The 141,077-nt window shown below is 57.2% G+C and overlaps 5 protein-coding genes across 6 annotated transcripts; 2 read left to right on the top strand and 3 right to left on the bottom strand.

Moving 5' to 3' along the window:
- Positions 1-47,730: 47,730 nt before the first annotated feature.
- Positions 47,731-57,981, top strand: LOC310919489 (low affinity immunoglobulin gamma Fc region receptor III-like; the record flags this gene model as incomplete). Its single annotated transcript, XM_083878856.1, has 6 exons — positions 47,731-48,034; positions 55,673-55,945; positions 57,164-57,247; positions 57,609-57,630; positions 57,718-57,797; positions 57,881-57,981. 6 exons carry the CDS (start codon positions 47,731-47,733, stop codon positions 57,979-57,981), a joined length of 864 nt encoding a protein of 287 aa, XP_083734982.1.
- Positions 57,982-66,329: 8,348 nt separating this feature from the next.
- SNX27 (sorting nexin 27) lies at positions 66,330-93,660 on the top strand. Its single transcript, XM_083878794.1, has 12 exons — positions 66,330-66,627; positions 76,405-76,636; positions 79,878-80,070; positions 81,268-81,332; positions 82,065-82,169; positions 83,071-83,149; positions 85,709-85,872; positions 88,227-88,316; positions 89,551-89,700; positions 91,084-91,212; positions 92,508-92,567; positions 93,439-93,660. The coding sequence occupies exons 1-12, from the start codon at positions 66,368-66,370 to the stop codon at positions 93,484-93,486; spliced, it is 1,575 nt and encodes a 524-aa protein (XP_083734920.1). The 5' UTR covers positions 66,330-66,367; the 3' UTR covers positions 93,487-93,660.
- A 5,201-nt stretch (positions 93,661-98,861) lies between these two features.
- On the bottom strand, positions 98,862-115,258 carry CELF3 (CUGBP Elav-like family member 3; the record flags this gene model as incomplete). 2 transcript variants are annotated; one of them, XM_083879086.1, is made up of 12 exons in its annotated part: positions 98,862-98,989; positions 100,646-100,789; positions 102,477-102,575; positions 103,135-103,200; positions 103,279-103,428; positions 104,543-104,681; positions 106,205-106,348; positions 108,838-108,917; positions 109,031-109,159; positions 110,364-110,412; positions 112,365-112,447; positions 115,114-115,258. In XM_083879086.1, the coding sequence occupies 12 exons, from the start codon at positions 115,256-115,258 to the stop codon at positions 98,862-98,864; spliced, it is 1,356 nt and encodes a 451-aa protein (XP_083735212.1). The 2 variants fall into 2 exon arrangements, with proteins under 2 accessions (XP_083735212.1, XP_083735213.1); XM_083879087.1 differs by lacking the exon at positions 103,279-103,428.
- A 1,665-nt stretch (positions 115,259-116,923) lies between these two features.
- Positions 116,924-126,173, bottom strand: MRPL9 (mitochondrial ribosomal protein L9). The gene is made up of 7 exons (XM_083879016.1): positions 126,067-126,173; positions 124,100-124,259; positions 122,134-122,258; positions 120,093-120,143; positions 119,392-119,493; positions 118,741-118,824; positions 116,924-117,894 (listed from the first exon to the last, which is right to left on the bottom strand). Exons 1-7 carry the CDS (start codon positions 126,127-126,129, stop codon positions 117,763-117,765), a joined length of 717 nt encoding a protein of 238 aa, XP_083735142.1. The 5' UTR covers positions 126,130-126,173; the 3' UTR covers positions 116,924-117,762.
- A 586-nt stretch (positions 126,174-126,759) lies between these two features.
- On the bottom strand, positions 126,760-134,098 carry TDRKH (tudor and KH domain containing; the record flags this gene model as incomplete). The annotated part of the gene is made up of 12 exons (XM_083878855.1): positions 126,760-126,942; positions 127,023-127,091; positions 127,961-128,112; positions 128,537-128,601; positions 128,679-128,830; positions 129,910-130,237; positions 130,334-130,349; positions 130,592-130,913; positions 130,985-131,124; positions 132,576-132,771; positions 132,934-133,040; positions 133,978-134,098. The coding sequence occupies 12 exons, from the start codon at positions 134,096-134,098 to the stop codon at positions 126,760-126,762; spliced, it is 1,851 nt and encodes a 616-aa protein (XP_083734981.1).
- Between the last annotated feature and the right edge of the window lie 6,979 nt (positions 134,099-141,077).

Genomic DNA, 141,077 nt, shown 5'->3' with positions numbered 1-141,077 from the left:
GGGGACACGGCCTGACCTCACTTCCTTCCCTGTTCTTCAGAACAGCCGCCATGCAGGGGACAGCCACCCCTAACAGCGGGTGACAGCCAGCCTGGATGGTCAGAGACATGGGGATGGCTGGGAAGGTGGTGCTGCTCCTGTGGGGTGAGTGCCCCGGGCATGGGCCTGACACCCCGGGGATGGGCCCTGGTGAGGCAGAGTCCAGTGGGGAGGGGGCACAGGGGGGCTGTGGGGTCCCCTGAGGTCCCCAATGTCAGCAGGGCCAGTGCAATGAGGGGATCAGGGTTGTGGGGTGGCTGTGGGGACAGGAGAAGGATCACAGGTCTGGAGGGATCGGAATTTGGGGAAAGAAATTATGGGACTGGTGCAGCTGTGAGGACAGGGACAAGGGGACAAGCACCATGCAGATGGGCCATGGGGACAGAGCCCATGGGGCTGCTGGGGGTGACCTGTGCCAGCACAGGGTCCCCATGCCTGGGGTGTCCACAATGTCCCCATGTCCTGCCTGACCATGGGGTGGCTGCAGTTCCCCAATCTCCGAGACATCTGTGCCACACCAGTGTCCCCCTGGTGACAGTTCAGGGACAGCCCCCACACCCCATGCCCCCATACCTCTCTCCCCATGGTGCCACCCCCACCCAGCCCTGTCCCTTCTCCCTTCCAGCCCAGACCCTCGGCCTCGCTGGTGAGTCCTCAGGGGATGCCATGTCCCCACCCCGCTGTCCCCAGCCCTACACTGGCCCTGGCAGGCTGGTGTCCCCTGTCACCCACAGGTGCCCAGACCACCCAGCTCCTGGTGGAGCCCCCCTGGAGGCCGGCGGTGGAGTGGGACCGGGTGACACTGACCTGCCAGGGCTTGGGGACTGCCGGTGACACCACCTGGTACAAGGATGGGCAGCGATGGGGGCCAGAGGGACCTGACAACATCACTGTCACCAAGAGTGGCACCTACCAGTGTGCCAGACCTGGCAGTGGGTTCAGCCCCACCGTGACAGTCTCAGATGGTGAGGGGAGTTTGAGTGTCCCCAGCCTGGCACCTGTGGCACCCCGAGGGCTCTGGGTGGGCTCCACTCCATGGGTCACCTCCTGGTGTGACCAGAGCCCGTCCCCTGCACTCGGGGACATCCCAGAGCATCCCAGTGCAGGGGGACCCTGTTTGTGGAATTGGGGACCCCTGGTGCTCTGCGTGTGACTCAATGGGGGCTCCCCGCGAAAACGGGACCCCCGTGGTGTGACAAGACCCCCGTGTCCCACAGACTGGCTGGTGCTGCAGGTGCCGGCGCGGCCAGTGCTGGAGGGGGACACGGTGACACTGCGCTGCCGGGGCTGGCGGAACATGTCGGTCACCCAGGTGCAATTCTACCATGGGGACAAGGAGGTGAGCAGGTCCTCCAATGGGACCGAGCTGTCCCTATCCCCTCTGCAGCTGCACCACAGTGGCCAATACCACTGCCGGGGCCGGGTGTACTATGAGGCATCAGGGTCATGGGAGCAGCACAATTCGGCGCCGGTGACAGTGACAGTGCACAGTGAGCCTCACCCCCACAGCCTCCCTGGGTCCCCTAGCTGGGGACACTCAGCCCCATCTGGCGACCCCCAGCCCTGTCTGAGGACCCCCATTACTGCCCAGACCCCCCATCCCTGCCGCGGGTCTCATCCCTCATCCATCTGGGTTTCTCACCGGATCCCCCAGCCCTACCCCAATCTTTTCTGTAAACTTCTTCTCTGTTTCCCCATCACTGCTTGGGTCCCCCTCCTTATCTCCCCATCCCTCACTGGGTCGCTTCACCCGTCCCTGGGTCAACCCCACCCCTCCCTGATCTCCCCCCACGGTCCCCAGGTCCGACCATCCCCTCCCGGGGCCCGAAAACTTCCCTGGAATTCCTTTCCAGGCCTCCCCCCAGCTCTGTCACCCCTCTTCCTCACTGGAGTCCCCCTCCCTCTCTATGCAACCCCCGCCCATGTCCCTCACTGCCCCCTGGTGTTCCCTCTCTTGCAGGGGTCCTGCTTCCGTGGGTGTCTGTGTGGGCAGAGCCCCCCAGGGGACAGGTGACGCCGGGGGACCGCCTGGTGCTGAGTTGTGCAGTGGCTGCAGGGACAGGTCCCCTGTCCTTCACCTGGCACCAGGGGGGGGCGGAGACACCACTGGGCACCGGCCCCCACCTGGAGCTGCGCCACGTTGGGTACAATGACAGCGGCATCTATCACTGCCGGGTCAGCAATGGGGACAGCGTGGCCGAGAGTGTCCCCCTGAATGTCACCGTCCTGGGTGAGCAGCACCCTCGGGCTGGGGGTGACCCCATCCACAGTACACCCATCCCACCTTTCCAGGTGCCAGCCCTCTCTGTGTCCCCACAGTGCCCGTAGCCAATGCCACCATCACCCCCGGTCCGCTGTCACACCAGGTGCACACAGGTGACCCCGTGACCCTGCACTGCTCGGTGCAGGTGGGCTCAGCCCCTGTCACCTTCACCTGGCTGCACAATGGGCAGGAGGTGGCCCAGGGCCCCATCCTGGAGCTTGGGGATGTCGATGTGGGACATTCAGGCACCTACCAGTGCGTGGCCACCAACCAGCTGGGACAGGACAGGCACCGCGTGTTCCGGGCACTCAGCCCTGAGCTGGCCCTGGAGGTGACCCCTGGCTCACCCTGGGTCACAGGTGGGGTCACACGGGGTCACACAGGGGGAGCAGGACTCTTGGGTTTCAGGGTGACCCCACTGTGTCCCTCTCTGTCCCCAGCAGTGGCTGTGAATGTCGGCAGGACCCTCCTGTTCCTGGTCCTGCTCCTGGCTGTCATCGGGGGCTGTCACTGCTGGCACCGCCGGGGTGGGTGACAATGGGGGGATGGCGGTCATGGGGTGAGGTGAAGCCCCCAGAGTGGGGGCAGAGATGGGGCAGCACCCAGGGCCCCTGAGCTGGGGGAAACTGAGCCCACAGTGACCTCGGCTGGGGATCCTCAGGGTGGAGAGGATTTGAGGGGAATTTGGAGGGTCTTGGTTGTGCTCCAGGTCCATCCCTGGGTAGCCCTTGAATGAGCACTGGGGTGGCACTGGGTGCTCCTGGAGGGTTTGGGGAGCTCTTGGAGGGCCGTTCAGGAATGTGGAGGGATCTTTCTGGGGTCCTGGGGGAGTCTGAGGCGTGTCCCTCCCTGCTGAGCTTAGAGTTCCAGGGGATCAGAGTGTTGGGGACAATCGGAACTTGAAAGCACAGTGATAGTGCAGGAGTTTTGGGAGGTTCAGGGGTTCTTGGAGTGTCCAGGGGGGGATCAGAGGCCCAGTGGGTTTCAGGGCTCCAATGGGGATTTGGGGATCCTGTGGGGTGGTTGGAGCTGCTGAGGTCCCAGGAAGGTTCAGGGGTCCCAGGGTCCCCAAGATCACCCCTCTCCCCTTTTCCTTGCAGCTGCCAGGAAGCCCCAGGACAGGTGAGTGGGGGGCTCTTGCCAGGACTCCCTTTTCCTCCTGCTCAGACACCCCTCAGACCCCCCCCTTATCCCCACAGGACCCCCCCAGAGGAGGGGGCAGTGCTGGACCCCCACATCGTGAGCACCGAGCGGGCAGGGGGTGAGTACAGGGGGGGACAGGGACACGTCACCCACAGATGTCACCCCCCACCCAGGTCCCCACAATCGCTGCCACTCTCAGGGCCCCCACAGGTGTCCTCCGGCCCTGCCCCACCTCAGGATACACAAGTGACCAACAGGGAGCTGCCAAGACTCTATGAGGGACAGAGGGACCCCAGTGACACCTTCAAGAGTGTGCTGTGACACTGGGGGACACTGGCAGCACTGGGGGGCATCGATTCCCCTCAGGGGTTCCTTTTTGCCTTACACAGCACCCCACGGGTCTCCTCAATCCCCCTCTCAGTGTCAGGGGGGCACACAACCCCAACCTCTCTTATTGAATCCAAAATGCTGCTTTTTGATTAAATTGGGAAAAATGTTTGGGTTTTCTTTCTTTTGTTGAGTTCTGTCTGTCCATCTCGTGAAGGAGGATGGTCCCAGTCAGGTTGTTGAGCAGATGAGTGTGGGATTTGCAGAATCTTCTTCTGGGGTTCTCTCAGCCCCTTGCTGAGAGGGACAAAATGATCAATTGCTGCATTTCTGGACTGGTTCCCTCACAGCTGCCCCTGCAGGGGCTGTTTCCAGCCAGCCCTGCTCTGAAAACCATCAAAGGCCCTCACAGAGCAACTGCTTGGGCTCCCATTGGCTTTTGTGCTTCTTGCACAGGCCTGAGCAAACCACAGACAGGCCTTTTCCTGCCCCTCAGAATTCTCACCTTTGCAGCAGCTCTGAAGCTGCCAGAATCAAAGCCAAGGGGCCAGGGGGGACCCTCAGGTCCTGGCTGCCACCTGGGGCTGGCCAGAGCAGGGCTGGCCAATGCCCATCCCTGTGCACTGGGGCTGGGCCATGGCTGGGCCCCACACTTGGATGGGCACTGGCTTCAAGGAGGAGGAGTTGGGGAGCTCCTTCCTGCCTGGGGCTCCATTCCCAAGCTGCTCTTGCTGGCTCAGATCCTGCAGGGGACCAGCAAGAATGGAGAAGTCTGGAACCCTCCCAGAGCTGCCATCCCCCAGGACCCCAGGACAGGACCACTGTAGCCGGCATGTGTCCTCCCCAGACAGACCCACCCCCCCACCCTCCTCACCCCCTGCCACCCCCCCACGCCCCGTGTGACACTCAGCACAAATGGCCTCTTCCTTCTGCTGCAGGAGAGAGAAAGGGAAAGTTTTGGGGGCACAGCTGGACAGCCCCATCCCCCACAGCCTCCCACCCCTCCCTGCAGACCCCTCACCCCTGCTTCCCGCACCCTGGGGTTCCCGCAACCCATTCCCTGCTCAGGTGCTCCCCAGGATCATCAAGGCATGGACTGGGAGATTGTGAAACTGAGGGGAAAAGGAAGGAAATTAATGTGAAGAGAAGAAAAAGCCCATGGGGGATGGGGGAACACAAATCAAGAGCCCTTCAGAATCCACCTGGGGTGACTCTCAGGCCACAACCACCTCAGAGGGCTGTGCTGGGCCCTGGGTCACCCCAAATTCTCAGGCACCCAGGGAAGGAGCTGTGACCCATGGGCCCATCCAGCCACTGCACATCCCTGGGACCCCCATTCCCCTGGGACCTGAACCATGGGACCCCATTCCTTATGTTCCCGCTCCCTGGGACCCCCATTCCAGGACTGTCATTCCCCAGGATCACCATGGCCTAGGAGCCCCATTCCCAAGGAGTCCTCTCCCTTTCGTTCCATCTCCTATGACTCCCCTTCCCCAAGGACATTGATTTTCCCAGGATCCCCCATTCCCACAGGACCGCCCATTCCCATGGTACCCCCCCCATTCCCCCTGCACCCCATCCCTGGCACACCCATCCCATGATCCCAAATCCCTGGAGCCTACATTCCACTGTGACTCCCATCTCTGAGTCCTCCGAGCCCTGGGGACCCCATTCCCATGGCACCCCTACCCCAGTGTTGGGAATTGGGTTTGTTCCTTTTTTACTCTAAAGAATTTTTTCCTCATACTTTACTAAGGAGACAAATACTGGGTGCTTAAGGGTGCTTGACCAAAACAAAGAGGTGGCCAAAGCTCAGAGGGGGAAGATTACCCGAGTTTTAGGGCAGCTAAAAGGGCAGAGCTGGAGGCAGCTTGGTCTCTCTGGCTTTTGGCATTTGGGGAGAGAGAACAGCCAGGCTGCTGCTTGCTGCGGGAGGAGTTCACTGTCTCTGGAGGGGTCCAGTCCTGGGAAATCTACCATCATCTGCTCTCCTGCCCTGGAATTCTGAGCTCCTCCACCTGCCCTGCTGGAGCTGGGCCAGCCCTGCCCCACCATCGCGGCTTCTTCAGCGCTGCTCCTCTTGCTACAGTGTGACCCTGCACCCCCCTGCCCTGCCGGGACATCCCGCCCCTGCCCTGCCAGGGGCATCCTGCCCTCCCAGCCACCAGCCCGGGACTTTCCACTGTTCCAGCTTGGTGCTCTGAGGATCCTGCAGGGGCACAGAGACCAAACTGCCCTGGGTTTTTGTGAAGCAAAGCCCTCAGGGGTCTTGGTACTGGTTTTGTTATTAATGCTGTAGTTGATGTTTTTTGCTTTGTTATACTGATTTATTAAAAAACTCTGGACATTGATCTAATACCAATATCCAACTATGACGGACAAAGACTCTCTAACAGTTTAAAGTTAGAAAGTGTATGTTTATTACGACGCCGGGCAGCATGCGGGATAGCTCCCAGAAACACACGCGCAATTTACAGATCATCACAGGGTCTTTTATCTACAGGAGTATTGAATACACAAACTACAAATGCATATTCATGACTCTGGTACCTCCCATTCCCCCGCTTCGTATGGTAATTAGCCCAAAAAGCCATCAAGCATGCGTAGTTTGTTCTTTGAAATGGGTCGGTGGTCTTTTTTATAGGGTGGGGTCCCAAAATGATGAAGTAAGATTGTCTTCCTCAGCTCTGATTTTTTAACCTTTAGTGTTCGTGACAGCTAAATCCTGTTTTTCCCAGGACTGTTTGATTTATGATTGCATTGTGTTCATGGGGTCTATTGATTATTCAGGATGCAGAAGCCTAGTTTGACAGCTCCCATGATTTATCACTTCCTTCCAAGAATTATCAGTTCCTTCAGTCTGGCTTGTGTTAGCAAAAGGGAAGTCCTGGCTACATTATCTCAGCACTATCTATTTTGACTACAGTCGTTAATTCTTCTAAATCAATGCCTCATTTTCCCCACTTCTCCTTTTTAAAGTGAGTAAATTCTTTTACTCAAAAGTGTTTTCCTCATCAATCCAATTTGTACAGCTAGTGTCTCTCAAGACCAAGCCATACGCTTTTGATAATGAGGTTAAGGCTGCTATTCGTCGTAGCATCCCTCAGTTCCAAACAAGCATCACAACAGATAAACCTAAACTTATACTAACCAGAATAAGCAACACAACTATAGGGTGGACTAAGGCATGTAGTATCCCAGTTGCTGTTGGAGACCACCCAAAAGCACATCCCACCAGTGATGGGACAAATGTTCCTCAAGCCTCTTAAATACTCCTTTGATGGTTTCTGTGTCATGGTGAATTGTAATTAATGTCCTTCTTCCTTAATTTCCTTTAAGATTTCTTTCAATCTGGGATGTTCCTATGGGTACAGGCAGTATCTTACAGGTGCCCGATAGGAAAAATCACATCCCTTAATTCTAACAAAATTGCAAACACACAAATTGAATTGGGTTACAACTTGGTTGTCTATTTCTATAATGCAGCATGCTGTCTTTGGACAGACACAACCTTGCACACCAGTGAAGTTTTCTGTTTGTCTCAAAGTGACAGATCCTAACTGTCTTCTTGCAGTACAGGGCTCTAGATTAACAGTTTGCCATTTTCCTTCAATTTCTTGTGCTCACATTCGGTGTTTAGAAGGGTACAATACAGTTCCCTCATGATTTAATCCTAAGGGGACTATTGGCATGTATAGTTAAAACAAAGGCTGTCACTGTACTAGTCACAGGGTTATAGGTGAAATACTCCCAACCCTGTTCCTAGCACCCCAGTGAGAGATCTCTAGATGGCACCTGGGGATCACAGCCTTTCTATTACAGGTACACCCCTCTATTTTGAGTTTAAATGGAGGACATTTCCTTCCCATAACCCTTAGCATCTTATTTAAAGCCTTACAAGAGTAAGCATCATAAGCTTTTCTTTGGCACCTGTTTATCTCAGTCACATTGTACCTACGCAGTATTGCGTTGACCCTTGTTATGGTTAAGCTTATTACAGCAATAATTACAACTTTCCACATAGTGTCTATAATAACTATTAGTCCATCTATTTGTGGTTCGGAGTGAATTTCAGTTTTAGTTCATCGTCGCCTGGTGTGATCTTTCAGATTCCTTTTGGAGCTTTCTTCACTCAGGAGTGATGGATCCAGGCCTTCCGTTCTTTGATCTTGATTGTAGTAAAAGTAGTAAGAAGCATCTGGAATGCTCCTTCTCACTGTGGTTCCAAGAACTTTTCTGCAAAGGACTTAATTTCTAGGTTGTCTAATTTTTTGTCTTGAGCTCCAGCGACATATTTCTTAATTTCTCTATTTAGGGCCACCATATACTTGTGGCTCTCTACCTGGGGATATGGTGGCTGGAACTCTACCCCTGGTATTATTTTTGCAACCATGCTTTGGTTACTTCTCGGGCTTTAGCCGTTCTAGTAGGCAATGCTTCTGGCCATCCTGAAAAGGTATCAGTTAACACCAATAGGTAACGATATCCTCCCTTCCTGGGCAGCTCTGTAAAATCAATTTGTTATTGTTGCCCAGGTCCACAGCCTTTCCCAGTTTGTCCCATTTTAGGCTTTGGTGTATTTTTGGAATTAGTTTGGAGGCAAAGACTACACCGATGGGTTACCTGTATCACTGTACCTTGTAGCTTTCTGGCCACAATTCTTTCTTTCAAATAACTATACAAGATGTCTATTCCCCAGTGTGTTTTCCCATGTTCTCTTTGCACTAATGACCATAACAAATAGGAGGGTACTACAAGCTTCTCTTTCTCTGTCATGGCCCACCCTTCCTGATTATAATTTGCTTTTTCTGCTTTAATAAGTTTCTTACCCTTTATATTATATACTGGCTTACCTTTAATTGAAATTTTTCCATCTGGGATAAGTGCTGCCTCAATTGTCTCATCGGGTACCTCACCTTTAGCTGTGTCTTTTGCCTCTCTGTCCGCCAGCATATTCTTCCAATTAGAGCTCACTTTCCTCTCAAGTAGCTGCACAGCATCTAGCAGCTTTAGGATTTTTCCAAATGGTTCCGTGTGCAAGGACTACCTCAAAGGCATCCAGCCTTCTGTGCAGAGGTGTTGGTGGGCAATGGTCCAGACTCTATTACCTCTCTGCTGATGGTAACTGCATACCCAGCATGCCTCTTTCCAGTGACAACGTAGCTGCTTCTGTCAGTAAACCAGGTTTCAGCATTCTCAATCGGAGTGTCCTTCAGATCCGGGTGACTGGAGTAGGTGGTTTCGATGGTCTCCAGGCGGTCGTGGATCACTGGTTCTCCTATACTCCCGCTGAGGAAGGAAGCTGGGTTCACAATGTTAGTTACCACAATCTTAACATCGTCTTGTTCTACCAGTATAGCTTGGTACATTAGGAATCTCTGTGGGGAGATCTAATGTCTTCCTTTTCTTCACGGACTGCAGACATTGTATGGGACACTAGCACAGGCATCTTCTGGCCTAGAGTGAATTCTGAGGCACTCTGGCCATCCTTTAGGAGCCGTGTACTCACGTCTGGAAGTCCCAGGGCTGGAGCTGACATGACGGCCTTCTTTAGCTGGTTAAAGGCCTGAATAGCTTTCTTAACCCAGGTAAATGACTGTTTGCCTCATCAGCTGGGCTTTCTTCTGGGATCTGCAAGCCCAAAAAGTTTAGGAGGCTTACCGTCCGGTCCACTCATGTTCCCTGGATCTGGGCAGCTATTAGGAGGTCTTCTGCATACTGGAGCAACTGTTTGCAAGCTGCTCCCCAAATATCCTCCATCCAGTTTGAGGTTCTCCTGTGCAAGGACCACCTCAAAGGACTCAAATGAAAAGATTTTCTGGCTGGCTTTATGGAGAGGGAGGCAAAAGAAAGCATCTGCACATCTAAAACAGTAAATGAGTTAACAAGATATAAGGGTTAGCAACTACTGAATACAAGCCTTCAGTTATCTTGTTAACAGCTAAGTTATGACTTGTCAGGCTTCTTTGCTGGCACGATAGGAGTGTTGAATTTAAACTGACACTCCTTCAGTAGTTTTATCTTTAAAAGTTTCCTTTGCCCTGCCAACATGTCAGGAGCCTACACTCTAGGAAACACTTATTCTATTTTCTTTTTTATTATTATTATTATTTTCTTTTTTTTTTTTTTAAACAGTTTTACATATTGTTGACTCTTTACCTCCAAAATAATTTTTCTATTTTTAAATATTACTTTTGCCTCCAGCTGCTTTAGCAGATTTCTGCCCAAAAGTGCAGGTGGAGCATTAGGCATATATAAAAATCGATGGATTCTCTATTGTTTCCCCAATTTAAACTTCAATGGTTTGTAAATGTAAGCCTTTTTTAGGTTGGCCAGCTGCTTCTTTTACTATTACATAGTTACTGGTTACAGGTGTTAGGGTTTTATTGCCCCGGTGTCTTATCAAGAATTTTATTTCTTTTTCTCTGTTATGGCATCAAGCAGCAATTGGAGGTCTGCCTAATCGGGCAAATGTTGCTTGATTATAAACTTCATTTTCTTAGCAACCCCTATTGGATCACTTCGATAGCCTTTAGCACCCTTTTCCCAAATCTCTAAATCAATTGAGGAAAAGGGGACCTTAATCAATTTTGTAAAAGAAAAACCCCATACAATTGCCTAGACACTTAATCCAAATTACTGGTTATTAATTTTTAGGGTTTCTGAAATTCCGTTTCTGGGCAGGGGAACTCTTTGAACCAGCTTTTCAATTCTTGTTCCTTCTATTCTTATTCTTTAAAACAAGGCTCGAAGCACCAGCTGTTGAAGAAAGAATTTGTGTTTACATAAAAATTCTTTTTATTTAATAGAAAAAACCATGCGATTACCCAGACACATAGTTCAAATTACTGGTTATTAATTTTTAGGGTTTCTGAAATTCCATCCCTGGGCAGGGGAACTCTTTGAACCAGCTTTTCAATTCTTGTGCTTCTTATTCTTAGGCATATAAGTTTACCAGAAAAAGGGAAAGAACATCTTGTTAATCTTAAAACAAAAAGTTAACAATCGAAGAAAAATTGCAATCAACTTCTTATACACTGTCCCCCTTCACCAAAACCTGTTTATGTGATAGCAATTTTTTTAGGCTCACAAAACAATGGGTTCTGATGACTTTAAACTCAGTTAAAGATTTTAACGCAGCATTTTCAATCAAAAACACTCCACAAATTTTCTGCACTGAGGAAAAAGCGAGGGGGGATTTCTCGATCAGGCAGTTTTGGTTCTTTTTACAATTAAAACTGCATTCTACAAACAAACAACAGTTAAAACAAACACATCAGGCTTTTTCAGAATTTCAAAGACTCAGCCAGAGGCTGCAAATCCCGGCTCCCTGCCGGTTACCGGGACAACCCAGATTCCTGTCTGATCACTGTGATATCTCAGGAGAATGCTTGCAAAAAGCACAAAAAAACCACCCACCCAAAACTTTTTTTTTTACACTTGCTTGTTTTTCTAATAAACAATAAACAGTTTATCCACCCACAGATGTTTTTCTATTGAACAACACACTGATTAAAATCACACTATCAGTTATGCAGTCAGGACTCACAGCGCTCTCCGTGACACCCTCCAGTCACGGCCCAAGCACATCCGCCCCCGAATTCCTCTGCTTTTCAGCAGAGATATCTTTCCGCGGATCGGCGGGGGTTTTAAAATCTCTTACAACTCTAAATTTGTAACACTTACAAGGGTTAGTAACACACTTTAAAAACAAAAACACTTACAACACAAACTTTCACAATTCACACACACGGTACACAAATTATTCTCTTTGTAAGCACGCAATCACAAAGAAAACCCAAACAGACACGAATACACACACATCCAGCGCTCGCGACCGCAACTCAAAACGGGACCCTGTTCACCTCAAAAATTCAGGCTAGCCTCCCAGATTATGAATTACCAAAGTGCACCTTTAAACTACAAGCCAAATTGGAGCCACTTTGCTCCTATAACCAATACAGCAGCTCTGTGCTGCCGCTGCTTTCCCCCCTGGAATGCAGCCAACAGTGACCAGCGTTACCTGGACACAACAACCATACAACACTCCTTGGAGATTCCAAAACCCAGTCAGGCCTCTGCTTTGCATAAGACGTCTCTTATGACTTATAAGCCGCCTCTATTCAAAGGTACCTACATTCAATACATTTTTCTTTAAACATACCTTTTGTCCGTAGTTCCAGGAGGTTCAGGTCTTTCCCTGGGTGGACGGTAAGGTCTGAGGAGCCCTCACCCCGAAAACTTCTGGGTGGGCACCCTGAGGGGTCCTAGACCCCACCGGCCCCACGGCCAGAAAGAGCAGTTCTCCTGCCTGGCTTGCCAAAATGATTTATTACAAAACTATGGACATTGATCTAATACCAATATCCAACTATGACGGACAAAGACTCTCTAACAGTTTAAAGTTAGAAAGTGTATGTTTATTACGACGCCGGGCAGCGTTCGGGATAGCTCCCAGAAACACACGCGCAATTTACAGATCATCACAGGGTCTTTTATGTACAGGAGTATTGAATACACAAACTACAAATGCATATTCATAGCTCTGATACCTCCCATTCCCCGCTTCGTATGGTAATTAGCCCAAAAAGCCATCAAGCATGCGTAGTTTGTTCTTTAAAATGGGTTGGTGGTCTTTTTAATGGGGTGGGGTCCTAAAATGATGAAGTAAGATGGGTCTTCCTCCCTTAACTTTTTAACCTTTAGTGTTCGTGACAGCTAAATCCTGTTTTTTCTAGGACTGTTTGATTTATGATTGTATTGTGTTCATGGGGTCTATTGATTATTCAGGATACAAAAGCCTAGTTTGACAGCTTCTCTGATTTATTAGTTCCTTTTAAGAATTATCAGTTCCTTCAGTCTGGCTTCTGTTAGCAAAAGGGAAGTCTTAGCTACATTATGCCAGCACTATCTATTTTGACCACAGTCTCTAATTCTTTTAAATCAATGCCTCAACAGAAGCAAGTTTTGATATAGAAGAATAAAAGATGTCTAAATGAAAGTTGTTACTGGACAACTAAGAAGGCAAAGGTTAAGTTGAGTTGGAAAGAGGTTTTATGGCTACAGCAAAGGATATGTTGACCACAAACAAAGGTGGTTTTAGCAAGCAGGAAGAGGTCTCAAGAAAAGCCAAAGATATCATCAGCAAACAAAAGCATGTTTTTCATCAAGTAGAAAAAAGATCTAAGAATTTTCCACTGCAAGAAAATAGAAAAACAACTTTAAGCTTAAACTGTAACATAATATGTTAACAATAGAAGTTGTGATAGGCTAGAAGTAAATGTAAAGATATTATGTGTGATGCTGATTGGCTTTTATCTATTAAGATTCTCAGGAAAGAAAACTATATAACTAGAGCTAAAGTGGCTCCAGTCATGCAAAGCTGTAGCTGGCAGCTTTAGGCGTGGCTCTGTCACCCAGGACCCAGGACTGCTGTAATATCTGTGATATATCTGCTGTAATATCTGCTGTAATATCTGTGCTGAAACAGCATTTTGAAGAGCCGCCTGTTGTCCCAACATCCTTCCTCAACACTTTCTTCTACATTTTCTCTTCTCACTGAAAATGTATAAAGACAAAACACAGAACTCTAGGTTGGTACCACTTACAGAATAGTCTTTCATCAATCCATTTAAAGTGAGAAGTCTCTTTTGGTCTGTTATGGTAACATTCCACAAGAAAGAAACAGCTTGTGGCTTTTATCTCCCACAAAAGCAGCCACCTGGGGAAAATCTGCAGTTGTGAACCTCCCATATCACGCAGCCTTTCCCGCAGCTGCATATGGGCCATGGACTCATGTAAACTCATTGCGGATTATTTTTACAGATGAACAGCACCAAAAGCCAAGGGTTTTCTTCATCTCCTGGAAGAGAGATCTCTTTTTCCCTGGGGCAGAGGGTTCATATCTCATTTCTCGCTCTCTCTGTTCAAACTTCTCGTAAGATCACAGCTTCTCATAATAACAATATTCACTTAGTCCATCAATAAATGCCTTTGCTTATCTCTACAATTTCAACATTCTCATTATCTTCCCAAAATGCATATTTCTTCCACGGTTTAAAGGAATATTCTAGCACATTACACTCTGTTAACACAGATCACAAAAGACTTTTAGCCCAAATACCAAGGCATCTTCTCCATCTCCTCATCACTTAGGATATAACTTCTCTTTCATTCAACCTGGTATCTTCATACTGTCTCTTTACACGTCTCCCACGCTAACTTTTCTCTCACTCAGAGAAGGGTTGGTGCTTTGTAAATCCCATCTGTGTAAGGAAAGAGTTAACACCTCACCCGGGCCTGTAGATGGTCATGTAATCTCTGCTGGGGGGTGGCTGCTGTAGCTGCAGGGCTGTTGGATTTCATGTTGGATTTCGTGTTGGATTTCAAAGCCGCGCCGATGGGGGAAGGCTCAGAACGGCAGCCAGGATCTCAGGAGCCAGGCTGGTGGATGCCTCCCCCCTCCACCCCTCGCTCTCATGGGGTGGGCTCGGCCCAGCCCGGGCTCAGAGCTGCTCCCGGGGGGCACGGGGGACATCTCTCTCAGCCTGGCCTGTGGCGGGGTAGGTCTTAAAGTCAGCTAGATGTCAGTACTGGGGCCTCCCCTTCCCCTGCCGGCAGCTGATGGGGCCCAGGGCCAGCTCAGCCCCGCTGGGGCTGCAGCAGCAGCAGCAGAGCCCAGCCAGGCTGTGCCAGGCCCAGGGAGGACCCACGGCAGAGCAGGACCAGCCCTGTTACCTGTTCCAAGGCAGGAAGGAAAAAGAGAAGTTTCCCAGTGTTATGAATAAAATGGGCAGAGATAATATTAATCTCCTTAAAATGCCTTTATTAATCAGCTCTTACAATATTTGCTCGAGGGGTTTTTGGCTGCCCGTGCGCGCCGTGGAGGAGGAGGGTCTTTATCAGCTTTGCTGCAGGGAGTTGAGCAGAGCTGGAGAACCCGCCCTCGCTGGGAGTAACCCCAGGGTTCTGAGCTTCTTTTGTTTTCTCCGGGTGTCTCATCTCTGGTTTGGTCTTTTTAACTTACAGCTAGTAAGAAAAACCGGAGAAATCAGCTCCTTCGTTACTCCAGGGTCCACACGGCCTAGAATTGGTTTCTGTGCGTTTCAATTTTGCTTAGTTTTATTTTATAAGGGGTTTTTGGTGTTAAACGGTATCCCAAGATGCATTTCGAGGTCCTTTATTTGCATGCGGGGTCGGCCTGGGCGGCAGGGGCTGTGGGCTTTCATAGTATCCAATATGGCGTTTCGGAGGGGCTGGGCAGCACCAGGGCTGTTCAATGTGGCTGGCGTGGGTTCTCTCTTTTTGGAGCGGGGCAGCAGCCCGGGCGCGTTTGGGGACGCGCCGTCCAGCAGCGGCGGCTGGCCGCGGGCGGGCTGAGCCACGTGCGGGCTTTGGGGCTTCTCTGCGATTGGGCTTAAGCCGGGTGGGCGGCATGGCGGCTGGAGCCACACCAGGGAGGCGGCTGCGGGGGTCCGGGATTCCCCGAGCCAGCACAGGGGGAACAGCTGGCCCCTCTTTCTCCCGCTCCCGCGACGGTGGCTGCGGGCGGCTGGGATTCCCCGTGCCGAGCTTGGGGGGGGAAGGTGGCTGGCCCCTCTTCCTCCCGCTCTGGCGGCGGCGGCTGCGGGCGGCCGGGGTCTCTTGTGCCGGGCAACGCTGGGCCCGGCAATCTCGGGGACACTGGGAACTAGCTCCGTGGTGACACGGGGGGAACGGCCGGCCCCTCTTTCTCTCGCTCCGGCGGCGGCAGCGCCGGCGGCTCCGCTGGTCTCTCTTGCTCCATTGTTGGGGGTGGGGAGGACCGCGGTGCCGGGCTTCTTTGAATGGAGCTCTTTTTGTTTTTAAGGTGGTCTGGGGGGAGGTGCCACAGAGGTGGCCCCTCACTGTTACATTACAGGATAAACATCCTAAATTTCATTTTTATCACCCAGGATTCCTCAACTTATATGTGTATTCACAGAAGCACATCCAGCTTCCTCAGTGGCTGTACGATATGTCACTATCTAAAAATTGGCCCCTGATAGGTCCCTGTCCTTTCCAAAGGAAACTCCAAGGTCGCTACAGGAAACTGTTTCCCCTTTAACTAAAACCAAGCTGTGTTTAACCCATGACACACACACTTGCACACACACACACAGAGTTATGCACACTAATATGTGCAGTGTTATATACATACATACCTTACACAGGGCTTTGCTTACACATAATCCCACAGAGGATCTGCAGCCACCTCCAGCAGAGAAAAAGAAACAGCACTCCTTGGTCAGAGCTGGACTACAGAGGTGTCCATGTGCACAGTGCTGGGCACACGAGCACATTGGTAGCCGTAAAAAGTGGGACGTGTACACTTACATTTGGGCACACTAGAAAACACACAGGCAGCTTCACACACTGACACACGCGTACACCCCAGCACCTGTGTGTGCACACAGAGCCACACATACTGGCACACACAGGCACAGCATGTGCAGACTCACGCCCTGGCACAGAGTCACACACCCTGGCACAGAGTCACACACACTGGCACATGCGTGCACAGCACTTCCTAGAGCCCTTCTGGAAAAGAGAGTAGTTGGACATTTCCTGCTTGCTACCCTGTAGGCAATATTCCACTCTCAGTGCCTTTGGGGTGGGAACAGTGCACATTAGGACAGGAGGAGAAAGGGCAGTGTAGGTAAATTGTTGTGTTTCATCAAGGGGCACCTCTTGCCCCTTACCTGAGGGGAGGTACATGTGGTTCCTATTTTTATGGAGGGTAGCTCACAGTTTTTTGGAGATCAAGCACACATGGTAAGGAAATCTCTAGGCCTCTCTGTAGGGATTAGGACAGAGAGACTAGAGAAAAGGGTTGTTCAGTGAGAAGTCCCTTTTCTCTGATCTCTACTGGGATTGTATATGGATGTTTAAAACTTGATGCATCCATTCTTCCTCTGACTCACACCAAGGCCAGTACACTTGGTTGGACTCAATCTTCCTTTCAGTCCACATTATTACACAATATTGCATAACCTTATTTCTTGGTTTGGAAAGACAGGTGTCTGCTAGGGAGAGCAGGGCCTCCCTTGGAATGGAGACTGCAAACCCCCTCCGTCCAAATTGTTATAATTTTGAAAAATTAAGGGGCTCTCAGGCAAAGATATGGGATAGGGATAACAGTTCTTTACTAGTATGTATAACAAGGCAAACAACCAACAACAACCACAGCATTCATAATAAACAGAACCCGGAACCCCGTAACAGCTTCCCTGAGCATGGCACTTTCCCCTTCGGTGCAGTTCCGGGCACGGCCAGCAGGGGCGCTGGTGGCTCCCGGTGGGCGGGGCAGGTGTGATGATCCCCCCGTGGCTGCAGGGGGCGCTGTGGGGCGGGCTGGGGGAGCACGTGATGATGGCAGCTGGGCCCAGATGGGAAGGGACGGAAGGGATGGATCAGAAATTCCGGAGCTGAGGCTAAAGACGCAGGTCTCAGCAGACAGGGGTAGTGCTGAATAAGCATTGAGGGCAGGACAACAGCGACCTTGCTCCCTGTTGGAGTCCAGGACATCCCTTTGGATGACCTGGGACCCGGGAAAGGGAATTTGAGCCTTGGACAGGGGGGTGTGGAGCCGGTCCAGGGGGTTTGGAGACCTTGGCACAGAGCCCAGGAAGACACTGAGTTTGATCTCAGCCCATGGGAGAAACTTCCCACACACGGAGAGGAATTGCAAATCACCAGGAATTGAAAATAGTAGTTTAGCACAGTAGAACATGCAAAATTCAGTAGTTTTAGGATTCTTTGAATAGAGGTAAATGGGGGACAAGATGATGGAATTTGGGTGGTACCGCGTGTCCCTCTTCTTCTTCCTCGTCCTCCATCTTCTGGGGTGGTGATGATATAAGGTAGTGAGAGTGGATTGGGTCAAAGCAGAAGTGACCCTTTTAGTGTAAGCACTAGGTATTGGTACAAAATAGTAAATAACCTACATGTAACTATCTGTATAAATGTGAGGTGACATCCCATCGGTGGGCAGTCGCCTCGTATCCCAGCCACTGTCCGGACCTCGGCTGGGAGCGGAGAAAAACTCTGTGATATCAAATAATAAACAACTTGAGAAACCAGAAAACAAGGCCTTGAAGACTCCGCTTCTTTGTACCAACGCGACTCGGGGCTTTTAGAGGGCAAGGACTTTAAACAACCTGAATCTCGGGTGAGAAAACCAACCCGAGAGCTCCCAGCCCAGCAACAGGCCCCGCTTTTAGTGAGGCAGGAGATAACCAGGTCCCAGTTCACTGGCTGATCATGGGAGCAGAGGCTCCCCCCACATCAAAAGAAACAGGACTGAGCTGGACTTCTGCACCAGCAGTGAATTCCTTTCCCCAATCAGTCACTCCACTGTAACCATTCGAAGGCTCAGATTGAGTGAACAAGAGTTTCCCGTCCCTGCCGAGAGTTTTCCCCTCCCCGCCATCTCAAGCACGCAGCCATCAGTGCTTCTTAGTAACTCAATGGGAAAAAAGTCCCACAAGTAACAAGGAAAGAAAATGAAAGAAAAAGAAACCAACCCCCAACACCTTATTTTCACTCTTGGTGTTCAGGTTGCCTCTCCAGTGGGTTCGTCTATTGCCCAGGAGGCTCTTCGGCAGCCCGCTAGGCAGTAGATGAACCCAGTGGAGATGTTGTCGCTATAACTTCACTTCCTTCTTTTCTCCTTGGGGATTCTCTACTTGCTCCCAATCCTATCTCGACAGCCAATCACAGGTCTCTGACAAAACATGCCTTCCCAACTAGCCAACCACAGGCCTTCTCAACCAGCCAATCGCAGACCTTCTCCACAAGACCCATCTTCCCAACCAGCCAATCACAGGCCCTCTTGATAAGGCCTGCTTTCCCAAGCAGCCAACCACAGGCCCGCCTAACAAGGCCCACCTTCCCAATCAGCTGGAAGGAAAATGAAAGAGGAAAAAAGGAAATAAAGGAAAAGAAAGAAAAGAAAAAGGAAAACAAACCTGACCTTCTCCCTGGAAAACAAAAGCAAATAAACAATTCTCCTGTGATCTGCTGACTCCCATCCCACTGGGTCAGTTCCGCTGGGTCGGTGAGTGCCGGGAGTTCCTGTGCCGGGTCCCCGCTCGCCGCTCCCCACGTGGGCCCCCACGGCTCCTCTGCACCGCCTGGCCGCCCCTGCCGCCAGAGGCCCCTCGCCCCGGACAAGCGCGGTCTGCGCCGCTTGGCTGCCTCCACTGCCGGCGCCGTGTGCTCGGAACCTCCCGATACAAGCACGGTCACCACTGATCTGACACCCCCTAAATCCGGTAACTCTGAACCTGACACCCTCAGGAGCTCTTGAGTCCCCTTAAAACTGGTGACCTTCAACCTGGTGTCCCCAGGTGCTCTTGAGTCTCTCTCTCAATCCAGCAATTCTTTCAAGTCTCACACACACTCTAAATACTCTCCCGGGCTCACACACATGTGCAAATACTCACAGTCTTCCAGATCATTTACAGTTTTCTCCCCAGGGGGCTTTTTGTCTTCCGCCTTTAATTTTTCACAATTCAGTCTTCCCTGGGCTTTGAACCTGCAAAAAACGATGGTCCCAGGAGGAAATGACTGAGTCACTGAATTCACAGCGGGGTGTGCTACTCTTTTGAAAACTCCCAGGGCCACGGAGAGAAGGTGTATATCCCAGACCGAGTCGCCATTTATGAGAAACAACACTCATTTTTAAATTTCAAAGGTTTATTAAACCTTAACAAAATAAGAGTCTGAATAAGGAGAAAAAGCAGCACTGGGAGCATGGAACTGAACTGCCATGTGCTCATGTACAAAATGGCTGCTCTGCCTTTTATACTTCTGGTGTTACATCAACCAACTTTGGCCCCTCCCAAAGCCTGTCAGTCAACATCCCTTCACTGTCCATTGGTGGAGACTGCTTTCTTGCAATTCGATTGGAGGTCAGGTGTTGCCATGCCACGCCTCCTAATGACAAGCCAGCCCCTCCCCCAATGCCCCAATTTCCAATCCCGTGACAACAATACAAAGGGCAGGGGAAAGAGGACTATGGGAGGACTTACCACAATAACATAACTATACATCAATAAAACTTCTCTTAACATACACATAATATTCATCCCCTAATTTTGAGAGCCAACCATTGCATTGCTCATCTACAACATGCAGACTCTGCTGGGCCCTGGGTCACCCCAACATTTGAGGCACCCAGGGAAGGAACTGCGACCCACGGGCCCACCCAGCCACTGCACATCCCTGGGACCCCCATTCCCCAGGGACCTGAGCCATGGAACCCCCATTCCTTATGTCCCCCTCTCCCTTTGACTCCCATCCCAGAACTGTCATTCCCCAGGATCTCCATGGCCCAGGAGCCCCATTCCCAAGGAACCCTCTCCCATTCATTCCATTCCCTGAAATTCCCATTCCCACAGGACCTTGATTCTCCCCTGAAAACCCCATTCCCATGGGACCCTCTATTCCCCTGCATCCCATCCCTGGCACACCCATCCCATGATCCCAAATCCCTGGAGCCCACATTCCCATGGGACTCCAGCCCTGAGTCCTCCCAGCCCCAGGGACCCCCATTCCCAGTGATACTCCCTTCTCATGACCCCCATTCCCCAGGTACCCCATCCCAGGGTCCCCAAACCCCCTGAGCCCCCACTCCTGATATCACCATGTCCCACTTTGTGCCACCCAGCCTTGTCCCCACCCAGCCCACAGCCCGTCCCGAGCTTGTGGCCACCCTGCCCCCAACAAAGGCCACAGCCACGTTGGGGACACAGCCTGACCTCACTTCCTTCCCCGTTCTTCGGAACAGCCACCACCCAGGGGACAGCCACCCCTGACAGTGAGTGACAGCCAGTCTGGATGGTCAGAGACATGGGGATGGCCGGGAAGGTGGTGCTGCTCCTGTGGGGTGAGTGCCCTGGGCATGGGAATGGGCCCTGGTGAGGCAGAGACTGGTGGGGAGGGGGCACGGGGCGGGGGGGCTGTGGGGTCCCCTGAGGTCCCCAGTGCCAGCAGGGCCAGTGTATGAGGGGATCAGGGTTGTGGGGTGGCTGTGGGGACAGGAAAAGGGGAACAGGACTGGAGGGACCAGAAAGTGGGGAGAGGAATTATGGGGCTGGTGCAGCTGTGAGGACAGGGACAGAGTGACAGGGATGCAGGCACAGGGACAAGGGGACAAGCACCATGCAGATGGGCCATGGGGACAGAGGCCATGGGGCTGGTGGGGGTGACCTGTGCCAGCACAGGGTCCCCATGCTGGGGTGTCCACAATGTCCCCATGTCCTGCCTGAGCATGGGGTGGCTGCAGTTCCCCAAATTCCGAGACATCTGTGCCACACCAGTGTCCCCCTGGTGACAGTTCAGGGACAGCCCCCACACCCCATGCCCCCATACCTCTCTCCCCATGGGGCCACCCCCACCCAGCCCTGTCCCTTCTCCCTTCCAGCCCAGACCCTTGGCCTCGCTGGTGAGTCCTCGGGGGATGCCATGTCCCCACCCCGCTGTCCCCAGCCCCGTGGTGGCCCTGGCAGGCTGGTGTCCCCTGTCACCCACAGGTGCCCAGACCACCCAGCTCCTGGTGGAGCCCCCCTGGAGGCCGGCGGTGCTGTGGGACCGGGTGACACTGACCTGCCAGGGCTTGAGGACTGCCGGTGCCACCATGTGGTACAAGGATGGGCAGCGCTGGGCACAGGAGGGACTCGACAACTTCACTGTCACCGAGAGTGGCACCTACCAGTGTGACAGACCTGGCAGTGGGTTCAGCCCCACCGTGACAGTCTCAGAAGGTGAGGGGGGGTTGGGTGTCCCCAGGGGGGCACTTGTGGGACCCCGAGGGCTCTGGGTGGGCTCCACTCCATGGGTCACCTCCTGGTGTGACCAGAGCCCATCCCCTGCACACGGGGACATCCCAGAGCATCCCAGTGCAGGGGGACCCTGTTTGTGGAACTGGGGACCCCTGGTGCTCTGGGTGTGACTCAATGGGGGCTCCCCGTGAAAACGGGACCCCCGTGGTGTGACAGGACCCCCTTGTCCCCCAGACTGGCTGGTGCTGCAGGTGCCGGCGCAGCCACTGCTGGAGGGGGACACGGTGACACTGCACTGCCGGGGCTCGTGGAACAGGCCGGTCACCCAGGTGCGATTTTACCGTGGCGATGAGGAGGTGAGGAGCTCCCCCAGTGGGACCGAGCTGTCCCTGTCCCCTCTGCAGCTGCACCACAGCGGTGACTACCACTGCCGGGGCCAGGTGTACTCTGAGGTATCAAGGTCATGGGGGCAGCACCATTCGGCGCCGGTGACAGTGACAGTGCACAGTGAGTCTCACCCCCACAGCCTCCCTGGGCCCCCTGGTTTGGGACACTCAGGCCCATCTGGGCATCCCCAGCCCTGTCTGAGGATCCCCATTACTGCCCAGTCCCCCCATCACTGCCGTGGGTCCCTCATCCATTTCTGGGTCTCTCACTGGATCCCCCAGCTCTACATGGGTATCCCCATCTTTCCTGTAAACTTTTTCTATGTCCCCCATCACTGCTCAAGTCCCCCTCCTTATCCCCCCATCCCTCACTGGGTCGCTTTGCCTGTCCCTGAGTCAACCCCACCCCTCTCTGATCTCCCCCCACGGTTCCCAGGTCCCACCATCCCCTCCCTGGGGTCCCCACCCATCCCTCTCCAGATGTCCCCTGCCTGAACTCCCCATCCTTCCTTAGGGTTCCTTTCCAGCCCTCCCCCCAGCTCTGCGACCCCTCTTCCTCACTGGGGTCCTCCTGTCTCTCTCTGACCCCCCCAGTGTCCCTCACTGTCCCCTGGTGTCCCTCACTGTCCTCTGCTGTTGTCCCCTCCCACAGAAATCCCGATCCCGTGGGTGTCCATGTGGGCACAGCCCCCCAGGGGACAGGTGGCACCAGGGGACCGAATCGTGCTGAGCTGTGAGGTGGCCACAGGGACACATCGCCTGTCCTTCATCTGGCACCAGGGGGGCTCAGGGACACTCCTGGGCACCAGCCCCCACCTGGAGCTGCGACACATTGGGGACAATGACAGCGGCCACTATCACTGCCGGGTCAGCAATGGGGACAGCATGGAGGAGAGTGTCCCCCTGAATGTCACTGTCCTGGGTGAGCAGGACCCTCGGGCTGGGGGTGACCCCAACCACAGCATCCCCATTCCACCTCGCCAGGTGCCAGCCCAGTCTGTGTCCCCGCAGTGCCCGTGGCCAATGCCACCATCACCCCCGGTCCCCTGTCACACCAGGTGCACACAGGTGACCCCGTGACCCTGCGCTGCTCAGTGCAGGTGGGCTCAGCCCCTGTCACCTTCACCTGGCTGCACAATGGGCAGGAGGTGGCCTGGGGTCCCGTCCTGGAGCTTGGGGACGTCGATGTGGGACATTCAGGCACCTACCAGTGCGTGGCCACCAACCAGCTGGGACAGGACGGGCACCGCGTGTTCCGGGCACTCAGCCCTGAGCTGGCACTGGAGGTGACATCGTGGGGACATGGAGGCACAGGTGGGGACAGCAAATGGAACTGGCTAGCACAGGAGACGGACTCATGAGGTCACTGGGACTGGAGAATCTCTGGGGTGACCCTTGTGACCCCAGTGTGTCCCTCTCTATTTCCTGCAGTCGCTGCAGGGGTTGTTGGGTCCCTGTTGTTCCTGGTCCTGCTCATGGGTATCATCGTGGCCTTTCACTGGTGGCACCGCATGGGTGGGTGACAATGGGGCATGGGGGGCCTGGAGAGTGGTGGGAAGGCCCCCAGAATACGGGGGCCGTGGGGGGCACCCACAGCCCCTGACTTGGGAAGGACTGAGCCCCCGGTGACCTCGGCTCAGGGCCCTGAGGTGTCTGGGGAGGTGTTGCAGGGTTGTACAGAATAGTTGGGGAGTCTATCAGAGATTTTTGGGGAATTCAGAGGGTACCCCTCCCAGCCAGGTTTGGGGTTCTAGGGGATCAGGGTATTGGGGGAACTGGGGTGGTGTGGGGTTTCTGAGGGGCATCAGGATACTGGGGGAGCCTGCAAGGGATTGAGGGCCTGGGGGTGGTTCAGGATTCCTGCGGGTGGATGGAGGCCCCTGGGACTCCAAAGTCACCCCTCCAGTTTTCCTTTGCAGATGCCAGGAAGCACCAGGAAAGGTGAGAGCAGGCTCCAGCCATGATAAACCTTTTACCCAAACCCCCAGCACCTCCCATCCCCTTTCATACACCTCTTTATTCCCTCAGGGCCCCCCCAGAGCCCCTGGCACCCCCCATGGACAATCCTCAGGCGACCTACATGCAGCTGCAGGGGCCACACGGGCAGCCATGGGAACCCAGTGACATCTATGACAATCTGCAACAAAAGTTGTGACACTCTGGGGAACGGGAGGCACTGGGAGACACTGGGGGTGCTCCCTCCATGGCTCCTGTGGTTGCCCTTCCTTCCAAGGGAGGTGGTCATGAGTCGGGGGGAGGCTACACAGGGCACCCTGTGCTCCCCATTTCCTATTCCAGTACCCCCAGGGGCTCCCCCATCCCCTTCCCAGTACCTGCAGGGGCTCCCCAATCCCCATCCGAGTGCTCCAAGTACCCTCAGTGGCTTCCCCATTCTCTCCCAACAGTGCTCACAGCACACCCAGGGGTTTCCCACATTCTCCATTCCCCTGGCCCATCTTGCTGTAAAAGGGGCAGTTGGGGAGGATTCTTTCTGATCGATTTCTCAGATGAAAATGAAGCACAAACATGGCAATATTATATCTGAGAACTGTTTATTGATAAAGGAGGGTAACTGTTCTTATGGGAGAGGGATAGAAGTGAGAGTAGAGAGGGAAAAAGAGAGACAGAGATAGAAACAGAAGACAGACACAGCGGTACCACAGGAACCCCAGATGCTCTGTTGGCATCACTCAGCAGATGGAGTGTGTGTGTGGTGAGCCCTCGTGGCTTTTGTGAGTGGCTGGGTGTGATTTCCAAGTGGTGGCACCTGCGTGTCTCTGGCATCAGTGAGCGATGGCTGTGGGCTGGCTGTGGGCTGGTGCTGTGGCACTGGTGGCTGTGGGCTGGTGCTGTGGCACTGGTGGCCATGGGATGGCTGCCATGGGCAGGTACTGGGGTGCAGCAGGCTCGTTGCTGTGGGGAACAGGGGCAAAATGGCAAAGGCAGCAGGTGTGTGCAGGCAGCCTCTGCTCCGCTGGGGAAGTGGTGGAGCACCAGGTTGGGGAAGCAGTGGAGCACCAGGTCATCACAGGAATGAGCTGCCTCACAGAAGCAGCAAAGCAGGGGAGAACGGGTGCAGACAGAGAAGGACCACCGGGAGGAAAAGGTGAGGTGAGGAGGAGGACCAAGCTGATCCTCCGAGCAATCCCCTGATCCCCCCAAGAAACCCAAAGCAAAATGGCTCCTGTTGTGTCACAGTTAACTGCTTTTATTTGCTCAGGTATAGCGTATGTTGAGACATTAATGAAAATCAGATGGATTCCTCTCAACCCCCATGCCCCCCGTGGCCCTGCAATCCCCTTCCCAGTGCTCCCAGTACACTACGTGGCTCTCCACTGCCCATCCCAGTTCCAAGGGAGCACAGTGACGCTGTTGTATATCACGATGACACAAAGAATCCGACTTCAAAAGGCTGAAAATGACTCCTTTATTCTTGGGATGTGTCTCCCTTTTTATACTATTCTATACAGACCAATTTGATTGGTGAAACAAAGACAAACCTCTTCAATCACATTGCTCAGACCAGAGGGACATCAAGAAGTAGTCCCTTCTAGGAAAAGAAATGTCAACCATTTGCCATTTCAAAAACATGTTTCTTGTTAACAGAAAATTCCCTGGGAAAGGAATTTCAGAAAACTAAAAACATCTCAGGCACCAACCAGGGCTACAGCACAGGACCTGGTTTCCTGCTCCTAGCACAAAAATGCAGCTTTTTGGTTCAACTGACACGAATTATGTTCTTTGTTCAGCTCTGTCAGGCTTTAGGAATGGGATTCTTCTATTTTCAGCCGCCAATACCTCTTGGTTTGAAAGACAGGTGTCTGCCAAGGACAGTGGGAACCTCCCTTGGAATGGAAAAGATGATCCCGTTCCCTTCAAATTACTATAATTTTGAAATCAAGGAGCTTTCAGGAAAAGATATGGGAACTGGAATAATAGTTCTGTACTAGTCTATATTGTGAGAAGCAAGTTAATGGAAGTTGACTTTCCCTGGGTAACCTCAGAAGCAGCAAGCTGGAGTGGGAGAGGTGAGCAGACCCCAGACTGGCAAAACAAAAAGGAACGGAAACTCTGCAGCTGTAGCAGGAGCCCCGGGGTGTCCCAGCAGGCCCCCCACCAACTGCCCGTCCCGGTAGAAGAGGTGCAGGAGGGGGGCTGGGGGCCGCAGGGGGCTGGGGCTGCTGAGGCAGCTGAGATTGAGGGGGGACCCCTCGGTGGGATCAGGGGAACCCTCCAGTACTGGCAGCGTGAAGAGCACTGGGAAGGAGAGGGGAGGTGAGGACTGTGACTCATGAGTCCACTGGGAAGGGGCTTTGGGGGTGTCAGGATCTTGGAGTTCCAGCCATGGGGGTGCTCACCGTGCACTGTCACTGTCACTGGTGCTGACAGTGATGGCCCAAAACTCACTGAACCCTTGCAGTGGTAGTGGCCGCAGTGGTTTAGCTGCAGGGGGGACAGGAAGAGCCCAGTCCCACTGAGGAATCCACATGGATCCTTCCTGTCCTTGAAAAATCACACCCTGCTGACTGACTGTCGTGGTTTGAAAGCAAAACGAGTGAGAAGCTTCAAGTGAGAAATACAATTTAATAAGAAGAAAGGTAAAAAGGTAAAAATAAAATAAAATAAATGCAATAACACAAAGGACCACTGACAGAGTCAGAATACAACCTGAGCAGGGTGGTGGAAGCAGCCCAGGTGAGGTGGTTTCCTGAAGCAGTGATCCTGTAGAAAGGTATGGTAGCTCTGCTCCTCTGGGAATCCAGTAGGTAAGGGCTGCTTGTACTGTTCCAAATCCCACTTTATATCCAGGTGAGAATACTTGTCTCCTCCCCCTGGGTGGAGCATCTCACAATAGGATGATGAGTTGTGAAGTGGGTCCTTGATGACCCATTAAACAGAGATAACTCCTGGAGGGAGTTACCTGTGAGTCATGGGCAAGGTGTTGATGGGCCATTAGCAGAAGACACCCCAAAGGCAGGGGGCTTGGGAACACTAGAACACTACCCTACTTGGTTTAACAGTTCATGAAGATGGTGATAGAATAAATACTTTGTGTACATCCTACACTGCAACCCAGGACTCTGACATGTCCTGCATGGCCCAGCAGCACAGTGTCACTGTGTCCCCTTCCAGCAGTGTCTGTGCTGGCACCTGCAGCACCAGCTCATCTTTGGGACAGAAGGGTCCCATTGCAATGAGTGGATGGAGACAGGTCCAAGGTGGGTGCCCATGGCACTAGGGACATCTGGGCAGAGTCTCCGTTGTGCAGGAGGATCCCAGGGACACCAGGAGCAACACCATGACACAGGTGTTCCACGGGGGTCACATCACACTGGGATGCCCTGGGATGCCCCTGAGTGCAGGGGACAGACTTTCATCACACCAGGGGCGTGAGGTCACCCATTGTCAGACATTTCTCTTTTAAACCAAGACAGTTGCCAGCTCCTGGGTTCCAGCGTGGATGCGACAGACACTCCAAGAGAAGACAGGGTCAGGCACAGGGCCACCTCATGCTCTGCCTTTGAAGCCCTTGGGACACCAAGGGCCCTCTCCCCAGGTGGGAGTTCAGGTCACCTGGCAACTCAGTAGCTGGTTTGGCAGAGAGTTTCACTGACCCAACTCGGGGGGTGCCCTGGAATGGGCGGAGCAGGGGTGGGGCAGAGCCCTGTCTATTCCCCGTGCCCTGTGCAGGTGAGGAGGGCAGGGATGGAGCAGATTTGGCGACACCTGGAATCCAGCCAGGGTCACTCACCACAGCTACACCATGACTGGGGGGCAGAGCCACTGGAAATATTTCCACACATTTCCCCCTTGCCTGTCGGCTCCAGCCAGAACATAAATATTCTTTCCAGGAGGTTCCAAAGGGCTGCAAGACTGTGACAGGAATGTAGAGATTCCCAGTCAGGTTGTTGAGCACATAAGTGTGGGATTTGCCAAACTTCTGGGGCTCTCTCAGCCCCTTGCTGAGAGGGACAAAATGATCAATTGCTGCATTTCCGGACTGGTTCCCTCACAGCTGCCCCTGCAGGGACTGTTTCCAGCCAGCCCTGCTCTGAAAACCATCAAAGGCCCTCACAGAGCCAATGCTTGGGCTCCCATTGGATTTTGTGCTTCTTGCACAGGCCTGAGCAAACCACAGCTACGCCTTTTCCTGCCACAGAATTCTCACCTTTGCAGCAGCTCTGAAGCTGCCAGAATCAAAGCCAAGGGGCCAGGGGGGACCCTCAGGTCCTGGCTGCCACCTGGGGCTGGCCAGAGCAGGGCTGGCCAATGCCCATCCCTGTGCACTGGGGCTGGGCCATGGCTGGGCCCCACACTTGGATGGGCACTGGCTTCAAGGAGGAGGAGTTGGGGAGCTCCTTCCTGCCTGGGGCTCCATTCCCAAGCTGCTCTTGCCGGCTCAGATCCTCCAGGGGACAAGTGAGGATGAAGAAGTCTGGAACTATCCTAGAGCTGCCACCATCCCCCAGGACAGGACCCCCTTGGCCAGCATGTGTCCCCTCCGGGACAGGATCCCCCCAGGACAGACCCACTCCCCATGTGACACTCAGCACAAACGGCCTCTTCCTTCTGCTGCAGGAGAGAGAAAGTGAAAGTGTTTTGGGGGCACAGCCAGACAACCCCGGCCCCCACAGCCTCCCACCCCTCCCTGCAGACCCCTCACCCCTGCTTTCCCCACCCTGGGGTTCCTCCAACCCCTTCCCTGCTCAGGTACTCCCCAGGATCATCAAGGCACAAACTGGGGGGTTGTGAAAATGAGGGATAACAGGAAGGAAATGAAAATGAAGAGAGGAAAAAGCCCCTGTGAGCTGGGGGGACACAGACCCAGAGCCTCTCAGAATCTACCTTGGGTGACTCCGCCTAACCAAGATCATACAAGGGGGCAGTTTTGGGCCCTGGGTCACTCCAAAATATGAGGCGCACCCCTTGAATGTACTGTGACCCACGGGCCCACCCAGCCGCTGCCCATCACTGGGACCCCCATTCCCATGGGAACTCAAGCATTGGACCCCCATCTCTTATGTTCCCTCTCCCTGGGACCCCTATCCCAGTACTCACATTCCCTAGGATCTCCATGGCCCAGGAGCCCCATTGCAAGGAACACTCTCCACAAATTTCATCCCCTACAATGCCCATTCCTCCAGGACCTGGATTCTCCCAGGACTCCTCATTCCCACAGGGTCCCCCATTACCTATGCACTCCATTCCTGGAACACCCATCCCATGACACCAAATTCCTGTAGCCCATGTTCCCCTGGGACTCTCATTCCTGAGTTTCCCGAGCCCTGGGCCCCCCTTCCCATTGCACTCCTATCCCCACTGACTTCCTCTCCTCAGGACCCCCATTCCCCTGGGACCCCCCATTACTCTGGACCCGATCCGTGGCTCCCCAAACCCCCTGAGCTCCCCACTCCTGAGAACCCCATGTCCCACATTGTGCCACCCAGTCTTCTCCCCTGCCTGTCCCCACCCTGCCCATAGCCTATCCCCAGCTTGTGGCCACCCTGCCCCCAGCAAGGGCCACAACCATGTGGTTGACCTCGCTTCCTTCCACCCTGACTGAAGAGCCACCACCCAGGAGACAGCTGCCTCTGGCAGTTTGTGACAGCCAGCCTGGATTGCTGGGGACACGGGGATGGCTGGGAAGGTGGCACTGCTCCTGTGGGGTGAGTGCCCTGGGCATGAGCCTGACACCACGGGGATGGGCCCTGGTGAGGCAGAGACCAGTGAGAAGGAGACACAGGGGGGCTGCAGATTCCCCTGAGGTCCCCAAGGCCAGCAGAGCCAGTGCATGGAGGTGACCAGGGCCATGGGGTGGCTGTGGGGACAGCAGAACAGGGACAAGACTGGAGGGACAATAATGGGGAAACAGGGGTGTGGGGAGGCATCATGGGACTTTTGCAGCTGTGGAGACAGGGACAGGGGCACAAGGATGCAGAGACAAGGGGACAAGTGCCATGCAGATGGGCCATGGGGACAGAGGCCATGGGGCTAGTGGGGGCAAACTGTGCACGCACAGGGTGGCCATGGTATCCCCATTTCTGGGGAGTCATTGCTGTCCCTATGTCTTGCCTCAGCTTGCAGTACCAATGGTGTTTGGGTCCTTGAAAGGTCTGTGCCACTCTGGTGTCTCCAAAGGGAAAGTGTGGGGACAATGCCATAAATGAGCCCCGGGTGCTGCCGTACCTGCAGGGCCACCCTCAAGCAACCCTTTCCCTTCTCCCTTCCAGCCCAGACCCTCGGCCTCGCTGGTGAGTCCTCAAGGGGATGCCATGTCCCCAGTCTGCTCTCCCCAGCCCCATGTTGGCCCTGGCAGGCTGGTGTCCCCTGTCACCCACAGGCACCCAGACCACCCAGCTCCTGGTGGAGCCCCCCTGGAGGCCGGTGGTGCTGTGGGACCGGGTGACACTGACCTGCCAGGGCTTGGGGACTGCCAGTGACACCACCTGGTACAAGGATGGGCAGTGCTGGGAACAGGAGGTCCAGGATAAGTTCACTGTAACCAAGAGTGGCACTTACACATGTGACAGACCTGGCACTGGGCACAGCCCCCACGTGAGAGTCTTAAATGGTAAGGGGGGTTTGGATGTCCTCAGCCTGCCACCTGCAGGGACCCCAAAGGCTGTGGGAGGGCTCTGCTCCATGGGTCTCATCTTGGTGTGACCAGAGCCCATCCCCTGTACTCAGGGACATCCCAGAACATCCCAGTGTGAGGGGACTCCTACCTTGCAATGGATGGCCCTTGGTGCCTCCCGGTGCCCTCAGGACCCTCCAGATGCCCCTGGTGTGACAGGACCCCTCTGTCCCCCAGACTGGCTGGTGCTGCAGGTGCCGGCACAGGCACTGCTGGAGGGGGACATGGTGACACTGCGCTGCCGCAGCTGGCTGAAAATTGCTCATCAAAGTGCACTTCTACTTGGAAGAGAAGCATCTGGTGGGGCTTCGTGATGGGACCCAGATGTCCCTCTCCCCCCTGCAGCTGCACCACAGTGGCCGCTACCGCTGCAGGGGCTGGGTGGGGGCTGTAACGCCACAGTGGAGAGAGTCGCAGCTGGTGACAGTGACAGTGCACAGTGAGTCCAGGGATGGGGACAGGGAACCCTGACATCCTCCAAGGCTTTCCCCACCACTGCCTGAATCCTTCATCCCCCCCTTTACTCCTCCCTGCAACACCCAAAATTTCCCAAGTCCTTGGTTCCCCCAAAAATGCCCAGTTCCCTCTCCAGATCCCTCATCCCTCTCTCTGTCACCCCCACCCCTCCCTGGCATCCGACACCCCTTCCAAGGTCCCTGCTCCACCCTCTGGTTGCACTTCTATCCCTGGGTCCACCCACCCCTCTCTAACCCCACATCATTCCCTGAGTCTCCTCAGTCTCATGTGTGGTCCCCCATCTCTCCACCTTTCCATGGGGTCTCTCCTTTGTCCCCAAGTCCCAGTGCACCTCCCAGGGTCCACTTCCTCTCATGGCAGTCCTCTGTGCTCCCCTCCAATCCCCCCTATTTCCTCTCTTGTGTCCTCCACCCATCATGGAAAGATCATCTTACCTGTGTCTCTCCACAGGGGTCCCGCTCTCAGGGGTGTTCCTGTGGGCACAGCCCTCCGGGGGGCAGGTGGCACTGGGGGACCGCCTGGTGCTGAACTGTGAAGTGGCCACAGGGACAGGTCCCCTGTCCTTCTCCTGGCACTGGGGGGAGCTCGGGGGCACCACTGGGCACCAGCCCTCGCCTGGAGCTGCAGCACGTTGGGGACAATGACAGCGGCCAGTACCAATGCCGTGTCAGCAATGGGGACAGCAAGGCCGAGAGTGTCCCCCTGAATGTCACTGTCCTGGGTGAGTGTCACCCTCGGGCTGGGGGTGACCCCACCCACAGCATTCCCATCCCACCTCACCAGGTGCCAGCCCTGTCTCTGTCCCTGCAGTGCCTGTGGCCAATGCCACCATCACCCCCCGTCCCCTGGCACACCAGATGCAAGCAGGGGACCCCATGACCCTGCACTGCTCAGTGCAGGTGGGCTCAGCCCCTGTCACCTTCACCTGGCTGCATGATGGGAAGGAGGTGGCCCAGGGTCCTGTCCTGGAGCTTGGGGATGTTGATGTGGGACATTCAGGCACCTACCAGTGCGTGGCCACCAACCAGCTGGGACAGGACGGGCATCGCGTGTTCTGGGCACTCAGCCCTGAGCTGGCCCTGGACGTGACCCCTGGCTCACCCTGGGTAACAGGTGAGGTCACAAGGGGTCACCCGGTTGTTCAGGACCCCTGGAGTTGAGGGTGACATCGCTGTGTCCCCCTGTATCCCATCAGTGGCTGTGAACGTCGGGAGGACCCTCTTGTTCCTGGTCCTGCTCCTGGCTGTCATCGGGGGCTGTCACTGCTGGTACCACCGGGGTGGGTGACAATGGGGGGGATTGGGGTCCTGGGGTGAGGGGAAGCTCCCAGAGTGGGCTCCTCAGGGCCCCTGAGCCTTGGGAAACTGAGCCCACAGTGACTGAGGCTGGGGATCCTGGGGGATTTGGGTTGAATTTGGAGGGTCTTGGTTGGGCTCCATGTCCATCCCTGGGTGGGCTTTGAGGAACACTGAGGTGGCTCTGGGACCTCCTGGACGGTTTGAGGAGTTCTTGGAGGGCCGTGCAGGGATGTTGAGGAATCATTTTGGCATCCTGTGGGAGTTTGGGGTGTGCCCCTCATTGCTGGGCTTCAGCTTCTGGGGCTCAGAGGGTCAGGGAATGGCAGGGAATTGGGTGCACTGTAGAATTTTTGAGGGGTTCAGGGGTGCTTGAAATGCCCGGCGGTAATTGTGGCTCTAGTTAGGATTTGTGGGTCCCATGGGTGGTTGTAGCTGTTGAGTTCCCAGGAAGGTTCAAGAGTCCTGGGGTCTCCATGGTCACACCCTGCCCTTTCCCTTGCAGCCACCAGGAAGCCCCAGGACAGGTGAGTGGGGGGCTCCGGCTGGGACTCCCCTTTCCGCCTCCCCAGACACCCCTCAGACCCTCATCTCTACAGGACTCCCCCAGAGGAGGGGGCAGTGCTGGACCCCCACGTCATGGGCACTGAGCAGGCAGGGGGTGAGTACACGAGGGGACAGGGACACGTCACCCATGGGTGTCACCCCCCAGCCAGGTCCCCACAGCCGGTATCACTCTCAGGGCCCCCATGAGTGTCCCCTGGCTCTGCCCCACCTCGGGATCCAAAGTGAGCAAGGTGGCTCTGCCGAGACCCCACGAGGGACAGCAGGACACCCATGACACCTTTCGAGAGTGTGCTGTGACACTGGGGGACACTGGCAGCACTGGGGGGCATCGATTCCCCTCAGTTGTCTTTTCTTCCCCTTCACTGCACCCCACGGGGCTCCTCATTCTCCCACTCAGTGCCCAATGTGCACCCAACCCTTTCCCCTTTTATTGTACCCAAAATTCAGCTTTTGATTAAACTGTGTGAGAAACAAGGCTCACTCTTCAGTATTTTTATATGCTGTTGTGGTTTGAAAGCAAAATGAATGAGAGGCTCCAAGTCAGAGATATAATTTAATAAGAAGAAAGGTAAAAAGGTAAAAGTAAAATAAAATAAATACAATAACACAAAGGATCACTGACAGAGTCAGAATACAACCTGAGCAGGGTGGTGCAAGCAGTCCAGGTGAGGTGCTCTTCCTGAAGCAGTAATCCTGTAGAAAGGTCTGGGAGCTCTGCTCCTCTGGGAATCCAGTGGATAAGTGCCCCTTGCACTGTCCCACATACCAGCTTATATCCAGGTGAGAATGCTTGGCTCCTCCCCCTGGGCAGAGCATCTCACAATAGCATGAGAAGTGTGAAATGGGTCCTTGATGGCCCATTAACAGAGATAACCCCTGGAGGGAGTTACCTGTGACTCATGGGCCATTAGCAGAAGACACCCCAAAAGTCATTAGCAGAAAACACCCCAAAGGCGTTAATGGGCCATTAGAAGAAAAAGCAGGGGGCTTGGGAAAACACTAGCCCACCTGGTTTCAACAGTTCATGAAGATGGTGATAGAATAAATACTTCATGTATATCCTACACTGCAACCCAGGACATAATCCACCCCTTATTCTATTACCATCTACATCATATCCAAATCAATACATTCTTACAAAGATATGCATACACATAGAGAATAAAATGTTACACACTGTTCTCACTTAAAATTAAGTCTCCCTGTGGTACACAATGGGTTTCCCCATCTTTCTGCATTACCCACCAAGTGTGACCAGGTCCTTGAGCAAAGACAATCCCACGGATGGGTCTGCCTTTTCCTGAGGCGGGATTAATCCAAACAGTCTTCCCTAAAATGCCTTTCATATGTACTGCAGGGACTTTATCTCCATCCACTGTGTGCAAGGGTTCAGACTGGGCAGGACCACCTCGATTAATAGACCCTCGGGTGTTGACCATCCAGGTAGCTTTGGCTAAATTCATTTCCCAATTCTTGAAGGTCCCCCCACCAAGTGCCTTCAGGGTAGTCTTTAGTAGTCCATTGCACCGTTCAACTTTTCCGGCGGCTGGTGCGTGATAAGGAATGTGATATATCCATTCAATACCATGTTCTCTGGCCCAGGTGTTTATAAGGCTGTTTTTGAAATGGGTCCCGTTGTCCGACTCAATTCTCTCGGGGGTGCCATGTCTCCACAGGACTTGTTTTTCCAGGCCCAGGATGGTGTTCCGGGCAGTGGCATGAGGCACAGGGTAGGTTTCCAGCCATCCAGTGGTGGCTTCCACCATGGTCAGCACGTAGCGCTTTCCTTGGCGGGTTTGGGGAAGGGTGATGTAGTCAATTTGCCAGGCTTCCCCATACCTGTACTTCAGCCATCGTCCACCATACCACAGAGGCTTCACTCGCTTGGCCTGTTTGATTGCAGTGCAGGTCTCACAGTTGTGGATGACCTGGGAGATGCTGTCCATAGTAAGGTCCACCCCTCGGACACGGGCCCATCGGTATGTCGCATCTCTTCCTTGATGACCAGAGGCATCATGGGCCCAACGAGCTAAGAACAGTTCTCCCTTGTGCTGCCAGTCCAGATCCACCTGTGATACTTTCACCTTGGCAGCTTTGTCCACCTGCTCATTGTTGCGATGCTCCTCATTAGCCCGGCTCTTGGGTACGTGTGCGTCCACGTGTCGAACCTTCACGGTCAGTCTCTCTACTCGGGCAGTGATGTCCTGCCAAATGTCAGCGGCCCCGATGGGTTTTCCTCTGCGCTGCCAGTTGGCCTTTTTCCAGCGATTCAGCCATCCCCACAGAGCATTAGCTACCATCCATGAGTCAGTGTAGAGATAGAGCCTCAGCCATTTCTCTCGTTCAGCAATATCCAAAGCCAGTTGGACAGCTTTAAGCTCTGCAACCTGACTCGACCCACCTTGTCCCTCGGTAGCCTGTGCAACTTGTCGTGTGGGGCTCCAAACTGCAGCCTTCCATTTCCGGTTAGCGCCTACAATTCGACAGGAGCCATCAGTGAAGAGAGCGTATCGTCTTTCAGTCTCCGGTAGCTCATTGTATGGTGGGGCTTCCTCGGCACACGTTACTTGCTTTTCTTCTTCTTCAGACGATAATCCAAAATTCTCACCATCTGGCCAGTTTGTTATAACTTCCAGAATCCCAGGGCGATTTGGGTTTCCAACATGGGAGCGCTGTGTGATGAGAGCAATCCATTTTCTCCATGTGGTGTCAGTGGCGTGATGTGTGGAGGGAACCTTTCCCTTAAACATCCACCCCAGCACTGGTAATCGGGGTGCCAGAAGCAGCTGTGTTTCAGTGCCAATCACTTCTGAGGCAGCTTGAACTCATTCATAGGCGGCCAAGATCTCCTTCTCTGTGGGAGTGTAGTTGGCTTCGGAGCCTCTGTAACTTCGGCTCCTGAATCCCAATGGTCGGCCTCGAGTCGCCTCAGGCACCTTCTGCCACAGGCTCCAGGACAGACCGTTGTTCCCGGCTGCAGAGTAAAGGACATTCTTCACATCTGGTCCTGTCCTGACTGGGCCAAGGGCTACTGCATGAGCAATCTCTTGTTTGATCTGAACAAAGGCTTGTTGCTGTTCAGGGCCCCAGTGGAAATCGTTCTTCTTGCGAGTAACCAGATAGAGAGGGCTCACGATCTGACTGTACTCAGGAATGTGCATCCTCCAGAAGCCTGTGGCACCTAGGAAAGCTTGTGTTTCCTTCTTGTTGGTAGGTGGGGACATGGCAGTGATCTTGTTTACTATTTCTGTGGGGATTTGGCAACGTCCATCTTGCTACTTGACTCCCAGGAACTGGATTTCTTGAGCTGGTCCTTTAACTTTACTTTGTTTAATGGCAAAACCAGCTTTCAACAGATTTTGGATAATCTTCTCTCCTTTCTCAAAGACCTCCCCTGGGGCGTTCCCCCATACGATGATGTCGTCGATGTACTGCAGATGTTCCGGAGCCTCACCCTTCTCCAGTGCAGCCTGGATCAGCCCATGGCAGATGGTGGGGCTGTGTTTCCACCCCTGGGGCAGTCGGTTCCAGGTGTACTGCACGCCCCTCCAGGTGAAAGCAAACTGGGGCCTGCACTGTGCTGCCAAAGGAATGGAGAAAAAGGCATTGGCAATGTCAATGGTCGCATACCACTTTGCTGCCTTGGACTCCAGCTCGTACTGAAGCTCTAACATGTCTGGCACAGCAGCACTCAGTGGTGGCGTGACTTCATTCAAAGCACGGTAATCCACCGTCAGTCTCCATTCTCCACTGGACTTACGCACAGGCCATATTGGGCTGTTGAAAGGTGAATGAGTCTTACTGACCACCCCTTGGCTCTCCAGTTTACGGATCATCTCATGTATGGGAATCACAGAGTCTCTGTCAGTGCGGTATTGGCGGCGGTGTACTGTTGTTGTGGCAGTTGGTACCTGTTGTTCTTTGACTCTCAGCAGTCCCACAGCAGAGGGGTCATCTGGGAGACCAGGCAAAGTATTCAACTGTCTGATGTTTTCTTTCTCAACTGCGGCTATCCCAAAAGCCCAGCGATATCCCTTCGGGTCTTTGAAATATCCATTCCTGAGATAATCTATGCCGAGAATGCATGGGGCCTCTGGACCAGTTGCAATGGGGTGTTTTTGCCACTTGTTCACAGTTAAACTCACTTCAGCCTATAATACAGTCAGTTCCTGGGACCCTCCTGTCACCCCAGAAATAGAGATGGATTCTGTTCCTATATACCTTGATGGCATCATGGTACATTGGGCCCCAGTGTCAACCAACGCCGTATATTCTTGTGGGTCAGATGTGCCAGGCCATCGGATCCACACAGTCCAGTAGATCCGATTATCCCTTTCCTCTTCCTGGCTAGAGGCAGGGCACCCCTATTCCTGGTCATGGCATACATTGTTCTCTTCCTGTACGTATGTTTCTGAGGTCCCTTCCAGAGGATCAGTCATATCATCATTCCTGTACCGTCTGGAGTTCTGAGAGACTGGGGCAACCTTGATTCTAGATGGGCTTCTTGTGGTAGGTGTTCCTCTTTTCAGTTCACGTACCCAGGCTGAGGTACTAAAGAGGAGGTGGGTTTTCCATCCCACTTCTTCATGTCTTCTCCGTGCTCTCTAAGGAAAAACCAGAGGTTACCCGGTGGTGTGTATCCTCTCTCCCTGGCTGGGGGACGCCTGCTCCTAATGGCAGAGACTCTCGACGGCTCTGGTGAGATATGATAATTTTTCTCCTTAACTTCTTTTAATTTCTGATGGCCTTCTTCAATCAAGCTCCGGACTTGCTCAGCCAGTCGTGTTTCCACAGACGAGACATGGGTGCGAACTGGGGCGATGACAGTGTCCTCGTAAATTCTTAATTTATTAGCCAAGACACCCACCTTGTTCTCACCTTCCCTCCATTGCAGTGTTGCCAGGTAACGTGAGTGCATCTCTGGTCCAAGCTGTGCAAGTCTCAGCCACATCTGTCATGTGCACTGGACATCATCTGGGCTTTTAGGAAATCTCTTGTCTTCTGAAAAAATGATCTCCAGCACAGCCAATTCCCTCAGGCGTTGGATACCTTGTTCTATTGTGCTCCATTTGCCTTGGTGCACTTGGAGGTCTTCTTTACAAAGGTATCTGTCTTTCACACTTGTTAGCAGTCGCTGCCAGAGGCTGAGAGGTTCTTGGGTTTTCCCAATCCCCTGGTCAATGACCACATCCCGGGACAGCGATCCCAGTTGCCTGGCCTCAATTCCATCCAGAATGGTGTCATTGGCTGCAGCGTCCCAGATGCGGAGCAGCCAGGTCAGGATGGACTCGTTGGTCTGGCGGGTGAATTCCCTTCGCAGGTCACGCAACTCACCCAGGGATAGAGAGCGAGTGATGATCTCTATCTCTGTCTCCTCTGCTGGCTGTGAAGGTCCTGCTGCATCCTCATCAGTCACTACGCGGACTGATTTGCTCCTTGACTTCTTCTTCTGAGCGGTGGCAACTGCTACTGGTTTAGGTTGTTCCAGTTCAGTGACGGTTTGTGTGGAGATGCTGACGGCACCTTTGGTTCCTTTCTCCTCTGTGACAGTCTGCGTAGATGTGGACACTGTTGATTCACTTTTGGCTTCTTTCTCCTCTGCAATAGTCTGTGTAGATGCTGATGATGTTGCTTTGCTTCTCTTTCCCTCTTCCTTAAGAACACACTGTATCACACCAGGTAGTGTTTTGATCCTAAGTATGGTGCAGAAAAAACAAAGGGCTGTGCAGAGAAGAGAAAGCAGGGATGACAATAACATAATACTGTCCTTGGCATCCAGAGGGTACTCAATATTTTCAAAAACTGCTGTGTGGTGCCTAAAAAACTGGAAAAAATCATTCTTTACTCCTCCCCACAGGGGCTGAGTGAGATTGTTGAGGCCCCAGATGTAGCATCCTAGACCAGGACACGAATCCAAAACTGGGTATATATTCTGAATGCTGTTCATTGCCTCGGAGTTTATCAAGCAATGTACATAGTAGACCAATAAGGCAATTTTAGTACCATACCCTGGTCTACGCAGGAGCATTACGACCGGCAGATAGTACCCCATGTGTGGAAAAATATGGAGAGATAGGTATAAGACACATGTAAGCATGTTGAGCATCATAGCAAACAGGTGTCTTCTCAAATACAAAACTGTAGTTCTGACTTTTCTCAGTGCCTCATGTCCCACGTTGGGCACCAAAAAATGTTGTGGTGTGAAAGCAAAATGAATGAGAGGCTCCAAGTCAGAGATATAATTTAATAAGAAGAAAAGTAAAAAGGTAAAAGTAAAATAAAATAAATACAATAACACAAAGGATCACTGACAGAGTCAGAATACAACCTGAGCAGGATGGTGGAAGCAGTCCAGGTGAGGTGCTCTTCCTGAAGCAGTGATCCTGTAGAAAGGTCTGGGAGCTCTGGTTCTCTGGAGATCCAGTGGATAAGTGCTACTTGCACTGTCCCACATACCAGCTTATATCCAGGTGAGAATGCTTGGCTCCTCCCCCTGGGCAGAGCATCTCACAATAGCATGAGAAGTGTGAAATGGGTCCTTGATGGCCCATTAACAGAGATAACCCCTGGAGGGAGTTACCTGTGACTCATGGGTCATTAGCAGGAGACACCTCAAAAGTCATTAGCAGAAAACACCCCAAAGGCGTTAATGGGCCATTAGCAGAAAAAGCAGGGGGCTTGGGAAAACACTAGCCCACCTGGTTTGAACAGTTCATGAAGATGGTGATAGAATAAATACTTTGTGTACATCCTACACTGCAACCCAGGACACTAACACTTTAGGGCATAGCCAGTTCAGCACTGTCTTTTGTGGGTCTGGATTTGGCATCGGTTTGTCTTGGCTGAGGATTTTCGGTGCCGATTATGTTCTAGTTTGCAGCAGGGTTTCATGGGTGTTCTACTAATTTCCATGCCAGCAGGAAATGCTGACGGAGCGCACGTGGGCAGAAATGCAGACGGGGTGCTCGTGGTGGCCAGCAGTGCTTGTGAACTGGCACAGCAGCAGGGCGCGTTGCGGCGGTGGCTGGGGCAGACCCTCACTGTCAGGGGCGCGGGGTCGCACTGGTGGCGGTGGTATCGGCAGTGGGGGGACGGGGGTCCAAGGACACGGGGCTGCCGGGCCAGCCCTGCCCCGCCATCGCAGCTTCTTCAGCGCTGCTCCTCTTGCTACAGTGTGACCCTGCACCCCCCTGCCCTGCCGGGACATCCCGCCCCTGCCCTGCCAGGGACATCCTGCCCTCCCAGCCACCAGCCCGGGACTTTCCACTGTTCCAGCTTGGTGCTCTGAGGATCCTGCAGGGGCACAAGACCAAACTGCCCTGGGTTTCTGTGAAGCAAAGCCCTCAGGGGTCTTGGTACTGGTTTTGTTATTAATGCTGTAGTTGATGTTTTTTGCTTTGTTATACAGACTGGCAAAAACCTGCTATTTCTATCCCCAAATCTTTGCCTAAAAGCCTCTAACTGCAAAGTTATAATTGGAAAAGGGGATGTTAAAAATGGGTGGAGATAATATTTTTCCCCTTTAAAATGCCTTTATTAATCAGCTCTTACAAGGATGGCTCGAGGGACCTGTAGCCAAGTTCACCCTTGAGGAGGAGGGTCTTGGTCAGCTTTGCAGCCAGAAGTTCCTGCAGAGCTGGAGAACTCTTTCCTAGCCGGGGGTCTCCAAGGAGTTCTGATTTCCATTGGGTTGGCTTGGGGTCTTGCCTTTTCTTGGGTATCTTTAGGTTACAGCGAGTTACAAAAAATTGTCTATTAATAGTCTAGGGTATACACGGTTTAGTACTGTCTTTTGTGGGTTTAAATCTTACATGGATTTATTTTTATAGGGGTTTTTTTGGTGTTAAAAAGAGTCCCAGAGTGCACTGGGATTCTTAATTTACATGTACTATAAGGTCGCCCCGGGGGGGGTTATTTCGCAATCGACGCTGCAGCTCATGGCGGGAGCAGGTTGGGGTTTGGCAGCAGTGAGATGGTCGCGCTACATGGGGAACGGGCGCCTTGGGGGTCTCGCGATTTCAATGGGGGGGTGTGTGTATGCTTCTGGCCGCTCCGCAGCGGGAGCAGTGTGGGAGCGGGACGGCCACGCAGGTTGGGCTGGCTCGGCAGTTCGGGGGTTTCGCGGGAGAGCGGGGCAGATTCATGCCGGGAGGGTGCGCTGGCAGCGGCACCTCGGCGGCGATTTGCCATGGCTTTGGGAGCGGGTTGTTTTTTGGAGCGGGCCGGGCCGGGAGTCGGGGGTGGTAGGAGCATGGGTTTGGCGGCAACACTGGAGCCACGCGGACTGTCTGCACGGGCTGGGTGCAGCGGTGGTGGTGGGAGCACGGGGGCGGGATGTTCTGGCCGTGCCACAGCACGGGAGCCTGGAGCAGCTGCGGGCCACCCCCATTGGCCGTGCCACGCCGGAACGGTGGCGGGAGCCGGGAGCTTGCAGTGGCAGTAAACGGGGGTCGGGGCCGGGGCGGCCCACTCCGATGTCTGTGGGGGGTGCAGGCTCTTCCGACGGCGGGCAGCCTGCTCCAGCATCGGGGGGGGGCTGCGGGTGGCCTCCAGCGACCAAGCAGCCCCCCCACCACTGCCGCCCCCCAGGGGGGACCACGGAGGTGGCTCCTTACTGTTACAATACAATTCAAAAATATTAATACACTTACTACATAACAATCAAGGGTTTCAACTCTTCAAATCTCCAACATATATTTAGGAGCTTTCCAATTTTCACTCCTTTCAGGGAGAAGGTTTACATTCTCCATTCCAAGGGAAACTCCACCTTGCCCTGGCAGATACCCAACTTCCAAACCCAAGACACATAGGATCACAGCATCTCATAAGATCAATATGCACTTAGCCCATCACAAATGCCTTTGTTTATCTCTACAATTTAAACACTCTCGTCATCTCCCCAAAATGCATATTTGTTCCACAGTTTAAAGGAATATTCTAGCATATTACACTCTGTTACCACAGGTCACAAAAGACTTTTAGCCCAAATACCAAGGAATCCTTTCCATCTCCTCATCACTTGGGATATAACTCCTCTTTCACTCACCCTGGTATCTTCATACTGTCTCTTTACATGTCTCCCACTCTAACTTTTTGCTCACTCACAGAAGGGTTAGTGCTTCGTAAATTTCATCTGTGTAAGGAAAGAGTTAACACCTTGCCCGGGCCTGTAGATGGTTATGTAATCTCTGCTGGGGAGTGGCTGCTGTAGCTGCAGGGCTGTTGGATTTCATGTTGGATTTTATGATGGATTTCATGTTGGATTTCAAAGCCACGCCGATGGGGGAAGGCTCAGGAACCGCGGCCAGGATCTCAGGAGCCAGGCTGGTGGATGCCTCCCCCCTCCACCCCTCGCTCTCATGGGGTGGGCCCGGCCCAGCCCGGGCTCAGAGCTGCTCCCGGGGGGCACGGGGGACATCTCTCTCAGCCTGGCCTGTGGCGGGGTAGGTCTTAAAGTCAGCTAGATGTCAGTACTGGGGCCTCCCCTTCCCCTGCCGGCAGCTGATGGGACCCAGGGCCAGCTCGGCCCCGCCGGGGCTGCAGCAGCAGCAGAGCCCAGCCAGGCTGTGCCAGGCCCGGGGAGGACCCACGGCAGAGCAGGACCAGCCCTGTAACAAGGCAGGAAGGAAAAAGTTTCTCACCATTACTTAACTTATATGTGTATTCACAAAGGCACATCCATCTTCCTCAGTGGCTGTACAATATGTCAGGATCTAAAAATTGGCCTCTGATAGGTCCCTGTCCTTTCCAAAGGAAATTCCAAGGTCCTTACAGGGAACTGTTTCCTCTTTAACTAAAACCAAGCTGTGTTAACCCATGGCACACACACTTGCACACACACACACAGAGTTATGCACACTAATATGTGTAGTGTTATATACATACATACCTTACACAGGGCTTTGCTTACACATAACCCCACAGAGGATCTGCAGCCACCTCCAGCAGAGAAAAAGAAACAGCACTCCTTGGTCAGAGCTGGACTACAGAGGTGTCCATGCCCACAGTGCTGGGCACACGAGCACATTGGTAGCCGTGCAAAGTGGGACGTGTACACTTACATTTGGGCACACTAGAAAACACACAGGCAGCTTCACACACTGACACACGGGTACATCCCAGCACCTGTGTGTGCACACAGAGCCACACACACTGGGACACACAGGCACAGCATGTGCAGACTCACACCCTGGCACAGAGTCACACACACTGGCACAGAGTCACACACCCTGGCACAGAGTCACACACATTGGCACATGCGTGCACAGCACTTCCTAGAGCCCTTCTGGAAAAGAGAGTACTTGGACATTTACTGCTTGCTACCCTGTAGGCAATATTCCACTCTCTGTGCCTTTGGGGTTGGAACAGTGCACATTAGGACAGGAGGAGAAAGGGCAGTGTTTATGCATAAATTGTTGTGTTTTGTCAAAGGGCACCTCTTGCCCCTTACCTGAGGGGGAGGTACATGTGGTTCCTATTTTTACGAAAGGTAGCTCAGAGGTTTTTGGGGATCAGTCACACACAGTAAGGAAAACTCTAGGCCTCTATGTAGGGATTAGGACAGAGAGACTAGAGCAAAACGGGTTGTTCAGTGAGAAGTCCCTTTTCTCTGATCTCTACTGTGGTTGTATATAGATGTTTAAAACTTGATGCATCCATTCATTCTCTGACTCACACCAAAGCCAGTACACTTGGTTGGACTCAAGCTTCCTTTCAGTCCATGTTATTACACTTTACTGCATAACCTCATGTCTTGGTTTGGAAAGACAGGTGTCTGCTAGGGAGAGCAGGGCCTCCCTTGGAATGGACAATGCAAACCCTCTCCTTCCAAACTGTTATAATTTTGAAAAACCAAGCAGCTCTCAGGCAAAGATATGGGGATAGGGAAAACAGTTCTTTACTAGTATGTATAACAAGGGAAACAAACAACAACGACCACAGCATTAATAATAAACAGAACCCAGAACCCCATAACAGTTTCCCTCAGCGCGGCACTTTCCCCTTCGGTGCAGTTCCGGGCACGGCCAGCAGGGGCGCTGGTGGCTCCCGGTGGGCGGGGCAGGTGTGATGATCCCCCCGTGGCTGCAGGGGGCGCTGTGGGGCGGGCTGGGGGAGCACGTGGTGATGGCAGCTCTGTCCAGATGGGAAGGGATGGAAGGGATGGATCAGAAACTCCAGAGCTGAGGCTGAAGACACAGAAGGTCTCAGCAGACAGGGGTAGTGCTGAAGAAGCATTGAGGGCAGGACAACAGCCACCCTGTTTCCAGCACAGCAACAGGCCCCACTTTTAGTGAGGCAGCAGATAACCAGGACCCAGTTCAGTGGCTGTTTCTGGGAGCAGAGGCTCACCCCACACCAGAAGAAACAGGACTGAACTGCACTTCTGCAGCAGCAGTGAACTACTTTCCACAAAGAGTCACTCCACCATTACTATTTGAAACCTCAGAATGAGTGAGCAAGAGTTTTCCATCCCTTCCAAGAGTTTTCCCCTCCCGCCATCTCAAGCACACAGCCATCAGTGCTTCTTAGCAACCCGATGGGAAAAAAGTCCCACAGGCAACAAGGAAAGAAAACGAAAGAAAAAGCAACCAACCCCCAACAGATTATTTTCACTCTTGTTGTTCTCCATCTCCACTGGGTTCATCTATAGGCCAGGGAGTTGTTTAAGGGTACACTTTTTGCTACCTCTTCACTTCCTTCTTTTCCCCTTGGGGATTCTCTACTTGCTCCCAGTCGTATCCTGACAGCCAATCACAGGTCTCCTGAAAAAATATATCTTCCCGACTGGCCAACCACAGGCCTTCCCAACCAGCCAATCTCAGGCCCTCTTGACAAGGCCTGCTTTCCCAATCAGCTAGAAGGAAAAGGAAAGGGAAAAAAAGGAAAGAAATTAAAGGAGAGAAAAGAAACAGGAAAACAAACCTTACCTTCTCCCTGGAAAACAAACCTTACCTTCTCCCTGGAAAACAAAAGCAAATAAACAACTCTCCTGTGATCTGGTGAATCCCATCCCACTGGGTCAGTTCCGCTGGGTCGGTGAGTGCCGGGAGTTCCTGTGCCGGGTCCCCGCTCGCCACTTCCCACGTGGGCCCCCACGGCTCCTCTGCACCGCCTGGCCGCCCCTGCCGCCAGAGGCCCCTCGCCCCGGACAAGCGCGGTCTGCGCCGCTTGGCTGCCTCCACTGCCGGCGCCGTGTGCTCAGAACCTCCCGATAGAAGCACGGCCACCACTGATCTGACACCCCCTAAATCCGGTAACTCTGAACCTGACACCCTCAGGAGCTCTTGAGTCCCCTTAAAACTGGTGACCTTCAACCTGACATCCCCAGGTGCTCTTTAGTCTCTCTCAATCCAGCAATTCTTTCAAGTCTCACACACACTCTAAGCACACTCCCAGCCACACACTCATGTTCAAATACTCACAGTCTTCCAGATCATCTGCAGTTTTCTCCCCAGGGGGCTTTTTCTCTTACCCCTTTAATTTTTCATTGTTCAATATTCCAATGACCTCAAGGTTTTCAACCTGCGATCACCAATGGTCCCAGGAGGAATTGACTGAGTCACTGAACTCACGGCGGCGCACTCTTCTCTTTCAAAAACCCCTAGGGCCACGGTGACAAGGTGTACATCCCAGACTGACTCCCCATTTGTGAGAAACAACACTCACTTTTAAAATTTCAAAGGTTAACTAAAACTTAACAAAATACAACAAAATACTGAATAAAGAGGAAAAGCAGCACTGGGAGCATGAACCTGAACCACCACGTGCTTGTCTACAAGGTAGCTGCCCTGCCTTTTGTACTCCTGGTGTTACATCAGCCAACTTTGGCCCCTCCCAAAGCCTGTCAGTCAACTCCTCTTTGCCATTAATTGGTGGATGTCACCCCTCACTTAGAGGGGTCACACATTGCGACGTGCGTGTGGACCCTCACAGAGAACAAGCAGGCAGCAGCAGGATAAAGCATGGAAAGATTCTTTATTTTTCTGACTGCATTACTTATATACACTTTTTACAGAGGGCCAGGATTGGCCCAAGAAGGTTACAACCTCCTGACTGCATTGGTAATTGTGACCATCAGTCAAGTTCTCCTCTAAGAGAAGAACTATGCAAAACACATAGATAATTTCTAAAATACATATAGTTTATATTAAAGCACTGTGAGAATCAGGCTGCTAAGATTCAAACACTTGAAAGCAAGAAAATCAGGGGCAACAGGTGGAGACTTCTTTCTGGCAATTTGATTGGAGGTCAGGTGTTGCCATGCCACGCCTCCTGGTGACAAGCCAGTCCCTCCCCCAATGCCCCAACTACCAATCCCATGACAACAATACAAGGGCAGGGGAAAGAGGACTATGGGAGGACTTACCACAATAACATAACTATACATCAATAAAACTTCTCTTAACAGACACATAATATTCATCCCTTGATTGTGAGAGCCAAACATCGCATTGCTCATCTACAACATGTGGGCTGTGCTGGGCCCTGGGTCACCCCAACATTTGAGGCACCCTGGGAAGGAGCTGTGACCCACGGGCCCATCCAGCCACTGCACATCCCTGGGACCCCCATTCCCCAGGGACCTGAACCATGGGACCCCCATTCCTTATGTCCCACTCTCCCTTTTACTCCCATCCCAGGACTGCCATTCCCAAGGATCTCCATGGCCCAGGAGCCCCATTCCCAAGGAACCCTCTCCCATTCATTCCATTCCCTGAAATTCCCATTCCCACAGGACCTTGATTCTCGAAATGAAAACCCCATTCCCATGGGATCCTCCATTCCTCCCGCACCCCATCCCTGGCACACCCATCCCATGATCCCAAATCCCTGGAGCCCACGTTCCCATGGGACTCCAGCCCTGAGTCCCCCCAGCCCCAGGGACCCCCATTCCCAGTGACTCCTCCTTCTCATCACCCCCATTCCCCAGGTACCCCATCCCAGGGTCCCTAAACCCCCTGAGCCCCCACTCCTGATACCACCATGTCCCACTTTGTGCCACCCAGCCTTGTCCCCACCCAGCCCACAGCCCATCCCGAGCTTGTGGCCACCCTGCCCCCACCAAAGGCCACAGCCACGATGCGGACACAGCCTGACCTCACTTCCTTCCCTCTTCTTCAGAAGAGCCACCACGCAGTGGACAGCCACCCCTGACAGCGAGTGACAGCCAGCCTGGATGGTCAGAGACATGGGGATGGCCGGGAAGGTGGTGCTGCTCCTGTGGGGTGAGTGCCCCAGACATGGGAATGGGCCCTGGTGAGGGAGAGACTGGTGGGGAGGGGGCACAGGGGGGTGCAGGGTCCCCTGAGGTCCCCAATGTCAGCAGAGCCAGTGCAATGAGGGGATCAGGGTTGTGGGGTGGCTGTGGGGACAGGAGAAGGGGGGCAGGACTGGAGGGACCAGAAAGTGGGGAGAGGAATTATGGGGCTGGTGCAGCTGTGAGGACAGGGACAGGGTGACAGGAATGCAGGGACAGGGACAAGGGGACAAGCACCATGCAGATGGGCCATGGGGACAGAGGCCGTGGGGCTGGTGGGGGTGACCTGTGCCAGCACAGGGTCCCCGTGCCTGGGGTGTCCACAATGTCCCCTTGTCCTGCCTGACCATGGGGTGGCTGCAGTTCCTCAATCTCTGAGACATCTGTGCCACACCTGTGTCCCCCTGGTGACAGTTCAGGGACAGCCCCCACACCCCATGCCCCCATCCCTCTCTCCCCATGGTGCCACCCCCACCCAGCCCTGTCCCTTCTCCCTTCCAGCCCAGACCCTCGGCCTCGCTGGTGAGTCCTCAGGGGATGCCATGTCCCCACCCCGCTGTCCCCAGCCCCGCATTGGCCCTGGCAGGCTGGTGTCCCCTGTCACCCACAGGTGCCCAGACCACCCAGCTCCTGGTGGAGCCCCCCTGGAGGCCGGCGGTGCTGTGGGACCGGGTGACACTGACCTGCCAGGGCTTGGGGACCGCTGGTGCCACCACCTGGTACAAGGATGGGCAGCACTGGGGGCAGGAGGGACCCGACAACTTCGCTGTCACCGAGAGTGGCACCTACCAGTGTTACAGACCTGAGAGTGGACTCAGCTCCACCGTGACAGTCTCAGATGGTGAGAGGAGTTTGGGTGTCCCCAGCATGACACCTCTGGGACCCCGAGGGCTCTGGGTGGGCTCCACTCCATGGGTCACGCCCTGGGGTGACCAGAGCCCATCCCCTGCACACAGGGACATCCCAGAGCATCCCAGTGCAGGGGGAACCTGTTTGTGGAATTGGAGACCCCTGGTGCTCTGGGTGTGACTCAATGGGGGCTCCTCGGGTGTGACAGGACTCCCGTGTCCCACAGACCGGCTGGTGCTGCAGGTGCCGGCGTGGCCGATGCTGGAGGGGGACACAGTGACACTGCGCTGCCGATGGTGACAGGGCATGTCAGTCACTGTGGTGCGATTCCACCATGGGGACAAGGTGGTGAGGGGGTCCCTCCCTGGGACCGAGCTGTCCCTGTCACCTCTGCAGCTGAACCACAGCGGCCACTACCACTGCTGGTTCTTGGTGAAAACCGGGGAATCATGGGAGTGGCAGAAATCGGCGTCAGTGACAGTGACAGTGCACGGTGAGCCTCACCCCCACAGCCTCCCTGTGTCCCCTGCTTCAGGACACTCAGCCCCATCTGGGGACAGCCATTACTGCCCAGACCCACCATCCCTGCCATGGGTCTCTCACCAATTTCTGGGTCTCTCACCGGATTCCTACGTGGGTACCCCCATCTTTCCTGTAAACTTTTTCTATCTCCCCCCATCACTGCTTGAGTCCCCCTCCTTATCCCTCCATCCCTCACTGGGTCACTTTGCCCATACCTGAGTCAACCCCACCCCTCTCTGATCTCCCCCCACAGTCCCCAGGTCCCACCATGCCCTCCCTGGGTCCCCACACCCTCCCTGGGGTGCCCCCCATCCCTCTCCAGCTGTCCCGTCCCTGAATTCCCCATCCTTCCTTGGGGTTCATTTCCAGGCCTCCCCCCAGCTCTGCAACCCCTCTTCCTCACTGGGGTCCTCTTGTCTCTCTCTGACCCCCCCTGTGTCCCTCACTGTCCCCTGCTGTTGTCCCCTCCCACAGAAATTCCAATCCCGTGGGTGTCCGTGTGGGCACAGCCCCCCAGGGGACAGGTGGCACCAGGGGACCAGCTGGTGCTGAACTGCACAGTGGCCATGGGGACACGTCCCCTGTCCTTCACCTGGCACCGGGAGGGCTCAGGGGCACCTCTGGGCACCGGCTCCCACCTGGAGCTGCGACACGTTGGGAACAATGACAGCGGCATCTATCACTGCTGGGTCAGCAATGGGGACAGCGTGGCCAAGAGTGTCCCCCTGAATGTCACTGTCCTGGGTGAGCAGGACCCTCGGGCTTGGGTTGACCCCACCCACGCCACCCCTGGTATCACCTCGCCAGGTGCCAGCCTTGTCTGTGTCCCCGCAGTGCCCGTGGCCAATGCCACCATCACCCCCGGTCCCCTGTCACACCAGGTGCACACAGGTGACTCCGTGACCCTGCACTGCTCAGTGCAGGTGGGCTCAGCCCCTGTCACCTTCACCTGGCTGCACAATGGGCAGGAGGTTGCCTGGGGTCCTGTCCTGGAGCTTGGGGACATCGATGTGGGACATTCAGGCACCTACCAGTGCGTGGCCACCAACCAGCTGGGACAGGACGGGCACCGCGTGTTCCGGGCACTCAGCCCTGAGCTGGCCCTGGAGGTGACATCGTGGGGACATGGAGGCACAGGTGGGGTCAGCAAAGGGAACTGGCTGGCACAGGAAAGGGACTCACAAGGTCACTGGGACTGGAGAACCTCTGGGGTGACCCTGGTGACCCCAGTGTGTCTCCATTTCCTGCAGTCGTTGCAGGGGTCCTTGGGTCCCTGTTGTTCCTGGTCCTGCTCATGGGTATCATCGTGGCCTTTCACTGGTGGCACCGCATGGGTGGGTGACAATGGGGGATGTGGGTCCTGGAGAGTGGTGGGAAGACCCCCAGAATACAGGGGCCATGGGGGGGCACCCACAGCCCCTGACTTGGGAGGGCCTGAGCCCCTAGTGACCTCAGCTCAGGGCCCTGAGGTGTCTGGGGTGGTTTTGCAGGGTTGTACAGAATAGTTGGGGAGTCTATCAGAGATTTTTGGGGAATTCAGAGGGTACCCCTCCCTGCCAGATTTGGGGTTCTAGGGGGTCAGGATATTGGGGGAACTGGGGTGGTGTGGGGTTTCTGAGGGGCACCAGGATACTGGGGGAGCCTGCAAGGAATTGAGGGCCTGGGGGTGGTTCAGAATTCCTGCGGGTGGATGGAGGCCCCTGGGACTCCTAAGTCACCCCTCCAGTTTTCCTTTGCAGATGCCAGGAAGCACCAGGAAAGGTGAGTGCAGGCTCCAGCCATGATAAACCTTTTACTCAAATCCCCAGCACCTCCCATCCCCTTTCATACACCTCTTTATCCCCACAGCCCCCCCCCAGAGCCCCTGACACCCCCCACGGAGGATCCTCAGGCGACCTACATGCAGCTGCAGGGGCCACACGGGCAGCCATGGGAACCCAGTGACATCTATGACAATCTGCAACAAAAGTTGTGACACTCTGGGGAACAGGAGGCACTGGGAGACACTGGGGGTGCTCCCTCCATGGCTCCTGTGGTTGCCCATCCTTCCAAGGGAGGTGGTCATGAGTCAGGGGAGGCTACACAGGGCACCCTGTGCTCCCCATTTCCTATTCCAGTACCCCCAGGGGCTCCCCCATCCCCTTCCCAGTACCTGCAGGGGCTCCCCAATCCCCATCCGAGTGCTCCAAGTATCCTCAGTGGCTTCCCCATTTTCTCCCCACAGTGCTCAGAGCACACCCAGGGGTTTCCCACATTCCCCATTCCCCTGGCCTGTCCTGCTGTAAAAGGGGCAGTTGGGGAGGATTCTTTCTGATCGATTTCGTGGATGAAAATGAAGCACAAACATTGCAAGATTATATCTGAGAACTGTTTATTGATAAAGGAGGGTAACTGTTCTTATGGGAGAGGGATAGAAGTGAGAGTAGAGATGGAAAAAGAGAGACAGAGAAAGAAACAGAAGACAGACACAGCATTACCACAGGAACCCCGGGCGCTCTGTTGGCATCACTCAGCAGATGGAGTGTGTGTGTGGTGGGCCCTCGTGGCTTTTGTGAGTGGCTGGGTGTGATTTCCAACTGGCGGCACCTGTGTGTCTCTGGCATCAGTGAGCGATGGCTGTGGGCTGGCTGTGGGCTGGTGCTGTGGCACTGGTGGCCATGGGATGGCTGCCATGGGCAGGGACTGGGGTGCAGCAGGCTCGTTGCTGTGGGAACAGGGGCAAAATGGCAAACGCAGCAGGTGTGTGCAGGCAGCCTCTGCTCCGCTGGGGAAGTGGTGGAGCACCAGGTTGGGGAAGCAGTGGAGCACCAGGTCGTCACAGGAATGAGCTGCCTCACAGAAGCAGCAAAGCAGGGGAGAACAGGTGCAGACAGAGAAGGACCACTGGGAGGAAAAGTCGAGGTGGGGAAAAGGACCAAGCTGATCCTCTGAGCATGCCCCTGATCCCCCCAAGAAACCCAAAGCACAATGGCTCCTGTTGTGTCACAGTTAACTGCTTTTATTTGCTCAGGCATAGCGTATGTTGAGACATTAATGAAAATCAGATGGATTCCTCTCAACTCCCATCCCCCCGTGGCCCTGCAATCCCCTTCCCAGTGCTCCCAGTACACTACGTGGCTCTCCACTGCCCATCCCAGTTCCAAGGGAGCACAGTGATGCTGTTGTACACCACAACAACACAAAGAATCCGACTTCAGAAGAATGAAAATGACTCCTTTATTCTTGGGATGTGTCTCCCTTTTTATACCATTCTACACAGACCAATTTGATTGGCGAAACAAAGACAAACCTCTTCAATCACATTGCTCAGACCAGAGGGATTTCAAGAAGAAGTCCCTCCTAGGGAAAGAAATGTCAACAATTTGCCATTTCAAAAACATGTCTCTTGTTTACAGAAAATTCCCTGGGAAAGGAATTTCAGAAAACTAAAAACATCTCAGGCAGGAATCAGGGCTACAGTACAGGACCTGGTTTCCTGCTCCTGGCACAAAAATGCAGCTTTTTGGTTCAACTGACACAAATGTTGTTCTTTGTTCAGCTCTGTCAGTCTTTAGGAACGGGATTCTTCCATTTTCAGCCGCCAATACATCTTGGTTTGAAAGACAAGTGTCTGCCAAGGACAGTGGGAACCTCCCTTGGAAGGGCACCCAGAGCAACCCCATGGCACAGGTGTTCCACGAGGGTCACATCACACTGGGGTGCCCTGGAATGTCCCTGAGTGCAGGGGACACACTTTCACCACACGAGGGGTGTGAGGCCACCCATTGGCAGACATTTCTCTTTTAAACCAAGACAGTTTCCAGCTCCTGGGTTCCAGCGTGGATGGGACAGACACTCCAAGAGAAGACAGGGTCAGACACAGGGCCACCTCATGCTCTGCCTTTGAAGCCCTTGGGACACCAAGAGCCCTCTCCCCAGGTGGGAGTTCAGGTCACCTGGCAACTCAGTAGCTGGTTTGGCAGAGCATTTCACTGACCCAATTCGGGGGTGCCCTGGAATGGGCGGGGCAGGGGCGGGGCAGAGCCCTGTCTATTCCCCGTGCCCTGTGCAGGTGAGGAGGGCAGGGATGGAGCAGTTTGGGGACACCTGGAATCCAGCCATGGTCAGTCGCCACAGCCACACCATGGCCATGGGCAGAGCCACTGGAAATATTTCCACACATTTCCCCCTTGCCTGTCAGCCCCAGCCAGAACACAAATATTCTTTCCAGGAGGTTCCAAAGGGCTGCAAGTCTGAGACAGGAAGGTAGAGATTCCCAGTCAGGTTGTTGAGCAGATGGGTGTGGGATTTGCAGAACTTCTGGGGCTCTCTCAGCCCCTTGCTCAGAGGGACGAAATGATCAATTGCTGCATTTCCAGACTGGTTCCCTCACAGCTGCCCCTGCAGGGACTGTTTCCACCCAGCCCTGCTCTGAAAACCATCAAAGGCCCTCACAGAGCCACTGCTTGGGCTCCCATTGGCTTTTGTGCTTCTTGCACAGGCCTGAGCAAACCACAGCCAGGCTTTTTCCTGCCCCCCAGAATTCTCACCTTTGCAGCAGCTCTGAAGCTGCCAGAATCAAAGCCAAGGGGACAGGGGGGACCCTCAGGTCGTGGCTGCCAGCTGGGGCTGGCTAGAGCAGGGCTGGCCAATGCCCATCCCTGTGCACTGGGGCTGGGCCATGGCTGGGCCCCACACTTGGATGGGCACTGGCTTCAAGGAGGAGGAGTTGGGGAGCTCCTTCCTGCCTGGGGCTCCGTTCCCAAGCTGCTCTTGCTGGCTCAGATCCTGCAGGGGACCAGCAAGAATGGAGAAGTCTGGAACCCTCCCGCAGCTGCCATCCCCCAGGACAGGACCCCCTTGGCCAGCATGTGTCCCCCTACCGGGACAGGATTCCCCCAGCACAGACACCTCCCCCCGTGGGACACTCAGCACAAATGGCCTCTTCCTTCTGCTGCAGGAGAGAGAAAGTGAAAGTTTTGGGGGGGCACAGGTGGATACCCCCATCCCCCACAGCCTCCCACCCCTCCCTGCAGACCCCTCACCCCTGCTTCCCCCACCCTGGGGTTCCCACAACTCCTTCCCTGCTCAGGTGCTCACCAGGATCATCAAGGCATGGACTGGAGGATTTTGAAATTGAGGGGAAAAAGGAAGGAAATGGAAATTAGAGAGAGGAAAAAGCCCCTGGGGGGTGGGCGAACACAGACCTGGAGCCCTTTGGAATCCACCTGGGGTGACCCTCAGGCCACGACCACCTCAGAGGACAGTGCTGGGCCCTGGGTCACCCCAAAATCTGAGCCACCCAGGAAAGGAGCTGTGACCCCTGTGCCCACCCAGCCACTGCACATCCCTGGGACCCCCATTCCCAGGGACCTGAACCATGGGGCCCCCATTCCTTGTGTTCCCCCTCTTCCTTGGACTCCCATCCCAGGACTGCCATTCCCCAGGATCTCCATGGCCCAGGAGCCCCATTCCCAAGGAACCCTCTCCCATTCATTCCATTCCCTGAAATTCCCATTCCCACAGGACCTTCATTGTCCCCTGAAAACCCCATTCCCATGGGACCCTCCATTGCCCCACACCCCATCCCTGGCACACCCATTCAATGACCCCAAATCCCTGGAGCCCACGTTCCCATGGGACTCCCTGCCCTGAGTCCCCCCAGCCCCAGGGACCCCCATTCCCAGTGACTCCTCCTTCTCATCACCCCCATTCCCCAGGTACCCCATCCTGGGGTCCCCCAAACCCCCTGAGCCCCCACTCCTGATATCACCATGTCCCACTTTGTGCCACCCAGCCTTGTCCCCACCCAGCCCACAGCCCGTCCTGAGCTTGTGGCCACCCTGCCCCCAACAAAGGCCACAGCCACGTTGGGGACATGGCCTGACCTCACTTCCTTCCCCGTTCTTCGGAAGAGCCACCACCCAGGGGACAGCCACCCCTGACAGTGAGTGACAGCCAGTCTGGATGGTCAGAGACACGGGGATGGCCGGGAAGGTGGTGCTGCTCCTGTGGGGTGAGTGCCCCAGACATGGACCTGACACCCTGGGAATGGGCCCTGGTGAGGCAGAGACCGGTGGGGAGGGGGCACAGGGGAGGCTGTGAGGTCCCCAGAGGTCCCCAATGTCAGCAGGGCCAGTGCAATGAGGGGATCAGGGTTGTGGGGTGGCTGTGGGGACAGGAGAAGGATCACAGGTCTGGAGGGATCGGAATTTGGGGAAAGAAATTATGGGACTGGTGCAGCTGTGAGGACAGGGACAAGGGGACAAGCACCATGCAGATGGGCCATGGGGACAGAGGCCGTGGGGCTGGTGGGGGTGACCTGTGCCAGCACAGGGTCCCCATGCCTGGGGTGTCCACAATGTCCCCATGTCCTACCTGACCATGGGGTGGCTGCAGTTCCTCAATCCCTGAGACATCTGTGCCACACCAGTGTCCCCCTGGTGACAGTTCAGGGACAGCCCCCACACCCCGTGCCCCCATACCTCTCTCCCCATGGTGCCACCCCCACCCAACCCTGTCCCTTCTCCCTTCCAGCCCAGACCCTTGGCCTCGCTGGTGAGTCCTCGGGGGATGCCATGTCCCCACCCCTCTGTCCCCAGCCCCGTGCTGGCCCTGGCAGGCTGGTGTCCCCTGTCACCCACAGGTGCCCAGACCACCCAGCTCCTGGTGGAGCCCCCCTGGAGGCCGGCGGTGCTGTGGGACCGGGTGACACTGACCTGCCAGGGCTTGGGGACTGCCGGTGACACCACCTGGTACAAGGATGGGCAGCTCTGGGGGCCAAACAGATCGGACAACTTCACTGTCACCGAGAGTGGCACCTACATGTGTGAGAGACCTGGCAGTGGACTCAGCCCCCCCGTGACAGTCTCACATGGTGAGGGGAGTTTGGGTGTCCCCAGGGTGGCACCTGTGGCACCCCAAGGGCTCTGAGTGGGCTCCACTCCATGGGTCACCTCCTGGGGTGACCAGAGCCCGTCCCCTGCACACGGGGACATCCCAGAGCATCCCAGTGCAGGGGGACCCTGTTTGTGGAATTGGGGAGCCCTGGTGCTCTGGGTGTGATTCAGTGGGGGCTCCCCGCGAAAACGGGACCCCCGCGGTGTGACAGGACCCCCGTGTCCCACAGACTGGCTGGTGCTGCAGGTGCCGGCGCGGCCAGTGCTGGAGGGGGACACGGTGACACTGCGCTGCCGGGGCTGGGAGAACATGTCGGTCACCCAGGTGCAATTCTACCGTGGGGACGAGGAGGTGAGCAGGTCCTCCAATGGGACCGAGCTGTCCCTGTCCCCTCTGCAGCTGCACCACAGCGGTGACTACCACTGCCGGGGCCATGTGTACTCTGAGGGATCAAGGTCATGGGTGCAGCACCATTCGGCGCCGGTGACAGTGACAGTGCACAGTGAGCCTCACCCCCACAGCCTCCCTGGGTCCCCTGGTTGGGGACACTCAGCCCCATCTGGTGACTCCCAGACGTGTCTGAGGACCCCCATTACTGCCCAGACCCCCCATCCCTGCCGTGGGTCTCATCCCTCATCCATTTCTGGGTCTCTCACCGGATCCCCCAGCCCTACCCCCATCTTTCCTGTAAACTTCTTCTCTGTCCCCCCATCACTGCTTGGGTCCCCCTCCTTATCTCCCCATCCCTCACTGGGTCGCTTCACCCGTCCCTGGGTCAATCCCACCCCTCCCTGATCTCCCCCCACGGTCCCCAGGTCCCACCATCCCCTCCCGGGGCCCCAAAACTTCCCTGGAATTCCTTTTCAGGCCTCCCCCCAGCTCTGCGAACCCTCTTCCTCACTGGGGTCTCCCTGCCTCGCTATGCAACCCCCGCCCATGTCCCTCACTGGCCCCTGGTGTCCCCTCTCTTGCAGGGGTCCTGCTTCCGTGGGTGTCCGTGTGGGCAGAGCCCCCCAGGGGACAGGTGGCACCAGGGGACCGCCTGGTGCTGAGCTGTGAGGTGGCCACAGGGACACGTCCCCTGTTCTTCACCTGGCACCGGGGGGGCTTGGGGACACCTCTGGGCACCGGCCCCCACCTGGAGCTGCGACACGTTGGGGACAATGACAGCGGCCACTATCACTGCCGGGTCAGCAACGGGGACAGCAAGGCCGAGAGTGTCCCCCTGAATGTCACTGTCCTGGGTGAGCAGCACGTTCGGGCTGGAGGTGACCCCACCCACAGTACACCCATCCCACCTTTGCAGGTGCCAGCCCTCTCTGTGTCCCCACAGTGTCCGTGGCCAATGCCACCATCACCCCTGGTCCCCTGTCACACCTGGTGCGCGCCGGTGGCAACGTGACCCTGCGCTGCTCAGTGCAGGTGGGCTCAGCCCCTGTCACCTTCACCTGGCAGCACAATGGGCAGGATGTGGCCCCGGGTCCTGTCCTGGAGCTTGGGGACATCAATGTGGGACATTCAGGCACCTACCAGTGCGTGGCCACCAACCAGCTGGGACAGGACGGGCACCGCGTGTTCCGGGCACTCAGCCCTGAGCTGGCCCTGGAGGTGACCCCTGGCTCACCCTGGGTCACAGGTGGGGTCACACGGGGTCACACGGGGGGTGCGGGACCCTTGGGGTTCAGGGTGACCCTGATGTGTCCCCCTCTGTCCCCAGCAGTGGCCGCAGGGGTCGGTGGGTCCCTCCTGTTCCTGGTCCTGCTCGTGGCTGTCATCGTGGGCTGGCACCGGTGGCACCGCCTGGGTGGGTGACAATGAGGGGGGATGGGGGTCACAGTGATTGGGATGAAGTGCCCCCAGAGTAGGGAGGCCATAGGGTGTCACAAACAGCTCCTGACTCGGGTGAAGCTGAGCCCCCAGAGACCTCAGCTGGGGGTCCTGGGGGATTTGGGGAGGTCCTGGAGGGTCATACAGGGATATTGGGGGTTCTGGCAGGGGTTTGGGGGGAGTTTGGGGGCTCTGGGGGCTCCGGGGATTCAAGGAGTGGTTCAAGGCTTTTTGGGGGCTTCATAGATGCTCGAGGGTCCTGGGGGCAGTCAGGGGTCCTGAGGGTGTTCAGGGGCCCTGAGGACCCCACAGTCACCCCTCCCCCCTTCCCTTTGCAGCCCTCAGGAAGCAGCAGGAAAGGTGAGTGAGGGGCTCCAGGTCTGACCCCCCATTTTCCCCTCACTGCAAACCCCCCTCAGCCCCACAGACACCCCCTTACCCCCGCAGGGCCCCCCCGGATCCCCCGGCCCCCCCAGAGGAGGGGGAGGTGCTGTACACCCACGTCGTGAGCACTGAGCGGGCAGGGGGTGAGTACAGGGTGGGACACAGAGACATGTCACCCATGGGTGTCACCCCCCACCCAGGTCCCCACAACCGGTGTCTCTCGCAGGGCCCCCCCGAGCCACATCCCCCCAGGTGACCTACGCGGAGCTGCCGGGACCCCACAGGCGACAGCGGGACCCCAGTGACATCTACGGGAACGTGCTGTGACACTGGGGACACTGGGGGCACTGGAGGTCCCTGCCCAAGGCCACCCCCCGTGTGTGTCCCCCCCCAGCTCCTGTGGGTGCCCACCGTGCCCGGGGGTGGCCACGAGTGGGGGGTCCCATGTGGGGCTGCCCAGAGCTCCCCGTTCCAGAGCTCCCAGTGCTCCCAGTACCCCCAGGGGCTCCCCATTCCCTCCCCCAGTGCCAGGGGGCACAGGACCCTTGTCCCTCCCATGGCACCCAAAACGCAGCTTTTTGATTAAACCGGGAGAAATGGTTTTTGTTTGTTCAGCTGTGCCAGGTCAGCTCGGACGGAGGAGGGTCCCGGTCAGGTTGTTGAGCAGATCCGTGTGGGATTTGCAGGAGTTTTGGGGCTCTCTCAGTCCCTTGGGGACAGGGACAAAATGATCAATTGGGGCATTTCCGGACCGGTTCCCTCGCAGCTGCCCCGCACAGGGGAAGGAGCTGCCGCTCCCTGTTTGTCCCCTCTGGGTGACACCGGCCAAGGGCTCGGGGACCTGCGGCGGTGCCGCCCCGTGGCCACGGGCACCGATGCCGCAGCTGCCGAGCCCCTCGGGCCGAGCCCAGCTCAGCCCATCCCCGGCCCAGCCCTGCCCGGTGCCCCCCGGTGCCCAAAGCCCCGCACCCGGCGCTCCCCGAGCGGCGTCTGAGCCCCGGAGCTGCTGCGGAGCCTCCGCCGGGCCCGGCCCTGGGGCGGGCGGGGGGCGCCGGGAGGGAGGTGCCGGGAGGGCCGAGGGGACCAGGGAGCCCGGGGAGGAGCCCCCGGCACTGCGGGAGCCGAGTCCTGCCCTCGGGTCACTGTCGCACGTCGCGGCTGCCATCGCGCTGCCGGGGCCGGGACTGTCCCGGGCTGCGGGCACCGACGGTGGCCCTGTGTCCCCAGCGGCTGTGACAGCGTGTCCGAGGCCACTGTCGCCGTGTGTCGGGACCGGCTGTTGCCGTGGCAACGGGACCGACAGCTCCGGGCACTGACGGGGCGCCCATTTGGGGTCACCACTTCAGCCCCAGCACGGCCGGGGGGCAGAGCCACTGCTCGATCTTTCCACGCTCGTCCCCAGGACAGGATCCCCTGGATGTGCCACCCCCAGGATGTGTCACCCCCAGAACAGGGACAGCCCTGAACAGGGACAGGACCCCCTGGATGTGCCCCCCAGGACAGAACCCACCCCTCCCTGTCTGACTCAGCACAAACGGCCTCTTCCTTCTGCTGCAGGAGAGAGAAAGTGAAAGTTTGGGGGGCACAACCGGATATCCGCAGCCCCCACGGGGCCCCCACCTCTCCCTGCACCCCCTGTACCCCATTTCCCCTCCCCGGGGTCCCCTCAACCCGGTACCTGCTCAGGAGCTCCCCAGGATGGCTGAGCAGGGAACTGGGGGGTGCAAATGTGACAGAAAAAAAAGGAAGGAAATAGAAATGAAGAGAGGAAAAGCCTCCGTGGGGGCGGGGAGAGAACCTCGGAATCCACCTGGAGTGATCCCCCCCTTACCACGAACACACCACGGGAACAGCCCTGGGCGCTGGGTCACCCCAAAATCTAAAGCACCCAGGGAAGGAGCTGTGACCCACGGGCCCACCCAGCCACTGCCCATCCCTGGGACCCCCATTCCCCAGGGACCTGAACCACGGGACCCCATTCTTTATGCCCCTCCTCCCTCGCACTCCCATCCGGGGACCGCCATTCCCCAGGATCTCATGGCCCAGGGTCCCCATTCCCAAGGAACCCTCTCCCCCAAATTCTGTTCCCTGCAATCTCCCTTCCCTCAGGACCTTGATTCTCCCAGGACACCCCATTCCCACAGGACCCCCCATTCTCCCCGCAGCCCATCCCTGGCACACCCATCCTGTGACCCCACATCCCTGGAGCTCAAGTTCCCCTTGGACTCCCAGCCCTGAGTCCCCCCAGCCCCAGGGACCCCCATTCCCACTGCACCCCCATCTCCAGTGACTGCCCTTCCTCAGGACCCCCATTCCCCTTGCCCCCCATCCCTGGCTCCCCAAACCCCCTGAGCCCCCACTCCTGAGAACCCCCTGTCCCCCCTTGTTCCACCCAGCCTTGTCCCCAGCCTGTCCCCACCCTGCCCACAGCCTGTGCCCCCATCACGTGGGAATGGGATGTAAATTCTCTTCCTTCCCCTTTTATCTCAAGAGCCACCACACTGGGGACAGGTGGCCCAGAACCGAGTGACAGCCAGTCCGCATGGCTGGGGACACGGGGATGGCCGGGAAGGTGGTGCTGCTCCTGTGGGGTGAGTGCCCTGGGCACAGGCCTGACACCCCGGGGATGGGCCCTGGTGAGGCAGAGACTGGTGGGGAGGGGGCACAGGGGGGCTGTGGGGTCCCCTGAAGTCCCCAATGCCAGCAGAGCCAGTGGGGAACAGAGCCAGTGGCCCCCAGTGTCACCGGGGTTGTTGGATTGCCATGGGGTCAGGGATTTGGGGACAGGGATTTGGGGTTTGGCACCTTGGGGCTGGGGCAGCTGTGGGGACAGGGACACAAGGATGCAGAGACAGGGACAAGGGGACAATGACCATGAGGTTGTGGTCATGGGGACAGGTGCCATCAGAATGGAACCATGGGGAGGGGACAGGGCCATGGGGATGTGGCCGTGGGGCTGGGGGGGTTGACCTGTGCCAGCATGGGGTGGCTGTGGTATCCCCATGCCCGGGGTATTCACAGTGTTCCCATGTTCTGCCTGTCCCCGGGGTGGCCGCAGTGTCCCCATAGTGTCCCCGTCCCCCAGGCATCCGCACCACCCGAAAGTGTCACATGGGCGGCTGTGACACCGAGCTGTCCCCTGGGAGCCTCTCCAGACCTGCCGGGGACTGTCCCCGAGCACTTTCCCACAAGAAGCGATGTCCCCACGGGGACAGCTCGGGGACAGCCCCACACCCCACCCCCCCCCTCGGGTGTCGCTGTCCCTGCAGTGCCACCCCCACCCAGCCCTGTCCCTTCTCCCTTCCAGCCCAGACCCTCGGCCTCGCTGGTGAGTCCTCGGGGGATGCCATGTCCCCACCCCGCTGTCCCCAGCCCTGCACTGGCCATGGCAGGCTGGTGTCCCCTGTCACCCACAGGTGCCCAGACCACCCAGCTCCTGGTGGAGCCCCCCTGGAGGCCGGCGGTGCTGTGGGACCGGGTGACACTGACCTGCCAGGGCTCGGGGACTGCCAGTGCCACCACCTGGTACAAGGACAGGAAGCGCTGGGGAAAAGAGGGACTCAACCGCTTCACTGTCACCAAGAGTGGCACCTACATGTGTGGGAGACCTGGCAGTGGGTTCAGCCCCATCGTGAGTGTCTCAAATGGTGAGGGGAGTTTGGGTGTCCCCTGGGTGGCACCTGTGGGACCCCGAGGGCTCTGGGTGGGCTCCACTCCATGGGTCACCTCCTGGTGTGACCAGAGCCCGTCCCCTGCACACGGGGACATCCCAGATCATCCCAGTGCAAGGGGACCCTGTTTGTGGAATTGGGGACCCCTGGTGCTCTGGGTGTGACTCAATGGGGACTCCCTGTGAAAACGGGACCCCCCTGGTGTGACAGGACCCCCGTGTCCCCCAGACTGGCTGGTGCTGCAGGTGCCGGCGCGGCCGCTGCTGGAGGGGGACACGGTGACACTGCGCTGCCGGGGCTGGGAGGACAAGTCGGTCTCCTCGGTGTCATTCTACTGTGAGAAGGAGCAATTGAAGTGGCTCAGCTACGGGACCGAGATGTTCCTGACCCATCTGCAGCTGCACCACAGCGGCCAATACCACTGCCGGGGCCGGGTGAAGCGCTTGTTTTCAGAGCAGTGGCATGAGTCAGCGTCAGTGACAGTGACAGTGCAGGGTGAGCACCCCACAGATGCCACCTCGATAACCCCCCACAGCCCCTCCCCAGGGACTCGGTGTCACAAATCCCCCTCCCCTCTCCTTCCCAGAGCTCTTCACGGTCCCGGTGCTGGAGTGTTCCCCCGAGCCCATCGAGGGGTCCCCCCTCAATCTCAGCTGCCTCAGCACCCCCAGCCCCCTGCGGCCCCCAGCCCCCCTCCTGCACCTCTTCTACCGGGACGGGCAGTTGGTGGGGGTCCCACAGGGATCCCCACAGCTCCTGGTGCCCGCCGTGGGGGTCTCCCACTCGGGGAATTACCACTGCGAGGTGCGCTCCGAGCTGGGGACTGTGCAGAAGAGCAGCGCCCGGCTCCACGTCACGGTGCGCAGTGAGTGCGGGGATGGGCACGGGAGCCCCCACAGCCTCACCGGGTGTCCTGGTTGGGGACACTCAGCCTTGCCTGGGGTCCCCAGCCCTCCCCGACTCCTTCCTCGTGTTCCCCCATCACTGCCGCCATCTCCCCCTCCATTCCCAGACCCGCCCCCGTGTCCCCCCATCCCTTCCTGGATCCCTCGTTGGGTCACCCCAGCCCTGCCTGGGCACCCCCAGTGCTCCCCGACACCATCCCCGGGTCTCCTGATCACTGCCCGGGTCCCCTCACCCCTCCCTGGGTCCCCTCCACCCCTTTCCAGCCCCCGCCCAGGTCCGTGTCCCCTCCTCCTCACTGGTGTCCCCCCACCCCTTCCCGTTCCCCCATCAGTCAGTCCCTCACTGTTCCCTGTGTCCCTCACTGTCCCCTGGTGTCCCTCACTGTCCCCCGGTGTCCCCTCTCCCGCAGGGGTCCCGGTCTCGGGGGTGTCCCTGTCAGCGCAGCCCCCCGGGGGACAGGTGGCACTGGGGGACCGCCTGGTGCTGAGCTGTGCGGTGGCCGAGGGGACAGGTCCCCTGTCCTTCACCTGGCACCGGGGGGACTTGGGGACACCGCTGGGCACCGGCCCCCGCCTGGAGCTGAGACACATTGGGGACAATGACAGCGGCCACTATCACTGCCGGGTCAGCGATGGGGACAGCGTGGCCGAGAGTGTCCCCCTGAATGTCACTGTCCTGGGTGAGGGGACAATCGGGGTGAGGGTGACCCCACCCACGGTACACCCCTGGTGTCACCTCTCCAGGTTCCAGCCCTGTCTGTGTCCCCACAGTGCCCGTGGCCAATGCCACCATCACCCCCGGTCCCCTGTCACACCAGGTGCACACAGGTGACAATGTGACCCTGCGCTGCTCAGTGCAGGTGGGCTCAGCCCCTGTCACCTTCACCTGGCTGCATGACAGGCAAAAGGTGGCCCAGGGTCCCGTCCTGGAGATTGGGGATGTCCATGTGGGACATTCAGGCACCTACCAGTGCGTGGCCACCAACCAGCTGGGACAGGACGGGCACCGCGTGTTCCGGGCCCTCAGCCCTGAGCTGGCCCTGGAGGTGACAACGTGGGGACATGGACACACAGGTGACGTCACTGGGGGACACTGTGGGGGGGGCTCGGACAGCTGGGTTTGTCCCCGCTCTGTCCTTGGTGACAGGGAGGTGACACAGCACAGGTGGCACACCCCAAGGTCACCGTGGGGGGTGCAGGACTCCCGGGTGACCCCAAAGTGTCCCCTTTGTCCCCAGCAGTGGCCGCAGGGGTTGGTGGCTCCGTCCTGTCCCTGCTCCTGCTCCTGGCTGCCACCGTGGGCTGGCACCGCCGCCACCGCCGGGGTGGGTGACAGTGGGGACATGGGGGGGACAGGGGTCCCACAGCATTGAGGACAATGGGGGTGACACCCAGGGACCCTGAATTGAACCCACGGTGGACTTGGCTGGGGGTCCTGGGGGGGGCTTTGGACATTTTGGGGACATCTCAGGGGGATCCTGGGGACATCCCCGGAGGGTTTGGGGGATCCTGGGGAGTCCCGTGGGGGGTTTGGGGGAATTTGGGATTTTAAGGATTTTTGAGGTATTTTGGGGGGTTCTGGGGGGTTTGGGATTTTAGAAATTTTGGGGGGAATTTCGGGGGATTTGGGGGTCCTGGGCATGTTTGGGATTTCAGGAGTTTTTTGGGGAAATTCCGAGACATTTTTGGGGTTTCTGGGGGAGGATTTTGGGGTTCCTCGGCACTAACCCCATTGTCACCCCATTGTCACCCCATTGTCACCCCAGTCCCCGCAGCCCCCAGGACGCCCCAGGACAGGTGAGTGTTTGAGGGGCCCGGGGGTGTCCCCGTGTCCCCAAATGCCACCGTGAGGCCACCCCGATGTCCCCGCTGTCCCCGCAGGGTCCCCGCGGTGCCCCCCGAGGACGGGGAGGTGCTCTACAGCCACGTGGTGCCCGCCCAGGGGACAGCGGGTGAGTGACGGGGACAGGGACACCGGGGGGGGCACCAGGTCCCCAAATGACACCCAGGGGACAGCGGTGACATCGAGGAGAATGTGCTGTGACACTGGGGGTGGCACTCGGTGACACTGAGTGACACTGGGTAGCACTGGGATGGCACCAGGTGACATTGGGTGGCACTGGGGGTGACACTGGGAGTGGCACTGGGAGACACTGGGGGTGACACTGTGGGAGACACTGGGTGACAATGGGGGTGACACCGGGTCCCCAAACGCCACCCAGGCAACAGGGGCTGAGCGCGGGGCTGGGGACAGGCCCGTGTCACCCGCGGGTGGCACTGGGTGACACCGATGTCTCCCGCAGGGTCCCCAGGTGCCACCCCCGAGGGTCCCCAGGTGACCTACGCGGAGCTGCGGGGACCGCGGTGGCAGCCGGGGGACAGCGGCGACTACGAGAACGTGCTGTGACACCGCGGGGACACCGGGGGTGGCGCTGTGTCCCCAAGGGCCACCCAGGAGACAACGGTGACATCCACGAGAACGTGACAGTGGGGACGCTGGGGACACTGGGGACAGCCACACACGGGTGTCCCCTCGTCCCGGGGGTGCCCACCCTGCCCGTGGCCACCAGGAACTGTCCCTGTCCTTGTCCCCTGCCCGTGGTCACCGCCCCTCTGTCCCTCTGTCCGTCGCAGGGATTTGGGGAAATCCCAAGAACCGGCCCAGAGTGACCCAGAGCTGCTGGGGACAGCTGGGGACACCCTGGGGACCTGGGGACACCCTGGGGACAGGATGGGGGGAGGCGTTCTCAGCTTTGTTTCCCTTCTCGTTTCTCATTTCAATGGACAATAAATGCAATAAACTCCCCCAAATCCTGCCCCGACCCCAACCTGGCCCCACCCCGGGGTGCTCCTGGGCTGGGGGGTGGGAGGGGGGGCAAAGGGATCCCGGGGGTTCTGGGGGGCTCCGGGGCCCATCCCAAACCCCCTTTGCACTTAGGGGGGGTTTCCTCGCTTTTATTTTCCCGAGCGGGGACACAGTGGGGACACGGTGGGGACATGGTGGGGACATGGTGGGGACATGGCAGGGACACGGTGGGGACACTAGAGGGACATAGGGAGGGGACAGCCACCGGACACTCCACTCCAGGGGTCACTCCGGGCACGGGTGGCCCTGTAAGTGATGACCAGGAATGACCATGAGGCTCGTGGACCCCCAGGATCCCCAAGATCACAGACCCCTGGGGATAACCATGACACTCATGGGCCCCCGGGACCCCCGAGACCCACAGACACCCCTGGAATGACCATGACACTCATGGGCCCCCAGACCACTGAGCCCCCCGGTGATGACACCCATGGACCCCCAGAACCTGACGCCCCCCCGGCCCTGGTGGCAATTCCCATGGACCCCCAAGACCCTCCCTCAGCCGATGAGCCCCAGGGACCCCCCCAAGTCCCACATCCCCCAGGCCTGGCCCTGACCCCCATCCCACCCACCCCCAGCCCGCTGGTGACGTCATGTGAGCGACGTCATCACACAGCACCGCCTCAAACAGCGCCCCCTTCCTGTCCCCAGGGAAACCGCACTCTCGTTTCCATGGCGACATCCCCGTTCCCATAGCAACAGCATCTCATCTCCATGGCAACGGTCCCCCGTTCTCACGGCAGCAACCCTCTGTGCCCACGCCCTCAGCCCCCCAGTCCCATGGCAACAACATCCTCCTGTTCCCATGGCAACAGCCCCGCCCCCCTCGTTCCCACGCCCACAGCCCCTCATTACCATGGCAACAGCCCCTCCCCAGTTCTCGTGTCTACACCCCCTATTCCCACGGTAACAGCCCCCCAAGCCCACGGCGACTGTAACCGACTGTAATCCCCGTTCCCACTCCCATTCCCATGGCAACAGCCCCTCGTTTCCCATGGCAACAACCCCTCCTTCCCATGACAACAGCCCCGTTCCCATGGCAACACCCCCATTTCCCACGCCCACAGCGCACGCGCCGCGTTCTCCCCGCCTCCCCGTCTCTCCGACTACATTTCCCGTCACCCCCCGCGGTCCGCGGCGCGTTAACGGCGCCAGGCAGCTCCGTGGACTTCATTTCCCATCGCGCCCCGCGGCGCGGACGGTGGGGGCGGGTCCCTACGGCGGCCGGCGCGGGCCCGGTCCCGTGACGCGCGCCGTGCGCGGAGGCCAAGATGGCGGACGAGGAGGGCGAAGCGCGGCCGGGGGCGCGGAACGGGGCCGGGGAGGGACCCCCGGGCGGGCCCCGCGTCGTCCGCATCGTCAAGTCCGAGTCCGGTTACGGCTTTAACGTCCGCGGGCAAGTGAGCGAAGGCGGGCAGCTGCGCAGCATCAACGGCGAGCTGTACGCGCCGCTGCAGCACGTCAGCGCCGTGCTGGGCGGAGGGGCCGCCGACCGCGCCGGGGTGCGCAAGGGGGACCGCATCCTGGAGGTGTGAGTACGGGGGGGCCGCCCACCCACAGCCCCCCGGCACCCGGCCCCGGGAACGCCCCCCGCGCGCGGGCACGGCCGGGGAGGGGGCAATGGGGGCGGGGAGGGGGCTGGGGGCGATGGGGGGGCTTGGCTGAGGGGACACTGAGCCCTTGGGAGTCCTCAGGGGGCTGGGGGGTTCCGAGGGGCCGTGGCTGAGGGGACATTGAGCCCTTGGGGGTCCTCAGGGGGATGAGGGGACACTGAGCCCTTGGGGGTCCTCAGGGGAATGAGGGGGCTCCGAGGGGTCTCGGCTGAGGGAACACTGAACTCTTGAGGGTCCTGAGGGGGCTGGGGGGGCGATGAGGGGTCGTGGCCGAGGGGACACTGAGCCCTTGGGGGGTCCTGAGGGGGCTGGGGGGGCGATGGGGGGTCTTGGCTGAGGGGACACTGAGCCCTTGGGGGTCCTCAGGGGTCGATGAGGGGACTCTGAGGGGTCTTGGCTGAGGGGACATTGAGCCCTTAGGAGTGCTGAGGGGGCTGGGGGCGATGAGGGGGCTCCCAGGGGCCGTGGCTGAGGGGACATTGAGCCCTTGGCGGGGTGTTGGGGGTCCTGAGGGGGCTCTGAGGGGGCTGGGGGCAATGAGGGGGCTCTGAGGGGTCTTGGCCGAGGGGACACTGAGCCCTTGGGGGTCCTGAGGGGGTCCTGAGGGTGACGAGGAGACTCTGAGGGGCCGTGGCCGAGGGGACACTGAGCCCTCGGTGGGGTGTTGGGGGTCCTGAGGAGGCTCTGAGTGGGATGAGGGGGCTCTGAGGGGACACTGAGCCCTTGGTGGGATGTTGGGGGTCCTGAGGGGGCTCTGAGGGTTCTCTGACGAGGATGTCATGAGGGGATTGAGAACCCCGGACCTTGAGGGGTTTTGGGGGATCTTGGTGGGGCTGAGTATCAAGTGCTGATGGTGTTGTGAGGAGGGGCTGAGCCCCCCGGCCCTTGCTGTGGGTTTGGGGGGGATCCTGAGGGGGCTGAGCGCCTTTTCTGGTGACATTTCGGAGATTTTGGGGGTCCTGAGGGTGCTCTGAGGGTCCCCTGGTGAGGGTGGGACTGGGGAGGAGGGAGAGACCCCAACCCTTGGTGGGGATTTCAGGGGATCCTGAGGCAGCTAAGAGTCCCTTGTTGACGGTGTCATGAAGGAAGTGAGACCCCCAGCCGTTGGTGGGAATTTGGGGCATTTTGAGGGGGCTGAGGGTCCCTTGCTGAGGCTGTGGTGAGGTTTGAGGAGGTGTTGGAGGGTCCTGAGGGGGCTGAGGGTGAGAGGGAAGTTGAGTCCCTGACCCTTGGTGGGATTTTGGGGGATCCTGAGGATCCTTTGGTGAGGGTGTCATGAGGGGAGTGAGACCCCCAGGCCTTGGTGAGAATTTGGGGCATCTCGAGGTGGCTGAGGGTCCCTTGTTGAGGGTGTGACTGGGGAGGAGGGTGAGCCCCCAACCCTTGGTGGGATTTTGGGGGATCCTGAGGGGGCTGAGGGTGCCATGAGGGGAGTGAGACACCCTTAGTGGGAATTGGGCTGTCTTGAGGGGGCTGAGGTCCCTTGGTGAGAGTGTCATGAGGGGGAGGCTTCAGCCCCCAGTCCTTGGGGGAAATTTGGAGGGTCCTGAGGACGCCCTGAGGGGGCTGAGGATCCCTTGGTGAGATTAAGGGGGGTCTTGCTGAGGGTGTTTTGAGGAGGGGTTCAGCCCCCTGCCCTTGGAGGGAATTTGGGGGGTCCTGAGGAGAGGGAGCTGAGCCCAGACTGAGCCCCCCCAACTCTCGGTGGGGGTTTTGGGGAGGGTCTTACAGGAGCCTCTAAATGGGGAAAACTTGGATTTCAACGTGGGGACCCTTCTGGGGAGGTCAGGAGGGCATTTTTAGGGACAAACCCTTTGGATTTCAATGTGGAGAGTCCTAGGACAGGCAGGGGGCATTTTTAAGGACAAACCCTTTGGATTTCAACATGAGGACCCTCCTGGGGAGGGCAAAGGAGCATTTTTAGAGATAAACCACTTCAGTTCCAACCCGGAGACACTTCCTTCCCTTTCCTGGGTCTCGTGTTCTCCAGCTGATGCTTTTCGACACCCAAAATTGTGACTCTGACCCAGAAAACACCTTCCCTTGGGAATATTCCTGCCCTGTGGAAACTCATCTCCTAAAACAAAAACCCCTTAAACTTCGTGGCTGTTTTTTGGGGGCTGAAATCCCAGCGGGGGGGGTTGGTTTTTTCAGGGATCCCTGTGGATCCTCCCACCTCTGCCCTTCGCTCCGGGTTAAGTCCAATTACTGATTAATTCCAGGGATTTCCGAGCTGCAGGAATGTTTTGCTGCCAGCTCTGGAAGTCCAAGGGGTGTGAGGAGCTCTCGGGACCTGCCGGGATTTGGCTCTGTCCCAGCTGACCCAAATTCCCCATTCTCTGATTTTTCCATGGAATTCTGCACCTGGATGATCCAGTTGGGGGAGCAGCGTTCCCAGGCTGAGGAGGGAGGGGTTTGTGGGCATTGGGATGAAATTTTCCCTCAGTTTTGAGCACTTTAAAATGCTGGATTTTGGGATCAGAGGGGAGTTTGGTGCTGGAATTTTGGGATTCGGTGGCTGCTGCCAGGTGAGGACCAGGGCACGGTGTGTGAGATAATTAACCCCTGGTGTTAATGATGGTTGATGAAGGGGGTTTGCTTGTGATCTCCCAATCCCTGTTATCCCTATGGGAGCTGGAAGGATTGGGAATTTCCTCTTGGTTTATCCACTTATTTCCTGGGAGAAGTGGCTTGAAGTGGCTTTAGTTTGTCCCTGTGTCCTGTGTGGCTGCCAGGTTGGCTCTTGCCATATTCCACTATTTATGTATCCAAATATTTTAATATTCCAGTATTCAAATTTTCCAATAACCTTGTAGCCAAATATTTCAATATTCCAGTATTTTGAAATTCCAATATTTCAGTATTTCAGTATTCCCGTGTTCCAATATTTCAGTATTTCTATGGTTCGATATTCCAATATTCCAGTATTTCAATATTTCTGTATTCCTGCATTTTTATATTTCAATATTCCAATATTTCAGTATTTTGGTACTCCTGCGTTCCTATATTTCAATATTCCTATGTTTCAATATTTCAGTATTCCTGTGTTTCAACGTTCCAATATTTCAATATTCCGATATCTCAGTATTGCAATATCCTGTTATCCCAACACTGCTGTATTCCCATTTCCCTATATTCCAATAATCCCATAATTCAATATCCCTATTTTTCTGTACTCCAAGATTACGGAATTCCCATATTCCAGCGTTCACACCTTTTTGTGCAGAAACCACCCCAAAATTCCAGAGTCCCGTCCCTCTTGGGGGACCCTCATTTTCCTCGGATCCCTTAAAATCCCGACTCCTGGAATTCCCGGGCCGGAGGAGGAAACAATGAGCCGGGATTCCCAAAATAGCTCCGATTTCCCTTCCCTGGGAATGGGGCGGGAAAGGGGCGGCCCCATCCGCCCTCCCGGTTCCTCCAGAGGGAACTCCCCAAAATCCAGGCCCTGGAGCTCCGGGAGGAGCTGCCTGGGTGGATTTGGGATGTTCAGGGTGTCTCGGGGGAATTCGTTCCATGAGGGATTTCCTTCCTACCTGCTGGAATTCCCAGCAGACTGACCCTGAGGAGAAGAATTTTTGGGGAGGAGGAGCCTGAGCGAGGAGGTCGTTCCGTTCCTGAGGAATTCCTGCTGGGATTTCTGTGGGATATTTGGGATGTGGAGGTTGTTCCACTCCTGAGGAATTCCTGCTGGGATTTCTGTGGGGGATATTTGGGATGTGGAGGTTGTTCCACTCCCGAGGAATTCCTGCTGGGATTTCTGTGGGGGATATTTGGGATGTGGAGGTTGTTCCGTTCCTGAGAAATTCCTGCTGGGATTTCTGTGGGGGATATTTGGGATGTGGAGGTTGTTCCACTCCTGAGGAATTCCTGCTGGGATTTCTGTGGGGGATATTTGGGATGTCGGCACTCCCCAGCTCATCCTTATCCTGGAAAACCCCAGAGCTCACCCACCCGAGTGTGTTTTCCGTGAAAAATCCACTCTTCCCCATCCTCACCTGACACCAATGGATTCTCCAGGTGCTGCCTGGTCCTTTTTCCATCCCTCCCTCCCAGATCCAGCATCCAGCTTCTCCCTGAGCCTTCCCGAGGCTCTGGAATGCTCTGGAATCATCGGAGTCAGACAATGGGAGCTAATTGAGCTCTTGATTAGCGCCTGGAATGTCCATCAGGACAGAATAGAGAGAAAAGCAGAGAAAAAGGATTTATCCCTAAAGCTGAGTGGGAAAACAGCCGGATTTAGGTGGGGTGGGCAGGGCTGGGGGATCTTGGATCCCACCAGGCTCATTCCTGCAGCAGGGAATCCTCTGGGACAGGCACAGCACTGGGAAGGTGGCAGGTTTTGATGGAATAACCCCCGGAATCGGCGTCTTGTGTGAGGCCAAAGGCTTTTCCCTCAGGAGATTGGACTCTCCCTCTCTCCGTGGGCTCAATTCCCATTTTATGGGATGGGAGAAGCTTTGGAAAAGTCTAGAATGGTCTCTGTGCCGCCATGGGAGCTGCTGGCTCGGCACATTCCCGGTGTTTTGCTCACCAAAGGCTCTGCTGGAATTCACTCTGGGAATGGGCACTGGGAATTGCCTCGTCCTGAGGTTCTGAGGGGGGATTTTTAACCTTGGAAAATTTGGGAAGTGGATTGGAAGTGGAAGGTAAAATCCCTCTGATCACCAGCTGATTCCGCTTCCTTTTCCCATTCTTTTCGTTCCCATTCCTTCCTTTCTCCCCTTTTCCCCTTCCCTTCCCTTCCCATTCCCTTCCCATTCCCTTCCCTTCCCTCTGGAATTTCTCTGGATCCTTCATCAATCCCATCCCCGGGATCTCCATCTCCAGGCTGCTCCTTGCCCAGTTCCTCACCCTGAATTCCCCTGTCAGGCCCCGAGTCAGGGAACTTTCCGAAGTCGTGGTGGGAAATGACTCAATCCCTGTCGGAACAGGAACCCCGGAATGTTTTCCGTGTCACAGGGCCCTTGCTCATCCTTGTCAGTGTGATGGGAATTCTGCTTCATCCTCAGCCTTTGCCAGCAGCTTTATTCCTCCTGATGGAAGATTCCCAGATCCCAGGATCTCCCAGCCTTTCCCACGGCTCTGTTCTTCCCTATGGAAGATTCCCAGGTCCCAGCCCAGCTGGTGGATGAGATGTTTTCCACACTGACTCTGATATTTCCAGGGAATATCACTCTGGGCTGAGGAGCTTCTTCCCGTCTCCCTGGCAAAGGGGTGTTGGGAGCCCCTGGGAGAGGAATTCCGTGAGAAATCCAAACTCCACCTGTGGAATCCTGAGCTTTTCCCGCTGTAACTTTCCCATGGAGTGAAGGGCAATGAGGCTCCTCCAACCTGCCAGAAGTGCCAGGACCTCCTGCTCTTGGTGGAACCCCTTCCACATTCCCAAAAAAGGGATTTATCAGAGGAAGTTGCTCCTGGAATGCTGCTGGGAATGGCTCCCCTCAGTTTCCCATCCCATGGAAGAGTCGTGGCTGTGGATCTGCCTTCCCAGCAGGAAGTATCCCTTGGATCTGGTGTCACCTCTTGGATCTTGATGTCCCTTTTCCTTCCCTGGATTCCCTGAAGGATCAGAGCAACACCTGGATCCATTTCCCAGCCCCAGAAGCTCGAGGAGCAGGAGCATCCCGGTGTTCCTTTTTCTTGGGAAGAAGCTCCTGGATCCCACAGATCCACAGCTGCCGCGCTTCCCTCCTGGATTTAACATTCCTGGATTCCAGCCTCGGTTGCCATGGTGACTTTATCCTGAAGTTCTGACTCCTCCTGCTCCTTGGAGACACAAGCAGGGAGGCGTCGACCCTCTGGGAGTGATGGGAGCCAGCATTTTTGGGAATGGAATGATGCCTTTTTGGGAATTCTGGGTCCTGTCTGTGCCCCTTTCCCAGAGTTTGCTCTTGGGGAGAATATATTTGAGGGTTGCTCTGTTATCCCTTTTCCCTGGAATGATACGGAAGCTCCAGTGGGTTTGGATAGCCTTGAGTAGTGTTGGAGCTGCAGGAAACTTTTCCAACTCCTGGAAGAGTTGGAATTTTCAAACCTGGATCTGTCACCTGAATTTGTAAGCAGAGATCTGACCTTTTCAGGGTGATTCCTGTAACAAAATATTCCATTAAAAAATGGGTGGATGGGACCAGTCAGAGTTATTCCCTTCCCTTGGAGAGTTAGGGATTGAAGGCTCCAAATCCCACTCTGGATCTTGGGACCAGCAGCAGCACGGAATGGGGGCAATTCCAGGCTTTTTGGTGGAAAAAAAGCAACTTTTGTGGAAGAGATCTCTCGTCTCCAAAGAGGCTCAGGAATGTCTTGGGCCTTCAGCACTTCATGGGATTCCCGGAGGTTTGGGATTGACTGGGATGAGTTTTCCTGGGCAAGTTGGCAAAAGTGTGATCCAGATTGTCTGGGCAAAGACAGATCCTTTCCATGAGGTACTTGGGAATGTCAGAAATGTTCTAGATGTGTCTTGGGAATATTTTCTGTGTTTCCGTTGGATTTTCCAGTGTTTCCAGGAAGTTTGAGATTGCTTGAAATGAATTTTCCAGGGCAGGTTTGATTCATGTTTTCTGGGCAAAGCCAGATCCAGGCCATGGAGCTCTTGGGAATGTCAGGAACATTCTAGATGTGGCTTGGGGATATTTTCTGTATTTCCATGGGATTTTCCAGTGTTTCTGGGAAGTTTTGGGCCAGTTGGGATGAGTTTTCCTGAGCTGGTGTGATCCAGGTGTTCTGGGCAAAGCCAGATCTGGGCCATGGAGCTCTTGAGAACATCCTGGGATTGGGATGAGTTTTCCTGGGCAGCTTGGCCAAGGTTTGATCCAAGTTTTCTGGGCAGAGCCGGATGGGGCTCTGGAACATCAGGAATATTCCAGAGGTTGCTTTGGAGTGTCTTGGGTCTAAAGTGCTTTTGCGGAATTCCGGGAAGTTGGGAGCAGGTTGGGATGAGCTTTCCTGAGCAGGAGTGATCCAGAATTTCCAGGCAAATCCAGATCTGTGCCATGGGGTTCTTGGGAATATCAGGAAGGTTTGAGGTGGCTTGGGAATGTTTTGTGCCTTCACTGTCCCCATGGGATTCTGGGAGGTTTGGGATTGATTGGAATGAGTTTTCCTGGGCAGGTTGGCCAAAATGTGAACCAGATTTTTTGGACAAAGCCAGATCCAGGCCTTGGGGCTCTTGGGAATGTCAGGAACATTCCAGAGGTGGCTTGGGAATGTCTTGGGTCTAAAGCACTTCCATGGGAGGGCCAGAGATGGATTGGGATGAGTTCTCCGGAGCAGCTTGGCCAAGGCGCGATCCAGATTTTCTGTGTGAAGCCAGATCTGGGCCATGGAGCTCCTGGGGATGTCAGGAATGTTCTAGAAGTGGCTTTGGAAATGTGTTGGGTCTAAACTGCTTCCATGGGGCTCCTGGAGGTTTGGGATTGGTTGGGATGAGTTTTCCTGAGCAGGTTGGGCAAGGTTTGATCCATGTTTTTCTGGGCAGAGCCAGATCTGGGCCATGGGGCTCTCAGGAGAATCAGGAGTGTTCCAGAGGTGGCTTGGGAATGTCTTGGGTCTAAAGCACTTCCATGGAATTCCAGAAGTTGGGATTGACTGGGATGAGCTTTCCTGAGCAGGTTGCCCAAGGTGTGATCCGGATTTTCCAGGCAAAGCCAGAGCCAGGCCGTGGGACTCTTGGGAGTGTCAGGAATGTTCTCTAGGGGTGGCTTGGGAATGTCTTCAGCACTTCCCAAATGGGAATTTGGGATCTTTAGGAACAGGGTGAACATGGAAGGAGCCACGCACAAGCAGGTGGTGGATCTGATCCATGGGAATTCCATGGGATATTTTCCATGCAGGAGTGGGGTGAACATGGAAGAGCTGATCTGTTCCGGTGAGGAGCTGGTGCTCACCATGCTCTTGGGACAACTTTGGGATATTGAACAGGAGTTTGGAATGTTTAGAACATTTAAAATAATTTGGGATGCTTATATTGGACTATTTCTAATATTTCAAATAACTGGAATATTTGGAATATTTTGAACATTCAAATATTTGGAATATTTTAAATATGTGGCGTGTTGAAAATATATGGAATATTTATTCAAAGCATTTAAATACTTGGACTATATAAATGATACCAGTATTTAAATAAATTTCAATATCTAAATACATTTCTGCATGGAAATTATTTCAAATATTCCAGATATTTTTAATATCCCAAATATTTTTAAACACTACGGGAGGTTGACCAAAAGAAATTAGCCACATCCAGACCCCTGCTATTCAATCCCAGAATATCTCCAGCAGGAAAACAACCCAATGGGATTTAACACCAAATCCGTCACTGGGAATTCCATGAGAATTTTTTCCATGCAGTAACGGGGTGAGCATTGAAGGAGCCACCCACAAGTAGGTGGTGGATCTGATCCATTGTTGGGAATTCTATGGGAAAGGGTCAATCCCATCCTGATTTTGGGGTCTTTTCTGGGAATTATATGGGAATTCGGGATTTTCTGTCTTCAGGAATGGGGTGAACGTGGAAGGGGCCACATAAGCAGGTGATGGATCTGATCCGTGGGAATTTGTGATATTTTCCCATGGAGGAATTGGATGAACACAGAAGGAGTCACTCAGAAGCAGGTGTTGGACCTGATCCATGGGAATTCCATGGGAGTCCCGTGGGAATTTGGGATCTGTTCCCTTTGGGAATAGAGTGAACGTGGAGGGGGCCACGCACAAACAGGTGTTGCATCTGATCCATGGGAATTCCATGAGAATTTGGGATTTGTTTCCTTTAGAAATGGGGTGAACCGTGGGAATTCCATGGGAATTTGGGATTTCTCTCCTCAGGAATGGGGTGAACGTGAAGGGGCCACCCACAAGCAGGTGGTAGATCTGATTCATGGGAATATGGGATTTGTTCCCTTTAGGAATGGGGTGAGCATCAAAGGAGTCACCCACAAGCAGGTGGTGGATCTGATCCATGGGAATTTGGGATTTCTCTCCTCAGGAATGGGGTGAATGCGAAAGGGGTCACCCACAAGCAGGTGGTGGATCTGATCCATGGGAATTTGGGATTTTGTCTCGTCAGGAATGGGGTGAATGTGAAAGGGGTCACCCACAAGGAGGTGGCGGATCTGATCTGTGGGAATTTGGGATTTGTTCCCTTTAGGGAATGGGGTGAACCATGAGAATTCCATGTGAATTTGGAGTTTTGTCTCCTCAGGAACGGGGCGAACATGGAAGGGGCCATGCACAAGCAGGTGGTGGACCTGATCTGTGGGAATTCCATGGGAATCCCGTAGGAATTTGGGCTTTTCTCTCCTCAGGAACAGGGTGAACGTGGAAAGGGCCACACACAAGCAGATGGTGGATCTGATCCCTGAAAATTTGGGATATTTTTCTCTTTAGGAATGGGATGAACCATGGGAATTCCATGGGAATTTGGAGTTTTCTGTCCTCAGTAATGGGGTGAACGTGGAGGGGGCCATGCACAAGCAGGTGGTGGGTCTGATCCTTGGGAATTCCCTGTGAATTTGGGGTTTTCTGTCCTCAGGAACAGGGTGAATGTGGAGGGGGCCATGCACAAGCAGGTGGTGGATCAGATCCGTGGGAATTTGGGGATTTCTGTCCTCAGTAATGGGGTGAACGTGGAGGGGGCCATGCACAAGCAGGTGATGGGTCTGATCCATGGAAATTGGGGCTATTTCTCCCTTTAGGAATGGGGTGAACGTGGAAGGAGCCACGCACAAGCAGGTGGTGGACCTGATCCGCGCCGGCGAGAAGGAGCTGGTGCTGACGGTGCTGTCGGTGCCGCCGCACGAGGCCGAGAGCCTGGAGCCGCCCGAGGAGCCGCTGGGGCCGCCCTTCTACGACTACAGCGAGAAACAGGCCGTGCCCATCTCCATCCCCACCTACAAACACGTGGAGCAGAGCGGGGAGAAGTTCGTGGTGAGGCTCTTTTCCCCCTCGGGAGTGGGGGGAAACAACCTGTGGGTTTGGGGGTTTTGTTTGTTTGTGTGGGTAACGGGGGTTGTTTGTGTTAAATAGCGGGGTTTGCCCTTTAATAGCTGGGGTTTTCCCTAAAATGGCAGGGTTTTGCCCAAAATACTAGAGTTCCTCCTCAAAACAGTAGGATTTTTCCTCAAATAATGGGGCTTTTTTCTCAAAAAAAGGCAGAGTTTTCACCAAAATCCCAGGATTTTTCCTCAGATAGCACTTTTTCTCTAAAACGGCAGTGTTTTGCCCCAAATAGCAGGGTTTTTCCCTAAAATATCAGGATTCTTCCTCAAAACCACAGAATTCTTCCCAAAATATCAGGATTTTTCTCTAAAACAGCAGGATTTTCTCTGAAATACCAGGAGTCTTCCTCACAACAGCAGGATTTTTCCTCAAGTAGCAGGGATTTTCCCCAAAAATAGCAGGCCTTCCCCCAAAACGGCAGTTTTTCCTCCAAAACAGCAGATTTCCCCCCTAAATAGCAGGATTCTTCCTCAAAATATCTGTGTTTTTTCTTTAAAATAGCAGGAATTTTCCCCAAAAATAGCAGGATTCTTCCTCAAAAGCAGCAGTCCCTCAGTGGTGTCCCTCAGTGGTGTCAGTCTGTGGTGTCCCTGCATGGTCATTCCATGGTGTCATTCCATGGTGTCACTCTATGATGTCACACCATGGTGTCCCTTCATCATGTCCCTCCATGGGAACATCACAATGTAATTCCATGGTGTCCCTCCGTGGTGTCCCTTTGTGATGTCCCTCCATAATATCACTCTATGATGTCACTCCATGGTGTCCCTCCATAGTGTCACTTTATGATGTCCCTCTATGGTGTCCCTCCACGGTGTCACTCTGTGAATGTCCCTCCATGATGTCCCTCCACGATGTCCCTCGATGGTGTCACTCTGGTCCCTCCATGGTATCACTCCTTGATGTCCTTCCATGGTGTCCCTTTGTGATGTCACTCCATGGTGTCCCTCCATTGTGTCCCTCCATAATGTCAGTCTATGATGTCCCTCCACGCTGTCCCACCACGATGTCCCTCGATGGTGTCACTCTATGATGTCATTCCATTGTGTCACTCTATGATGTCATTCCATTGTGTCACTCTATGATGTCATTTCATCATTTCTCTCCACGGTGTCACTCCATGATGTCACTCCATGGTGTCCCTCCCTTAGGAGGGGACAGGTGGGGATCCTTGGAAATCCACAGCCTCACAGGGTCAGGATGAAATATGGGAATGCAGGACTGGTGGAATGCAGGGATATTGGAATATTGAAATATAGGGATACAGGAATGCAGGAATATTGAAATATATTGAAATATAGGGATGCTGAAAATTGGGAGCAGTGGAATTTAGGAATATTGGAACATGGGAATGTTGGAATTTAGGAGTATTGAAATACAGGGCATAGGGCTGTTGGAATATTGGAGGACAGGAAGATTGAAATACAGGAATGCAGGGCTATTGGAGGATTGAAATGTAGGAATGCTGAAATGTGGGAATATCAAAATACACAGGACTGTTGGAATATTGGAATTTAGGAATATTGAAACATAGGATTGTTGAAATACAGGAATATTGCAGTATAGGAATACAGGGCTGTTACAGGAATGTTGGAATATTGTTGGAATACAGGGCTTTTGAAATATGGGAATACAGGAATATTGAAATTTAGGAACACCAAAATTTAGGATTATTGAAACATAGGAATACAGGGCTATTGGAGGATTCAAATGGGAATGCTGAAATGTGGGAATATTGAAATGTAGGGATACAGGGCTGTTGGAATATTGGAATACAGGAACACTGGAATATAGGTATTCTAAAATGTAGAAATATTGAAATGTAGGAATACAGACAGGGCTGTTGGAATATTGGAATACAGGAATATTGAACTACAGGAATATTGAAATTTAGGAACATTGAAATGTGGGATTATTGAAACATAGGAATACAGGGCTATTGGAGAATTGAAATGGGAATGCTGACGTGTTAGAATATTGAAATGTAGGGATACAGGGCTGTTGGAATGTTGGGATACAATACTGGAATATGGCAAGAGCCAGCCTGGCAGCCCTACAGGACACAGGGACAAACTACAGCCACTTCCCCAGGAAATAAATGGATAAACCAAGAGGAAATTCCCAATCCTTCCAGTTCCCATAGGGATACCCTCATTAACCCTCATTAACTCCAGGGCTTAATTAATTCCCACCACCCTGTGTCCTCAGCTGGCACTGACCACTGATTCCCAAAATTCCAGCGCCAGGAATGCTGTGGGATAAGCAGGGCAGGAGGGGAAGGGTCCTGCCCCATCCCAGCCCCAGCCCTTGGGATTTGGGGGCATCTCCAGGCAATTCCCACCCCTCTCCTGGACCCCACTGGATCCCCTTTCCCACTGGGGATCAGGGAATGCTGGAGTTTGGGATCTGCTGATCCCAAGGAGCAGGGCCTGGGTACGAGGGGGTTTGGGATTTCAGCGGGCTGGATTTAACACTGGAAGAGCTGGCTAAGGAATGGGAAGGGAATTCCTTGGAATCCCAAGATTTGGGACTTTGGGTGAAACACGGGAAGTGTGGGATCTCTATGTGTCTCGTGGGAAGGAGCCATGAACCTGAATCCCAAGGATTTGGGGCTTTGAAGGAAAGGCAGAGAGTTTGAGATCTCTCCCCATCTTGGAGGAAGTATCCATGACCCTGAATCCCAAGATTTGGGGCTTCAGATGCCACATGGGAAATTTGGGATCTGTCTGTGTCCTGCAGGCAGTAGCTGTGATCCAGAATCCCAAGACTGGGGACTTTGGATGGAACAGGAGGAGTTTGGGATCTCTCAGTGTCTCATGGGAAGTATCCATGATCCTGAATCCCAAAATTTGGGACTTTGGATGGAACGTGGGCAGTTTGGGGTCTCTCTGCATTCCACGGGAAGGAGCCAGGAGCTTAAATCCCAGGATTTTGGGCTTTGGATGAAAAATGGGGCATTTGGGACCTTCTCAGTGTCTCATAGGAAATATCCACAATCCTGAATCCCGAGTTTTGGGATTCCTGAGGCCCTGGAATCAGCAGGGACACCCCGCAGCTCCAGGCTCTGCACGTCTCCCTCCTCTCCTCAGGAGGGCAGGCACGGCCGAGCTGCAGGGAATTTTTGAGAATTTTTGGGAATTTTTGGGAACTTTTGTGGCTGTCTCCCCAGGTGTACAACGTTTACATGGCCGGGCGCCAGCTGTGCTCCAAGCGCTACCGGGAGTTCGCCATCCTGCACCAGAACCTGAAACGGGAGTTCGCCAACTTCACCTTCCCGCGCCTGCCCGGAAAGTGGCCCTTCTCCCTGTCCGAGCAGCAGCTGGACGCCCGCAGGAGGGGCCTGGAGGAGTACCTGGAGAAGGGTACGGGCAGGGGGGCCCCAAAATGCCTCCTCAGCACAAAATACCTCACCTCAGAATCCCTGCTCATTACAAAATCGGTCGTTGTCCCCAGAATCCCTCCTTGTCCCGAAATCTGTTGTCCCGAAATCCTTCCTTGTCCTGTATTCCCTCCTTGGCCCAAAATCCCTCACCTCAAAATCTCTCCTCATGCCAAAATCACTCATCTCAAAACCTCTCACCCAAATTCCTCTTCCCAAAACCCTTCATCCCAAAATCCCTCCTCATCTCAATCCATCACCTCAAAAGCCCTCACACAAATCCCTCATTCCAAAACCTCTCATCCCAAAATCCCTCACCTCCAAATCTCTCCTCATCCCGAATTCCCTCCTCATCTCAAAATCCCTCATCTCAAAACCCCTCACCCAAGTCTCTCATCCCAAAACCCCTCATCCCAAAACCCCTCATCCCACAACCCCTCATCATCCCAAAATCCCTCACCTTAATCTTTCCTCATCCCAAAATCCCTCATCCCAAAACCCCCCATGCCAAACTCCCTCACTGGCATTCCCAGGGGTATCCTGGGATTCCCCACCAATGGGATTCCTGGACCATTTGCGGACTTGCCCTGGGAGGTTTGGGGTGGTCGGGTGGGATTTTAGGGTGAAGCTCCTTGGATCCACCTCAGAGAGGGTCTGGATCCATGAGGGACACCAGGACATGGAGAACATGGGGTTAATGGTGACAGGAGGTGACCCAGGGGACACTCAGTCACCTTGGAGAGGGTCTGGATCCATGAGGGGACACCAGGACATGGAGAACATGGGGTTAATGGTGACACTGGGGACAGGAGGTGACCTGAGAGACACGAGGTGACCCAAGGGACAGAGGTGACCCAGGGGACAGAGGTGATCCAGGTGATGCTCCTGGGGCTGCTCCTTGAGAGAGGAGTCTGGATCCATGAGGGGACACCAGGACAGGGAGAACACAGGGTTAACAGTGACAGGAGGTGACCCAAGGGACAGGGGGGGACAGAGGTGACCCAAGGGACAGGGGGGGACAGGGGTGACCCAGGGGACAGGAGGGGACAGGGGTGACCCAGGTGCAGGAATTCCCCTCAGGACAGTCGGGATGATGGGAAGGGGTTGGTGGGATGGCCCTGGAGGGGACATGGGGACATTCTGTGTGACATTCTGTGTGACATTCCCTGTGTCCCCGCAGTGTGCTCCATCCGGGTCATCGGCGAGAGCGACATCATGCAGGAATTCCTGTCGGAGTCGGACGAGGTGGGTGACGTCATCCCGCGGAATTCCATGGAAAAAATCCCTTCCATGGAATGGCCAAGGTGGGAAAACTCCTCCTGTCCGACTGTCCCCAAAGCCACCCTGATCCCTGTCCCCAGGTGCCACATCCATGGGATTTGGGGACAATTCCAACTGTTTTTGGTGGGATTGAGGCTTGGTCCAACAGAATTCCATGGGGAAAAAAAAAAAAAACAAAAAACCCCTATGGATCCAAAGGCTTCCAAGGAATGGCCAAAGCTGGAAAAGCCCTTGGAGCTCTTTGTATTCAACTGTCCCCAAAGCCACCCCTGATCCCTGTCCCCAGGTGTCACATCCATGGGGTTTGGGGGCAATTCCAACTGTTTTTGATGGGATTGAGGCATCCCAAACTCCCAGAATTCCTCCAAACCCCACAATCCTTCAGGATCCAGGGAACACTCTGGGAATGAGTAGGAATTCCTGAGAGTGAATTGGTCCCAGAGGCCCAGTTTGGGACAATTACCGGGATGGCAATTCCACAGTGCCCTGACTACAAAGGGATGGAGGAATTCCATGGGGGAATTATTCCAAACATCCCACCTGGAGCTCCCCTCGTCCTGTCCCTGGGGAGAAGAATCCAACCCCATCCCTCCTCCAACCTGAATTCCCACTGTGGGGGATTTGGAGGGTTTACAAATGGCTGGAAAACAGGGATTTCCTGAGTTTTTGGGGAATTTTCCCTTCCCTTTTTCCCAGAACTACAACGGCGTCTCCGACGTGGAGCTGCGGGTGGCGCTCCCGGACGTCACCACGGTGACAGTCAGGGTGAAGAAAAACAGCACCACGGACCAGGTGTACCAGGTGAGCCCATTCCCACCTGGAATTGTCCTTCCCACTGGGAATTTCCATCCCCTCCACTCCATTTCCCCACCCCCACCTGGATTTTCCTTTTTCCCACCTGGAATTTCCTTCCCCTCACCTCAATTTTCTTTCCCCACCTGCACTTTCTTTTCCCACCTGGAATTTTCCTCCTTTCTCACCTGGAACTTCCATCTTCTCATCTCAATTTTCTTTTCCCTACTGGATTTTCTTCTTCCCACCTCAATTCTTCTTTCCCACCGGGATTTTCCATCTTTTCCCCTGGATTTTCTTTTCCCCACTTGGAATTTCCATTTTGAGCTGGACTTTTCATCTTTCCTGCCTGGATTTTCCTCCTCTCTCACCTGGAATTTTCCTTTCCCACATGGATTTTCTATCTTTCCCTCTGGATTTTCCTTCTCCCTGACCTGGATTTTCCATTCCCACCTGGAATTTCCTTCCCCTCACCTCAATTTCCCTTTCCCACCTGGATTCTCCCCATTTTTTGAGGGTTGGGATCCACTGGATCCATGGATTATGGGGAACAAAATAACACTGGGGAGAAACCCTTTGGAAAAATGAGATTAAAATCCCACCAGAAAAGAGCAGGAATTCCAGAATCCTGGGGATAAACAGGATTTGGGTGTGCTCAGGAGACAACCCACGGAATTCCACGCCAAATTTTGGCTGTGGGACCGTCCCAGATGGGAATTTCCCCACTCCTTTTATCCCTCGGGGAATCCAGGCTGGAATTTGTGGAGACACCACAGCCTCGGCATCCCCGGGAAGGAGAAGCTGGCCTGGTTTTTTTGCTTGGCAGAATTCCAACCGGGTTTTCCGTGGTCAGGGAATTCCCGGGGATGCCCCGGCCTGGCGCTGATCCCGTTTTCCCGGCGTTTTCCAGGCGGTGGCTGCCAAGGTGGGCATGGACAGCGTCACCGCCAACTACTTCGCCCTCTTCGAGGTCATCAACCACTCCTTCGGTGAGCCTGGAGTTCTGGAGGGTTTAGGGGGAAAAAAAACGGGATTGGGAATGGGAAAACCCCAAATTTTTTGAGTTTTTACGACTCCCAATGTCAGGGGGTCACCAACTACTTCACCCTCTTCAAGGTCATCAACCACTGCTTTGGTGAGCCTGGAATTCTTTGGGGTTTAGGGGGGAAGAAAGGGAATGGGAATGGGGAAACCCCAAATTTTTGGGGGTTTTAGGACTTCAACATCAGGGGATATGCCAACTATTTTACCCTCTTCGAGGTCATCAACCACTCCGTCAGTGAGCCTGGAATTCTATGGGGTTTGGGGGTGGGGAGGGGGGGGGGTAAAAAAAAGCCGGAGAAAAAGGGAATGGGAATAGGAAAACCCCAAATTTTAAGTTTCTAGGACTCCAACATCAGGGGATCTGCAGGTCTTTAGCTTGAGATTGTGGAATTTGTGGGGCAGGAACAGCTCCCACCATCCCAGGCTGCTCCATCCTGGTTTTGGATGATTCCAGGGGTGGGGAATCCACGAAATAGGGATAGGATCCCATGAACCTGGGATAGGGAAAGGTTTATCCCCAAAATCCCGTGAACCCAGGACAGGGAATCCCGAAATGGTTTGGGATGGAAAAGATCCTTGAAGATCCTTGGGATCTTGGGGCCTCCCAGTGTCCCAGGGTGATCCAAGCTGGAATTAGGCACTCCCAGGGATGGGGAATTGTCCCAGCTGGAAAAGCCCCTGAGATTGAGGCAAATCCCACCAAATCCCATCCCCCATGTGCCACTTCCAGGAGTTTTTGGGATAATCCCTGGGAATGGCGGCTCCGCCCTTCCCTGAGCAGCCCCTTCCAACACCTGATCATCTTTTCCATGGGGAAATATTCCCGAATATCCAACCTGGATTTACCTCCCCTGGCACAGTTTGAGGATGTAAGTCCAGGTTGGATATTTGGGAATATTTCCCCATGGAAATCCCAATCCCAGCTGGAATCCTGATGGATTTGAGGCCTGGCTGTGGAATTCTGAGGGATTTGGGCTCTTTCATGCCCAGCTGGGCTCACCCAGCTCTGCTCCATCCCCATTTCCCTCAGCATTCCCGATTTCCGGGCATGCCTGGGATGGATTCCCTGGGATGGAGCTGTTGTGGCCACACGATGGGATGAGGGATGTGGATTCTTAGGATTTGGAGTGAGGTTTCATTCCCAGCTGGATCCTCATCGTGGGGTTGGGAGAGGATTTTTGGGATGTTCCTCAAGATTCCAGGGATTTTTAGCTCCTTAAATGGTGATTTTTAATTCCTTAAATCTCCTCTAAAAGGAGGACTTCAGGAATTAAATCCATTCCAGTGCTGCCTGGGATCACCAGGATCCCATGGAACTGCCCCTTCAAGGGATTTAGGATCGTTTTGGAGGGGTTTGGAGTAATTTTGGAGAATTTGGGGATCATTTTTGGAAGTGTTCGGGATCATTTTAGGGCCATTTGGGATCCTTTCTGAGGATTTGGGGATCATTTTGGAGGAATTTGGGATAATTCTGGAGAGTTTGGAGTAATTTAGAAGGATTTTTGGATCATTTACATGGATTTTGGGATAATTTTTGTGGTTTTGGGGATCATCTGGTGGATTGTGGGATGTTTTTGGAGGATTTGAAGATTTTTTTGGAAGATTCTGGGATCATTTTGGAGGATTTTGGGATTCCAAAGCCAATTTCTGGGCTCTGCTGGAATCCCTGTTCTTCCCACACCCTGACCTTGACATTCCATGGTTTTTTCCATTATTTTTTTCTGGGATTTTTCCGTGATTTCCTGGGATTTCCCAGTGCAGAAGATGGCTCCCAACAAGTCACCCCTCAACCTCTACGTGCAGAACCACACCTGGGATTTTTGGGATGTTCCTCCTGATTCCAGGGATTTTTTTTTTGTTTTTTTGGTCGGTTTGGGACAATTTTGGAGGGATTTGGGATCCTTATGGAAGATTTTGGGATCCTTATGGAAGATTTGGGATCATTATGGAGGAATTTGGATCATTTTAGAAGGACTTGGGATCATTTTTGTAGGGTTTGGGATCATTTTTGGCGATTCCCTGTGACAAAATCCCACTTTAACACCGATTTTTTTTTTTTTCTCTTGTCCCCCCATCCTTCCCACTGCCTTCCCCCAACATTCCATGACTTCTTTGGGATTTCCTGGGATTCCCCAGTGCAGAAGCTGGCTCCCAGTGAGTTCCTCCACAAGCTCTACGTGCAGAACCACACCCAGGGCTTTTGGGTTGTTCCTCCTGAGCAGATTCCAGAGGTTTTTTGGTTCATTTAGGACCATTCTGGAGGATTTGGGACCATTTTGGAAGGTTTTGGAATACTGGAGGATTTAGGAGCCTTTTTGGAGCCTTTTAGGACCATTCTAAAGGATTTGGGAACGTTTTAAAAGCGTTTGGAGATAATTTTTCAAGATTCCCCGTGACAAAATCCCATTTTAACGCCGATTTTTTTGCTCTCCTGTTCCCCCTGTTCCTGTTCTCCTTCCCACTCTCTCCCTCAACATTCCATGATTTTCCTGGGATGTTCCCAGTGCGGAAGCTGGCTCCCAACGAGTTCCCCCACAAGCTGTACGTGCAGAACTACACCTCGGCCGTGCCGGGGACCTGCCTGACGCTGCGCAAGTGGCTCTTCACCACCGAGGAGGAGGCGCTGCTCAACGACAACGACCTGGCCGTCGCCTACTTCTTCCACCAGGTCAGCAATTCCTGCCCGGAATTCCCTCCTGGAATTCCTCCGGGACACTCATTGCCCTTGGGAGAGGTGCTGGAGTGCTGAGGTTGATCCCAACATTGGGAATTTCACTCATTTTTATGGGATTGAGGCACCCCAAGGCCCCAGAAGGGCTTGGCCAGGTGAAGAATTCCCAGTGGAATTCCTCTGGAATTCCCATTTGGGTCAGGAAAAGTCCATAGAAGGCAGTTGGGTCCAAGGGTTGATCCCAACATTGGGAATTACGCCCATTTTTAAGGGATTGAGGCACCCGAAGGTCCCCAAGTGAGGAATTCCCAGCTGGAATTCTCCCCAGAAATTCCCCAGAGAAATTCTCCTCAGTGAGAAATTCCCAGCTGGAATTCCTCTGGAATGCCCATCTGGCTTGGGAGAGCCCCTCCTAAGGCAGGTCCCATAGTTGAGCCCAAGGCAGGATGGGATTTTTGGTTGTTTTTTATGGGATTGAGGTACCCCAAAGTTCTCAGGTCACCCCAAGATCCTTCAGGTGAGGAATTCCCAGCAGAAATTCCTCTGGAATGCTCATTCCTGTTGGGAGAAGAGGTGGAGTGCTGCGGTTGATCCCAGCATTGGGAATTCCACACGTTTTTATGGGATTGAGGCACCCCAAGCTCCCCAGAAAGGCTCCACCAGACGAGGAATTCCCAGCTGGAATTCCTCTGGAATGCCCATTCAGGTTGGGAATGGTTGTTAGAATGTGGTGGAGTGCAGCAGTTGATTCCAGCATTGGGAGTTTTACCTGTTTTTATGGGATCAAGGCAGCCCACGCTCCCAGAAGGGCTTGGCCAGGTGGGGAATTCCCAGCTGGAATTCCATTGGAGGACTCGTTCTAGTCAGGGAGGGTCCTTGGAAGATGATTGAGTTGATCCCTACATGGGGAATTCCCATTTTTTTGGAGCTGAGCTCCCGGAAGAGCTCCATCAAATAGGGAATTCCCAGCTGGAATTCCAGTGGGATTCCCATTCTGCCTGGGAGGAGGTTGAGTCCAACCCTTCATCCCAACATGAGGAATTCTGCCCATCTGGAGCTGAGCCACCCCAGGCTGGGGAATTCCCAGCTGGAATCCTTTTGGGGGACCCCTTCAGTTTGGGAAGCGTGGTTGAGTCCCAAGGGTTGATCTCAACATCAGGAATTCCACCCTGTGTTTATGGAGTTGAGGCAACCTGGCCTTCCCCAGGCTGGGGAATTCCCAGCTGGAATTCCATTGGAGAACTCACTCAGGAACCATTGGAAGATGGTTGGGTCCAATGGTTGATCTCAACATTGGGAATTCCTCCTGTTTTTATGGAACTGAGGCACCCTGAGCTCCCAGAAGGGCTCCACAGGTCAGGAATTCCCATCTGGAATTCCCTTGGAATTCCCATTCAGGTTGGAAAAGGTTATTGGGAATTTCCAATTGGGAAAGGCCGTTTTGGAACGTGGCCAAGTCCAACAATTAATCCCAACATTGGAAATTTCACCTGGTTTTTATGGAACTGAGGCACCCTGAGCTGCCATAAGTGCTCCAGCAGGTGAAGCATTCCCAGCTGGAATTCCCTTGAATTTGCCGTTCAGGTTGGGAAAGGTCATTGGGAGGTGCTTGATCCCAGCTCTGGGAATTCTGGCCGGTTTTTCTGGGATTGAGGCACTCCCAGAAGTCCCCCAAACCCCGCTGTCCTTTGGGATACAGGAATTGGGGTGGGAATTCCAGTGGCAAATCCAGCTGGGTCCCAGAACGCAGATTTGGAGAATTCCAGGGATGGGATCCCAGCAGTGCCCCCCTTTCCAAGGAGGAATTGTTCCAGTTTTCCCACCTGGAACAACTTGGAGCCGCTTTCTCTGGTTGTTCCTTGGGGAAAAAGCCCAATCCCCCATTTCCTGAGCTGAGCCTCTGGAATAAATGGATATAAAATGGAAATAAAATGGATGGAAAGTCAGGGATTATCCAATATTTCATTTCCCAGCCTGGATCTTTCCCAGTTTTCTCCCTCTGGAAGTGGGAGAAGGGCCCGTTCCTGCTCCATCCCCAAGGGAAAAAAACTTTTTTCCCACCCAAATTCCCCAAATTTTGTACCTGGATCATCCTCAGCTGTTCCCAAGCCTTCCCAAATCCATCCTCTCATCCCAAGGCACCTTTTCCCAAACTCCCTGTGGATATTCCAGGACCTCCCCAAGGCCATTGTGGTGGGAATTGGGATGGGAAAATCCCCCCCTGGAGCCTTTTTGGGGCTGGAATTTTGGGATCAGAACCCAAAATTCTGAAGCAAGAGGTGGCTCCTTCTCCTCCCATCCCAAATCCTGGATTTTTCCTGGATTTTTCCCGTTTTTTTCCCCGTTCCCAGGCCGTTGATGACGTGAAGAAAGGCTACATCAAAGCCGAGGAGAAATCCTACCAGCTGCAGAAACTCTGCGAGCAGAGGAAGATGGTCATGGTGAGTTATCCCGGATTTTCCTGGGAATGCTGCTGGGAAGAGGCTCTGGAATGGGTATTCCAGAGAATCCATGGATTGCCCCAGCCCTGGAAGGGTCCCAGGCTGGGCTGGAACGAGCTGGGATAGTGGAAATATCCTGGATGAGCTTGGAGTTCTTCCCAAATTCCCATTCCGAGATTCCCTGTGCTGGGACGGGTTGGGTAATTGGGGTAGGTTGGATATTGGGATAGGTTGGGTGTTTGGGATAAACCTTCCTCTATCCCAGGCTGCTCCAAGCCTCACAATCCAACCTTGAACATTTCCTGGGACAGGAATCCATGGAATAATCTGGGCCAGCCCTTCCCCTTCCCCTTCCCCTTCCCCTTCCCTCTCTTTTTGGGATTCCTTTGGATGGGTCCCAGCCTCCCTGAGCTGGAGGAAATCCATGGAATTTCCCTGTGGTAGCACTGCCTGTGGCTACATCCCAATAAATTCCATGGAATGTCGCTTTGGGATCCCTGCCTGTGTCCATATCCTGGTGAACCCCTGGAATCACACTGCATTCCCTGGAATGGCATCATGGAATCTCTGCCTGTGGCTGTGTCCCACTGAATTCCATGAAATGTCCCCATGGAATCCCTACCTGTGTCTGTATCCCACTGAATCCCTGGAATGCCCCTCTGGGATCCCCGCCCATGTCTGTACCCTGGTGACTCCCTGGAATCCCGGTGAATTCCCTGGATTCCTGGTGAATTCCCTGAAATCCTGTTGAATCCCTGAAATCCCAGTGAACCCTTGGAATCCCGATGACTCCGTGGAATCCTGGTGATTCCTACAATCTTGGTGAATCCCAGTGACTCCCGAAATGCCAGTGACTCCCAGAATCCTGGTAACTCCTGGAATCCCTGTGAATCCTTGGAGTCCTGGTGACTCCCGGAATCCCTGTGACTCCCTGGAATCCCAATGAATCCCAGTGACTCCTGAAATCCCGGTGACTTCGGGAATCCTGGTGAATCCCATAGTATCCTGGTGAACCCCAGTGACTCCCAGTGAATTCCCTGGAATCCCTGTGACTCCCTGGAATCCTGGCGAATCCCAATGACTCCCAGTGAATCCCTATGACTCCAAGTGACTCCCAGTGACTCCCTGGAATCCCTGTGTATCTTGGTGACTCCCGGGGAATCCTGGTGAATTCCTGTGAATCCTGGTGACTCCCTGTGATCCCGTTAATTCCCTGTAATCCCGGTGTCCGCAGTACCTGACGATGCTGCGCACGTGCGAGGGCTACAACGAGATCACCTTCCCGCACTGCTCGTGCGACTCGCGCCGCAAGGGCCACGTCATCTCTGCCATCAGCATCCGCCACTTCAAACTGCACGCCTGCACCGAGGAGGGGCAGCTCGAGGTAACCCCGGGAATCCCCACCTTCCCACCTCATCCTGAGCCCCACAGCCTCGGAGCTGCGCCCTCCCAAAGCCCTGGGATTGTCCCCAAAGCCCTGAGATTGTCCCCAAAGCACCGGGATCATCCCCAAAGCCCTGTGATCACCCAAAAATCACAGGGATTGTCCCCAGCTCCGTGGGATTGTCCCCAGCTCCCTGGGATTGTCCCCAAAGCGCTGGCATTGTCCTCTGAGCTCACAGCCTGGGTTTTACAGCATCACCATGTTCCCAAATCTTTGGGATTGTCCCCAAGCCCTGGGATTGTCCCCAAAGCCATGGGATTGTCCCCAGATCCCTGGGATCACCCCCAAATCTCTGGGATCGTCCCAACTCTCTGGGATTGTCCCCCGAGCTCACAGCCTGGGCTTTACACCATTGCTGTGCTCCCAAATCCCTGGGATCATCCTCAAATCCCTAGGATCGTCCTTGGTCTCCCACCTTGGTTTGCACCTGGACTGTGTTCCCAAATCCTTGGGATCATCCCCAAATCCCTGGGATCATCCCTGACTGTAAAACTTGGATTTGCCCTGCTCCATGTCCCCAAATCCCTGGGGATCTGTCCTGAGATCCCTGGGATCATCCCTGACCCCACACCTTGGATTTGCACCTGGAATGTGTTCCCAAATCCCTAGAATCATGTCTGATATCCTTGGGATCATCCCTGACCCTACACCTTGATTTTTCCCCAGGAATGTGTCCTCAAATCCTTGGGATCATCCCCAGTGCCCCTGGGACCACCCCTGGCCTCACTCCTTGGATTTGGATCTGCACTGTTCCCAAATCCCTGGGATCATCCCTGACCTCCCACCTCAGCTTTCCCCCATCTCTGTGTTCCCAAATCCCTGGGAGGGTGTCCTGACACCCCTGGGATCATCCCTGGCCTCACACCTTTCGATCTGCACCTGCCCCACACCCCCAAATCCCTGGGATCATCCCAATTCCCTGGAACTTACCCTGGGATCATCACTGACCTCACACCTTTGGATTTGCCCCTGCCCCACACCCCCAAATCTTTGGGATCTCCCCAAGGAGGGATTTGGGAAGCACAGCCGCTTCTCTCCAGGATAACTCTGGGAATCCTCCCAGTGCTAAATCTGGGACAAATCCTCATTTTCCCTGGAACCATCCCGAGGCCTCCCTGACCCCAGGGGCTCCTCCAGATGCAGATCCCATTCTCAGCTGACTGGGGTTGGGAATTCCCAGGTGATCCTGGCTGAGTGGGGTTGGGAATTTCCTCAGCACCAGGTGGTCCTCGCTGAGTGGGGTTGGGAATTCCCAGGTGATCTTGGCTAACTGGGGTTGGGAATTCCCAGATAATCCTGGCTAACTGGGGTTGGGAATTCCAGAACCAGGTGATCGCGTTCCAGTGGGAGGAGATGCAGCGCTGGGACACGGATGAGGAGGGCATGGCCTTCTGCTTCGAGTACGCGCGCGCCGAGAAGAAACCGCGCTGGGTCAAGATCTTCACCCCCTACGTGAGTGGCCTGGTCCTGCCTGGAATTCCCTCAGATCCCACCCGGAATTCCCTTTAAATCCTGCCCAGAATTCCCTCAGATCCAGCCTGAAATTCCCTTTAAATCCCACCCAGAATTCCGTTTAAATCGTGCCCAGAATTCCCTCAGATCCAACCTGGAATTTCTCAGGAATGGGATTGGGAGTGTCCCCATCCCATACAGAATCCCTCAGATCCTGCCCAGAATTCCCTCGGGAATGGGATCGGAGTGTCCCAGATCCCACCTGCAATTCCTCAGGAATGGGATTTGTGAGTGTCCCCATCCTGCCTGGAACTCCCTCCAATCCTGCCTGGAATTCCTTGGGAACGGAGTTTGTGAGTGTCCCAGATCCCAGCCAGAATTCCTCGGGAATGAGATGTGTGGGTGTCCCCATCCCAACTGGAATTCCTTGGGAATGGGATGTGTGAGTGTCCCAGTCCTGCCCAGAATTCTGTCAAATCCCACCTGGAATTCCCTTGGGAATGGGATTGTGAGTGTCCCAATCCCACATGGAATTCCTCAGGAATGGGGGTGGCTCCTGGGCTCCTCGGGGTTTTTGGGAAGGGGGGCACTGCGGGGGCTGGAGGAGTGTGAGGCACAGGGAGAGCTGGGAACGGCTGGAGGGTGAGGCTGTTCCTGGAGAGGGATCCTGGAGATTGGGCCTGGGAGAGGCTGATCCTGCCCTGGAACTTCTGGCTCCTCCATGGAGCTCCTGGTTCTTCCCTGGAACTCCTGATTCCTTCCTGGAGTTCCTGGTTCTTCCCTGAAGGAACCTGAAGGTTCTTTCCTGAACCTCCTGGCTCCTCCTGTGACCACCTGGTTCCTCTCTGGAACCCCTCTGGAGCTGCTGCCTCCTGTTTGGAATTCCTGGCTTTTCCCTGGAGTTCCTGGTTCCTCTTGAATTCCTCCCTGGAGCTCCTGGTTTTTCCCTGGAGCTGCTGGATCGAAAAGTTTCCAAACAGGAACTGTTCCAAACAGGAGCTCCTGGCTCCTCCCAGGAACTCCTGATTCCTCCCTGGAGCTCCTGATCCCTCCCTGGAGCTGCTGGATCCATCCTGGAGCCTCTGGCATTTCCCTGGAGCTCCTGGTTTTTCCCCAGAGCTGCTGGATCCAGAACTTCCCAACAGGACCCAGGAGCTCCTGACTCCTCCCTGCAGCTCCCAATTCCTCCCTGGAATGCCCAGAGCTCCCAATTCCCCTCTGGATCTCCTCCCTCCCCTTGGATCTCCCGGATTTTCCCTGGATTTTTCCCTGATTCCCATTTTCCCCCCTTGCAGTTCAATTACATGCACGAGTGCTTCGAGCGAGTGTTCTGCGAGCTCAAGTGGAGGAAGGAGGTGAGAATTCCAAACTTTTCCCTTTCCCAGGTGGGAAATGCTTCTCCTGGTCCATAAACGTGGCTCCTGCAGGGAATGACTGGATAATCCCAGGATGGGGAAACGCAGGGAACAAGTTCTGGAGGTGGGGAAGGTTTCCTGGAGCAGCTGGAAAAAGGCTCCTGGAGCTGGGAATGAGTGGGAATAATCTGGGAAGAGCCTTGGGGAGTTGGAATGACCTGGCCATTCCCAGACTGGGATTTCCTCTGTAACATTTGGGATGGTTTAAATCCCACCTGCTCCTGGTTTTTCTGGGAAAATCCAGGCCTTCATCCTTTCCTGGGATCCTGAGGGCAGGGCTGGCTCAGCAGGGAATCCCTTCCCTTTCCAATCCCAGTCCTGGAAACTGCTGGGAGAGCTCTGGGAATGCTCCGGGACTGGGGTTGGGATTGAGATTTGGATTGGAGATGGAATTGGAATCAGGATTGGAATCTGGATTGGGATTGAAACTGGAATTGAAATCGGCATTGGGATTGGAATTAGGATTTCAGTTGAAATTGGCATTGAAATGGGGGTTGGGATTAAGATTGGGATTGAGATTGGAATTAGAACTAGAATTGGGATTGAAATCAGAATTGGGATTGGGACGGGGATTGGAGTTGGGATTGAACTAGGTATTGGGATTGGGATTGAATTTGGGATTGAAACCAGAGTTGGGATTGGGACTGGGATTAGGACCAGGACTCTGTGTGTGTGTCACAGCCCCGGGCTGGGCTCTGAGCCATTCCCAGCCTCTCCTCAATCCCACTTTACCAGGAATCCCCCCCTTTTCCCAGTGGGAATCCCGGGGGGTTCTGCCACCTTCACCTTGTCCCTTTTCCTTCTTTTCCAGAACCTTTTCCATCTGGTCAGGTCACAGCAAAGGGACGCGGCCACTTAACCCCGGGAGCTTTTCCAGGAATCCCAAAAAAATCCGTTATTGTATTAAAGCCCCTCCCCAAACTAAATCTCATTAATTCCGAATCCATTCGTGCCCGTCATCTTTATGGAATTCTAGAGAAAAAAAAAAACCAGAAAAAACCGGGAAAAGGCACCTGAGGGGGCTCCAGTTTCCCACTCGGATCCAGGTCCAGGCTGGGAATTTTTGGGAATTTTTTTTTTTTTTTTTAATGACTGGAATTAAAAAATTGTTGTTTCTGCTGCATCAGACATGGAAAAACAGAGGAGAAAAAAACAGGAAAAAGCCCTGGGAATGTTCCAGCCCTGCCTGGGCATCCATGGGAATAATTCCTTTAAAATCCCACGGGGTGGCAGCAGCTTTTTAAAGGGATTTTCCTGCCCATTTCTCCTCCTGATCCGTTTTTCTTTTAATCACTACGGATTAAAAAAAAAAGAAACAGGAAAAGCATCCAAAAGGAGTAAAATTCTAAGGAAAAGCCTCTCCTGGCACGAGGATCCCGCTCATGGATTCGTATTCCCGCTTTTTTGGGAAAATTTGGGGTGTTTTCCCAGGTATTTGGGTGCCTGGCTCCTTGGGATGGGATCTGGATGGGGATGAGCAGCTCCCAGGAGGAAAAAATTACCTGGAAAAGCTGTTTTTCCCTGTTTTTGAGCACTTTTTTATCCATGCCTTGGGTGTCCAAGCAGGAAAAATGACCTGGAAAAACCCATTTTCCTTCATTTTGAGCAGGATTTTTCCATAGTTCTGGAGGAAAAATAAGGTGGAAAACTCATTTTCCCTGGTTTTGAACAGGATTTTTCCATGCATCCAGTGGCTGGGATGTTCCCAGGAGGAAAAATAAGCTGGAAAAGCCTTTTTTTCCTGGTTTGGAGCAGGAATTTTCCATGTTTTGGGTGGACGAGCAGCTGCCAGAGGAAAAACCCTCTGGAAAAGGTGTTTTCCCTCCTTTGGAGTGGGTCTTTCCCATGTTTTGGGAGGAAAAATAAGGTGGAAAAGCCGTTTTTCCTTGATTTGGAGTGGGATTTTTTCCATGCAGCTGAGCAATTCCCAGAAGGAAAATGATGCCGAAAAGCCGTTTTTCCCTGGTTTGGGGCAGGTTTTATCCACGGCCCAGGAGGCCCAGCAGCTTCCAGCAGGAAAAATCACCTGTAAAAGCCATTTTTCTGTGGGTTTAAGTGGGATTTTTCCATGTTTTGGGAGGAAAAGAATCACGTGGAAAAGCCTCTTTTTCCCTGCTTTTGAGTGGGATTTTTCCATGTTTTGAGAGGAAAAAAAATCACCTGGAAAAGCCTTTTTTTCCCCATTTTTGGGCTGGCCTGGAGCCGGTTCCACCGGGGTTTTTGGGGTGAATTTGGGAATTTTTGGATCCAAACCCAGCAGGAGCATCCCAGCCTCATTCCCGACCTCTGGAATGTGCCAGAATTGCTCCAAAATGGGATTTCCCCCAAAATTCCCATTTTTGGGAAGGACTTTTCCCTACTCCTTCCCCCTGGAGCTGAGATGGGGGAGAAAATCCCAAATCCTCGGCTCTGGAGCAGCTGAGAAGCCGGGAATGAATTAATTCCAATAATTGGATCCCTGTAATTAATTGGATTTCCGTTGTCCTCGGGAGCCCCGAGCTGTAAAAACCCAGGAATGGGACGGGGGAAAACTGGGAGAGGTTTGGGATCCCCAAAATCCCCCCTAAAATCCCCTTCAGCACCCCCAAATTTGGGTAAAATCCCAGGAAAAGCCCAATTTTGATCCAAATTTTCCCCAAATTCCAGTGGATCAAGGACTGAACCATCTTTCTGTGGATTTTTTATCCAAAAAACTGCAAAAAAAATACCCTGGCAAAGGGAGAAATCGGTCAAAGAAATACAGAAACAAAACTTCACCCCCCTTTTCTCCCATTTTCCCTCTTCCAGCTCTTCCCGGCGTTCCCATTCCTGGGGTCCCGCTGGGGAAAAGCCCCTTTAGTGTAATTAATTGTAACATATTCTTTTAAATAAATTGATTTATTGAGGAAATTCCCGAGGGCCGTGGCCGTGGTCCTTCCCCTGGTGAGGGGGGAAAAAAAACCCGGGAGAATTCCAGGGATGGTTTCAAACTTCTGGACTTTGGGAATTTGGTGGGGGACTTTTTTTAGTGGTGTTGGGTTTTCTTTTTTTTTTTTTTTTTTTTTTTTAATTTTTTTTTATTTTATTTATTTTGACAGAAAAAAAAAAAAACAGAAAAAAAAAAAAAAAGAGAGAAACAAAAAGTCGATTCTGAAAGGAACTGCAATAAATAGCAAATAAATAAAGCCTTGAGCCCAGGGGGCTTCATTGCCCCCCCCCAACCCCCAAATCCCCCCCACCCACCCCCCAAAATCAACCCAGCAGGTCCCAAACCCCCCCAAAATGGGGGGGACAAGGAGGGGGCCCCGCACCCCCCCTATGTACAGCGGGGGTGGGGGGTGAGGAGGGGGGGCACTGGTTTGGGGGTGCTGGGGGCACTGGTGGGGGGGGAGCTGGGAGGGGTTGGGGGGCACCGAGCCTGGTTTGGGGGGGCTGGGGGAACTTTGACCCCGTTTGGGGGAGCCCTGACCCAGTCTAGGGGGGCTGGGGGGACCCTGACCCAGTTTGGGGGGGCTGGGGTGGCACTGACCCCACTTGGGGGGAATGGGGGGGAAAATTTTCCCAATTCGGCGTGCTGAGGGGGCACTGTCCCAGTTTGGGGGGTGCTGTCCCAGTTTGGGGACATTGTGGTCACTGGTTTGGGGGCCTGGGTTTGGCTGGTGGAGGTTGGGACCCCCCCCGGATTTGGGATTTTTTGGGATTTTTTGGGGTTTGGGGATGGGCAGAGCCGGAGCCACGTGTCCATGTCCATGTGTCTGTGTCCATGTCCCTGTCCGTGTCCCCACTCCGGCCGCTCCTGGTGTCCCCCGGTGTCCCCTGGGTTTGGCTGGTTTGGAGTCCCCAGGAATTCCCAGGATTGGTCACTCTGTCCCCATCTGGCTCCTGGCGGGGACACCCCGGTGTGGGGACAGTCCTGGCATGGGGACAGTCCTGGAATGGGGACAATCCTGGAATGGAGACATCTTGGAGTGGGGACATCCCGGTGCTGAGGCGTCCCACAGTCAGGGCATTCCAGGATCGGATCATTCCAGTGTTGGAGCATCTGATGGAACGTTCTGGTGTCGGAACATTCCGGTGCTGGGTCCCTCTGGTCTTGGGGCATCCCAATACTGGAGCATCCCAGTGCTGGGGTATCCTGGTGCTGGAGCATTCCTGGATCTGAGCATCCCAACGTGGGAAATTCCCAGTGCTGGAGCATTCCATCCTGCTGTGGGGTCATCCCAATGCTAGAGCATCCTGCTGTGAGAGCATCCTGCTGTGGGATCAGTCTGCTGTGGGATCGTCCCAGTGCTGGAGCATCCCATCCTGCTATGGGATCATCCTGCTGTGGGATCATCATGATCAGAGCATCCCCCATGGTGGAACATTCTGGTATTGGAGCTTCCTGGTCCCAGAGCTGGAACATCCCAGTGCCAGACCATCCCAGTGCTGGAGCATTCCTGGGTCCGAGCATCCCAGTGTGGGACCATCCTGGGGCTGGAGCATCCCAGTGTCCAAACATCCCAGTGCTGAAGCATCCCGGGGCTGGAGCGTTCTGGTGTCAGAGTGTCCTGGTGCTGGAGCCTCCCCGTGGTGGAACATCCCAGGGATGGATCATCCCAGTGCCGGAACTTTCCAGTCCCAGTTTATCCCAGTAATGGAGCATCCCAGTGATGAAACAACGCAGGACCAGTCCATCCCAGTAAAGGAGCATCCCAGTATTGGTCCACCCCAGTACCGATCCATCCCAGTAATGGAACATCCCAGTGCCAGTCCATCCCAAGGCCAGTTTATCCCAGTACTGGTCCATCCCAGTACCAGTCCATCCCAATACCAGTTTATCCCAGCATCAGTTTTTCCCAGTACCAGTTTATCCCAGTACCAGTCCATCCTAGTAACAGTTTATCCTGGTACCAATCCACCACACTAATGGACCATCCCAATACTGGTCCATCCCAGTGCCGGTTTATCCCGATACCAGTTTGTCCCAGTCCATCCCAGTGCCAATTTATCCCAGTAATGGAGCATCCCAATACTGGTCCATCTCAATCCCGGCCCACCCCAGTCCCAGTCTATCCCAGTATCAGCCCATCCCAGTCCCAGTTTGTCCCAGTCCCGGGCCCATCCCGAGGGAAACTGAGGCAGCTTGGGGGCAGAGCGGGTGGCAGTGGCAGTGTTGGGGTCCCGCTGCACCCCCGGGAGGATTTGGGTGGGGAGGGCGTGTCCCCCCCCTTTGGGACCCCCAGGGACCCCCCCCAAAGGCCCCCAGGACCCCCCATGGCCCCCCAGAGACCCCCCCCCAGTTTGGAGCTGCTTTTGGTCCTGTTTGGTGAGAAAAGCCCCAAAAAGGGTCCTGGGGGGGGGGGGGGGAAATGGGGGGTGTGGGGTCCTTTTGAGGACCCCCCAGGGTGGGCACGATCTCCCCCCCCAAAAAACAGAGTGGGGTGGAGGGCGCTGGCACCCTGCACTGGGCTGGACTGGACTGGGCTGGACTGGGGGGTCGGATGGGGCCTGGAGGGGGGGTCCATCCTTCCTGAGCGTGGGGGGGTCTGGGGTCCCCCCCCAGCAGGACCGAGCCCCCCCCCGGGCACCGCTGGGGTTGGGGGGGGGGGGGGGGCTGCTCTGCAATGGGGGCGGGGGGGGCACCCAAAGGTGCTGCTCCAGAGTCTCCGGACCTGGGGAGGGAAAATTTGGGGATTGGGGGGGTTAAATAGAGTTTGGGGGACACTTCCAGCCCCCCCAAATCCCTGGGACACCCCAAATCCCAATGGGGGACATCCCAACTTGGGGGTCGTGGGGGGCTCCAGGGTGGTTCCCAGCCCTGGGGGTTCCTGAGGGGTTCCAAGGCATCCCAAGGTGGCTCCCAGACCCTGGGGGGATCTCTGGGGGTCCTGGGGTGGGGGGGAAAGGGGCTGGAAGGTCCCAGCGGGGCTTCCAGAGACATCCCAGGAGGGCTCCCAAGCTGAGGGGGGTCCCAGGGGTGTTCTCAGCTCTGGGGGGATCCCAGGAAGTCCCTGGGGGATCCTGGGGTGGTCCCAGGGTGTTCCTTGGGGGTTCCCAGCCCAGGGGGGTCCCAGAGGTGTCCCAAGGGTGTCCCAGGGGTTGTCCCAGGGGTATCCAAGAGGGTCCTGGGGTGCCAGGGGTGTCCCAGTGGTGTTCCCAGTCCTGGGGGCGTCCCAGAGGGTCCCAGGTCTGTCCCAGGCTGTCCCAGAGGGTCCCAAGGTGTCCCAGGTCTGTCCCAGGTCTGTCCCGGGCTGTCCCGGGGTCTCACCAGGCTCAGTAGGGCCGGTTGGCATCTTTGGGCCTCTTGAGCTGCACCTTGAGCCGCTTCATCCCGATCTGGAACCCGTTCATGGCCTGGATGGCGGCCTGGGCGCTGGCCGGGTTGTCAAAGCTCACGAAGCCTGGGGACAGTGGGGACAGCAGGGACACAGGGACATTGGGGACACGGGGACAGCGGGGACATTGGGGACAGCGGGGATATTGAGGACAGCGGGACAGTAAGGACAGCAGGACATTGGGGACACGGGGACAGCGGGGACATTGGGGATACCAGGGACATCAGAGGTATTTGGGACATCAAGGAAATCGAGGGCGTGTGTGGACATCATGGGGACAGGAGGATATGGGGACATGGAGGACATGCAGGAAGAGGGGACATGAGGGATTTGAGGATGTGGGCAACAAAGGGGACATGGTGGACATGGAGGACATGGGGACATCATGGGGACATGGGGGACATTGGGGCGATTAGAGACAGTAGGGACAGAGGGCATGGGGGGCAGAGGGGACAGAGGGGAGATGGGGGGACATTGGGGACAATGGGGACAGGCGGGACATCGGGGACATCAGGTAATGGTGTCCCTGGCCATGATGTCCCCAAGGGCTGATCACGGCGCTCCCACCCTTGTCCTTGTTGTCCCTCCTTGTCCCCCATGTCCCATAGCCCACGTCCCCTATCCCATATCCCGATGTTCCCAGTGTCCCCAGTGTCCCCATATCCCACGTCCCCTATCCCATATCCCCTATCTCATTATCCCCGATGTCCCAGTATCCCTGCTGTCCCCACTGTCCCTGTGACCCATTATCCCCAATGTCCCCATGGCCTCATGTCCCCATTATTCCCATTATCCCCGATGTCCCAGTACCCCTGATGTCTCCAATGTCCCCATTATTCCTGCTGTTCCCATGTCCCTGTGTCCCCACTGTCCCCAATGTCCCTGTGTCCCCATGTCCCCAATGTCCCTGTGTCCCCATGTCCCCAATGTCCACATATCCCCAATATCTCAAATATCCCCAATGTCTCTGTCCCCAGTATCCCCACTGTCCCCATGTCCCTGTGTCCCGTGTCCCCACTGTCCCCGTGTCCCCATTATCCCCATGTCCCCCATGTCCCCATTATTCCCATGTCCCCACTGTCTCCACTGTCCCTGTATCCCATGTCCCATGTCCCCAGTGTCCCACTGTCCCCAATGTCCCCGTGTCCCCTGTCCCTGTTCATACTGAAGCACTTGCTCTGGTTGGTGGCCCCGTTATCCCCGATGTCTCCGTGTCCCCGTGTCCCCAGTGTCCCCATGTCCCCAATGTCCCCAATGTCCCATCTCCCATGTCTCTACCAAAGCACTTGCTCTGGTTGGTGGCCTGTGCCCTGTCCTGTGTCCCTCATCCCCAGTGTCCCCAATGTCCCCTGTCCCCAATGTCCCTGTCCCTACCGAAGCACTTGCTCTGGTTGGTGGCCCCATTATACCCAACGTCCCCAATGTCCCAAATGTCCCCAGTGTCCCCTGTCCCCATCCCTACCGAAGCACTTGCTCTGGTTGGTGGCCCTGTTATCCCCAATGTCCCCAGTGTCCCCTGTACGCAATGTCCCCACTGTCCCCAATGTCCCCAATGTCCCCTGTCCCCAATGTCCCCTGTCCCCCATGTCCCTACCGAAGCACTTGCTCTGGTTGGTGGCCCCGTTATCCCCAATGTCCCAAATGTCCCCAATGTCCCCACTGTCCCCATGTCCCCAGTGGCCCTGTTATCCCCACTGTCCCCAATGTCCCCCATGTCCCTACCGAAGCACTTGCTCTGGTTGGTGGCCCTGTCCACGAAGACCTTGGCGGAGATGACGTTGCCGAAGGGGAGGAACATCTGCAGGATCTCGGTGTCGGCGAACTCCTGGGGCAGGTGGTAGATGAAGATGTTACAGCCCTCGGGGCCTGCGGAGGGAGCGGGGTCACACCTGGGGCTGCGGCCCCGGAACAGCGTCCCACAGCCGGGGGGACAAACCCGACCTGGGACCCCAAAAATGGCACCGCACTCCATGGCTGGGGGGGACAGACCAAGCCTGGGACCCCAAAACCCAACCCGGGATACCAAAACCCAACCTGGAACCACGAAACAGCACCCCACGGCCAGGGATGGTAACCCAGACAGAGCCTGGGACCCCAAAACCTCACCTGGGACCCGAAAACCCAACCTGGGACACCAAAACCCAACCTGGGACCCCAAAACCCGACCTGGGCCACCAAAACCCAATCTGGGACACCAAAACCTAACCTGGGACCCCAAAACCCAACCTGGGATACCAAAACCCAACCTGGGACACCAAAACCTAACCTGGGACCCCAAAACCCAACCTGGGATACCAAAACCTGACCTGGGCCACCAAAACCCAACCTGGGACCCCAAAACCCGACCTGGGCTACCAAAACCCAATCTGGGACACCAAAACCCAACCTGGGACCCCAAAACCCGACCTGGGCCACCAAAACCCAATCTGGGACACCAAAACCCAACCTGGGACCCCTAAACAGGACATGTGAACGCAAAACTAACACCCAGGACCCCAAAACCTCACCCGGGACCCCAAAGCCTCACCTAGGACCCCAAAACCCTACCCAGGACCCAAGAACCTGACCTCGGGCCCCAGAACCTGATCTGGGACCCCAAAAGCCAACCCAGAGCCTTAAAATGGGACCTGTAAAGCCAAAACCTGACCCAGGACCCCAAAACTGGCTCTGGGACCTCAAAACTGGACCTGGGACCTCAAAACCTCACCCAAGATCCCAAAACTGGACCCAGGACCCTTAAACTGTACCTCAGAACCCAAAGCTGACTGTGGGAGCCCAGCCCTGAGACCCCAAAACTGGACTTGTAAACCCCAAGCTGACCTCGGACCTCAAACCAAACCCTGGACCCCAAAACTGGATTCAGGATCCCAAAGTGGCCCTGAGACCCCAAAACCAGCCCCGGGACCCAAAGACCAGCCCTGAGACACCAAACCTGTCCCTGTGACCCCAAACATGGCCCCGCACTGCAGGGATCCCTGACCCCCCCATGACACCCCAAATTCCAGAGGGTGACCCCAAATACCCCCAGGGCCCCTCCAGCACCCCCAGTTCCCTGGGACACCCCAAAGTGTCTGGAGTTTTGAGGGGTCCGGGGGTCCTGTGGGAGCAGTTCGGGGGGGTCCAGGGGGGTCCCGGGAAGGTTTCATTGGGGGGTTGGGGGATTTGGGGGTCCCAGCATGTTTGGGAGGGGTCGCGGGGGGCATCTCAGGCAGGTCCCAGGGGCGTTTCAGGGGTCCCAGGGGGGGTTTGGGGAGGTCTTGGGGGGGTCTCGGTGGTCCCGGGGGCATCCAGGGGGGGGTCTCAGGGGTCCCGGGACTTTTTTAGGGTCTGGGAGGGTTTGGTGGGATCTCGGGGGTCCCAGGACGTTTCAGGGGTCCCGGAGGGTTTTGGGAGTCCTGAGGGAGTTGGGGGATCCCGGAGAATTTTGGGGAGTCCCGGGGGGGTTGGGGAGCATCCCGGGGGATTTTGGGGGTCCTGGGGGGCTTTGGGGGGGGTTTGGAGGTCCCGGGGGGCTTTGGGGGGGGATTTTGGGGGGTCCCGGGGGGGGTCTCACCTTCGCGCTGCTGCTGCTGCGGGGGGGGCGGGGGGGCGAGCAGGGGTCCCGGGGGGGCGAAGGCCGGACTGACCAGCCCGTAGGCGGCCGGGTACGCGGCTGGGACAGGGACAGGGACAGGGACAGGGTCACCGGGACATCGGGACACCAGTGCCCCTCAGTGCCCCCCGGTGCCCTGCAACGCCCCCCCCCCAAGCCACCAGCGACACCGGGGCCACCTCAGTGCCCCCCAACCCCGTCCCAGTGTCCTCCCAGTACCCCCCCAGCTCCCTCCAGTCCCTCCCAGCGACCCCCAGTCCCATCAGCTGCCCTTCGCAGTTCCCCCAGTGCCCCCCCAGTGCCGTGTCACCCCCCAGTGCCCCCCAGTCCCCCCATTCCCTCCCAGTGCCCTCCTATTTTCTCTCCGCCCCTCCTAGTGCGCCCCCCAGTCCCTCCCAGTGCCCCCCCAGTGCCCCCCCCAGTGCCGTGTCACCCCCAAGTCCCTCCCATTCCCTCTCAGCACCTCCCAGTCCCTCCCAGTGTCCCCCAGTACCCCACAATTCCCTCCCAGTGCCCCCCGAGTGCCCCCCAGTACCACACCACCCCCTCCCAGTCCCTCCAGTCCCCCCAGCCCCCCCAGTCCCCCCAGTCCCCCCAGCCCCCAGCCCCCAGCACTCACCCGTGTAGTGCTGCATGCCGGCGTACGCCTGCTGCAGGGGGTCCCCGGGGGCCGCGGGGCTCTGGGCTGGGGGCACAGGGGGGGTTAGGGGGGCCCGGGGGGCTTGGGGCGGGGGAGGGGGTTCGGGGAGGGGTCGGGGGGCACCTGGGAAGGGGGGCACCCCCCCGGCGTAGACGGCGTCGGGGGCGGGGGGTCCCGCGGGCTGCGCGGGCACCGGGCTGTAGCCGTTAACGCTCAGCGGCGCCGCCAGCGCCGGGACGGGGGTGGCCGCCATGGCCGGGGGCGTGCTGGTTCCTGCATGGGGGACACGGGACACCGCGGGTCACAGGCCGGACACCACAGGGACACCACAGGGACACCACCAGGACACTGCCGGGACTGTGACCCCAAGGGACCCGACCGTGGCGGAGGGTGGGGAGCCCACCCCGGGTCCGGTGGGGGTTCAGTGTCCCTGTCCCATCTGTGGTGTCCCCATCCCACCCCTGGTGTCTCCATTCCATCCATGATGTCCTCCCGTGCCCCAGTCCCATCTCTGGTGTCCCCGTCCCACCCCTGGTGTCGCCCAGTATCCCACGTCCCAGCCAGGGTGCCCCGATCCTACCCCTGGTGTCCCCCCCTAGCCCATGTCCCATCCTTGGTGCTCTCATCCCATCCCTGGTGTCCCTCCATATCCGACGTCACATCCATGGTGTGCCCATCCCACCCCTGGTGTCCCCCCCTAGCCCATGTCCCAGCCAGGGTGTCCCGATCCCATCCATGGTGTCCCCCGGTATCCCATGTCCCATCCTTGGTGTTCCCATCCCCTCCCTGGTGTCCCTCCATATCCTATGTCACATCCTTGCTGTCCCCATCCCTGGTGTCCCACCCCTGGTGTCCCCCCATCCTGGGTGCCCCAATTCCCAGGTGCCACCACGCCCCCACATCTCCCATATCCCCCATTCCCAGTGTCCTTTGTGCCCCATTCCAGGTGCCCCCATGTCCCATGTCCCCTTCCCGATGTCCCCAACCCCACTGCTCCCCATCCCTGGTGTCCTTCCCCAGTACCCCCAACTCCCACTGTCCCCATCCCCTGGTGACCCCCATCCCCGTGACCCCTTCCCAGTATCCCTGTCCCCATCCCAGGTGTCCCTCCCCATCATCCTCATCCCTGCTGCCCCTCACCACTGGTACCCCAATTCCCATGTCCCATTCCCATGTCCCGTGTCCCCTATGTCTCCATCCCCATGTCTCCCATGTCCCTGTCCCCATGTCCCCATCCCCATGTCCTCATCCCCCATCCCTCATGTCCCCCACTCCCCATCCCCTCCCTGCTGTCCCCTCTGTCCCCTTGTCCTCCTGTCCCTCTGCCCCCCCCATCCCCTCCATTCCCCGTCCCCTGTCCCGTGTCCCCTGTCCCGTGTCCCGTTACCTGAGGAGGGTGGCAGGGGTGTGGCGATGATCCCGTTGGGGTTGACCGTGCCCATGTGCTGCATCTGCACGGCCATGGTGGCCATGGGGCTGAGGTAGGCCGAGTGCGCGGCCACCAGGGCCGCCTGCTGCTGCATCAGCTGTGGGGACACGCCTGTCACCGGGCCACCGGGGCCACCGGGGCCACCAGGGCACTGCCACCACCCCCCCCAGTGCCACCAGGGCCGCCTGCTGCTGCATCAGCTGTGGGGACACGCCTGTCACCGGGCCACCGGGGCCACCAGGGCCACCACCCCCCACCCAGTGCCACCAGGGCCACCATGACACTGCCACCACCACCCCCCCAGTGCCACCAGGGTCGCCTGCTGCTGCATCAGCTGTGGGGACACGCCTGTCACAAGGCCACTGGAGCCACCACCCCCCGTCCAGTGCCACCAGGGCCACCAGGGCCACCACAACCCCCCCCAGTGCGACCAGGGCTGCCTGCTGCTGCATCAGCTGTGGGGACGCGCCTGTCACCAGGGCCACCACCCCCCCAGTGCCACCAGGGCCACCGTGACACTGCCACCACCACCCCCCCCAGTGCCACCAGGGCCACCTGCTGCTGCATCAGCTGTGGGGACGCGCCTGTCACCAGGGCCACCAGAGCCACCACAGCACTGTCACCACCCCTCCCCCAGTCCCACCAGGGCCACCTGATGCTGCACCACCTGTGGGGACACACCTATCACCACCAGGCCACCAAGACCACCAGGGCCACTGCCACTGCCCACCCCCCGGGAGCCCAGCCCAGTGCCACCAACACCAGGGGACGTGGGACTGGCATCTCCCCATGGATATCACCCCAGTGCCACCAGCCCTGGAGTATGTGGTCATGGGCTCCCATGGACGTCACCCAAAGGCCACCAACACCCTGGGACATGGGGTCATGGGGTCCCATGGATGTCACCCAAAGGCCACCAATGCCCTGAGTCATGGGTCCCCAGGGATGTCACCCCAGTGCCACCAACACCCTGGGACATGGGGTCATGGGTCCCCACAGATGTCTCATCACGAGACATAAGGACCATTATCTCTCCATGGATGTCACCCCTGGTGTCCATCAGGGTCCATCACCTCCCTGTGGATGTCACCCCAGTGCCACCAACACCCTGGGATATGGGGTCATGGTCTCCCCATGGATGTCCCATCACAGGACTTGAGACTGTCGCCTCGCCGTGGATGTCACCCCAGTGCCTGTCCCCTCCCGTCACCCACTGTCCCGACCACCCCAGGCTGGATTTTGGGGGGGGGGGGTCCCACCTCTTTCCCCTTGATCATCCCAGTGTCCCCAGTGTCCCCAGTGACCCCAGTCCCTCCCAGTGTCCCCAGTGCCTGCAGTGTCCCCAGCGTCCCCAATGTCCCCAGCATCCCCAGTGTCCCCAGTGCCCCCAGTGACCCCAGTGCTCCCAGTCCATCTCAGTATCTCCAGTGTCCCTCCTAGTCCCTCACAGTATTCCCAGTCCTCCCAGAGCCCCCAGTGTCCTGTGCTGCCTGCATGTGGGCACCAAACTGGAAGGCAATGGGGCTGAACATGCCCAGCTGAGTGGTGACCCCAATGTCCCCAGTGTCCCCAATGTCCCCAGTGTCCCCAGTCTCTCCCAGTTCCCCCAGTTCCCCGTACCGCCTGCGTGTAGGCGCTGTAGGCTCCGAACTGGAGGGCGATGGGGCTGAACATGCCCAGCTGAGTGGCCACCTGCTGCATCCGCCGCAGCCCCCGCTCCTTCTCCGTGTCCGCAAACTTCACCACCAGGCTGGACGAGGCGCCCTGTGGGACACGGCCACCACTTGGGGTCACTTGGGGTCACTCGGGGTCACTCGCAGTCATTTGGGGTCATTCACAGTCACTCGGTCACTCGTGGTCACTTAGGGTCACTTGTGGTCACTCAGGGTCACTTGAGGGCACTTGCAACCACTTGCAGTGATTCAGGGTCATTTGGGGTCATTCACAGTCACTCAGGGTCACTCGTGGTCACTTAGGGTCACTTGTGGTCACTCAGGGTCACTTGGGGGCACTCGCGGCCACTTGCAGTCATTCAGGGTCATTTGGGGTCACTCATGGTCATTCGGGGTCACTTACAATCACTCAGGGTCACTCAGGGTCACTCGCGGTCACTTGCAGTTACTCATGGTCACTCACGGTCACTTGGGGTCACTTGGGGTCACTTGGGGTCACTCACAGTCACTTGCAGTCATTCAGGGTCATTGGGGTCACTCAGGGTCACTCAGGATCACATGCAGTGGGGGTGTGGTGGGAGCGGTGATGGGAGTGATGGTTGGGTTGTAACGGGGTGAGGATGATGATGAGAACAAGGGAGGTGATGAAGAGGAAGAGGATGATGGCGGGCACAGTGGTGAGGATGATGGTGGGATGGTGGTGGGGACAGTGATGAGGATGATGATGGGATGGTGGCAGAGAAGATGAAGGGGATGATGGAGGGGATGAAGGGGAGGGTGGTGGGGACAGTGATGAAGATGAGGAAGGCAATGATGGGGGTGATGATGGGGTGATGGTGGGGGCGATGGTGGGTATGATGAAGGTGATGAAGAGGATGATGGGGACAATGACAGGGACAGTGGTGAGGATGATGATGGGATGATGGTGGAGAAGATGAAGGGGCTGAGGAAGGGGGAAGATGGGAGGGGACAGTGGTGAGAATGTGGAAGGTGATGATGGGGTGATGGTGGGATGATGGTGGAGATGATGACAATGGTGGGGACAATGGTGAGGATGACAGCGATGAGGAGGATGACAATGGGGATGATGACAGGGACAGAGGTAGGGATGATGATGGGATGATGGGCACAGCGGTGAAGATGAGGAAAGTGATGATGGAATGATGATTGGATGATGGTAGAGATGATGATGACAGTGGTGGGGGTGATGGTGGGGATGATGAAGGTGATGAAGAGGATAATGACGGGGGAGTGACAGGGACAGTGGTGAGGATGATGACGGGGATGATGGCTGGGCTATAATGGGGTGAGGATGATGATGGTGGAGATGGCAAGGAAGGAGGGCATCATGAGGATGATGGTGGGGACCGTAGTGGGACTGATGAAGGAGATGATGACAGGGATGATGGTGAGGAAGATGAGGGGGACAATGGTGGGGACAGTGAAGGGGACAATGAAAGGGATGGTGGGAGTGGTGACAGGAATGATGGTGGGGAACAATGGTGAGGGTGATGATGACGAGGACAATGACGGGGACGATGAAGAGGATGATGATGGAGATGATGGTTGGGTTATAATGGGGTGAGGATGAAGGTGGGATGGTGGGGATAAGGAAAGAGGTGATGAAGAGGATGGTGGGGATGGTGGTAAGAAAGATGATTTGAGATGAGGATGATGAGGTGGCAATGAAAGGGACAATGAAGAGGAGGATGATGGGGACGGAGACAGGGACGGTGGTGGGGATGATAGTGATGGTTGGGTTATAATGGGGTGAGGATGATGGTGGTGGTGGAGAAGGCAAGGGGATGAAGAGGATGATGGTGAGAATGATGAAGGAGACGATGAAGAGGACGATGGTGGGGATGACGATGGGGATGGTGGTGAGGTGATAACAGGGAAGATGAGGATGATGATGAGATGGTGAGGGATGATGGTGGGGACAGTGGTGGAGATGATGGGAATGATGAGGTGAAGAGGATGATGGTGGGGATGATGAAGGAGATGAAGAGGATGATGATGGGGTGATGATGGGGACGGTGGAGAGGTGATAACGAGGATGACGAGGATGATGAAGGGGATGGTGGTGGGGTCAGTGTCGAGGATGATGATGGGGTGATGATGGAGTGATGAAGAGGATGGTGGGGACAGGGGTGGGGATGATGAGGAGAATGAGGAAGGGGTGACAAAGGACATGATGAGGATAATGAAGATGATGATGGGGATGACAATGACAATGATGAAGACGAAGGGGATGACAAAAGGGACAATGAAGGGGACAATGATGAGGATGATGAAGGGGATGATGAAGGTGACAGCACTAGGGGTGATGATGAGGACAGTGATGGGATGATGAAGGTGACACTGATGAAGGTGACACCAAAGGTGGCAGTGGTGAGATGATGAAGGTGACAGTGGTGAGATGATGAAGGTGAGAGTGATGGGGTGATGAGGGTGACAGTGATGGGGTGATGAAGATGACAGTGATGAAGGTGACAGAGATGGGGTGATGAAGGTGACACTGATGAAGGTGACACTGATGAAGGTGACCCAAAGGTGACATCCCCGGGGCCGGCCCCTCACCGGCAGCGTGCGGCTCCCGTGCAGGGCGGCAATGGCGGCCTGGGCCTCGGCGTGGCTCTGGAACTTGACGAAGGCGCAGCCTGGGGACATCAGCTCCGTGTCACCTCCAGGGTGGCTCTGGCACCCCTGGGCCCCCTGTGGGCCACCCCGGGGTGTCCCCTGTCCCCACCCACCCCAGGTGTCCCCGTCCCACCTTTGCTGGTGCCGTCGGGGCCGCGCAGCACCGTGCACTCGTCGATGGTGCCGAAGGGCTCAAACATCTTCCGCACGTCCTCGTCCGCCTGCTGCTTGCTGAGCATCCCCACAAACAGCTTCCTGTCCTCTGCGGGGACAGCCAGGGTGGCATTGGGACACCGGCATGGGGACAGCGAGGGTGGCACTGGGACACGGGCATGGGGACAGCGAGGGTGGCACTGGGACACGGGCATGGGGACACCCAGGGTAGCACTGGGACACGGGCACAGTCATAGTGCGGGTGGCACTGGGACACTAGCACAGGGACATTGGCATAGGGACACCCAGGGTGGCACTGGGACATGGGCATGGGGACAGCAAGGGTGGCACTGGGACACCAGTGCAGGGACACTGGCATGGGGACACCCAGGGTGGCACTGGGACATGGGCACAGGGACAGTGAGGGTGGCAGTGGGACACTGGTGCCGGGACAGTGTGGTGGCACTGGGATATCAGCATGGGGACACCATGGGTGGCACAGGGACACTGGCATGGGGACACTGGAATGGGGACACTGTGGGTGGCACTGGGACACTGGCACAGAGACATCACAATAGGCACCAGGACACTGGCATGGGGACACCATGGGTGGCACGGGGACACCAGCACTGGGACAGCATGGGTGGCACCGGGACACCAACATGGGGCACCACAGCTGGCACTGGGACACTGACACTGGGACACTGGCGCTGGCACCAGGACACCAGGACACCAGCATGAGGACAGTATGAGTGGCCCTGGGACACTGGCACGGGGACACTATGGCTGGCACAGGGACACCAGTGCAGGTACACCGCAGGTGGCACCAGGACACCAACACCGGGACACGGCCACTGGCACTGGGACACCATGGCTGCCATAGGGACACCGGCATGGGGACACCACGGGTGGCACTGGGACACTGTGGGTGGCACTGGGACACCAGCACGGGGACACCACCATGCAGAGGATGGGGAAGGATGGGGACACTGGGATGGGGACGTCGGGATGGGGACGTTGGGATGGGCTGGGAACCCCGGGAATGGGAACAGGGTGACAGCTGGGAATGGGGACATGGAGGGACACCCACCCTGGGGACAGCCACCCTGGGGGTGGGGACAGCACGGGGTGGCCCTGGGGGCCTCACACGGGGGGGTGGCCTTGGGGTGATTTGAGGACAGGGCGGGGTGGGGGGAGTTTGGGGTGGTTTGGGGGTGGGGAGGTGTTGGGGGGCTTTTGGGGGTGTTTGGGGGGGATTTTGGGAGGATTTTGGAGGTTTCTGGGGTGATTTTTGGGGTTTTTGGGTTTGGTACCTCCTCGGCTCTCACTGTCCGCCGGCTTCACCTGGATGGGCCGGTTCATCTGGGGGGGACACAAAGGGGGGGGACTTGGGGACACGGCGACCCCCCCGAGCCCCCCCGGAGCCCCCCCGGGCCGCCCAGCCCCTCCCCCACCCCTCTCAGCCCCCTCCCCACCCCCAAAGATGCTGCGGTTGCCATGGCAACGCCGGGCCCGCATCCCGTTACCCGGCAACGGGAGCCGCCGCCTGGGGGGGGAGGGGAGGGGGGGCCGCGTTAATGAGCGCCCCTCCCCCCCCTGCGCTAATTGGGGGGGGGGGACAGACCCACCCCCGCCCCTCTCCCCTCCCCCCAAAAAAACCCACCCGGAAGCCCCCGAGGAGCGGGGAGGGGGGAGGGGAGGGGGAGGGCGCAGATGCGCGGTTGCCATGGCAACGGCCGGGTGCGCTCCATGGCAACCGCCCACTCATCCCCAATTTACCCATCGCCGTTGCCTGGCAACGCCGCTGACGTCATCAGCGCTGGCGATAAACAATGACGGGGATGGGGAGGGGCGGGGGGGAGATTGGGGAGGGGGGGAGGGGAGGGAACCCCCCCAGGCCTGAGGTGACCCCGCCCCTCCCCCCCCGGTGTTGTGGGGTCGGGGGGCGCCGTGGGGGGGGCGCTGTGCCCCATCCCGGCGGGATTTTGGGGGGATTTTGGGGGATTTTGGGGCCGCGCGGGGGGCGGGCCCATCCCCGGCTGACCCCGGGCCGCTCCTTTCGCCGCCGAAAGCGAAGGTGCCCCCCCGGACCCCCCCCACGGGCCCAGATGGTGCAGGAAAAGCCCCCCCGGGCTGGGGGCGGGGGGGTTAATCCCCCCTAATCCCCTCCCCCCCCGCTGGATCAGCCCTTGGGGGGGGGGTGGGCACAAAGAGGGGCGAAAAAAAAACCTTAAAAAACCCAAAAACCACACCGGGACCCCCCCGGGGCTCAGCGCAGCTCGGGGGGGGCTGAGGATGGCGCCCCCTCCCCAAATCACCGCCCCTGTGCGGGGGCAGCTGCAGGGGCGGGGCCGGCCCTAATCCCCCCCCCAAACCCAAACCCCGTCCATCCATCCCCCCCCGCCCCAAAATCCCCGCAGGATTGGCGGCCCCAAATCCCGGGATTATCCCGGCCGAGCCAAATCCCCCCCGGGCCCGGCGGGACACGCGGAACCCGCGGGGGGGGGGCGAGCATTGAGCCCCCTCCCCACCCTGGGGACCCCCAAACAGCCCCCCATTTCTCACCCCCTTCAGAGACCCCCCAAACCCTCCGCAGGAAACTTCCACAGGGATGGGAAGTGGGACCACCCCCCCCCAAAAAAATTAAATCGGGGGTGGGGGGCACCTGCACCCCCCGACCCCCCCCCAGCCCCATTGTTGTGTCCGTGGCCGCCGGGTGGAGCTTCATTAGCGCCCGGCCCTCATTAGCGGCGCTAATTAAACACCCCGCAGATGTTCGGGGGTGCCCCAGACCCCCCCCAAAATTCCCCCCTTAGGGGGGCCCGGGGGGGTGGTAAAAAGGGGGGTGGGGGGTGATAGGGTGGGGGTGATTTTTGGGGGCCTTCAGGGGGGTTTTTGCAGGGGGGTTCAGGGGGATTTTGGGTTTCAGGGGGATATTGGTGGTTTCAGGGGGATATTGGGGTTTTCAGGGTGATTTCGGGGGGGGGTTCAGGATAATTTGGGGGTATGTGGGGGATTTTTGGGGATTTAAAGCTGATTTTAGAGGGGTCCAGGGTGATTTTTGGGGGTGTTTCATGGTGAGTTTTGGGGGTTTCAGGATGATTTTTTGGGGGGGATTCAGGGTGATTTTTTGGAGAATTTCAGGATGATTTTTGCAGGGGTTCCAGGGTGATTTTGGGGGAGATTCAGGGTGATTTGGGGGAGGATTGAATGGTTATTTTTGGGGGGGTATTTGGGTGATTTTGGGGTGTCACAGAGGCTCTCGGGGAGGGGTCTGGGGGTGCCCCGGGGGGGTCCCCGTGCCCCCCACTCACCCCCGGGAGGGTTTTCTGCTCGTGCAGGGCGCTCTGGGCCTTCAGGGCCGACTCCCGGGCGCAGTAGGTCAGGAAGGCGCATCCTGGGGGAGGAGGGAGGAAAAAATGGGGTCGGGGGGCGTGGGGGGGACCCCCAGGGTGTCCTGAGCCCCCCACGAGGTGACACAGAGGGCCTGGAGTGGCCACAGCGCCCCAAAATAGCCAGACCCCCCCCAGAACACCCAGAGACCCCAAATCCTCACACAGAGAACCCAAATATTCCCCCCATAGCTCCCAGACCCCAAACAGCTCCCAGACCCCACAGAGACCCCCTGAGACCCCCCAGTTCTGGTGCCCATCGTGGTCACAGTTGGTGACGGGGGTTTGGGGGGCTCAGGGACCCCACTGGGTGTTGGGGACAGGGCCAGGGGTTGGGGGCCCCGCCTTGGGGACACCCCCGGTGTGGGGGACCTGTCACTGTCACCCCCGGCTGTGACACCCCCCAGGAACCCCCAGGGACCCCCAGGGCCAGTGTCACCCCCAGGGACACACGGGGTGAGCATGTGACACCCAACGACAGACACAACACCCCAAAACAACACCCGGACATCCCCAGTGACACCCAGAGCCGGTGTCACCCTCACAGGGACCCACAGGGTGACCACGTGACACCCCAACACCCACCTGACACCCCCAAACAACACCCAACACCCCCAGGGCCGGTGTCACCTGTAGGGCACCCACGTGACACCCCAACACCCACCTGGCACCCCGGAACAACACCCGGCACAACAGCCTGACACAACACCTCAACAACACCCCAAAAACACCCCCCAAAACACCCCGAAAAATACACCATCAACACCCGAACAACAAAACCCCAACAGCCAAAAAACCACCCTAACAACACCCCAACAACACCATCCCAAAAACACCCCAACACCCTAACAACATTCCAAAAAAATCCCCAAAACACCCCCAACAACACCCCAACAACACCATTCCTGCAACACCCCAACAACACCACCCAAACACAACAGCAGCATCCCAAAAACACCACAACAACACTCCTACAACAAAACCACAAAAACAACACCCCGACAACACCACCCCACACTCACCCAACCCCACAACAGCCATACACAGCACCCTGGTACAACACCCCACACCCCACACCAACACCCCACACCACCTGACACAATCCCTCGCACTCCCCGTCACCCCACAGCCACCCCCACTCTCAACACCTGGGGTTGTACCCCAACACTGGGTACCCAGGCTGGGCTGGGCTGCGGCTGTTCCTGTGCCCAGGTTGTACCCAGAGCTGTTCCTGTACTCGGGGCTGTTCCTGACACCTGGGGCTGTACCCAGGGTTGTTCCTGGTGCCCTCGGTTGTACCCGGGGCTGTTCCTGTACTCAGGGTTGTTCCTGTGCCCGGGGCTGTTCCTGACACCCAGGGTTGTACCCAGGGCCTGCGGCTGTAGGTTGAGCTGTGGGTGTTGCTCAAGGCCTTTGGTTGTGCTGGGGCTGTTCCTGGGGCTGTTCCCAGTGCCCTCGGTTGTACCTGGGGCTGTTCCCGGTACCGGGGGCTGTTCTGGGGCCTGTTCCCGGTGCCCTCAGTTGTACCCGGTACCGTCTGTGGGGCTGTTCCCGGTACCAGAGGTTGGATGTACGATGGTTCTCAACACCAGGGCTGTTCTGGTTACCAGGGGCTGTTCCTGGTTACCAGGGCTCTCGATTGTACCTGGGGTTGTTTGTGGGGCTGTTCCTGGTTACCAGGGGCTGTTCCTGGTTATCGGAGCCCTGGGTTGTGCCTGAGGTTGTTTGTGGGGCTGTTCCCGGTTACCAGGGGCTGTTCCTGGTTACCAGGGAGCCCATCCCGGGGCTGTTCCCAGTACCAGGGCCCTGGGTTGTGCCTGAGGCTGTTTGTGGGGCTGTTCCCGGTTACCAGGGGCTGTTCCCGGTTACCGGGGCCCTGGGTTGCTCCTGGGGCTGTTTGTGGGGCTGTTCCCAGTGCTGGGGGCTGTTCCCGGTTACCAGGGAGCCCATCCCGGGGCTGTTCCCGGTACCGGGGGCTGTGTCAGGGCCGTTCCCGGTGCTGGGAGCTGTTCCCGGTACCGGGAGCTGTTCCTGGTGCTGGAGGCCGTGGCACGGGGCTGTTCCCAGTACCGGGAGCCACATCCCGGGGCTATTCCCATACCCAGGGCTGTTCCCAGTACCGGGAGCCACATCACAAGGCCGCTCCCGGTACCGGGGGCCGTATCCCGGGGCCATTCCCAACACCGGGAGCTGTTTGTGGTACCGGGGGCCAAATCCTGGGGCCATTCCCGGTACCGGGGGGCGAATCCTGGGGCTGATCCCGGTATCCAGGGCTGATCCCAGTACTGGGGCCGTATCCCGGGGCTGATCCCGGCAACTGGGGCCATTCCCGGTACCGGGGGGTGAATCCCGGGGCTGTTTCCCGTCCTGGGAGCTATTCCCGGTACCGGGGGCCGCCGTATCCTGGGGCCATTCCCGGTGCTGGGAGCTGTTCCTGGTACCGGGAGCCACATCGCGAGGCCATTCCCGGTACCGGGGGCACATCCTGGGGCCGATCCCGGTATCCGGGGCCATTCCCAGCGCCAGGGGCCGAATCCCGGGGCCGTTCCCGGTGCCGTCCCCGCACCCCCGTGCCCCTCACCCATGGCGGCTCCCCGGGGCCGTGCCCGCCGCTCCTGCCCCATCCCCGCCGCCCGTTCCCTTTCCCCGTTCCCGTGCCCGGTCCCGGTACCTTTGTGCATCCCGGTGTACTTGTCCTTGATGACGGTGAGCTCGTAGATTTTCCCGAATTGCTCAAAAATGGGTTTCAGGTCCTTCTCCTCCAGGTGCCGCGGGATCTGCCCCACGAAGAGTTTGATGGCGTCGGGCTCCTTCATGGGGCCGCCGGGGGGTCCCCGGGCCCCGGGGCCGCTCCCGCTCCCCGCTATCCCCGCCCGGCCGCGGCTCCCGGCGCTGCCGGCGGTGCCCGGTGCCCCGGCGCACACAAAGGACGAGGCGGCCCCGGGGCTCGGCTCGGCTCCGGGGACGGGGCGCGGCGGGGCGGGGGCAGCTCTGCCCGGGGGGCGGCGCTCCCGGCGCTCCCGGTGCGTCCCGGCCGTTTCCCGGGCGCCGCTCCCGAATCCCGCTGGATGCGCCGAGCGCCCGCCCCGCCGGGCCCGCCCCGCCGGCCTGGGGAGGGTCCCGGTACCGCCGGGGGGCTCAACGCCCGGTCCCGCTTCGGGCCATGGCGGCCCCCAGAGCCCCCCACCCCGCCCGCTGGGGCGGCACCGGGAACCGGGAACCGGGACCGGCACCGGGAACCGGGATCGCACCGGGAGACGCTTTTCCTCCCCGCTCGGGGCCGCCCCGCCCCGCCCCGCCCGGCGCTGATGTCAGAGCGGCACCGGGAGCGGGACCGGGAGCGGGACCGGAGAACCGGGACCGGAGAACGGGAACCGGCCGTGGGCACGGGGCTCCGGCGGGCGGACACCGGCACCGGCGACAGCAGCGGGACCCGGGACCGGGGATGGGGCTCTGGGAACCGGGACCGGCACCCGAGCACCGGCACCGGCCGTGGGGCGCGGGGAGAACACCGGGACCGGGGGAGCGGGGGGGGCGATGGAACCGGCACCGGGGACAACACCGGGATGCGGCCCCGGGATGGGGCTCCGGGCTCCGGTAGCGGCCCCGCCCGGGGGGCTCGGGGGTGTTTTGGGGAGGGGGCGGGGGCCGTGTGCGCGTTCCCGTGCGCGCTCCCGGGCCGGGGCTGCGCACGCGCGGAGGGGACACGGGGGGGGGCGGGGGGGAGGGTCCGGGGTCCGCCCACGCGTGTCCCCTCCCTCCCTCCCGGTGCTGTCCCCGGTGCTGAACTCGGGCGCGCCCCCTCCCCTCCCGCGTCACCTCCCACGGCCCCCCGGGGTCCCCAGGCCGGTGTCACCCCCTGTGTCACCCCTCAGTGTCGTCAGGCCGGTGTCACCCCGTGTATCACCCCCTCAGTGTCCCGGTGTCCCCAGGTTGGTGTCACCCACTCCCACATCGCTGTCACCTCCCTGCATGTCTCGGTGCCACCCCTCAGTGTCACCCCCCTCAGTGTCGTGGTGTCTCCCCGCTCCGTGTCACCTCCTTCCATGTCTCGGTGTCCCCACCCATGTCCCCGGCTGTCCCCCCTCCCCAATAATCGTGTCCCCTCCCCGTTGTCATGGCAACGAGCCAGCAACAGCCGAGGTGACACCGCCACCCCTCGGGGTCACGCTGAGGCAATGGCTTTGGGGACACCCCGTGGTGACACTTTGGGGACGTGGGACAGGTAGACACTCCCCTTTTGGGGCCACAGGCCAGGTGGCTTTGGTGACCCACCCATGGTGAGACTGTGGGGACACAGGTGGCTCTGGGGACCCCCCGTGGTGACACTGTGGGGACAAGAGGGGGTGGCTCTGGGGACCCCCCGTGGTGACACTGTGGGGACAAGAGGGGGTGGCTTTGGGGACACCCCGTGGTGACACTTTGGGGACACGGGGCTCCCTCAGGCCCCACCCCCCAATAATTGACTCCGAACACCCGAATTCAAATCCCAAAATTTCCCTTTTTTTCCGCCCTGGGGGAATTCCCAGGATCGGCCTTTGCTCCCCCAAATCCTGCAGCTCCCAAAACTCTGAGACCCCCCACAATCCCTGAGACCCCATAAAACTTTGGGACCCCCCAAAAAATCTTGGGATCCCCAAAATCCTGATCCCTCTTTTCTGGGGGGATTCTGAAAATTCCCCACAGGAGAGGGGGGGTCCCCCAAAATCCATCCTGAGGACCCCAAATCCATCCCAGGAATCCTCTCTGGGGTTTGAGGAGTCCTGGGGGGTCCCAGGAATTCCATGGATCCCCCAAAACTCTGGGAATTTCCCCCAAATCCCCCTTTCTTCTGCTGCTCTTGGGGTTCCCTACATATGAAAAGAGTCCCAAAAAGAGGGGGAACGGCCCCAAATCCACCTCGGGGACCCCAAATCCACCCCAGGGACCCCTCTGGATCAGAGTGGGGCTCAGGGGGATTTGGGGAGGCTCAGGAGAACCCCAAAATTCTGCTCTGGGAACCCAGAGATGTCCTGGAGTTACACAGAGGTGAGGGGTCCCAAAAGGGGGAGAACGGCCCCAAATCCATTCTGGGAACCCCAAATTCACTCTGGGGACCCCAAATCCATCTTGGGGACTCCAAATCCCTTCTGGAGACCACCCTGGACCAGGGTGGGGCTCAGGAGAACCCCAAAATCCTGAACTCCTGCTGCTCCAGGAACTGGGTGATGTCTGGGAGTCACACAGAGGTGAGGGGGGGTCCCAAAGAGAGTTGAACCGACCCCAAATCCATTCTAGAGACCCCAAATCCCTCGGGGGACCCCCAAAGCCCTCAGGGGGGTCAGAGCAGGCGCTCCCTGCTGCTCTCCAGCTGCTGCCGCTGCTGCTCCTGCCAGCGCCGGAGCCGTTTGGTTTTGGGGCGCAGGAACTGAACCACGTCCATGGGGACCCGAACTGTGTCCAGCCCGTTCACCTGGGGATCCCAAAAACACATGAGTGACCCAAAAACAGCCCCAAAAACACACCCAGAGAACCCCAAAAACACTCCCAAAACACCTGGGTCACCCCAAAAACATCCCCTGGACACCACAGCCATGGGAACCCGCATGGTGTCCAGCCTGTTCACCTGAGTCACCCCAAAAACCACCCCCAAACCACTTGAGTCATTCCAAAAACAGCCCCAAATCTTCTGGATCACCCCCAAAACACCCCCAGGGCACCCCACACCCACCAGGACACCCCAAAATCCCCTGAGTCACCCCAAAAGCAGCCCCGGGCACCCCAATCCCCCCCAGGTCATCCCGATGTTCTCAGCTGAAGGGGAAGTGGGAGAGGAAAAGGGGAAATGGGGAGGACATGGGGGAGAAGTGAGGGGGAAATGGGGAGGAAGTGAAATGGAAATTGGGAAGGGGAATTAGGGGAAATGGGGAGGAAGTGAGGGGAAAATGGGAGGAAATAAGGGGAAAATAGGGAGAAAGGGGAAGGGAAATTGGGGAAATGGGGACGAAGCAAGGGAAAAGTGGGAAAGAGAAACAGGGTGGAAATGAGGGGGAATTGGGAGAAAATGAGGGGAAAATTGGGAGGAAGTCAAAAGGAAATTGGGAGTGAGGATTGGGGATAATGGGGAGGAAATGAAGAGGAAGTGGGAGGGAAATAGGATTGGAAGTGAAGGGGAAATGAGAGAGGGAAATAGGGTGGAAATGAGGAAGAATTGGGAGGAATTCAGGGGAAAATAGGAAGAAATGGGAAGGGGAATTGAGGGAAACGGGGAGGAAATGAGGGCAGAGGTGCCACTGTCCCCCTGTCCCTGTCCCCTCACCGTGACGTCACACCAGAAGTGTCCCCAGCGGGTGATGGGCTCCGGGGGCAGGCGCAGGGCGTGGGGGGGCACGAACACCCCGAGCTGGGGGACACAACAGCCCCACATCCTGGGGTGCCACCCCAAATCCTGGGGTCTCACCCCAAAACCTGGGATGCCACCCCCAAATCCTGGGGTCTCACCCCAAAACCTGGGATGCCACCCCAGATCCTGGGATGCCACCCCAAACCCCAAGATTTCAACCCAAACCTCCAGGATTTCACCCCAAATCCCAGGAATGACCCCAAATCTCAGGAATGACCCCAACTCATGTGAATGGCGCCAAACCAGGGAATCATCCCAAAACCACGGACTGACCCCAAATCCTGGGAGCAGGGCTGGCCTGAGCCCCCCAAACCCTTTGGAAACAACCCCAAACCCTCAGGAATGACCCAAAATCCTCTGGGGAATGACCCCAAACCCTCAGGAATGACCCCAAACCCTTCAGGAATTACTCTAAGCCCTCAGGAATGACCCCAAACTCTTTGGAAACAACCCCAAACCCTTGGGGAATAATCCCAAACCCTTCAGGAATGACCCCAACCCCTGGGATTTGGCCCTGCTCAGCTCTGGGAATCCCCAAAACCCCCCAAACCCCAAATCCCCTCTCACGTTCTTGAGGAAGTGCCGGGCCACGATGTCGGGGCTGAGCTCCCACGGGACGTTGTTCTTCATCCCCACCTCGAGCCGGCAGCGCCGCAGGAACTCCAGGGTCTGCGGTTTGGGGGATTCCAGGGGTTTGGGGGAATTGTGGGGTTTGGGGGGATTCCAGGGGTTTGGGGGGAATTGTGGGGTTTGGAGGGATTCCAGGGGTTTGGGGGGAATTGTGGGGTTTGGAGGGATTCCAGGGGTTTGGAGGAAATCCAGGGGTCTGGGAAAACGGGAATTCCCAGGATTTGGGGTTTGGGGGAATTCCAGGGCCTCAGAAAACAGGAATGCCCAGATTTGGGGGAATTCCTGGGATTTGGGAGGGTTCAGGATTTGTGAGGATTCCAGCGTTTGGGAAAATGGGAATTTCCAGGATTTGGGGGGAATTCCTGGGATTTGGGTGAAATTCTGGGGTATGGGAGAATTTCTGTGAATGGGGGAAATCCCGGGATTTTGGGGCCATTCCTGGGGTATGGGGCAATTCCCAGGATTTGGGGGTTTGGGATTGGAGGGGAATTCCTGGGATCAGGGAGGAATTCTTAGGATTTGGGGGTTCGGGGTCTGGGGAGTTCCCAGGGTTTGGGGGTTTGGGATTTGGGGTGAATTCCCAGTATTTGGGGGGATTTCTGGGATTTGGGGGTTCAGGATTTGGGGTCCCCACTCACCTTCTGCCCGCTCTGGGTTTGGGGCTCCTCCAGCTCCCCCTGCTGAGCCAGCTGGGGGAAATAGGGGGGAAATGTGGGATTAGAGGGGAATAGGGGAAAACTGGGATTGAGGAAATAGGGAAAAATCGGGGATTGAGGAAGGGAAAAAATGGGAGGAAAAATGAGATTGAGAAGGATAAATGGGGAGAAATGGGGAAAAATGGGGAAAAATGGGACTGAGGACGGGAAATCGGGGAAAATAATGGGATTTAGGAGGAAAAATGGAATTTAGGAGGAGAAATGGGAAAAACAGGATTTAGGAAGGAAAAGGGGAAAAATGAAGAAAAACTGGGATTTATGAGGGAAAATGGGATACAGGAGGGGAAATGGAACTGAGGCAGGAAAATGGGGGAAAACCAGATTTAGGAGGAGAAATGAGGAAAAAACTGGGATTGAGGGGGAGAGATGGGAAATACAGGATTGAGGAAAGGAAATGGAGAAAAAATGGGATTTAGAGAAGAATAAAGGGCAAAATGGGATTGGGGAGAAAAGAGAAAAAAATTGATTTAGGAGGGAAAATGGAGAAAAATGGGATTTAGAAGGGAGAACAGGAAAAAATGGGATTTAGGAGAGGAAATGGGAAAAAATGGGATTTAGGAAGGAAGAGGGGCAAAAATGGGGAAAAAATAGAATTTAGCAGGGGAAATGGGGAAACAGGGATTGGGGAGGCAAAAAAGGGAAAAACTGGATTGAGGAGAGGGAATTTGGATTGAAAAGGGAAAATAGGAGGGAAATGGGATTTAGAAAGATAAACAGGAAAAATGGGGATTGAGGAGAAGAAATGGAGGAAAATGGATGGAGGAAAAGGGATGGAAGAAAAGTGGGAAAAACAGGGATGGAGGAGGATAAAGGGGAAGAAACCAGGGGTGGAGGAGGGTGAGAAGAATGAGGAGGATGAGGAGAAGGATGAGGAGGAAGGAACTGTGGCCTGGCAATGCCAACAGGGTTCTCCCCTCACCCCAAACCCTTCCCTGCTCCCCTCAGGGAATTTTTTAAGGCTCAAGGCTCCCTTTGGGATTACATTCCCAAAAATCCCCCAAAGGCCATTTGGGCTGATCCCAAAGAGCCTTGAAACCCCGATTTCTGTTTAAACCCCAATTCCTGTTTTAACCCAAATTCCTGTTCAAACTCTGTTGCCCCTGACTTTCTTGCTTTCGAGTGTTTGAGTCTTTGCAGCCTGATTCTCACGTTGCTTCATAAAAACAATGTGTATTCTTAGAACTTATCAGTATGTTTTGCATAGTTGTTCTCTGAGAGGAGAATTTGACTGATGGTCATATTGACCAATGGAGTCAGGAGGTTGTAACCTCCTTGGGCCAATCTTGGCCCTCTGTACAAAATGTATATAAGCCTTTGGAGTCAGATAATAAAGAGCCTTCCATGTCTGACCCTGCTGCTGCTGCCTGCTGTCCTCTGGGAGGGTCCACACCCACGCCGCAACGTGTGACCCCTCTAAGGGCAGGGGTAACAAAACCCCATCTCCTGATTAAACCCCAATTCCTGATTAAACTCTAATTCCTGTTCAAACCCCATCTCCTGATTAAACCCCAGTTTTTGTTCAAACCCCATTTTTTGTTCAAACCCCAATTCCTGTTTAAACCCCGATTCCAGTTTTAACCCCATCTCTTGATTAAACCCTAATTCTTATTTAAACCCCAATTCCTGTTCAAACCTCAAATCCTGATTAAACCCCAATTCCTGTTCCAACCCCAATTCCTGATTAAACTGCAATTCCTGATTAAACCCCAATTCCTGGTTTAACTGGAATGTTTCCTGTTTAATTTAAAACCCCAACAACCATTTTCTGTTCAAACCCCAGATTCCTGCTCAAACCCTAATTCCAGTTTTAACCCCAACTCCTGTTTAACCCCAACTCCTATTCAAACCCCAATTCCTGATTAAACCCCAATCCCTGTTCAAACCCCAAATCCCCGTTCCAACCCCAACCCCTGATGTTTCCCCACCCCTGTGGGGTTTGGGAGCACCCCGACGAGGCACTGACCTCCCTCTCCTGCTGGAAGCGGCGGAGGTTCTCCGGGCTGGGGTACAGGGCCAGCCCCTGGGGCAGCAGGCGGTTCCGGCCCAGCCGTTTGCTCACACTCACCACGTCCCCACGGCCGCCCACGTCTGCGGAGACAGGGATGGACACCGGGGATGTGGGGATCACAGTTCCCTGGGAAACGGGATGGGGGGCAACCCAAAAGGGATAAAATCCAGGAATTTCATGGGAATTCCATTAAATTTAACAGGAATTCCACTAAACTAAGTGGGAATTCATTGAATTTAACAGGAATTTCATGAAATTAAACAGGAGTTATAAGAAATTAAACAGAAACTCCAAGAAATTAAACAGAAATTCTATTAAATTAAACAGAAATTCTGTGAAATTAAACAGAAACTCCATGAAATTAACAGAAATTCCATGAATTTATAAGGAATTCCCTAAAAGTAGACAGAGATTATATGAAATTAAACAAATTTTGTGAAATCATTGGGTTTAGGGGATCAAAAATCAGCTGGGAATGCTGGAGAATCCCAATTCCCTGGAGCACGGGCTGGGGGCCAAAGGGGATAAATTCTGTGAACTCAACAAGAACTCCATGAAATTAAACAAATTTCAGGAAATTAAACTGAATTTTCATTATTTCAATAGAAATTCTATTAAATTAAAAAGGAATTCCAGGAAATTAAACAGAAAATCCGTAAATTCAAAAGAAAATCCATTAAATTAAACCAAAATTCCATGAATTCAACAGAAATTCTGTGACATTAAACAAATTGCATAAACTTAAGGGAAATTCAATTAATTTAACAGAAATTCCAGAAAATTAAACAGAAATTCTACGAAACTTAACACAAATTCCATTTATTCAACAGAAATTCTGTGAAATCGTTGGGTTTAGGGGGTCAAAAGTCAGCTGGGAACGCTGGAAAATCCCAGCTCCCATGGCAGGGTGGAAGATCCATCCCAAGTGTGTGAAATTGCATGAATTTAACATAAAATTCCATGGAAATTAAAGAGAAATTCCATGAAATGGTTGGGTCTGGAGCCTCTGGGATCTCGGAGAGAGGAGCTGCTGCCTTGGGATTTTTGGGAATGGGGTGGGAATTTTGTGTGGATAAAGGAAAAATGAGAAAAAATGGGAAAAAATGGGATGAAATGGGAAGGAATGGACTGAGCTCTCCTGAGTGGGAGTGTGGGAAGGGGAATTTTCCTGGATTTGGGACACAAAATCATCCCAGAAATGAGGGCTGGATCCCTGAGCCAAGGGATAACTGGGAATGGGAAGGAATGGGAATGGGATAATGTGGGAATTCTGCTTTTCTTCTGCATGGATAAAGGAAAAATGGGACCGTGGGAAGGGAAACTCCCAAGGATTCTGGAATCCCAAATGAGATTAATCCCACTGAGAATGGGAAGGATTGGGAATGGGATAATGGGGGAATTCTGCCTCGTTCCTACAAGGATGAGTGAAAACTGGGACAAAACAGGATGGAAATGGTTGGGAAAGGACTGGGAATGTGGGAATTCCCCGGAAGAGCTGGGAATGCCAGAATTCCTGGGAAGGGCTGGGAATGCAGAATTCCCAGAAATCCCTCATCCTGGCAGCTCCATGCTCCCCCAGGGCAGAGGTAAAACCAGGACAAAGTGGATGGCAATAGGGGGATTCCCAGGAAAGGGTTCATAATGGGGCGATGCCCAGAAATGGCTGGGAATGTAGAATTCCCAGGAAGGGCTGGGAAGCCGAAATTCCTGGGAATGGCTCATCCTGCATGGCCAGGAAGGGCTGGGAATGCAGGGATTCCCAGGAAAGGGTCAGTCCCGGGGCATTCCTGGCACCCCTGGGCACATTCACCCTGCAGGGCTGGGAAGGGCTGGGAGTGGGGAGATTCTCAGGAAGGGCTGGGAACGCAGAATTCCCAGGAAAGGTCAGTCCCGGGGCATTCCCGTACCCCGGCACACTCACCCTCCACGGCCCGGGTGAGCAGCAGCTCCATGTCCCCCCGGGGCTGGTGTTTGCCGTCCCGCACCAGCCGGAACACGCGGTGACGCCGTGGATGGAGCCGGGGGAGCGCCCCGGCCCGGCCCAGGGGCACCGACCACACCCGCTCCACCACCACCGAGGCCTGAACAGGGGATAGGGAGTGTTCTAGAATGTTCTAGTGTCCTACAGTGTCCTCAATGGGCACCGACCACACCCGCTCCACCAGCACCGAGGCCTGGGGGAGATAGAATGTTCTAGAGTGTTCTATAGTGTCCTACAGTGTCCCTAAAGGCACTGCTCACACCCGCTCCACCACCACCGAGGCCTGGGGGGACAGGGAATGGTCTGGAATGTTTTGGAATGCTCCCTATGGGAATGGGAACAGGGTGTTCCACCACCACCAAGCCCAAAAGGACAGGGAATGTTTCTGGAATGTTCCTGATGGGAATAGGGCTTGGGGAGATGGGCACCAACCACACCCGCTCCACCACCACTGAGCCCTAGGGGACAGGGAATGGTCTGGAATGGGGTGATCCCAATGGGAACAGGGCTCAGGATGGGGATGGGGGCACTGGGCAGCTCAGGGACATCAGTGGTGCAGACCCCTGCAGCCCCTGGGACCCCACAGTCCTGATAGCCCAGAGCCCACTGACCCCATAACTGCCCCACAAAACCCCCACAGAGCCCAGAATCCCACAAACCCCATAAAAGCCCTACAGAACCCCAAAGATCCCAAAACTGCCCCACAGAACCTCACCTTATAACCCCCAGACCCTACAAACCCCCCCCTATTCTGTCTCAGACTCCATTACCCCTGATTACACCCCATAACTCCCCCCAGCTCCCCAGACCCTCTAAACCCCCATTATAGCTCCCAGACCCTATAAGCCCCTGTTACCCCCATTATACCCCATTACAACCCCCAGACCCTATAACCTCCCACACAACTCCCCAAACCTTATAAACCCCACTATTCCCCCCAGAGCCCATAATAACCTCACTACAGCCACAGAGACCCCACAACCCCATTTCACCCCCCAGGCCCCACAGCCCCCCGTTATCCTCCCTCAGACCCCATAACACCCCCACTGCACTCCTAAGACCCCATAACAAACTCCCACTACACCCCCCCAGATCTCACAGGCCCCCCCTACACCCCACAGACACCATAAAGCCCCCATAAACCCCCCCAGCCCCCATAACTGCCCCCAGATCCTCCCAGACCCCACAGCCCCAAATACAACACACCCCCAGACCCCATAACTCCCCCAGAGCCTCCCATAATACACCCCCAGACCCTACAGGCCCCCCAGACCCCATAACTCTGCCTGAGAAGGAGGATTTAGGATCTGGTGGGGTTTATGGGGTCTGGGGAATTCTACTGGGGGGTTATGGGGTCTCTGAGGGGACTCCAATGGGGTTATGGGGACTCTAATGGGGGTTATGGGATCTGAGGAGCTCTAATGGGGTTATGGGGTCTGGAGGGGGCTCCAATGGGGGTTATGGGGTCTGGAGGGAGCTCCAATGGGGATTATGGGGTCTGGGGGGCTCTAATGGGGGATTACAAGTCCTGAGGGGAACTCGAACGGGAGTTGTTGGGCCGGGAACGGCGGAGGGGTTATAGGCTCTGTAGAGTTCTCTAATGGGAGTTATGGGGCCGGGAATGGCAGAAGGGCTATGGGGTCTATAGGGTTCTATAACGGGGGTTGTGGGGCCGGCTCAGGGCCCGTCCCGCCACCCCCGGTACCGACCGCCGGTACCCACCCCCAGGCGCCTCCCGGCTCCCCGCGCTCACAGCCCAGGGCCCGTTCCCCACCATTGCCCGCTCACCAGCCCATGGCTCAGGCTCAGGGCCCTTTCCCCCGCCATTCCCCGCTCACCAGCCCATAGCCCAGGCTCAGGGCCCGTTCCCCTCCATTCCCCGCCATTCCCCGCCATTCCCCGCTCACCAGCCCATGGCTCAGGCTCAGGGCCCGGCTCAGGACCCGTCCCGCCGCCCCCGGGGCCAACATGGCGGCCCCGCTCCCTCACGGTGCGCGAGGACCCCTCACTGCCCGCACTGCGCCTGCGCGGAGCCTGTTCAGGGCTGCCCCCGCCGCGCCTGCGCGGAACTCCCGCCCCGGCGGAGCCGAGGACCCCACCGGGGGCTGCCGCGCCGCGCCTGTGCCCGGTACCCGCCGGGAGCGCTGAGAAACCTTCAACTTTATTAACTCAGAACCACAAATAGTGCAACGGAACGGCGAAACAAGGCGAGGAACCGGGCACTCCCGGTAACGGAAGGGACACAGCCGCCTCTCGGTCTCGGCGTGTGCTGTCCCGACATGAGGCACAAGCGGAGATCCCCGCGATTGGTCGGCCCGGCCTCCCGGAGCGCTCCGGAGAGCGGATTGCACCTGGCGGTGGCACCGGGAGCTGCTCCGGGGCACCGGGACGGGGGTAACGGGAGCAGGCGGCTCCCGGGTCTCCTCACGGGGGGCACCGGGAACGGCCCCCGGCACCTCCAGGGGGTCACCGGGAGCTCCTCCGGGTCACCCCGAGGGTGGCACTGGCAGCAGCTCCCGGTGGCACCGGGCACAGGCAGCTTCAGGTGACCGTGACGGCGTCCCCGGGCACGGCGGCGGCGGCTGCGGGACCGGGAGGGGTCAGGGCGGGTCCCGATAGCGGCCCCGGGGCCGGGAACGCTCCGGGCCGGGCTCGGTGTCTCGGGGCTTACCGGGCAGGCGGCGGCAGGCCGGGGGCCCGGGGCTGTCCCCGGGGCTGTCCCCGGCGCTCTGGGCGCTCCCGGGCTCCGCGGGGCTCGGGCTGGAGGCACAGCCAGGATCCTCCTGCCCGGGAGAGGCGGGATGAGCCCCCGGACACCGGGAGGGGACACGGGACAGCGGGGAGGGCACCGGGGGCGGCTCACCGGGGGCTCCTCGGGGGGCACCGGAACCGCAAAACCCAAACGGACCAGCTCTGCTCCCACGTCCAGGCTCTGCGGGGACACCAGGACATGGGACAGGGACAGGGGACAGGGACAGGGAATGGGGACAGCAGGGACAGGGAATGGGGACAGCAGGGACAGGGACAGCAGGGACAGGGACAGCAGGGACAGCAGGGACAGGGGACAGCAGGGACAGCAGGGACAGTAGGGACAGGGGACATGGGACAGGGGACATGGGACAACAGGAATGGAGACGGGGAACAGGGAGTGAGGGACAGGGACAGCAAAGACAGGGAATGGCAGGAATGGGGACAGGGCCAGCGAGGGGACAGGGGACAGTGGGGAGGGAGTCACCTGCCCAGGGAGCCTCAGGAAATGGTGGGAATTGGGGTGAGGGGACACTGGGGACTCACTTGGCCGTGGAGCAGGACTGGGGACATTGGGGACACACTGGGGACACGGGGACACACCTGTCTGTAGCACAGGGACTGCAGGACTGGGGACATTGGGGACACACCTGTCCGTGGTGCTGTGTGAAGAGCTGCACACTGGGCCAGGGCACAGGGACACACTTGGGACATGGGGACACCCTGGGGACACTGGGGACACACTTGGAACACTCTAGGGACACTGGGAACACCCTGGGGACACACCTGTCCATGGCGCTGGGTGAAGAGCCACACGCTGGGCCGGGGCACAGGGGCATTGAGGACACTGGGGGCACACAGGGGACACTGAGGACACACAGGGGACACTGAGGGCACACAGGGGACACTGAGGACACACAGGGGACACTGAGGGCACACAGGGGACACACCTGTCCGTGGCGCTGGGTGAAGAGCCGCACGCTGGGCCGCGGGCACAGGGGCACTGGGGACACTGGGGGCACACAGGGGACAGTTGGGGACACAGGGACACACCTGTCCGTGGCGCTGCGTGAAGAGCCGCACGCTGGGCCGGGGGCACGGCCCGGCCGCGCTGTAGCTGCAGATCCGCGCCACCAGCGGGCGCCACTGAGCGCAGTGAGTCAGCCGGTCAAACTCGTCCAGAGCCGCCTCCGCCCAGGTGTCACCTGCGGGGACAGCGGGGAGACATCCCGGGGGTACAGCGGGGACACCGCAGGGGGATGGCACCGGAGGGACAGCGGGGACACATCCCGAGGGGATGGCACCGAGTGGACAGCAGGGACACCACGGGGATGGCACTGGGGGGACAGCGGGGACACCGTGGGGATGGCACTGGAGGCATAGTGGGGACACATCCTGGGGGGATGGCACCGAGTGGACAGCGGGGCCACCACAGGGATGGCACTGAGGGGACAGTGGGGACAGCAGGACACCACGGGGATGGCACTGAGGGGACAGGGTCATGTGCCACCCTCAGAGGGGACAGGACCGTGTCCCACCCCCCCCAGAGGGGACAGGACCATGTCCCACCCCCCAGTAGGGGACAGTGCCACACCCCCAGAGGGGACAGCCCCATCCCAGCCCGCTCACCGTTGGGGACAATCCCGGCCAGGCTGCACTCGATGGCCTGGAAGGGCAGGCTCAGGAAGTCGCTCCTGCAGGGACACCAGGGGTGAGGCCACTCCCAGGGCACAGGGACACCGTCCCGGGAATGTCACCCCCTGTGGCACACCTGAGGGCCCGCAGAGCCTCGGGGGGGGCCTCGCCATTGTCCCCAAAGTCCACGTAGTACAGGTCCAGGTGGCCGTTGTCCAGTGTCCCCAGCACACGCGCCCGGTGCCACTCGCCCGCCTCCAGGTACGGGGCGGCCACGATGGCCCCGGGCTGCAGCGACGGGGGCGGCACCTGGGGACACGGGGGGACAGTGCTGGGACAGCAGGGGACATGGGGGCACTCAGGGGACACGGGAGGGGACAGTGCTGGGACAGCAGGGGACATGGGGGCACTCAGGGGACACGTGGGGACAGTGCTGGGACAGCAGGGGACACGGGACAGTCAGGGGACATGGGAGGGGCACAAGGGGACAGCCAGGGGACACAGGAGGGACATGAGGGGACAGCAGTGCTGGGACAGGAGGGGACAAGGGATGGGGGATAAGGGAATGGTGGGGACAGAGCTGGGACACGAGGGGACAGTGCTGGGAGAAGAGGGGACAGTGCTGGGACAGGAAGGGACAGTTCTGGGACAGGAAGGGACAGTTCTGGGACAGGAAGGGGACAGTGCTGGGACACAGGATGGGAGATAAGGAACACAGAAGGGACAGTGCTGGGGACAGGAGGGGACATAGGATAGGGATAAGAGACACAGTGGGGACAGTGCTGGGACAGGAGAGGACACAGGTACAGTCATGGGGACACAGGAGGGACACGGGAGGGGACAGTGCTGGGACAGCAGTCACAGTGCAGGGACAGGAGGGGACGCAGGATGGCGATAAGGGACATGATGGGGACAGTGCTGGCAGACAGTGCTGGGACAGGAGGGGACACGGGATGGGGAGGGGGACACAGGATAGTGCTGGGGCATAGTGGGAACAGGGGTGGGGGACAGGGAACATGGAGGGGACAATGCTGGGGGATGGGGACACGGGGGCACAGTGACAATGGGGGACTGTGCTGGGACATGAGAGGGCCCAAAGGGGGACAGTGCTGGGACATAGGGGGACAGGAATGGGGACAGAGGGGACAGCCCTGGGACCCGGGCAGAACCACTAACAGGGAGGACACAGGGTGGGTGACATTGCTGGGACACAGGGGACCCGATGCTGATGTCCCCTGGTGACACCTCTGTGACGAGTAAGGGGGACCCTGCAGAGGGTGACACAGGGATGCTGTGAGGGGGGACACAGGGGACAGTGCTGGGACACAGGAGGACTTGGGGGGACACTGAGGGGACAGGGGGGACACTGAGGGGACAGAGGTGACACTCACAGGGGGGCTGCTCTGGTAGAAGTGCCCCATCTCTGCAGTCAGCTTGTCCAGCTGCAGGCTGCGGGTGCCCAGCAGTTGGATCCAGAAGTGCCCGGGGCTCTCGGCGGCCGACACGTAAACGTCCAGGTGCTCGTCAGCGGGGAAACTGAAATCTGGGCTGGGCACTGGGGGCCCAACACACTGAAACCCACTGAAACCCACCCAAATATACCCCAAACCCACTGAAACCCACCCAAATCCTACTGAAACCCACCCAAATCCTACTGAAACCCACCCAAATCCAACCCAAACACACTGAAACCCACTGAAATCCACCCAAAATCCACCCAGATTCATCCAAATTCACTGAAACCCACTCAAATCCACCCAAAATCCATGCAAAATCCACCTGAAATCCTACCAGACAGCCACAGCATCTGGGAACCCCAAATCCACCCAAAATCCCTCTAGGGCAGGCACAGGATGGGGGAATCCTACAAAATCCCACTGGGAGAGTCGTGGGATGGAGATAACACCTCTAAAATCTCACTGGGAGAGGCACGGGAGGGAGGGAATCCCAAAAATCCCTCGGGGAAAGGCAGGGGATGGAGGGAATCCCCCAAATCCCTCCCCGAACACGAAACATCGCAGGAAATCCATCCCCGCCCGCAATTCCCACCGGGAACGATCCCCAGGCCGCTCTCACCCTCGAACTTGGGCACGGGCGGCTCCTCGTTCTCCTCCCCCGGCTCCTCGTTGTCACTCCCCGGCCCCTCGCCCTCCATCCCCGGCGCTCCCGGGCCCGCCGCGCTCTCCTCCGGCGCCCACTCCACGTCCCATCGCTCCTGCCATCCCCCAGGACTCCCGGGCGCTCCGGGCAGCGGCTCGGGCGGCTCCCGGCGGCTGCCCAGGGGCTGTTTCCGCGGGCACCGCGCGGCCGCCGCCTGCTCCAGCTCCCGCCGCAGCGCCTTGTCCTCCGACACCTTCTCCAGGATCAGCCTCTGCCGAGGGCGGGGGCGGTGAGGAGGGTCAGGAGGGTTAAAGAGCCCCGAAAGGCGCGGGCCGCGCTCACCTTGGCCGTGTCCACCTCCCGGCGCGTCCCCAGCAGGCGGATGACCCGCAGCGGGCCCAGGCCGGCCTCGGGCTCGTGGCCGCACTCCACCCGCGCCCCCGAGCTCCGGCAGATGGCCCGGACCGTCTCCCCGCCGCGGCCTGGGCACCGGAACGGCACCGGGAACGGGAACGGGAACGGCACCGGGGAGAGCGGGGACCGGGGGGGAAAAAAGGGAGAGAGGGTTTGGGGAGGTTCGCAAAGGGAAAGGGGGAAAGGGGAAAGGGGGAAAGAGGAAAAGGGGAAATGGGGGAAATGGGGAAAGGAGGGACCGGGGAGAAAAGGGAGTGGGGGTTTGGAGAGGGTTGCAGGCATTTCTCAAAGGGAAAGGAGGAAAGGGGGAAAGGGGGAAAGGGAGAAAGGGGGGAAAATGAGGAAAAGGAGGAAAAGCAGGAAAAGGAGGAAAAGGAGGAAAAGGGGGGAAAAGGGGGGAAAAGGGGGGAAAAGGGGAGGGGTTTTGGTGAGTTTCTCAAAGGGAAAGGGGGAAAGAAGGAAAGGGGATTTGGGGAGGGTTGGAGGCGCTTCACAAAGGGAAATGGGGGAAGGGGGAAAGGGTGGGAAAGAGGTGGGAAGGGAGTCCAGGGGATGCAGAGGGGAAAAAGGAGTCGGGGATGTTGGGAAAGGGATGGAAAAGGAATCTGGGATGTTGTGAAAGGGGTGGGAAAGGAATCTGGGATGTTGGGAAAAGAGTCTGGAATGTTGAAAAAGGGATGTGAAAGGTGTCTGGGGGATGCACAGGTGGGAAAGGAACCTGGATGTTGGGAAAGCAATCTGGGATATTGGGAAAAGAGTCTGGGATGTTGGAAAAGGGATAGGAAAGGAATCTGAGATGCTGGGAAAGGGGTGGAAGAATCCCGGGATGGAGAAAGACTGGAAAGGCCCCCTGGGATAAGGGGAAAGGTGGGGAAAGGCCCCTGGACTGACAGGAAAGGAATTCCCACAGGGAATGGGGAGAAAGGGGTGGAAGGACTCACGGGATTGGGGTGGAACAGACCCAGGATCAGAGGAAAAGGGGGTGGGAGAGCCCAAAGGATTGGAAAATACGGGATGGAAGAGCCCCTTGGGATTAGGGAGAAAGGGTGGAAGGGAAGCCATCCAGGATTAGAGGGAAAGGGGGTGGAAAAGACCCCCAGAATTAGGGGGAAAGTGATGGAAGGGACTCTGGGATTGCTGTTGACCCTGTGGGTGTGGAAGGATCCCAGAGTTTGGGGTCCCCAGGGAGTACAGAAGCCCCTCCAGGATTTGGGGTGCCCATGATCCTGCCCACAGCCCATTGGGGCTCACAGAGCTGCTCAGTGCCCTGGGATTCGGGTTCCCTTGGGATTTGGGGTTTCCTTGGGGGTACAAAGGTTCCCCCAGATTTGGGGTGCCCCATACCGATGATCCTGCCCACAGCCCTCTGGGGCTCATGGAGCTGCTCAGTGCCCTGGGATTAGGATTCCTTTGGGATTTGGGGTTTCTTGAGGGTACAAAGGTTCTTCTGGGGTTTGGGGTGTCCCAGGAGTACAGAACCCTTCCCCCAGAATTTGGGGTGCCCCCAGGTGCCCCATACCGATGATCCTGCCCACGGCCCGCTGGGGCACCCGCAGCTGCTCGGCCACGGGCGCGCTGTCGGCCACGATGCGCAGCACGGCCGCCCTGGCCCGGCACACCTGGCCCGGGGAGCCCGAGATCTGCACCAGCGACTGCCCGCCCTCCTCCTCCTCGTCCTCCTCCACCGCGATGTGCGCCCCGGTCTCCTGCCGCAGCTGCGGGAGAGGGGAGGGGATCAGGGCTGGGGATGAGCCGTTCCCGGCGGGGATGAGGAGCCAGGATGAGCCGTTCCCAGTGGGGATGAGGGGCCAGGATGAGCCGTTCCCGGCCAGGACAAGCCGTTCCCGCCCTCCCCGAAGCCCCGGGCCCGCACACACCTGGTTGATGGTGGCTCCTCGGCGGCCGATCAGCGATTTCAGCGCCGTGCGGGGCACCCTCACCCCCACCTCCAGCCCCTCGTCTGCCACCAGCGTCACCTGCGCCTCTGAGGGGACAGCGGGACAGACATGGGGCCCCACGGTGTCCCCAAAGGGCCCCCAGGGGGCCATGGAGGGACAGCGACCCCTCCCCCAGGGGGTTTGATGGAATTCCCAGTGCAAAAAGTGAGCCCAAAAACCTCCCCTTTCCCAGGGTTTCCCCAAAGGGTTCCCAGAGAGTTCCAGGGGGAGACAAAGGGACAAGGACATCCCTGAGAAAGTCACAAGGGAATTCTCAGTGGGAAAAGTGACTCCAAAAACCTCTCCCTCCCCATGGATGGCCACAGAGGGTCCCCAAAGAGTCCACAGGGTGTCCCCAAAGTGTCCCCAGGGGTCATGGAGGGGTTAGGACCCGCCCTCAGGGGGGTTATAAACAGGACACAGAGAATTCCCAATGAGAAAAGCGACTCCCACAGGCTCCCACTTCCCAGCGTGTCCTCAAAAGGTCCCCAGAGGGTCACAAAGGGACATCCCTGAGGAGGTCACAAGGGAATTCCCAGCGGGACAAGTGACCCCAAAAACCTCCCCCTCCCCAGAGTGTCCCCAAAGAGTCCCCAGGGTGTCCCCAAAGGGACAGGAAGGGACTGGAACCCCTCCCACGGGAGTTACAAGGGAAATCCCAGAGGCAAAAGTGACCCGGACACCCTCTCACACCCCAGGGGGTCCCCAAAAGGTCCCCAGGTTGTACCCAAAGTGTCCCCAGGGGTCACAGAGGGGTTAGGACTCCCCTCAGAGTGTTACAAACAGGATACAGAGAATTCCCAGTGGGAAAAGTGACCCCCACAGGGCTCCCACTTCCCAGGGTGTCCCCAAAGGATCCCCAGGGCGTCCCAAAGGGACAGGGACATCCCTGAGGAGGTCCCAAGGGAATTCCCTGCGGGAGAAGCGGCTCTCCCGCTCCCCGGGGGCGGCGTTCGGGACCCCCGGCCCCGGCCCCGCACCCACCTCGGCTCTCCCGGTACCGCCGGTAGAGGATGTAGAGCACGGTGGCGGCGGCCGGGACGCCCAGTAGCAGAGCGGTTTTCTGCAGGCTGCTCAGGCTGTGCACGGAGCCGCGTCCCGCCATGGCCGGCTGCGGGCGGGGCTTACCGGGGCTTACCGGGGCTTACCGGGAGCCCACCGGGAGCTGCCGGTGCGGCCGGGCCGTGCTGCGCCTCGCACCCCGGGAACTCCCCGGCCGTCTCCCCACTCCCGTATCCTCACGGAGGGCTCGGCTCTGGACCCGCCGGTGCAGGCCCCGGGCCCGGTGCACCGGCAGCGGAGCCCCCGCAGCCACCTCGGCCGCGCCCCTCGGGCGGTCTCACGGTACCTGCAGGTGCCAGGGTCACCCCCCGGCCCCCAAGCGCCCCTGGTTTGGCCCGGCCCGGCCTCCAAAGGCCGCGGTTCGGGCCCGGCCCCGGTTCGGGCCCGGTGTGGTCCCGGTGCCGCCGCCGCCTCCCGCGCCCCGCCGCTGGCCCCGCCTCCTCCCGCTCTCCACCAATCACATCGCGGCTCCTCCCCTCCCAGCAAATCACAGCGCAACTCCGGACCGCCCCCAGCCAATCACCGCCTGCGGAGCAGCGGCCAATCCCCGCGAGGTCTCCCACAGGAGGGGGCGGGAAACAGCGGGAATAAAGCAGCCAATCAGCGGCGAGTAGCGGTAGAATAAACCAATCAGAGAGCGGGAAAATGTGAATGCCCGCCTCGCGCTTTAAATGATAGGCAGGGGAGCCTATAGCAGCTCGAAGCGCTATGCAGGGCAGGGCTGTAATGCCGCAGCCGGTGTCTCCACGTGTCCCCCGTGCCGGAGCCCACGACGCCCGGTCCCCAAAAACGCCTTTATTCCACCGAAAACACGGCCCACTGACAGCCCCGGCACCCCCAGGTGACAGGGACAGCGGGCACCCGGGGGTGACAGGGCACCCAGGGGCGGTCCCGGTAACCCCAGTGGTCCCGGTGGTCCCGGTGGTCTCCGCGGTCTCCGTGATCCCGGTGGTGCCGGGGTAGGGCTCTGTGGCGTCAGGGCTGGTCCCGGTGGCCCCGGTGGTCCCGGCGGTCCCGGCCGTGCCCCGGTGTCGCTCAGCGGGTCCCCACAGGGCCGTCGGCGGGGTCGGGGGCGAAGAGCTCCCGGTAGAGCGGCGGGAAGGCGGCCGGGAGCCCCCCGGGGTGGAGGCGGCGGAAGGCCTGGACCTGCTCCAGGTGCTGCGAGCACAGAGCGCGGAGCCGGCCCGGGGCGGGGAGCTGTGGGACACGCGTGGGGGGACACGGCTGTCACCCCAGGGACACACACGGGGACACGGCTGTCACCGCGGGGACATGAATGGGGACACACGGAGACACGGCTGTCACCGCGGGGACACGGCTGTCACCCCAGGGACACACACGGAGACACGGCTGTCACCCCAGGGACACGCGTGGGGGGACACGCGGGACACCGCGCAGGGACCCCCCAACCCAGAGTCCCCCGCCCCGAGCCCCCCAATGTCCCCAAAGCCCCGCCCTGCTCCCCATGCCCAAGGACCCCCCAGGGATCCCCACCCTGATCCCCCTTCCCCTCTACTCCCCCAGCGCCCCCGTGTCCCGCGGTGTCACCCCGGTGTCCCCGCCCTGTGTCCCGTGGTGTCACCCCCTGTCCCCTGGTATCTCCTCCCCGTGTCCCCCCCGGTGTCCCCCGGTGTCCCAGTGTCCCCTCCCCGGTGTCCCGGTGTCCCACCCTGGCCAGGAGCCCCTCGCGGCGGGTCCGGCGCAGCAGGAGCCGAAAGGCGACATCGAGATGTCCCTGGAGCCGCGCCACGCGCGGGCGGTCCTGGAGACACGGCCGGCCTGGGGACACGGGGACAGGAGTGGGGACACGGACAGGGCTGGGGACAGGGACAGGGCTGGGGACACGGACAGGGGTGGGGACACGGACAGGGGTGGGGACGGGGACACGGGGATGGGGACAGGGGTGGGGACACCACAGAGGTGTGGGGACACGGACACAGGTGTGGGAACAGGGACAAAGGGGTGGGGACAGGGACGAGGACGGGGAAAGAGCTGGGAGGACACGGACGGGGACGGAAGGGAGGGGACAGGTACGGAGTGTGGGGACAGGGACAGAGGGGAGGGGACAAGGACAGGGGACAGGGACAGGGCTGGGGACAGGCACCGTCCGTGAAAGGGAGCGCGACAGGGTGGGGACAGCGTGGGGAACACCTTAGGGACACCCCGGGGACAGCATGGGGACATCCCGCTTCAGGACAAACCCCGCGGCTTTGGGACGAACCCTCCCTGCACAGGGAACCCCTGGGGAGGGGACACGGGGCGGGGACCGGGGACACTGCGGGGACAGTGCGGGGACAGGGAGGGGACAGGGAGGGGACACGGGGCACAGGGAGGGGACAGGGCAGTGACTGACCCGCGTTGAGCAGCACCAGCGCGCTCAGCATGGCCAGCTCGCTCTCGGAGCAGCGCAGCGCGCTCAGGCTCTGCGCGAAGTCGAAGATGGACGCGACGAGCTCGGGGCAGCCTGGGGACAGCCCGGTGTCACCGCCCGTCCCCGCGCTGTCCCCCCGCGCTGTCCCCCCGCGTGTCCCCGCGTGTCCCCGCCTACCCAGCGAGCGGAAGAGCTCGGGCCCGGCCAGTTTGCCCTCGAACAGCACCGAGCGGGTGGCGGCGTCGAAGGCGCGGCACATCCGGACCAGGACAACCTCCATGGCTCCTGTCACCCCCCGGCGGGGACAGCGCTGATGGCACCGGCGACATCGCCACCGCCACCAGGGGCTGCGCCGGGGACACCGCGGGGGCGGCCCGGGCCCGTGTCACCTCCCCAGGGCGGGCGGAGGGGACTTTGGGAACTGTCACCTTCCCAAGGGACACACAGGATTGTCACCTCCCCAGGGAGGATGGAAAGAGACTTTGGGAACTGTCACCTTGCTGTGGGACACACGGGATTTTCACCTCCCCAGGGAGGATGGGGACTGTCACCTCCCCGTGGGACTCCTGGGACTGTCACAAGGGGACAGAGTGCCCCTATGGCTGGGGACAATGTCACAAGGGGACAGGGTGTCCCTGGGGCTGGGGACACAAGGTCATGGTGGCCCCAAGACTGGGAATAAGGGGACAGGGTGTCCCTGTGCACAAGGGACCAGGTGCTCTTGGGGCTGGTGACAACGGGATGGGATGGCCCTGAGGCTGGTGACAATGGAAAGGGGTGGCCCTGGGGCTGGGGACAATGGAAAGGGGTGGCCCTGAGGCTGGTGACAATGGAAAGGGGTGGCCCTGGGGTTGGGGACAATGAGGTGAGGTGTCCCTGGGGTTGGTGACAATGGGTCACGGTGTCTCTGGGGCTGGTGCCAACGGGTCAGGGTGTCTCTGTGGCTGTGCCCCAGGGCCTGGGCTGTCCCCGGGGGTGACAGTGACATGGGGACACGGGGACACGGGGACACGCACCGGCCTTGAGCAGGACGATCTGGTCGTGCTGGCTGAGCTGCAGGAAGCCGCGCAGGCGCTTGGCAAACTCCACCACGCGCTCGATGGCCTCGGTGACACGGCGGGCACAGCGCTGCCACATCTCTGCCATGGGCTGGGGACGGGTGTCACCCTGCCACCCTGGGGACAGCTGTGCCACCCCCGGGGACACCCTGGGCCACCCTGGGGACAGCTGTGCCACCCCTGGGGACATCCTGTGCCACCCCGGGGACACCCTGTGCCACCCTGGGGACAGCTGTGCCACTACTGGGGACACCCTGTGCCACCCTGGGGACAGCCACACCAGCCCTGGGGACACCCTGTGCCACCCTGGGGACAGCCGTGTCACCCTGGGGACAGCAGTGTCACCCTGGGGACAGGCGTGTCCCCTGCCCACACCTGGCTCTGGAAGGCGCAGATCTCCTCGCGGCTGAAGGGGACCCAGCGCTGTCCCTGCAGCTCCTCGGCACGGGGGTGACATGTGGCACGGTGGGACAGCAGGACACTCTGGGACAGCAGCTCTGAGGGGACACGGGTGACATGGGGACACTCTGGGACAGCAGCTCTGAGGGGACACAGGGGTGACACAGTGTGACACGGGGACACTCTGGCAGCAGCTCTGAGGGGACATGCAGGGCTTGGGGACACCGGTGGGGACAAGGGGGGTGGCGCAGTGTGTGACCTCGGTGGGTGAGGGGGTCACCAGTGTGGAGCACCCACGGGGCCACCACCCACGGGTGTCGCACGCAGGCGCCACCGCCCAGAGGTGACAGATCCAGGTGCCACCACCACAGGTATCCATCAGTGCTGGAGCCGGGTGTCACCCCCAGGGAGCACCCACGGGTGACACCCCGAGGTGCCACCGCCCGCAGTTGCCAGCCCCGTGTCCCGCCACCTGAACGGGTGACACCGCCACCCCCGCAGGTGACACGGCCACCCCCGCAGGTGACACCCGGGCCACTCACCGATCTCCAGCCCCGCGGGTGGCTCCAGGACGCCGCCGGCCCCGGGGTGAGGAGGGGACAGCCCTGTCCCCGCTGTCCCCGCCCTGTCCCCGTCCTGTCCCCTCTTTGTCGCCTCCTCGGCGAGCCAGGCCCTGCTGGGACATCCCGCGGGGACAGCGGGGGACAGCGGGGGACAGCGGCCCGCCGGGGGGGGCTGCGGGGCCGCCGGGGTCCCTTCCTCTTCCCGCTTTTCCCGTTTTTCGGGTTTTTCCCGACTTTCCGGCTGTCCCAGCTGTTCCCGCCTCCCCAGCTGCTCCAGCACCTCCGCCTGCAGCCGGTCCCGCTGCTTCTTGGACATGCGGCCGAACTTGACGGCTGCGGGGACACGGGTGACACACAGGGGACACGGGTGACACACAGGGGACAGCGGGGACACGGGTGACACCGGGAGCGACACCGCCCGCCAGCGCCCCCGCCCTTCCCCGGGCTGTCCCCAGGTGTCGCCGGGGTGGGGACAGGTGTCCCCAGGTGTCGCCAGCTTTGGGGAATGGGTGTCCCCAGCTGCGGGGACACCAGGGGCACGGACAGTGTCCCCATGGTCACAGAGCAGTGTCATGGGGACACAGGGGGACATGGGGGGACACGGGGATATGGGGACATTCCCGGGGGGTTGGGGGACACCGGGGAGGTCACTCAGGGACCCCCGGGAGCTCAGGGGACACTGGGGAGTCATTCAGGGGGTCAGGGGACATTTGAGGGACCTTCGTCTCCATGTCCCCAGCCTGCTGCTGGACTGTCCCCACCTGTCCCCACATTCCAGGGGCACAGGACAGTGTCCCCAGGGGGTACAGCTGTCCCCAGGGGCACAGAGCAATGTCCCTAAGGGAGTACAGATGTCCCCAGGAGCACAGGGCGGTGTCCCCGGGGCCAGTCCCCGGTGTCCCCAGGGGGTACAGCTGTCCCCAAAGGCACAGAGCAGTGTCCTCAGGGGCACAGGACGGTGTCCCCAAGGCCAGTCCCCGGTGTCCCCAGGGGCACAGATTGATGTCCCCAGGGGCACAGGGTGGTGTCCCCAGGCCCAGTCCCCGGTGTCCCAGGCCCGGTGTCGCTGTCCCCGCGCTGTCCCCGCGCTGTGGCCTGTCCCACACGCACCGTCGCGGCTCATGCCGAGGCGCAGACACTTCTGCAGGCGGCAGTGCTGGCAGCGCGTGCGGGTGGCGCGGTCGATGTCGCAGCGCTGTCCCCGGCTGCACGCCAGGCTGGGCCCGCGCCGCTCGCTGCGCCGGAAGAAGCCCTGCGGTGGCACCGTGTCACTCGTGTCACCGCTGTCACAGGTGTCACCGTGTCACCGCTGTCACACCGCGGTACCCCCACATCAACCCATGGCACCTCATGGCTCCCTTGTCCCCATGTCCCCTGTGTTCCTGCTAGTCCCCATATGTCCCCCTGCTCCCCCATGTCCCCAATGTCCCCCCTTGTCCTCGTGTCTCTCCATGTCCCCATGTCCCCCTACCCCTCCATGTCTCCCATGTTCCCTCTTGTCCCCACATTCCTCCATGTCCCCAAAGCGCCCCACACCCCACAATGTCCCCAATGTCCCCATGCCACCCACATCCTCATATCCCCAATGTCCCAATGTCCCCGTGTCCCCCCATCCCTCAGATGTCCCCTGTCCCTCTCTGTCTCCCCATCCCCCTGTTCCCTCCCTGTCCCCTCCATGTCCCCGCCGTGTCCCCTGTCCCTCGTGTCCCCCCTGTCCCCCCCGTGTCCCCTGTCCCCCCCGTGTCCCCTGTCCCCCGTGTCACCTTGCAGCCCTCGCAGGTGATGACCCCGTAGTGGATCCCGGAGGATTTGTCCCCGCAGATCTTGCAGGGAATGACCTCGATGTGGGCTGGGGGGACACGGGGACACTGGCATGGGGACACTGGCATGGGGACACTGGCACAGGACACCTGGCACAGGGTCCCTGTCACCAGGTGGTGCCACCCGTGTCCTCCTGTGCTCTCCCCAGGTTCAGGTGTCCCCATGGGCTCATGTGTCACCCGTGGGACCAGGTGTCTTCATGTGCCACCTATGGCTTCACTTGTCACCTGTGTGACCAGGTGTCACCCTACGGGCTCACCTGTCACCCATGGGACCGGGTGTCACTTTGGTTTCACATGTCACTTGTGTGACCACGTGTCACCTGTGGCTTCATGTGTCACCTGTGGGACCAGGTGTCACCCTACAGGCTCACATGTCACCTGTGGGACCTGGAAGTGCCCCATGGACTCATATGTCACCTGTGTGACCATATGTCACCTGTGGCTTCATGTGCCACCCATGGGACCAGGTGTCACCTGTGCCTTCACATGTCACCCTTGGGACCAGGAGGTCCCCCCTGGGCCTGTGTGTCACCCGTGGGACCAGGTGCCACCCATGGGACTGGGTGTCACTTATGGAACCACCATGTCACCTATGGCTTCACGTGTCACCTGTGGGACCAAGTGTCACCTATGAGATCGCAGGCCACCTACGGCATCAGATGTCACCTGTGGCTTTATGTGTCACCTCTGGGACCAGGTGTCACCGATGGACTCCTGTGTCACCTTTAGAGCCGAGTGTCCCCCATGGCCTTACATGTCACCAGTGGGACACGTCCCCTGCAGCCTCACGTGTCACCTACAGCTCTGT

This window comes from Zosterops lateralis (assembly GCF_965231275.1).
Source record: "Zosterops lateralis genome assembly, chromosome: 27".
In the NCBI taxonomy this organism is placed as follows: domain Eukaryota; kingdom Metazoa; phylum Chordata; class Aves; order Passeriformes; family Zosteropidae; genus Zosterops; species Zosterops lateralis.
This window is presented reverse-complemented; position numbering and strand designations above follow the sequence as displayed.

Coding starts and splice junctions, on each gene's coding strand:
- MRPL9 (XM_083879016.1), bottom strand. CDS start 126,129: ATGTTGGCCCCGGGGGCGGCGGGACGGGTCCTGAGCCGGGCCCTGAGC. Junction 119,494..120,092: donor AAACCCAGAGCGGGCAGAAG/GTGAGTGGGGAC, acceptor CCCAAACCGCAG/ACCCTGGAGTTCCTGCGGCG. Junction 117,895..118,740: donor ACTTCTGGTGTGACGTCACG/GTGAGGGGACAG, acceptor TGGGATCCCCAG/GTGAACGGGCTGGACACAGT.
- SNX27 (XM_083878794.1), top strand. CDS start 66,368: ATGGCGGACGAGGAGGGCGAAGCGCGGCCGGGGGCGCGGAACGGGGCC. Junction 81,333..82,064: donor TCCTGTCGGAGTCGGACGAG/GTGGGTGACGTC, acceptor CCTTTTTCCCAG/AACTACAACGGCGTCTCCGA. Junction 89,701..91,083: donor CCGAGGAGGGGCAGCTCGAG/GTAACCCCGGGA, acceptor TGGGAATTCCAG/AACCAGGTGATCGCGTTCCA.